This window comes from Diadema setosum, chromosome 5, assembly GCF_964275005.1.
Source record: "Diadema setosum chromosome 5, eeDiaSeto1, whole genome shotgun sequence".
In the NCBI taxonomy this organism is placed as follows: domain Eukaryota; kingdom Metazoa; phylum Echinodermata; class Echinoidea; order Diadematoida; family Diadematidae; genus Diadema; species Diadema setosum.
In genome coordinates, this window is record NC_092689.1 from 7,527,488 (window position 1) to 7,665,199 (window position 137,712).

General features: G+C 38.3%; 2 protein-coding genes across 2 annotated transcripts; one reads left to right on the forward strand and one right to left on the reverse strand.

Moving 5' to 3' along the window:
• Positions 1-22,567: 22,567 nt before the first annotated feature.
• On the reverse strand, positions 22,568-23,680 carry LOC140228470 (trace amine-associated receptor 1-like). Its single transcript, XM_072308684.1, has one exon. The coding sequence runs from the start codon at positions 23,678-23,680 to the stop codon at positions 22,568-22,570; it is 1,113 nt and encodes a 370-aa protein (XP_072164785.1).
• Positions 23,681-46,005: 22,325 nt separating this feature from the next.
• LOC140229044 (carnitine O-palmitoyltransferase 1, liver isoform-like) lies at positions 46,006-103,072 on the forward strand. Its single transcript, XM_072309305.1, has 19 exons — positions 46,006-46,110; positions 71,162-71,343; positions 73,571-73,710; positions 74,277-74,448; positions 76,972-77,073; positions 78,022-78,237; positions 78,829-79,025; positions 80,334-80,444; positions 80,817-80,894; positions 81,695-81,818; positions 84,208-84,279; positions 89,648-89,784; positions 90,746-90,896; positions 91,742-91,906; positions 96,895-97,029; positions 97,655-97,807; positions 99,099-99,212; positions 100,054-100,146; positions 102,520-103,072. Exons 2-19 carry the CDS (start codon positions 71,203-71,205, stop codon positions 102,592-102,594), a joined length of 2,376 nt encoding a protein of 791 aa, XP_072165406.1. The 5' UTR covers positions 46,006-46,110; positions 71,162-71,202; the 3' UTR covers positions 102,595-103,072.
• Positions 103,073-137,712: the final 34,640 nt, after the last annotated feature.

Sequence of the window (137,712 nt, forward strand, 5' to 3'; positions counted from 1 at the left end):
ATACAAGAGTTGAGCCACTTCGGGAAACGGCTTGCAAACATAAAGGACATCATTGCATTACAATTCATGGTATAAAACACATGACATCGAATCCTGGATTTCCGTTCACAAAGAATTTCCTTGATTACAATTGTGTACTTGTGTGTATTTAAATATCTATTTGCAATATTGCATTAGAAATGAATCAGATTGAATTAAATTAAATCAAATTGAATTAAATGGTTAGAGCTGTTTACATAATTTCGATGAAACTTGCATAATTCAAGAGCCTGTAAAAATGCGTCAAATGATGAAAACCACTGTACATCTTAGACGGCAACATTTCGAAAAATGTTCAGCCCATAATGAAGTTAAGTAGTCTCTTTCACCTCTATTTTCTTTACATCGCAAATCAAAATGAATTTTTTACATGTTTTACATAGTGAATGTTGGATAAAGGCAAGAATAAAACGACCTCTGTATTCACTTCACAGGGATAAAAGGCAATTAATGGCATGCAAGGGCCCCATCGCTAATAAGCCAAAAATAGAAATACGGAAATCTATTGCCTGTCTCACCGAGAGAGAATGTTCGAACCCACCATGCGGGGCAGTGATCAATTGAACGAAGAGAGCATTGGAGAGAGAGAAAAGAGAGCAAGAAAGAGAATAAGAGAGATAGAAAAGACAGAGAGGAAGAGAGGGTGAACTTTCAGACAAAATATTAGACATTATTTAAGGAACTCCCAAAAGTATGACTCGCAAACAGAAACAGGTTCTTCTTATTGAATTTTGCAGTGAATCATACATCTTCACTTGGGGGCAAATCACCGGGTGGTTAGACTGAGGTGCCTAGATCTCTTCATTAAAGTGAAATTCCATACCATGAGTTAAGGAATTGTAAGGTTTACGTATTTTCATACAACAGTAAGATTGAAGAGAGGCAATAGGACTGGACCGACTTGAACGTGTGCGCTTATCAACCCTTATGTATTTATTGATAGACTTTATTACTTTATAAACATCCTTTTGGTCACCATTTTACTACATGAGTGCTTACTATCATGTTCTACACATAAGTTATCTGAAATTGATTTATTTGATGTATAAATGACAGACTGACTGACTGGCTGACTGACTGACTAACCGACTGACTGATTGACTGATTGATTGACTGACTGATTGACTGATCGACTAACTGACAGACAGACTGACTGATTTACTGATTGACTAACAGACCGACTTACTGACTGATTGACTAACTGACTGACTAATTGATTGACTGATTGACTGATTGACTGACTGACTGGCTGACTGGCTGACTGACTGACTAACTGACTGACTGACAGACAGACTGAGTGACTGATTGACTAACTGGCTGACTGATTGGCTGACTGACTGATTTACTGATTGACTAACTGGCTGACTGATTGGCTGACTGACTGATTTACTGATTGACTAACTGACCGACTTACTGACTGATTGACTAACTGACTGTCTGATTGATTGACTGACTGACAGAATGAAACACATTATTATGGTCATTACCCCGTATCTAAATGTGAGCAAATTTTCCGGGCATTTCGATAGCCAGTAGAAGGAAGGTGGTCAGAAACAATTCTACTTCCGCGTCTGCAATACATAAATTTTAGCATAGGCCAGAAGGGAGTATAACTTCACCCAAAATACGTAGCACAGGTTAGCGATATTTATAGTAATGTGCACTTAGGTTTTCAAAATGATTTGACGGATTGAGTCTCAACAATTATAATTCTGAATAGGTAATTCATTATGATAAATTCAACATTGACTTTAAAATGCTCATAGGCTTCAGATAAAAATATATATGAAATTATTCTTCATGTTAAAAAAATAACCTGTAGTATATCTTTCTTACACTATTTTTTTTAGAGATATTTGTGAAATCTACGCTGCACTATTTAATCATATAACTGTCATGACTTTGAGAATGCAGAGGATATCTTTGATACACTTATATACGCATGATAAATATACATGATGTACGTATTAGGTTTATACTAAATGCTTTTCATTTTTATTATCCTAACCCTGGGCAGTTTAAAAGTCGCATTGTTGAAATCTGTTAGCAAGATGCTGCCGAGCAGATGTGGGGTATATCCTGGCTATTTTTAACTCCGCTCATCCCCCTTGCCAACCTCATTCGGAGCAATTCAGAGCGATCAGATATGGTATTTAAAGTAGAACTATCATGAGCTGCCAGTAGAGATCTCAATCGTAGCAGGGAGGCCCTGATCGTAGTAATCCAAGAAGGGAAATGCAGTCCTCTAATTAAAGATATTAACACACTTCATTTTTTGGTAAATGTTGGCTATCACCATGATCACAGAAGAACTCTGCTTTAAACTGATGACATGACGTGTGTCTACTGGGTTGGTTCTTTTTTTTTTCGTCTCACAGGGGTGGCAGAATGATTTTATCTGATCGAACATTACGAAAGAGAATAAGCTGATAAACGTGACATTGTCGCCTGGAAAATATGATCATTTAGACTCTAGAAAGAGTGGCAGTGTTCTTGTCATTGTTAATGGTATTATCTTTTTTTTTTTTTTGCTCGTTCTTCATGGGAAGCTCTCAAGGAAGAAGGAGAAATTCAATAAAAGGCAATATGGAAGTTTGCATCATTTTGGTGACAGCGGAGGTTAATAGAAACTGAAATGTTAAAGGTCGACGTTGACATTTGTCATTCTGACGATGTAGGCCTATAATATAATCATGATAGTTATCATCATTGTTATTATTATCATTATTAGCATTAGCATTAGCATTAACATTAGAATTATCATTATCATTATCCTTATCATTATCATTATCATTATCACTATTAACATAACGTTTGTTGTGTAGGTACGTATTGAAATATTCGTTAGGTTTAATTTGAGACATTCGGGCTTTAGTCGAAAATTACTTTGTCCGCTTTTTTCTATCTTCTATGGTAATGTCCGTCTGATTCGAGAACGATTTTTTTAAAAACTCATAACATACTTTCAAATCAAACGATAACCCGAGCTGTTATGCATTGCAGATTAGCAAAGCTTTGCATAAAATAGGAGGAACAAAATCATCAAAAATTTAACGTAGTTGTTGATTGAAATAGCAAACCTTCCCGCACGCAGACGCACAACAAATGTTCGTGGTTTCCTACAAGCATGATATGCTCATTTTACAAGGATGTGTGTAAAGTGTAATTACATAATCAATCTCCGCTTAGATATTGTTGATACGGACTATGTCAACCGTTTGACGCACTCAACACTCATCCCAATATCGGGGCCTGATGTTCCAGAAAAGGTAAGGCGGGGCACGTCGTGCAGCGGACCCAAGGGTGCCAAACCTTGCAAAGCGTTTCCTGTCCAATACATGTACAGCTAGACTCCGTCTACGGCCTCTTGTGAGGTAGTCGACTTTAAAGGAAACAAAAATCCAAAGAGAAATGTGGATTGAGTGAAAGTAGCAACATCAGCAGAACATAATGAAAGTTTGAGGAAAATCAGACAATCGATGCAAAGGTTATGAAATATAAAAGTTTTGGTGTTGGAACCACTGGATAAGGAGACGACTTGAGTTTATGGCATCATATTGTGTGGACAACAATATAAAGAAAAATATAAAGAAAATTCAACATGCTCTCACTTTCCTAGCGTAATGAAAGAGAGCAGGGGGAATAATTACAACCCTCAACATAATGTCAGAATCAGTTTGATGGAATGTGTAATGTTCATGAAAAAAAATGAATTTTCGTGGAATTCTCTTTATATTTTCGTTATATTGTTGTCCACACATGATGTCAGGAACTCTAGTAGTCTCCTTATCCAGTCATTACAACACCAAAACTTTAAAAATTGATAACTTTTGCATCGACTGTCCGATTTTCCTCAAACTTTCACTGATGTGTTCTACTAATGTTGCTGCTTTCACTCAATCCACATTTCTCGTTGGGTTTTGGTTTCCTTTAATGGGGCACAACGTTGAAACCCATGTAACATTGCCCCCTCCTCCTTCTCTCGGTCTTTTCCCCCGTCTTTTCCCTGCCCGTCAAATTTGATTTCCTCTCAATCGCGTGCACAGCCCTCACTGACAGACCTTTGGGGAACAGAGTAGTTTGTGCTGTAAGCTCGAGGGCGGTGGAGTCCGTAAAAGATTAACCTTTTTCTTCGGGATTTCCACTAATTCCTCGGAAAATGGCTCATCAGAGAGAAGATACAGTACGGTTTTCCGAGCACCTAATTCTCTGCGGCACTGTGCTTCCGTCAAAATTTTTGCCGGATAGAACGCCATCTCGCGGCGAGTTAATCGACCGCTCTGACATGTCTGAGTTCTCCCACTTCAGGTATTTTTACAGTCGAGTCGTCAAAAAAAGTGTTCACGATTAAATCAAGGCAAATTTCCGCAGACAATTTAATGTACTTACGTTTTATTTTCCAATCTTAGCATTTGACTTTGTATCTGATACTTTTACTTGTCTTATTTCACTAAAAGTGCGAGTTATACTTTGCTTATTCATACTTAAACACAAGTTGTTCGTGTATAATCTTTGACGAACCGACATCGTTCTACGACTGACTTTAATAGATTCTGTCAATTCATCCGTGCGGAATTAAACCCATAATAAACACCGGTAACCAGCTGTTGCTGGATTAGCTGTGGTATCTATGCTTTAGTGCTAACTTCACTGTCATTGGATCGACAAACATGATTCTTACTCAATGATCTCAGATTAAAGTTCTGAGCAGACCGAATCATTCAAAAACTTCTACTTGAGGGGATAGTTGACTATTGTCTTTTTTAAGCAGGGCTCGACATTAGCGATGGCCAGATGGCCCGGGGCCACTAAACATTGCTGTCGGGCCACCAAATTTATCTTTTCGTGGTCCCAACGGGCAACTACTATTCAAAATGGATTTTTACTCTTTGTTTTTATTTCGGGCCACAACATATCTTTTTCGGACAACCAAAATTTCAGATCTTAAGATTTTAATGGCCCAAATGGGTTACCAGACACACACACACACACACACACACACAAATAGCGTTGAGCCATAAGTCATAAGTCATAAGTATCATTAACGTTTCTGATCATGTTGATAATTGCCATTGTCCTGGAAGAAAAATCTATTACGTCGTCACCCTTCTTTTTCCTCTCATATTTTCTTTACAACTTGTCGACAATGACTAACGAAATAGAAATTAATCAAATTCTCTGGCTCTGTCTCCACTTCTCGTCCTCGGAATATAGTTCACACACCGACATGATGACAATAAAGGGGACACTCATGAAACAATGACAAATCAGAACTTGAAAAGTGGGGAAGGGGAGGGGGCAAACAAGAGCGCTCACGAAAAGTTGTACGTGATCATGTTTGGATTTTTTTATTCTAAATCAAGGAAATGATGACAGTCCATGAGAATGACGAGCCATCATGCCTATTTTTTTTTTTTTTTTTGATGACACATCATCTACATTGGCACACGCCTGTTCGCCAGAGAAAAAGGGAGAGTACAAGTATAATTCCATTAAATAGTGACGGCCAAGTTTGAGCACAGTAGGTGGACATGACGTACCAGATGTAGAGCGAGGGCATAGTCATTGTTTCTCTCGAACCATCAGCGGTCAAATCTATTCTCGGCGCTCGAACAGTCCGCCATTCTGACGACTACTGCATGCCAGTGTTTGGGAAAACCGCAAGACCGAAGCGACATTCTTTCCCGAGCATTATGATCGTGAGTTGATGCTCACAGCTTTCAGCTGTGAAATTCACAAACAAAATTCATTCGTACATGCCCTTGTTTCTGTTTATGTCGTATTTCAAGATTTTGTTGTTATTTTTTCGTTACTTTTTCTTTTTTTGTGTGAAAAAAAAAAATCTTACCACGGTGTTACATATTCTTTCTTTTTTTTGTTCTTTGAATAAATTCATGTTTGTAATACTGTGTGCATAGTGTTTGTATTTTTAACCTGTGTGGACCCCTCTGAAAAAACAGCCTTTGGCTGACGAGAGTATTGCACCCCATGAGTGGAATAAGATTACTGAATTAAATTGAACTGAACTTACATGATCAAGATATCCTTCTTCCATCAACCTTGTGATCACTATATAAATAATCATATTTTACTTATTTACTGGAAAAATACAAATAGAAGGGCGGGGATCTCTCCGCTCGACAAAGTAATGAGATACTGACAAACGTGGAGATCCATTTCTGGTGTTGCTTTTTGTTTTCCTTCTTTTGTACCTGATTATCAATACTTCACTATTTCCAATCGAGCTGTGTTTAGAGATATAGGTTTTGTTTGTTGATGTATTTGCCATGGTTTTCCCCGGACGAGTAGGGACAGTTTTGAATTAATGTGTAAGTTCCCTTGTGAAGCAGGCCATTTTCAGCACATAACATACACGGATGACATATATACATAATGAACTTTGATATTTGATAGTTTTTGGTGTCACCTCTCATTGTTGATGTAATTCGTTACCTGAGAACCAGCAAGATATTTGGATTGCATAAATTTTATTGATTCATTTACCTGCGAGGTTCTCTGTCAAGAATATGTTACATTGAATTATGTGTGTTAAATGGAAACATAGGCACTGCATGCCTTACACACTTTCAGACTCGCATCCACACGTCAACACAATATTTGCCTCTGAACCTTGAATATCAGCGCAAACATTTCACACAGAAGAAACCACATGGCAGGCGCTACGTTTTCAAAAATGGGGAAGGGGGCACTTCCGGGTTTCATGCTTTCTCACTCCACTTCCGGGATTCTTCAGCTGACAAGCAAAAAGAAAAAGAAAACGTTCCTCGGCGCAAAAACAACGGCCCTACCGCGCTCAAAGGTTTCGAGGCTTCTTTCTATATACTGCCACTTCCGAGGTAAAAAAAAAAAAAGAGTGTGTGTAGGGGGGGGGGGGGTGGGGGCAAAGTGGTGACACCCTATGTAGGCCTATTCCTATGTAAGGGTTGCATGATACCGTAATCTAATATACCGAATATCTAAATATGTGCCATTTATTTTATAACCTATTTCTTCAACGATTAAGCCCACAAAAAGAAAAAAAAACCTGTTCCGAACCAAGATCCTGCCAGCGACATCATCTGTCAATCATTGCTAAAGTTCTAATATGATTAACCAAAGCCACCGTAATGCATCTTTCCCTATTGACTGAGCATAAGTTGCATGTTCCCCTGCTGTTTCTTTTGTTAATCACATTAGTAACATGAAATCAAATGCTCTACCTGCACATGGATAAATTTTTTATTACTATTTCATTTGCATGTACTGTTTATCGAATGATCAACGTTTTACAAGCTCCGCGTTTTAGTATATCACTCTTTTCGTCACTATCTTCAGTTCTATTTTATATCCCTGCAAGATATGTGATTGTTTCTCTCATTTATATTCATTACATGTATTCATGTACACATATAAACATTTTGTTATACTCATAAATGATTTTTAATTATACTTTATGATAACTTTTAACAAATTTATCATAATTGATATATCTTTCGTTAAAACAATACAATTTGCCAGTATTACATTTATGTGTTACCTTTAGTGGATATAAAGTATGATTAGATTGAATCGAGAGTAGAGTAGCTAGCCTATATAAGGGCACAACCAGACATGGGACTCTGTAATCCAAGACACCATGATTGAGAATCCGCAGTTTTATCCACTGAGCCATTTCAGCTCCTCTATCGCATGCGTAATTAAGTTTGTGCATGTGGAAAGTGGGTCTGGAAGATGGACCGTTTGCAGGCATTAGAGAGAAAGAGAGGAATTTGAATTACCGATGGTTAAAACTCTCTCACATAATTTAGAAACAGACAGACAAACAAACGAACAAAAACAAACAAACCTTTCTTTGACATTACTGTGTTTACTTTATAAGTCAGGTCATAATTATCATAAAGAAGATGAAATAAAAAGTTGGGAGGGTCAAATGTAGTCAAAGATTTCGTTCTTTTTGTGAAAGCCTTGGCGGAATCAGTGTAGTTCTGATATGATTTCAACATCAGCCCGTTTCAAAATATGTCGCAATGTCACAGTAAGGAGGGGTAAGAGTTTCTATTTACAGATAATGAAGGGAGGTATTCTAGCCGTAATTAACGCTCACCATGAATCAGCAAAATCAAAGACAAACAGCAAAGAGTTTTAAGGAGGCCCTTACCATCATAAAACGTGCATTATACTGCGTGGAGCAATGATTAAGTCAGGAAACTCTATTTTTTTTTTTTTTTTATCAAAGCACGTAATAACCCCTCCACCCCCTCCCACGCCCCACCCAACTCCATTTAGTGGTTGATACAGTCATTCACTCGTCAGAAGTTAAAGACACGACCATGACAAGCGATTTCCGAGATCTGTTATTCTCTCCTGAATACGTACTTCACTCCCTTCAGACTAACATTTATGAGATACCATTGACATAAAAGATAATCTAGTTGTTGTAAGAGTAAAAACAACTACCCCCCCCCCCACACACACACACACTGACACACAAAGTGACAAAACGGGATACATCGTTTAGAAAATGGGATACATCGTTTACAATGAACTGGACTATAATGATGAAAAGGTTATGACCTTTAGCCCTGTCAGAACCACTGCCTCAGAATACCACTGACTCTGCATAATATACATGCAGGTTGCAAAATGGTAATGGCAGATTTAAGTGTGCTGTCTGAGATAAGGTGTCGTTTACAGGCATCTTAATCAGCCATCTTGTTCAGGCCTCTGTGACGTCATTCCTGCGGATCCTCTTTAATTTCGTTTGCGCGAAGACTTTCCTTTTTTTCCCCCTTTTTTCCTTATGACTTAGAAATATAGACCTTACAGTCAGATGATCAACATGCCCGTTTTTAACTCGTCAATGGGAACCTCTTTGGGTGATTTGCTCACGATCAAGTTGGCACAGTCACCCCTCATATTTTTTTGTCCACTTCCGCACATATTTTCATTTTGCCCTTATACCTTCAGTTTTAATGGCTTCATCGAAGCACTGCTTTACCTCTCTTCCCCTCACCCCTCCGGTTTCTTCCCCGTCTCTTCTTTTCCATCTACTTAGTATTATCTTTCTCGCTGTATCAAACGATAGGAGCATTCGTTGTACATGTATTGATAGAAATTGATAGGCCGTGTACAGCACTGTCATTTCAGCATATTCAGTGCAAAAGATATCACGTCTTGGGAAGATGTCAGCTACCACTTGCTTCGTATAAAGAATTTAGCAATATACCATAGAAGGGTTGACAAAATGGGAAATACGCGATGACTATATTTGCCTTTTTTATTATTGATTTATGTCCTTCATGTCCCTTATGTTATATCAACATTATCACAGTGCATCAAAAATTAAGTAATCTGCGTATCGACTGAAAAAAAAAAACACAACAGACTGATGCATTGAATAAGAACCTGTGGGGAAAAAAGCATCATTTTTGAGCGACAATAAATAGATTTCTATCTGACAAAATTCTTTGAAAATAAGGGTCACTTAAACTACTTTGATACAACTTCACAAACAAGTTATTCATACATGTTATCGAAAAATAAGGGTCAGGTATGACATAACAATTATGACGTTATACGTATAGATTATGACCGGTTGTTTGTGGATATAGTGACGTTAAAGGTAAAAAGAAGGAAACGCGCGTGCCAAAGTTTAAGGTGCTTGTTACAATCAACCACAGCTCGGAATATCCTTGGGGCGTGATGAAGGTGAGTCACAAAACGGGTTAATGTGGACTACCACGATGTTACTTTATTTAGTCTCCTCTTAGGTTGTCGAGATTCCCTGTGACCATCCTATAAAAATCCCCGAGAGATATGAACTCCATCACACGACAATTAATGCAATTCGTCAGCCCCCCTCTCCCCTCGGCTCCCCCATGTCTGACAATATTTTCTTCAATGTTTGCTTTCCTCTGTCACTCCTTTCCTAATTCCTTACATCCTGTCTGGTATTAAGTCTAGAAATAACCAAAGAGTCTTAATACCAGTTAATTGTTGTCCTCATCCGCCGACACCTTGTGCCCGTCTCATCTATATAAATTCGTTTCCTCCTTATCCTTAATTTCACGGCCTTACTGCCTTCATTCTTAAGCCCTATTTGCCAGACATTAATCGCTGCGATACTAAGCTTGTAGATATACAACTAATAGTACGCAAAACACTCAGGTAAGGTTGCCAGGTAGTCGTCTTTCCATGCTTATACATCGACCTTCAATAAATATATCCGCCTACACACGCTCTTGATTCTCTCAATTTTTGGCGGTAACGTTCGTCTGTTTATGCCCGACTTTGAAGGCTACCAATACTCGAACTGCCTACCCCCGATCTTGTTGACCCCATTTTTCACATAATTGTGGTACACTGCTACTGAGGTACTACAGTGCTGCTGATCAACTGATTTAACATTTTTTTTTCAATATACGCTCTTCAACTGCCAGTGCTATAACTACCACAGGAACTGATAAACCGCTGCTACTACCATCATTTCCTTTACTAGTTCTCCTATAATTTTATTGTTACTTCGACAACCACTGATGCCATTTCTGTTTCAGGTGTCATCCCATAATTTCGTAGAACAACAACGACATCTATACTTGTTTGATATTTCAACTTTAAAAATACTACATCATTTCCGTGGCTGCCCTGCTGCTGTATTATACTATTTTAGGGTTAACTCTATACACATTATACGGATGTCAAATCTTTCACCAGTGACAACTGATATCGTAACTTCGTTTGCTTATGATTCAATTATGTGCAAATGCAGAAACAGCTATATGACTATAGAAAGTCACAGTGTGAGGAGTATTTATCGCTTATCGGGATGATAAGATCAATTTTTGAAAACCAAATCACTTTCACTCTATGTTTTCCGTCAGTAGATTGTTCTCTGTGTGAAAGAATATCGATGTATATGATGAGCACAGAAAAGCATACCTCTCAGAGGAGCCGCCTAACACTTAAGTTCACCTTCAATTAAACCGGACAGTGTGGGCAGGTGGTCATCATTATCACCGGTGTCCTAGCGTGACTGGCGCAAATTAATTCCGATTAGTTATGATCCATACCAAATTTGCACTCAGCCATCAGTTGCTTGTTTAGCGCCCCTCTGGGTGTCAATTTGCGGCTTGTTGTCCCCCGGAAGTGCGTGGAAGGCAGTGTTCAAACTATTTGATGAGTGATCTTGATGAGTTGTCCGTGACGTTCGGCTGTTTCGTGTTTGCATTGGAATAAGAGCATTTTCACGACTATTTTTGAAGATGTTCTTATAATAATTATTACTATACGGAAATACCCCTAAAAGAACCATCATGGAAGTATTTTTCCACCATGAATGTTGAAATCAGTTACATTTCATGAAAAATGAGAAGTCTCGTATTACACGCTAGTGACGACACAGCCTCAGGACTGAATCCGCAGTTCTTGATATCTATAAGACACAATAATGATTGACTCACCGATATGAAACTACATTGCTTTTACCTCCCTGCTTTAAATCAATATTTTTACTTTGTTGTCTTTCATAAATTTAAATAATAATTCAAAACAACTTTATCTCGGGGTGTCTGACACGTTTACAATTCTCTTTATTTGGTTTGTATATACAAGCTGTTATAAAATCACTTGGCTTGTAATGTACCACCTCCAATCCCTTACCCCTTTAAGTTACTATAATGACCATTTTTGAGTCAAGTCTTTTATTGTCCTTGCAGTGCAACCGCTATCAGTGCAAGCTCACAATTCCTTACGGAATACGCGAGGTTATTGATATTCTATTTCATTTACATTCCATTCATGACGTACTACTACAAACAATGGATATTGACTGCGTGTGCAATCAAAGTGTATGGTTAAAAACAAAATGCAGAGAGATTAAGTTTTTTTTTTTTCATCTCTTCTCAGTAAATACGGCTCACGCAGGCTTGCTGATGAAAATCTGGAATTCATTGATCTAGCTGATTAAGCCTCTTCGTATTCGCAAGGATGAAATATGATATCTTCTATTCCAACTTACTGAAACACACATGGCGCTTTTGAGTATGTATTGAATCGAATACATTGCACGTAGGCGCGAAATAATGGGTTGCAGTTCGAAATAATGTGCTCTTTTTTTCCATTAAGTCCGTGAGTCATTTTCTGAAGCTACGATTCGCATACATCTGGGAACCGTAAGACAATAGATTGAGGGCCTTCCGCCTGTTCTTACCCAAAGACAGTCGTAACTCGAGCCCTTCACCTTCGATTTTTTTTTTTTAAGTTTGGTAAATTTCTTCTCCCTCTCTCTGAAACAGAGCATTTATAGAATAGCACACTTCCTTTGAGGATCACATAACTTAAGAAAGAAATCTTCGAAAATTTTTCGACAGGATCTCCAGCAAGAACGAAACTTGTTCCCTGCTCTCCAACTCGAAACACTCATCGAATTACGAGGGAGCAAAATGATGTAATTATAGGGATGATGTCACTGTCGGAGGGGTCACCAGGAGGTTCTCGTTTTCCCTATACAGCCAACCCCTATCAAGCACCTGTTGCAGTGATAATGCACAAATAATATATGAAAAAAGATGCACACAACATAGACAACAATAAAAATTACATTTCTCTTCTTCTCTCCCTTTCCCAGCGTGCAAGCCCCACCTCCGATGAGATGATACCAGGGTAGTCTACCGCACTTTTATGCTCGCTGACTCACTGGGCAGGAACCGAGCCCCTCGCCACGATCGCTCACCGAGAGACGGGGCTTCCTCCCCCCAGCTGACTCCCGGTCAGAATCCATTCCGACACCACGAACATGAACTCGGATCATGAACATACACACACGGCGATATCACGAACATGGTTGAGGTTGACTTGAAATAGAATCCCCTTCAAAGGGAAGGGTGCCATGAATAGACGTCAATCACAGCTCAGTGAATATGGATTGATGGAAGGCAACTGGATATGAATCTTGCTTCCATTTCAAAATGTCAAAGAATCAATAATTATCTAGATGTCCATTTACTAATACTAGTCCTCCGTGAGAACTGTTTCCTCTAATATTTACCCTTTGATAATGTATGTGTCATGAACATTTCTAATATATATTTCTTTTTCTATAAATGAACGCGCCGAAGGAAGGACAGAAAAATTTGTTAGTGCAAGCTGCATGGGCGATCCTCCGTATCTATTATTCAGTATAGCCTACTTACCTTGTACATTGTAATTGCCTTTTTCATCTGATCGGGAGATAAAACCAAAACTTCTTATGATCTATTGGTATACTCTATATTCATGTATAACTATTTTCTTTTTTATCATGAAATGTCGCCAGTTTGCTGTGAATAAAATGTGTAATATATCTTACAAGACACAGTCAATGCCTTCATGTGAGGTCATGTACGGGGTCATAATTTGAAATAATTTCGTACATAGGCAGAACTATGGGGAAATGACGCCAACGAGAGTCATATAACCATCTTTTATTCTTTAAAAATGTCTCATTGTGGCTTAGATGACAGGATCACGGAGTCAAAGTCTGGAGGTCGGAGGTTCGAGTCCATATAGCAGCAGTCTAGTGGCTTAAGGCTATTCAACTTATCATCATTGCAAAGGGAAGGGGACTTCAAGCCGGCCCTGTTCTTTCTTGACTTAAATGATGTCATTGCTTACCTTTTGGAAAAGTTAATCAAGCCCAAACTCATATAGAACTTTTATAATGGATTAGCAGTCAAAATGGCGTTCAAACAGTGCATGTTCTTTCTCATTCTGTTGTGTGTCCGATCGCGACCTCTCTGATATTTAGTATCTATAACTTTAAATGGCAATATTCTGAAATGACATTAGAATCTCTCTCCATTTTCACGTCAGAGAGAGATAAGTGCAGCATTTGAAACTGTCATAGGTGAGAAACTATCAGAAAACGAGGGTAGAGCACCTCAAATCTAAGGAAAGTCGCCATAATTTTGAATGTCGGCTACTAATCTAATTACGGCTCCTTATGGGAATCTGAAAATAGATATATTGATCACGAGACCACGGTGGTGGTGGTGGGGGGGGGGGGGGGGGAAGGTCCCGGGAAACTCATTGCTCCATGTCTCGGTTTCATGTTTGTCTTGAACACGTGTTGAATTCTCCTTCACATTACCTATCTTCTCGGAGGATTTCGGTCTTGTGTCAGGGCTATCTTCTCACACATCGCACATGCTAGCTGCTTATTCTTTGCTTCACTGCAAACGAGATCATACGTACATTATGTAACGTATGATGCGTATGTATCGTATATATATATATATATATATATATGTATTTTTTTTCTTTTCGAATTTAAATCGAAACTACTTGGAGAGATATGAACTCAAGGTAATAATCATGACTGAAGTACCAGCAGGTACATAGACCTACTGTTTGTACATATACATAATGAAGGGTACGCGAATGAATATTTGAGGACGGTGTTCTTTCTATTTCACATGCGTGGGTTGTGTGAGAGTGTGGATCCATCGTAGGTCGGCAGCATCTGCAAACGTCGTTTTAGTATAAGTTAGAGTGTCCTGTTATTCAAGATGGTTTGCGTCACTGTCAATGACCTATTTTTGTCGAGGTCAATGACTAGGCTATTATGACGTCACCACTGAAACATTGACAAACACTTCCGTCGTTTCCGCGCTTTTGATTCTGGGAAACAGAGGATTTCTTGAAATGCCCTTTCTTTTCCCAGAAGGAGTCGGGGATTTGCACCTACATGGATAAGATTTGGACAAGTACTAGATGAGGGGGGGGGGGGTGGAGGGGTGATGACAAGTGACTCTGACAGAGCTATTACTCATAATTATCAACGATTGAATCTTGATTCTATTGTTCCCTCAACTTTCATCTCTCCCCCTCCCCATCTTACTCTCTCTCTCTCTCCTCCCCTCCCCCTCTGCCTTTCTTCTTCTTCTTCTTCTTCTTCTTCTTCTTCTTCTTCTTCTTCTTCTTCCTCTTCTCTCTCTCTCTCTCTCTCTTTTCTCTCGCTCTTCACTTCAGCAAAGAGTGGTAGCCTTGATCAAGAACAAGTAAAGGATGCACATCTAGCAAGAACTTTAACTTGGCTCCGCCCGCACTACTGACGAATGTAATCTGACCAGGGTTGCTGACCGAGACTAGCTTGAAGCGTTTGTTGTTGTCATCTCCGGTCTAAAAAAAAAGAGTAAAATTGTCACTAGATCGAAATATTTTCTAACTTCTGTATACAGATCCTTTACTTTTCGCTATACAAGCAAAATATTACTGCTGTATAAAGATTATCTTAATTACCCCGTCATGTTTATTATTAAGAATGATAATAATAGTAATCGCCACCATCATCATCAACAACATCATTGTTGTTATTATTATAATTGTTATTATCATTATTATTATTATTATTATTATTATTATTATTATTATTATTATTATTATTATTATTATTATTATTATTATTATTATTATTATTATTATTATTATCATTATCATCATCAACATCATCATCATTATTTTGATCATTATTAGATATGGAGACAGTGTATATGATACATTGTGGGACTCAACGGAACAACAAACAAAGATGAATTTCGCCAACTGAGCCGCAGGGTTATATTCGCTTGGATGAAGAAACAATCTATGAGCATACTGATTCTTTTTTTTTCCGGAAAAAATGTGGTGTCACAGACAAGATATCCATGAATCATTCCATACGATCATTGATTTCTCGCAAATTTTTATTCTGATTCTGCTGTCTGTGAGGATTTTTCACAGAATAATACCCTTTTTGATGCAATAAACAGTACCTTTTTTCTATACTTCTTTTTTTATTATCATTACAGCTTCGTATTTAAACAGTACCAGAAAGCAAAGGTTTAAAATGAAGGACCACGCAACTCAGATTCGTTCGTTCGTTTGTTGTTGTTGTTGTTTTTGCTGTTGCTACTGCTGCTGTTGTTTTCAAACTAGAAAACTTTGTCAAGCAATGCATGTGAATACTAACATCGAATCCCATTAGGATACATGAAAAGGTCAACTGGCAGCTGTCTTCAATGCAAGCTTGTTTTGAAACGGCTATTACCGGGCAATTAATGTCGTTAGGATTGTCAGGACTTCGATACCGCAGTTAACTGTTAGTCGCGGAGTTAATTAGGACGGCATTAGGAGGCCGTCTGCCGGAAAGGGAGCTGTGGTGTATTAACCCTCTGCATGTTACTTTAATTCCCTGTCAAAAGGTCTTTGTGTGAAATCTGTGCACATATGACTCATTCACACGGAAAGGGGGAATCGATTCGGGTTGTTGTTTCTTGGTTTCATATGAATCGCCCGGATCAGAAAATCGGGTTGTTGTTTGTTCTTGTGGATCAGGAAATTATATATTGTTTTTGCTTTTCCGGACTGTACGGATGAAAACAAACCACAAATGGTCATCATTAACGTATAAATAAGTGTCCTTTATTTGCTTTCCACAAAATGTTGTTCTGTATGTGTGTTTTGTTTTTTTTTTTCTTTAGAAACCTCCTAGGATTTTGCTGGTCAAACAGATGTATTTAGAGATAACAAAAAAAAAAAAAAAATATGAAGGTTGAGTTACTCGGACGCTATAAATCAGTTGTTCAGTGTCAAAAGTTTTTATGTTTACCCCTGGGACCCCCCACAAAAAAAAAAAATCCATCATACTGGATTTACGTTCAAATCAGATGACATTGTAAATAAAAAAAAAAAAAATATATATATATATATATATATATATATATATATATATTAGATATTTACAACATGAGAGGAGAAAGCGTGAATTCTAACATAGATACGCGGAAATAATCCAAAGTCATAATGTAGAGCCTTTTTCTTTCTATACAATAGAATCATGGCGGTCAAGAAGACATACCCACATTAGCAATCATTTCCTTTCATAAAAGTTCTCTTTAATATTCTGTCATACTGTATAACTCTATTCATCGTGTTTGACAATTTCACAGTGACACAGAAAACACTCGAAATTGAATGATCGAACAGTTGCATGCCCACTTCAGCTGAAGATATTGAAACATCGACAGATAGCGAGGAAAAGCAAAAAAGTTCAAAAAGACAATCAGAGGCATAACAGAACGTAACGATACGATCAACCTGAGCGTGAAACAATACTGTCCGTGTTCTATTTGATATCAACGTTATCTCATTTGCACCGTCAAAACAGTGGTGGCGCTAGACTGAAACAATACTTGTGCAAAGAAATCCCACTAAGACTTCAAGCCAATAAGCCACTTAGCAATAAGCCATGCAGTTCGGAGTTAGCTCATGGGCACGTTGATATCAAACGAATGACCTTTCGTTGTTGTTGTTGTTTTTTATTCGGCGACATAATTCATAAGCTTTACACAACAATTTATGCGGTTCATCAATCATGTTCAAACAAAGAATGAACTTGAGTGGACCAGATGACCAGAATGATCTGTCAATAAAATTATTAACACTTGGAAAATCATTCATTTCATTATTTTGCATTGAATGTATTAACAATCTCTCTCTATTGATATTGCCAAATACTACTTTTACTGTCAGGTGGATGTGCCGGCAAGCAACATTTACAAGGACTACATGAATTATCATTACATCACAGATGCTTATCCCAGTGAATTTAAAAACCAACATGCTTGATGGTACGAATGACATTTTTTTTTCTGCTCATGCGCAGAGTGGAACTCTGAACTGGCTTATTAGCTCATGTGCACATCGGCACACTGATGACCTTTCTCTTTTTTTTTTTTCCACACTTGGGAAGGTCCTTCGGTCGCTTTCAAAGCGATATAATGCATAAATTTGCCCGACGTATAACAATTTATGTTCAAACAGGATTGCAAGAATGGATTGCGAATATCAGAAAACAAGAATGGTCCATCAATTCATTGTTTGAAAGTGAATGCCTTAACACACTTTTTATCAATATAAACAAAAAATACAGGCTTGTCCTCGGGTGGATGTGTCGGTAAGTGCCATCTATAAAAAATTACACGCATCATTACCCCACGGATGCTTATCTCAGTGAATTTAAAAACCAACATGCCTATTGGTATGAATGATCTATTAACGCTTTCTGTTCGTTTGCAAACTGAAACTTGGGACTGGATTATAAACCATCTGATCCAAATTCAACTTAAGCATTTAGATTTAGGTCTAAGAAGTTTGAGTATCCGATGAGAGAAGATGTATACAGTTGCACGTCACTCTCGCTTTGGTTTTGTGTTTTAATTGGGTAATTATTAATTACGCTCTCCACCTATATAAGTGCGAGAACTACTCTCAGTATCGAATAATGATGAGTTGAAAACACTTTATAGCGTCTACCACGTCTATTATGATGTGGATGCATACACATAAGATTATGATAATTGTGTTCTTGTACCCTTGAGTGAAACCGATCCGCACTCAACTATCTGAGTTAATGACAAGAAAAATGTTAACCCTTTCTATGCAAGGGATTTTGGACAATGTGTACAATGCCATGGGGTTTCCTGTCCCACTCAAAGTATACAATTGGTTAAACACACAGAATCGACAATGTGTGAAAAAAAACAACAACAACAATGGACTAAACATGAGAATGGTATATTATGCATGTGACCTTGTCACAGTTTCAGATCTAGGATGTTCAGTTGATATAGAAGTCCGTCATTTATCCATCGATTTAATTTTTCAGTCTTTGTTATAGCTAGGTAGTCCTCCGGTTATAGAACGACTCCATGCATTAGAGAGCTCTGCAAAATACATCGCCCCCTCCCCCCCCCCCAAAAAAAAAAAAAAAAATCAAAGGAATGAGACAATTAAATAATATTTGAAAACGCATCAAGAAAGATAAAATCAAGCGGCAATCAACATGCCTGTTTCAAGACTGAACAATCACAACATGCACAATGTGGAATATTCATGTACGAAAATGAGAACAGCATAGACACCGATTATCCTGATAATTAGTGACGTCAAAATTATTTGTGAATCAAATATGGCAAAGATGGCGGTCGTGACCTCATGACTCTCGTATTGGGTTGGATGTGAAAATGTAAAATCTCTTTCTGTCAAAACTTCAGTTGCGATACCGTGAATTTGTCTGTACAGTGTGTTACAATCTAAGAATTATTCGATGAGATAGATGTAATTTCTTTTTTCTCCCGAAGAAAATTAAGTTAAGACTTGTATACAGACCAATAGGCCATTTGAGTAGCCGTGACATCATCTAAAAAATTGTGTACAAACCAACAAGCGGTTTGAGCTGCCATGACATCATCTTCAACAAACCAATAAGAGATTTAAACAGCCAAGGCATCATCTAAAGATTTGTGTACCGACCGTGTTGAAGATTTAGCGGCCATGACATTACCTGAACATTTTGCGTTACAAACCAATAGGCGATTTGAGACGCCAAGACCTCCTCTGAAGATTTGTGTATCTAATGGAGCATGTGCAGCTATGACGTCATCAGAACATTAAGTGTATAGATTCTATCAACATTTTGGAGATTTGAGCTGCGATGACATCACCTCCTTTTTAATCTCCGGATGGTAACTAGGTTTTCCCGGCCAATTTCGCACTTTTTTCATTCCAATTCCTAATTGCTGCATTCAATTTAGCACAATTTAGACTAGACGGCATGTTCGGTATTTCAATTTTATAATCTTTTCATTCAAATTCATTTTGGAGCATTCAAATTACCTTTTACATCATTCGAATCAGCATTTTTTTCAGTTCAAATTCGTAAGACAAGCACCATTTCGCAAATCGTTCATTCAATTTAGCACGATATAGTCACGTGATCACCTAAACGCTGCGCTCGTTCATTCGAATTCATTCTTGGGCATCCAATTTCGCATTTGCTGCAGTCAATTTAGCAGACACGTTTATGCTTTTATTCTGATATCACCTTTGCAACAGTACTTTCAAAATAAGTGTATGTGTTTATAATGTTCGATAGCATTATTTCATTCACAGATACATTGATCTTAAGTTTGTTTTGTCAGTAATTGGGAGAAGGAGGTTTCAATTTACATGATTATTTCTTTCATCTGCATGTTTCATTATTTTCATTTGGTGGGTGATAGATTGCGTTAATTATCATTAGGAATAAATAAAAGTTCTTGGATCAGCTCTAGCCATCAACATTTGTCAAGGTTATTACCCTCAAATGCTTCCATGATTCTTTCCCTGTTTTCTTGAGAGATACGCCTGTATCTAACTCGTGCTGCCATGACTGGACATAAGAAAGTGAAGTGAATCTATGGTACTGGTGCAAGCATGGCATGTATAGTTCTGATAACATGTATGGAAGAAGAGGGGCGTTACAGAACAACAAACTTGAGTTATTTAGGGTCAAAGATACCTTTACTATATACTTAACAGTGTGTGGATGAAACAAAAATTCACATTTAAATACGTATAAATCACGGTTCTCACCTTTTCAAAATAGAAATAACATTACGCCAATTTGAATGAACATGTTTGGAATTTGACTGCCCATACGCGAAATTGAATGACTGAAATACCATTTTCCGCCAGTGCTGGCGAATTTGAATAACTGAAGAGCACGTGCCAATTTGAATGCCCGTTTTACGAATTCGAAAGGCACATGTGCGAATTTCATTGACCGAAATGCTAAATTGAACGAACAAGTTGCAATTTTGAATGACAGAATGTGCAGTGATGAGGATTTTCGCTAAATTGAATGAACGTTTTATCAAATGGACTGACAATAGTGCGAAATTGGCCGGGAAAACCTATATTACTGCAGCACTTTTCCTGAAAACAAGTGGAGCTTTTCTATTTATACTGTCCAGTTATAATACACATTGATACTGTTCTGTCCCTGAAATCCAAATGCATGTTGATTTGTGTTGATTTATGATACCCTCAACATCACTTTTGCGGTGAAACGAATATCTAGAAACATTCCATATTTTATTATTTTTAACGATTTCTTCTTCTACTTTTCTTCAGATTACTTGGGAACGCCCACAAAAAAATCCTTCCAAACCAACATTTCTCTTCTGACCTCATTCTGTCAATCATTGCTAAAGTACTGAAATGTTTAACAAAAGACATTGGAATGCACCTTCCCCTCGACTCAGCATAACTTGCATGAAATATTCCTTCGTCATTTCTTTTGTTAGTCACATTAATATCACAGAAACATGCAAGTTATGCTGAGTCGAGGGAAAAGTGCATTCCAATGTCTTTTGTGAAACATTTCAGTACTTCTGCAATGATTGACAGATGAGATCACAAGAGGAATATTGGTTTGCATGGTTTGGAAGGATTTTTTTGTGGGCGTTCCCAAGTAATTTGAAGAGAAACAGAAGAAAAAATTGTTGAAAATATATGGAATGTTTTTAGATATTCGTTTCATCACAAAAGTGATGTTGAGGGTATCATAAATCAACAAAAATCAGCATGCATTTGGATTTCAGGGGCCCTTTAAAGGCACACGAACCAGGATTTAAGCGGGCGCTGTTTGATACAGTGCCATCTGTACATAGAGTCTGGCCAACTTGGCTCAAGTGTGTAGCGCGTACGACGGCAAGCAGGTGACAAAGAAATACACGCCCTGTTGCTATTTGCTGAAGATGAGTTGGCCAAAATCTGTGTATAGATGGCTCTGGCGTGATGATGATGGCCACTTTATATTCATCAAGATGAACATTATCGTAAAGCTAGTTAACTGTCAATCAAAGCAGATCGCTTGTGCTTATTTTAATACCTGAGTAGGTTCAACCCCGACTAGTCGTTCATAATTCGCCGTCTTATTGCGTATAATAAGTCCATATGGTATACGTGTATGTTTGACTGGATCGATCATATAATTATCGCGATCTAGTCTTACACTAACGCAGCAATCCGTTTATCACTACCGGAATTAATGTACCAAAGTACATGCAGTACGTGCTATACACGCGAGTTTCCGCGGCTTGCGTTAGAAAGAAAACTCAATTATCTTTTAAGGTTCCGTAAGTAGTTTAATCCATGCTCAGAAACTAAGTGTAAGTCCATGCAGCATCACCCTCTTAAATCCTGGTCTGTTCCCCCCCCCCTTTTTTTTTTTTTGGTTATTTTTGTTCACAATAAACATGACAAATGAATTTTGTTTGCGTGCGTGTGGTCAAAGCATTATCAAATTGTTATAAAAAAATACCCTTAACGCGTCCCAAATGGGATTCTTGTACACAAAGTCTCAATCAGATTTGAATTGTCATGATAACCACATTCCAGGCAATGTCCTACTAAGCCATGATTGTGTATAACATTAGAGTAGGGTCTATGTGTTATGCCACATGAAGAGAGCTTTCACTTTGCAGAATGTTACAATACTTCTAGCTGCCATAAAATATAATCTATAAAATGCCGATTCCATATCAAATTTCTGTTACTCAATGTTCCAGCAAGAGTTTAAACCCAGTATCTCTAGTTCCGGAAGTATTTAATTTACTTTCCATAGCAGGTAACCAAAGCATTAAGCAAGCAACTTCAGCTTCGGACATTTGACTAGAATTATGCAAGACTATTTCAACTGTTTGTCCGTTCTGATAGAATGTAAGCTTATATTGGAGAGGCTTGCTCTACTCTCATTTTGTTCATAGTCTAGTTTTGACGCTCCTTCACTTTGATCGCGGCTGACGTCCTCTCTTTGTTTCTTTGTCATTGCGACGTTCTGCTGTTCATCCCCTCTTTTTAAGTGCACCTGCTGTTTGCAACAACGATGGCAGATCAAATCTTTCAGCTTTTGTCGCAAAAAGTTGTTTTTCCAGCCGTATATCACAGGATTAGCAGCGGAATTCAGCGCTATGAAGAAAAATGCTGTCTGGTTCATGATAAGAATTCCTCCACGCTCCTCCGTCGACCAGAGCACACCGTAAATGACATACACAGTGTACGGCGTCCATGAGATAACGAAGCACCCAACAATCATGAGTACCGTGTAAGTAGCTTGGATGTTCCGAAGTCGTTTTCGTTTTCGTTTCCTTCCGATGTTCATGGCGCGAAAGTGGCTTTTAATCTGATTGACCTGCCTTTTAGCTACGCGCCACATATACAAGTTCGACGTGGCGAGAAATATGAGGATGGCGGGTACAATAACGGCGATAAAAATTTCGAACTGTTTGATTTTCTCTGTCTTAGAATACAGGTAAGCTCCACCTCCACAAAAGCCATTCTTGGCAGGCGATTCGTTTATACTCGTGATCCAAACGTAGAGGTATCCACAAGTCACACAGACTCCGACTAACCAGACCGTCACAAGTGTGGCAATTGTGCGCGTTTTGGTCACAAATTCCTGATACCGCAGCGAGCAGCATATTGCGATTAGTCTCTCTACGGTGACGACAATCTGATGCATCACTGACACGGCGCTTAGTAAGTAAGATGGCGCCAAAATGTAAATTTCCGTCTGACAGTCCGTTTCGTTGACTTTGGCGTCGGCGTAGAGCTCACAGGTAACCGCTACGCAACCCTTGAGGAGGTCAGCCAGTGCCAGACTGGCCAATATGAAATTTGGTGGCGTGTGGAGCCGACCCTCCGAATACACAGACGCAATAACGCCAAGGTTACTAACGACGATGCAGAGGGCAAGTGGTACGAATGCCGCCAGTAGGATGCTGAAATGCTGCAAATTCATGTTTTAGTTTTCGGTAGAGTATCGATGGCGATTGATACAGTTCACGAAACCGCATTCGGATGGCATTTGTCCAGCAGACTGACATCTCTGAAGCCATGGGTATGTAAACTGTGCAGTCACATAACTTATGTGACCTTCCCCATTACATCCTCTACAGACCACATGTCACCTGTTTGATGATCAGTATGAAAAACTCTGCTACATATCGAAAGATTTGTAGTAAGATGAGAATGAGTAGATTATAAGAAGATCGACAGAATGCGCACAAGGATTTTTTTTGTTCTTCTTTTCTGGATCAACAGTTTTCCTTTCGTCGAATCAGCACTGTCATCTGAGCCTTACTTCCTTGTATCGATGAGCAGGCTGAGCGAATGAAGCATGGGAAGTATGGAGGATGGGGGGGGGGGGGGAGTTACTGAATGTATGATAAATGTGGCCGTGGAATATGTAAGACTTCTGCAGAACATGTGTGTTCATGCGAAAAGATCTCCAGTAGTCATGTCGTCAAAGACTCGGAAGAGAGTAAAATGTCATAGTACTTTAGGGAAATCCCTGCATGGCATTATGTACACACTAGTATTTCAATATTAAAGCACTAAAGAAACAAACAATATGAAACGAGTGATTACAGTTTTTACAATCAGTGCATCTAAGAATACGTTCAGCCACTCTAAAACCTTAGGCTATAGTCACGCCATCAAAACCTATTAATTATCATTAAGTTGAAAGGATGGCAAGGCACGAGAAGAGTATCAACGATCAAGGCTTCCCCAAGCACAGGTCCCTGATTGTAGATCCGGGGAATACCGAGGCAGAACACTTTCAGAACCCACTTTTGATGTCTTCCATAACGCGTACCTGGACAGTTGTATTGGTTGCCTGTCTCCTGTGTTATAAAAACCAAAGAAAAGAAAGAAAGCAAGCAAGAAGGAAAGAAAGAAAGAAAGAAAGAAAGAAAGAAAGAAATACACACCTTAGAACACACCTTAAGAAACAAAGTGGTTCCTTTTACGTGTAATGTAAGTTGGGGAAAGGGGAGAGGAACTTTCTCTAAAACATTCAAACTCACATAATATGAGAAGGAGTTAAAAAAAAGTGTCGTTTCACAACAATCATGCGTGAACATTAAGGAACATGTTTTCGCATTTTGAAAAAAAAAAACTACACAAATTTTGAAAAATTCGGAGAGTTTAGGAAGAGACAGGCGGATTGTCGAAGCGGTATTGAGACCAATTCTCCCATTTGACATAATCAAAGGGGATGCAAATATTAGGAAGTCGACAAAACTGAACTGTTATCACAAACGATTTTATATGGTGTTCTGTGTCTCCGCAGGAAAAGTAAGGGAGGCCGACGGTGGAAGTGGGCATACAGAAGTGCTATGGCTCACTGTCGTGTTCATTTTTGTCGTGATACATGCAACTCAGAATATGCTCGTGATGCAAAGTAGCTTGTAACATCGTAGTATTACATTAATGCCTGATGATCCAACGTACATTCGCCTTTGAAGCATGTCAGTCAGTGGACAGTACACTGAATGGGTGATGGTCATGGATGAAAACGGCAATTTGACGACTGGATTCTAGATGCCCTATTAATTTTCCATTTCTAATTTCCCTTCCAGTATCATTCGTATACATCCCTTGTTTATGAATACCAGGTGATTAGTTGGTTTGATGGGCTATTTAACACAGGTCACTCAGAAAGACAGAAACTGAAGCGCAATAAATTAATAACCTCGCTGTCTTGACGGTGACGTGTAGGGGTAGGGTACCTACTAAGCAGACACTTTAGTAAGGACCTCGGTCGGCTCTTGAAGGCGATATTCGTTGTCGCAAAAGTAATGTCACCATCAGGACCACTGTGAATGCTATACACACGCTGTGTGATTTTTTCCCCTTGTGCCACCTTTGAAAGTACTTACTTCCTATATGATGTTTCCAACTCTTCTGATATCACGAAATATTTGTCATGAGTTAGATAGTGATGACGTTACAGAGCCACTGACACAGAAAAGGGAAAAAGTTGAATAGGTACTGACTGTAACGTTGCAGAAGTAATAATGACACAATCAATCACAATTCCAACACAGAAAGCATTAGGATGACCAGGAGTTTGTTATTCTCTCGGCTGAATTTCGTCACTGAGGCGAGAGGTCCAGAGGAATGCTTAAAGCATTGTTCGGCGATCGGAGCCAAGCGACCATCCTGCATAGCCCATAGTGTCATACACACCTAGCCATGTTCATGACCGGTTGTTCTTTCTGCAGACTATTAAATCAAATGATTTTATCCATCGCAATTTCCGGTTCTTAGTGTACGTCAAGAGTATAGTGTTATTAAGGAGTACCACGCTATACACGGAAATGACACATTATAAAACTCATTGCTGTTCCACATGAAACTTTGTCCAAATGTAAAGTGTCAGGAATATGATCCAAGAACATCGACAAATTATGAACAGATGAACCGCAATATTTACAACGTCATGGATTGTTTGTATAGTCAAAGCAGTCGATGCCGTGACACAGTCGCGTGCTGAGTTTTCAGAAAACAGTGCAGTAACAAGGCATTATCAAACACACGTATGTTGCCAACAGAAAAGTGGATACACGAAAAAAAAAAACGCTTTTGGTCCCTGCCTATTTACAAGGTTCCCTGAGCTCTGTCTGCCGTTGTATTCATCTTCTTAATTGAGATTGTCCGATATCATGGCAAAAGTAATGGACTCAAGAGTCCAGGTTTCAAATATCTTTGGATGGAGCGAAACTCTAAACACTGCGTGCTTGAAAGCTAAACTCGTCGAGTCTGCATACATGCCGTCACGGAAACAGCACTGAACATAATCTGGAGTAGAGGTACGTGTAGTTCATTGTGTTGATGTAATTTTATCTGAGGAAGAAAACTTGTTTACATAAGAATTTTTGCAGCAATATCGGGAAATCTGGAGCAGAAATTGTCTCTCTCCATACAATCGAAATTTATGGCTGACAGGGACTATACTTTACAACAAGGGATGTGGTCACATTTACTGATTTTTTTAATGTGTGTGTGTATGTGTGTGTGAGTGTGTGTGTGTATATGTGTGTATGTTTGTTTGTGTGTGTGACTCCTTGTAGCTGTAAGTCCCATCCTCAATCACATTCACCGAGTAATAATTGCTACTATTTTCTTCAGTTTGATTCAACATCGCTCATAGCTTCTCAAATCTTCGGCGTTAATAATCTGTTTTTGTTTTCTTTTTTTGTGATTTTATTTTCGTAATTGTTCAATTATGAAGAAAGAACACACACAACACTCCCGCAGCTGTTGGTAACTCTGGGCACGCCATCTCGTATCAAGATATTTTCCTTTAGTTTCGATTTATTATGAGTGATGAGTTGAGTTGAGTTTATTAACAACATACATATGAATATGATAACATTATAACATGAAATTTCACAGTGTAAGATACAATAACATGAAATTTTTATGAGAATACAATGATTTTGTACAAGGTTCTTACAGCTTTGCAAGCATATATTTTACATACTTATATCTACCTTACATAAGAATACATGTGTTATAATACATTTAGTTTCGTTGTGATACATTTATCACTGAAAAGGCAAAGAGAATGAATAAGTATGTAATGTAGACATATATGCATAGACAGAGGTTCTGAAAAAAAATAATCGAAAAAAAAAATAGAAAAACAGAAGATAATGTTGTTAAAGGGGGAACCAAAAGTTAGCACAAGTGCTAGTCGAGAATGGTTCTCCCATCATAGCTACATTTATATTTAAGCTGCTTATTGCAAGGTCTACTCTTTTAAAGTAATTGTACTATAGAAGTACATTAAACTGAACACTGAAATTTCTTTTCATCACTACACTCTAAGAAAAAAAGGTTCTCAAATGGTTCTCGTCGGCTCCAAAATGGTTCTCATCGGATGGTTCTCGCAAAATGGTTCCGATGAGCACCTATAAATGGTTCCCAATCGAAATGGTTCCGTTCGTCACCATTTGCTAGTATGCGACCCAGTCCCCGAGTGTTATTTGTGGTACTCCTGCAGGTCAAACAATATCTTTAGGTCCACTTTCATTTTTCCCCTTGCTGTATATTCGAATGTCAGATGTAAGAATCACCAAAACTGTGGTATTGGTACAAAAATATTATATGTGTTTCTACTGCTGTGATAATAAAAAGTACATATTGTTTTTATCGTAGACTAATGACTTCTCTTGGCTGCGTGCCAACTGACAGCTGCCACCATCCAATTTTAGCGCTCGATCAGATATGCGTACGCGTAAACGTACACATACTAGTACTGCACTGTAGGACTACTAGTATGTAACCGCGGCGGCACGGGCCGCGGCTGTAGCCCTGTGCTGCCTGCCTGCGCCCAGTACTGCGCCTATGCAAACCTACCACCACATAGCGGCAGAGTGCCAATGCAATACCATACATGCAGCGGCAGACGGCTATAGTGTAGACACTTACACACAACACATCACACCCATAACGAACGGCACCCGGTAACGTTAGACATTACTTTTGACAAAGTGGACTGGAAACGTGTCACTGTCAATTTCATTTTCGCCATGGCAGTCATCACAATTTAGGAGAAGAGGTAAGATTTTTAGTTTTAATGTGGTTTTATCTCATTTTTAGATGACATTCGTTCGACGTTGGTACAAAATCAAGTTAGAATGTTACGTGTTAGATTCATCACTCAGTTTTTGTTTTCAGTCAGTGATTAACCTTTAACAGTTAACGGTTAGCTAGATCCTAATGTTAGATCTAATTTGATCGAAGCTGCTATCTTGTGTAATGTTTACCAGGTACAGTAGATCCAGATCTATCAATAACATGTTCGGCAGAGCTGACACTTTACAATTAGAAATTTGGCATATTAGCAATGGCTCATGGGCTAGCCCGAACAGACGCCGTGCGGGGCCGGAGCATGGCTGTCACGTTTTTACAGCGACTGGGCCGGGCTAAGTTACTGAGCTAGGTATGCATGTAACGTTTAACTGATTGTTAGACATTTCTATGCCTATTAAAAATAGAGTCTACTAACTCTGAAACATAGCCCAAACGCCGAACGCAAAGATAACTGTGCTACAGTACAAGGAGCGCCCCGGGGTAAGGTCCATACCGTCTACATGCAATAAGGAAATTTGTTCTAATGTGTATAGAAGCTTATAAGTTACAATGTATAACTGTCAGTGTTAACGTTAGAGCCAATAGAGGTCTGTCTACAGCCAGTAGGCCTAACTGTTAGGTCAAAATCTCTTCAGTATGTTTTCAGGCTTGTTCTTTGTGAGGAGTCACGCCGTGTAATGCCGTGTTCTGTTTATCGAATCATAGCAATGACATTGTTTTATTAACGCGGTGTAGGTCTATTGTATCTTTCAATTCATATATCAGGGAAGTGGACACACCAACATGCACAGAAACCAGGGAACAAGTAAACTCTGGCCGGGACGATGAAGCAGTACGTACGTGTTTGGGTCGCTGGTGCGGTTAGGGAAAAAGGTAGACTCTACATTGCTCAGAGAGACAGCACATGACAGACCGTTGATAACATCGGCCAGAACCGTAGGCTTACCACTAGCCAAGAATGAGCTGGGCGGCCACAAGAATTCATCGATCAGAATAAGAGCCCGGGATAGCCCATTTGCAGCATCAGCCAGAACCCTGGGCTAGTCGAGAATGAGCTGTGTGGCTTAGACGATACATCGACCAGAATGACAGCCTGTGATAGCCCGTTGACAGCATCAAACAGAACCGATGGGCTACTCAAGAATGAGCTGGGTGACCAAAAGAATACATCGATCAGAATGACAGTTTTAGCCCGATAGCCCGTTGACAGCATCGACCAGAAACCTACGCTAGCCAAGAATGAGCTGAGTCAAAGAAAACACACTGATGCTGCCAGAGAAAACCTTTGAGAAATATGTAGATAGGGTAGGTAAGTTCGTTTGCATTGACTTATAGTGTATTTTATAGCTGCTCTTTCAGAATCTGCCGTCAACCAAATATTCACGTCAGGCGACTTTTTGTTGGTTTGTGTGATGGAGGGTCACATGTTTTGTTATGATCCCAATACAGTATTTGCAACTTACAATGTACCAGTGATAATGTTTCACTATAATTTGCATTTAACAGCTTTGAATCAACTGTATATGGGGGGGGGGGGGGTAGACGTAATGAGATCAGACCAGATGCCAATCTGAGAAGTGAAGTCATTCATAGTTCTAAACTTTAAAAGCACAAAAGGAAAATGCTCTTTATGATTCTCCAGTCATTGTGTGGTCGATTTCTGCACACTTTTAAAGTTTGCACCTAGACTGGTAAAACTTTGGATTGCATTTATACACACGCAGGAATTACGTATTGTGTAGAGAATTGAAGATTATGTAATTTATTTCAAAGCACTGATGCACCTCTTGTCACCAGTTTATATTGCTTTTGCAGAAATACAAAATGTACATGTGTGGTGTTTAAAAGACTGTTGGCAAATTTGGTGAACAAAATGACAAATGCTAACAACATATTATTGTCATAGGCAGGTTATAGGACAGCAAATTGTAACCTCAGCTTTAGGCCTGCATATAGTTTACTCTAATGAATTTGTTGCTCTGCTTTTTAAAAAAGTGTAAATGAAGAGTTTGTTCGCAAAAACCGATAAGTCCATATTTGCCAAATGGAGATATTTGCGATTAAAGGTCAAGAAAAATAAAGAGAACAATAAGAAAATTTTTGCTTCTTTTGACCATAACTTCAAAAATGTACCTTTATATGTATTAACCAATATATAATTTAAAAGGTATTATTTTGTACTTTATGACAGAGACCGTACTTCAAAATCTTCAAAAATGGACTTATCGGTTTTTGCTATCAAACTCTTCAATTTTTATCGATTCCAAATGTTATATATTTTAGATCATGGTTGAGGAATTTTGTTCATTCATGCTTGTGAAACTGTGTGGGTGTGGTATCCTAGCTCTTTTCCCCTTGGGATTCTTATTATCCTTCTCATTATAAAACAGTGTGTTCTTTTCTTTTATTTTCTTTTCTTTTTTGTGTGTGTTTTCGTAGGACATGCTGTAAATTGTCAGAAGTCATGATTTCGTTAACCTGAATTGATACTCTTCTTGTATTTGCAGTTGTATAGATGTATCTATTGTGCTTTCAAATTGCAGAACAACAACAACAAAAAAGGTCACTCGTATACAAAGATAAGTTAATTCAAGTACTCAACGTTATGAATGTGAAGTGAAGTGAAGTGAAGAAGTGTAAAGCTTATCCTATCCGAAGTATCATACAGTACCAGCAATATAATGTATGTTTTCTGTGACAATACCAAAGGTCCTGTATAATGGAATTGATTTCCTGCCCTTTGTAGTTGCTTTTAGGACAAATATGCGTTAAAAGGAAAAAAAAACAACAACACCGAACAAACTAGCAAATATGTGGAAAAAAGTTCCTCATACTACTTAAGCAGGTAATGTACTTGCCTTCTGCCTATCAATTGCTGTATCTCATCCATGCAGGAATTATTTCACAGAGAATTAGAAATTTTGTTATGTGTTTCAAAAGCCTGATGCACCTCTTGCTATTTCATGATCTGTACAGAGATGTGTGATGGTGTTTCAAGAACTGCTCGGTACACAAATGACAAATATTGTGGAAAAAAATTAGTGAACAAATGAAAATATTTTGTTAAGAATATTTGACAGATTATAACATGACAAATACAAACCTCACCTTTAGATTGTAAAAGTGAAGGTGAATAAATACATTTCTGTGAATTTGTGAAAGAGCAAATTTCTATGGTTTTCAGTTATTGAGTAATGTTTCATGAAAAAATATTGGTGACTGTCATGTACATGTATTCATGCTTGTGAAACTGTGTGTGCATGGGTGTGTTATCCTTGCTCTTTTTTTTCCAGTGTCAATGATAATGTACGATATGCTGATGTATTGCTAATATATATGTATACATGTTTTGAACGTATGTTTGACTGATGAGATGAAATTCAGATGAATTCATTTCATTTCAAATGAGTTTGTGATGCACATTTTCAATGCAGATAGGTAATGTACCTTTAAGAATGGTGCCAGTGAAGCACCTTACCAGCACTGCATGTGAAACACACCAAAAATACACAGACATCAATTCACATACTACATTCTAAGAAAAAAAAAAGGTTCTTTTGAGCACCATTAAATGGTTCTCAGCACTGTCACAATAGCGACACCTTTTTTGGAGCCTGTGAGAACCTTTTTTAAATGGTGCCTGTCAGCACCTTTTAACAATGGTGCCCATTAGAACCTTTTCCAATGAAATGGTTCCCATGAGCACCTTTTGAAAAGAGTCAAAAAGGTGCCCATCTTTAGTCAAAAAGGTGCCCATGGGCACCTTTTAAATGGTACTCACGAGCACCATTTCATCGGGAAAAAGGTTCTAATGGGCACCTTTTGCAAAAGGTGCCGACAAGCACCATTTAGAAAAGGTTCTCACGAGCACCTAAAAGGGTGTCGCTATTGTGACAGTGCTGAGAACCATTTAATGGTGCTCAAAAGAACCTTTTTTTCTTAGAGTGTAAACTTCTTTTAACAGGTGATTTTTTAGGTTTCTTCTAAATGAAGATCTTGTTCTTTCCTCTTGAACATTTTTGGGCAAACTATTCCAAAACTTTGATCCGACAAAAGATATAGAAAATGTACCATGTGTCGTTTTACATTTCGGGAGTCTAAGCATGGAATGATCTTTGCCTCTAGTCCTGTATGGATGATTCATTGGCTCATAATATTGCGTTACAGAATGTGGTAAATGTCCCTTGTGTAGATCATAAACAAAGGTTGACACTGCAAGCTTATGCAGGTCAAAAACATCTAACACTCCTAGACTGGTGAATAATGGCCTAGAACCTGTTCTTAAAGGGGAAAATGTAATTGCTCTCACGGCCATTTTTTGCGCTAAAAATATGCAATTTAAGTGGCTTCTGTAGGTACTTCCCCATACTTCAATTCCATAAAGTATATGTGATTGTATAAAGAATTTATATAAAAGCATGAGAAGTGGTGCATGCCTTGGAACAAAGTATCTTAACTTGAAGATTAAGCCAATTTTGCGCCTAATGCATTTGTTGACATTTAATCTGATCCTTCCACATCAAGGTCTCATCAATTTGGATACCTACAAAAGATGCTACATTTACTCTTTCTATAACCGTTTCAGAGACTGTTAACACACCTTTAACTGCAATTGGTTGTCTTGGTCCTTTAATAATCATATAATTTGTTTTCTTCAAGTTAATAGTTAAACTATTCACAATACACCATTTCTGTACCTCATTCAATTTTCCATTTACATCATTCATATCAATTTCTTTTGTATTCAGGGGTTCTTTGCTTTGCCATTATCTCAGTGCCCGCAAGACAGTACACGAACTGATACTATGATAGCAAGTATCTACACATTAATGTAATATCAGACATAAACGTGTTTGCACGCATGCGGCCAAGTACAGCGTTTTACATCAATGCAATGTCTTTCCAGTTCCTTTGCATGTATGATAAAAGCATATAGTAGTTGAATATAGTGTATATACGATATATACTTCTGTCTGTAATTCTGTCTGCGTGTGTTTGTATTGACACGAACATGACTCCCATTTACACTTCATTTCTATCTGTTTCTCATGCCCTCTCCCTTGTTAAAGCGGATGGCTAGTAACTGATCAGTGGGAATGCTGGGGGATGATTGTTCTAATCCTCGTGGGATTCATTTAAGAGTGCATCATTTTTATTGTTGTGTGAGAATTATTTGCTTCAGAATGGTCTCATATTCAAGTAATGGGCAGTTAATTGTTAACGATCGCCCCGTCACTGTACAGGCATGCTAACCTGGAAACATTAAACTGCACATTACTTGAATCAGTGGCGTTCCGTGGGTCAAGACATTGGGGGGGGGGGGCACCTCATGGCAGCAACATCAGAATTGCATAACGTAACAATAAATGCGAGCGAGCGGAGCGAGCGAGCTTGAAAATTTTGACATTTTACAGTCCCCAAACTGCCGTTTGTAGCTATATATAATAATATATGTATGTATATATACATATATATATATATATATATATATATATTTGCTTTGGAAATTAAGGGGGTTGCACCGGGCGCAACTGCTGGCAGTTGCTGGCAGTAACATCACGAGAATGGCATAACGATTAAATGCGGACGAGCGAAGCGAGCGAGCTTGAAAATTTTGACATTTTACAGTCCCCAAACTGCCGTTTGTATAGCTATATTTTTTCGCTTTGGAAATTCAGGGGGGGGGGGGGCGCACCGGGTGCAACTGCTGGCAATTACTGGCAGTAATATCAGGAGAATGGCATATAACGGTTAAATGCGAGCGAGCGAAGCGAGAGAGCTTGAAAATTTTGAAATTTTATGTTCCCCAAACTGCCGTTTTTAGGTATATTTTTTCGCTTTGGAAATTAAGGGGAGGGGGCGCATCGGGCGCAACTGCTGGCAATTACTAACAGCAACATCAGGAGAATTGCATAGCGATTAAATGCGAGCGAGCGAAGCGAGCGAGCTTGAAAGTTTTGACATTTTTGCAGTCCCCAAACTGCCGTTTGTAGCTATATTTTTCGCTCGGGAAATTAAGGAGAGGGGGCGCATCGGGCGCAACTGCTGGCAATTACTGACAGCAACATCAGGAGAATTGCATAACGATTACATGCGAGCGAGCGAAGCGAGCGAGCTTGAAAATTTTGACATTTTATAGTCCCCAAACTGCCGTTTTTAGCTATATTTTTTCGCTTTGGAAATTAAGGGGAGGGGCGCACCGGGCGTAACTGCTGGCAATTACTGACAGCAACATCAGGAGAATTGCATAGCGATTAAATGCGAGCGTGCGAAGCGAGCGAGCTTGAAAATTTTGACATTTTACAGTCCCAAAACTGCCGTTTTTAGCTATATTTTTTCGCATTGGAAATTAAGGAGAGGGCCTGGGCGCACCGGGCACAACTGCTGGCAATTACTGACAGCAACATCAGGAGAATTGCATAACGATTAAATGCGAGCGAGCGAAGCGAGCGAGCTTGAAAATTTTGACATTTTACAGTCCCCAAACTGCCGTTTGTAGCTATATTTTTTCGCTTTGGAAATTAAGGGGAGGGGACGCACCGGGCGCAACTGCTGGCAATTACTGACAGCAGCATCAGGAGAATTGCATAACGATTAGAATAATGCGAGCAAGCGAAGCGAGCGAGCTTGAAAATTTTGACATTTTACAGTCAAAAAACTGTCGTTTGTATAGCTACATATATATTTTTTCGCTTTGGAGGGAGGGGGCGCCCGGTGCGCCCCCTGGATCCGCCACTGGTAGTCAAGGGTGTCGGTTTATGTTCATGATTGGGGGAGGTATGACCAGCGAGGGGCGTCGAAGTGACCAAGCGGGAGAAGGATGTCCAAAATCTGCACTTTATATAGAGCATCCCCTAATTTGTTTGTGTTTGTGAGTGTGTGTGTTTCATATACAATTGTAGATGGAAAAGTTAGGAAATAGCCAAGGTCAAGTCTTATTATTGGCAATGCAAGGCATTTTAATATAGACTAGTATGTAAAGCAACACTGCAAAATCAATGATCAAGCTTTGATAGCAAATGTGTACAACCTACCAAACATCACATTGCGCAACATTGCAGCGACTCTTTTTGCCATTCCGATGTTCTGAGTACACTGCGCACATCCTGCTTGTATTCAAAATGCCAACCAGGAATCACACTGAATCACAATCTTTTGTCTTCTCCGGGCTTTTTGAACAATGTTTCACTATAATACCTCTTTAATTATATGGTTAAAAGAAATCTTAGAAAAATATCTTTTTTCTTGATCATCCTTTCATGTCGATTTCAAAAGCAGTTTACTAACCCTTGAATTACCATTTTGGTATGTTTTGTTTTCTTCTTCTTTTTTTTTCTTTTTTTAACCAGCGGATTGGGGGGCACGTGCCCCCCCCCCCCCCCATTCCCCCCCCCCCGTATTTACGCCACTGTATGAGACCATTCTGAAGCAAATAATTTTCACACAACAATAGATATATAATGTACTCTTACATGACTAATGAATCCCACAAGAATTGGAACAATCATCCCCCAGCATTCCTACTGATTCCCACTGATCAGTTCTATAGCCATCCCCTTTAAAGATCTCCCATTAAATTTTTGCGGAACTGTTTAGACATAGTTCCCACGAATATCATGAGGATACATTGAACGCCGTGTGTACAAGCCAGACAATATGTTGTCTTGAATATTTGCTTAGCTTACATCTGGGACTTTGTTTCATTTATTTACGTCTGTATTGCAATGTGCTATTCATATCTATTATGCTCCAAACTTACATGTGCTTAATTGGTTTCATGTAATGTTCAAAGTTGAAAATCAAATAAAATGTGAAATTGATTTAAACTGTTTCGTACATTGTATACTAACTTGGCCACTCATGTTATTTGATTTCAAAAGATATTGAGGTATAATGCACACAAGGGCAAAAGACAATGATTAAAAAGAATGCTAAATAGTATTTGAGAATAGAAAATATTTCATGTTTTAATTTTTTTTTTGTCAAAATACTCCAGTTCGTAAATGATTGGAATCACGAATAATTATGTCTGAACTTACTTGAGATTGAGGTCATATTCCCTTTTTATCTTTGTTTTTTTGAACGAGTCACTTTTTTTTCAATTACAGTGATTTACTGGCTAGGTAAGCTCAACTCGATTTTTAATTTCTCAAAGTTGTTATGTTGATATACATTGTGATGTATGATTTTGTATGTTTCAGACATTCCCTGATGCGCTTCCTTAACTTTGTTGGAAATGCCCAAGGGCCATTATCTAAATCTCATTAATTTTACTCCTTTCCCGCCCGACAGCTCAGGAAACCATATCAGAGGCCTGATCTTTTAAAATATGTAATAAAAAGTATAATTATTTAAATTGTTTTTTTTTGGAAATGCCGAATAAATGACAATGCTAAAGACCATATGGGGGCAATGATAATGATGATAACAACAATACCAGAAATAATTCAATAGCTGACGTTGCCATTTATATTGTTATAAGCCAGTTCTGGGTTCCGCTTTGCGCATGAGCAGAAAAAGGTCATTTTTACCTGCAGGTAAAAAACGTTGGTTTTTACATTCACCTAAATAAATGTCTGTGACATAATGCTTCTATTTGCAATTTCAATTTATATTTAGTTATACTTCATTTTCATCGAACAAAATAAAAAATATAATTCAAGGTATACATTCAGCAATTATAACGTTAAAGGGGAAATCCAGTCCAAAAATTAGACTGAAATCAGCAGATGAAAAATAAGGAAGTTATGAAATTTTGAAGTTATGCTAATTTCTGCAAAACAGTTCTTGTACAGTGGATATGAATATGCAAATGAGTGATCTGCCCATGTCATAATCTCACAATTTTCCATTGATCGTGTACAAAAAAATGACGAAAATTCAATATTTCTGTCATTGAAGTCTGAAGCAATTATGTTATTCCTGGCTGAATAACTTCAAAATAGTGATCAGTTAGATATAATATCAGGATTTGAGCCTCGGCCATTATTGCGTTTGAATGAAAAACAGGAAATTTCAAAATTTTATCTACAAACTATAAGGCCAGTTATGAGGGGATGACATGCTCACTTTGCCATTTTACATATTTATGATAATTGACCGTTCAAGAACTGTTTCCTCAAAAATTAGCGAAACTTCAAAATGTCATAACTTCCTTATTTTTCTTCCGAATTTGATCAAAATTTTACCGTTGAAATTGTAATATTTTACTCTTTCTCATTAGACTAACTCATATTTGAACTGGATTTTCCCCTTTAAACAATCATATAATGAGAAGACAATGCACGCCTATCAAATTGTACCACCAAATGTAATTCGTATACATGGTACATGCCAACGCTTGACAGCAAGCCTTGTATTTGATAATATTGATGAAAAAGGTGGGGTTTTTTTAACACATTCGATGTAAAAATAGGAAATGAATGATTCTTCAAATGTTTTGATTGATGGACCAATCAGGGCCCCGTTTCACGAAAAGTTGATATTGTCACGAGCCAACCTCGTTACAAACAGTATAGTTTTTATTCGAAGTTTGCGACATTCACTGTTGAGTCCTGACTCGACTACTTGACCTAACAATAGAGGTCTATCGAGGTTTAACGTAGCTGAAATTGTTTTGCTTGGATACGTGTTATAAGTATAGAAACGGTTAATGCACATTGCATTCAGCAACTTCATACATTCTATAAGGCATTGAAGAATGTAGGGAATACCCTTTTGTTATGAACTGTCGGCCAGGAATATTTTAATAATTGAAGGATTTAGTATTTGTAGCGAATATATGAGTGGTAACTTACCCCATGTTGACAGAAATATGAAGGAATATGGAGTTTGAATACGATATCTTGTCCTGTACGAAGAATCCAAACACTGCCGATTGATGCGCGTACCGCGTAGTATGGTTGGGTGTCCATAATATCGGACACCTAACGTTTTTCTATCAATAGAAACGTGAAAAATCTCACAATTTGCCTGAAATTTTACTCACGTGTGGAGAAAATACTCCGGATTCACAAGCGCGCACTGAAAATGCGATCTGAGGTACGCGCTCTAGATGGCGGCTTCGAACGCGTGGGGTGTCATTTTTTCCGCACTCAGTTGCCCGGCTCATATCGACCGACCACCCCGCCCTCTATTGACAATACGTATAAAGCGTACTTAAAACGCGTTTTTTCGACAAGCTGCTGTTTTTTTCTAGTCGTAATTTTTTCCCCAATAATATTTGAATATATTTTGAATCCTTCGATATTACTTTTGAAGGACTGTTTGATGAATTTGACTTGACTTTCATTAGGAAACTTTTCATCGTAATTGAAATAAATTAGATGAGTCGGTTTGTTTTTTCACGGTATTCATTTCTCGTTTCTGCATCAACTCGTACGGTCGTAGCGCAAGCGGGCGACAAAATGTTTATGTCATGTGTATGTGTAACGTACTGTGCACGATCGTACAAGCGGCGGTGACAATTTTGCGGTCAAAATCGTCAAATTTATTACGGAAGGATACTCTACATCTAACAACGAGTCAGCAAAGGTAGGCCTATAGTTATATGTAGTTACACGATAAACCTTATTCGATTTTGCTAAATTTCGGTAATTTAGAGGGAATACTTAGTTGTTTTCGCCACATTTTACTCGGTAGCGTAGCCCAGTGAAGAATCGAACACCGTTGCGCGTAGTCCCATGCGTACATTTTCTTTCTGTACGCGCAATGCCATTATAATGCGCGGCCGGTCGTTATGGACCCGGCCGGTGGGTTGGACCCCTACCATATTCATTGAGGATTACAGACCGTCCCTCGTTCATTATCTTTAATATTTTGGCTGTTTATTTTAATTCATATCCAAAATTCCCTAAATTCTCAATCTTTCAGAAAAATAAGGTGGAAATATTAATACATGAAGAATACTTTGGTGATAGATATGAATTTTATTACTCCTCGGAAGCTAACTTGCAAAATGATATAAGCTGCATGCGAGCTTTGGCTTCGCATCGCTGTTATGACGTAGCCACGTCAGCGTGTGATTTGGATCCTTCGTGTGTGAAAATTACTACTATTTTGTTGATTCTGGTCAATATTAGAGAAATTTGGTTCGTTATATGTATCTGGTCATTTGGTAAATAACTCATAATTTATTGTAACACGGAACCCATACTATGGAAAGGGATATTTGTCGAGATAATAAGATATTTGCGACGTCTAACTAGCACAAAATCTACGGAGTGTACAAGTTCGGCGCTTAGCGCATACCGTAGCTACCTCCGCGTAGTGATTCCCTCGACGTCCGCATTAAGCCTATATAAGCAGTAAAATTTTTCAGTTCGTGAGGAGACTCCCGGAGTCCGCTCCAGGTAACGAGCTATAGCTCTCTGCTCACTCCTCAACACACTACTTTCTTTCTCCCTCCCCCTCCCCCTATGTAGAGGAGACTCCCGGAGTCCGCTCCAGGTAACGAGCTACTCTCTGCTCACTCCTCAGCACACTACTTTCTTTCTCCCTTCCCCTCCCCTTATATGTAAAGGAGACTCGTGGAGTTCTACTCCAAGTATCGAGCATCTGCTCACTCCTCTACCCCCCCCCCCCCCCCTTTATGTCCCTATGTAAAATTTCAACTTATATTTTGGGATTTTTCGGCAAATTCAAAAAGAGTTAGAGACATGCTTCGAATTAGTATCATAAGATGTCATGTTAGGGATTCTGGCGAGTCAGAAACTAAGGGGAAATAGAAGAATTTGTATTCGCACGAACAATCAAACGAAGTGTATGCATGGTTCGAATTGGCTTAGGCATGCATTAATAAATGAGTATGTAACAGTGGCGATTTTGAAATGTTGTAAATGAAAGATTAAACTTTGATTTTTGTTTTTGTTGAACCTGAAATCTGAGTATTACAACCTTGTGTCTTTCTTTGTTTCTGTGTACGACTCACTTGACTTAGTTTCTATTTTCACACACTACACAACCCATACACAACATACACATCCCATACACAACATACACATCTACTACATACACACACACACACACACAAACTGCACATATATTCCTCCCCTTGCGTATTCCATCTTCCCTCCACGGTCATATACTTTGACCAAGAACTCATCCCCACCGAGAGACTATTAGCTTCCGAAAGGTCGATTACACTCTGATGTTTTTACCGCTCGGACTTTTGGGCTTAACATCTCGCCCACGGAGTTGATCAATCTTTCTGGAAAAACACAACATCACACTGCTAATAACTCTCGGTCATTATATTATATTCTGTGGTAGTGGCGACAGTGCGCTCTCGACCAAACAACAAACAACAACTCAAGAGGGCGCCACAACACACAACAATCAAGCCATCTAAGGCCCGCCACAATATGATAGCAACTCTTGCTAGAGTGGCAAATGTCATGGTAACGACAAGAATCCAGCTTCCTGATTGGCTGTTGCTATTGGAAGTTGCCATTCCAGCAAAAGTTGCTATCCTAACATCTTTTATGAAATGGGGCCCTGGTTAAAGGTCTACGCAAGTTCAATCTTTGTTTGAGCATGTTTGAAGAAAAAAAAAATCCATTAATGTCCTCCGGGCGAGCTTATGCATTATACCGCTTTAATGAAGTACCAAAACAGCTGAAAAAAAAAGACGTTTGTACCAGTGTGCACAACTCCGACCCTCTTATTTACTGCTACCGTCATTACGCTTCTTGAGGAGTGCATATAAAAAGAGACACAAGCGATTGCCGGTAATTTTAATCATAATACCAGTAATGGCTAAATTGTCCTAGCAGTGTACGTTGGGGGCGCTAGATGCGTCGTCACTTGCTGATGCTATATATATAGTTTTGGCTTGTGCACGAGGGCATCCTCAGGTCGACTACATGGCAGCTGTATGGAACCCTGACTAGACTTATACCAGTTATCATGCCCGTTATTTATCTCCTTTGTTAAAAAGCATGATTCAGAATGAAAAGCAAAGTAACAAAAAAAATATATGGACGTTCAATAACAACGATTAATCATGCTAATTATGCATAATTTTATTGACCACAAATTCCAGATTCTTGCTACATGATTGGTCGACTTCTCATCATTATTTTTTTTTTTCTCCATGGAGTTTGCTGTTGAGCGTGCATTTCTTGAAGAGCAGTTTGGAATAGTAGCTCGCCGAACGTACGTCATCCATGTACAATAACTATTGACTCACTTACAGTACTGATGTAGTCAATATTGTTATAATTCTTTTCATTCAAGCGATGGCGGCACCGAAAATTTCAAACGTATTGTTCAATTTTTCCTTAGACTTCACTTTCCTGTTTTCTAATACTGCTGTATTCACTCAATCCATATCATTAATTTATTTTTGTCATTATTATGAAACGCTTTATAGTATCATCACACTGTAAATAATCAAACTGGCAACTTTGAGTCATTGCACTCAACCGACCAGTGTGACCAGCCTTTAAAAAAAAATGGGATTATGCTTGACGCGGCCTAAATTTATGCTGATTTACCATTGATGAAATTATGTCACATCATGTCAACCAATTTGTGGTGCCTAACCATGCAGCTGACTAAAAAAAAAAAAAAAAAAATCCTCTGCTTGTGCTACAAATTGATTATGGTGCCTAATCGGCTGACGAAAACAAAACCAAAAACAAAATATGAATAAAAACAAATTGTGATGGTGCCAAATCGTCCTCGCATCAACTTTTGATTGTCAATTTCGGTCACATAACAGCTGACAAACGAACAAACAAACCAAAAAAGGAACCACAGTTCACGAAACGCCTAGAAATTTCCTTTCTGTAACAATTACGCTATAGAATTATGCTAAAAACATATATAATGCCTAGCATGATGCTAGATCCTCAAGCGTATAAAATTATGCCAGAAAATATATACCAACTCTGGCAACATAAAGCCACTGATATCACAATGTACATGCATTCTTTTGCAGCGCGCTCTCGAGAGCTTATTTCACCCGATAGCTTCCTCGTAATGTGCCACTCGCCTTTCTTGAGAAATTATAGGAAACTAAAGCCCAACTAAATATAAACGTGGATTGAGTGAAAATAGCCATTTTAGTAGAACACTAAACACGTCAGTGATAGTCTGAGGAAATCAGACTGTCGAATCAAAAGTTCATATGAATGTTTAAAGGGATCGTATAATTTTGGTTGAGACCTAATTTCAGGTTTCTGACATTTTCTGGTGAGATAATGAGAAACCTCTTATGAATATGAAAGAGCATGTAATTCTATGAGGAATTCAACGTTTATTTGATGAAAATTGGTTTTGAAGTGGCCGAGATATCCAAAAAAGAGCGATTCTAATAAAGTGTGGGACCCACACTTTATTATGATCGCTTTGTTTTACTTTGTTTTTGGATGTTTCAGTCATTCCAAACCCGATTTTCATCAAATAAACTTTGAATTCCTCTTAAAATGGCATGTTCTGTACTATATCATAAGTGTTTTCTTGGTATCTCACAAAAACTTAAAAGCCCAATTCTCATCTCCACCAATATTGTACCATCCCTTTAAATTTCAGCGCCGTCATTATTGCTGGACAGAAGTCTACTACAGTTAATGACGTCAATTATGGGCAACAATATGAGTAAAATATAAAAAAAAAAGAATTTTACAAAACTTCAATTTTCATGAAAAGTACACATTCTATTGAACCCGTGACTGTCATAGTTAAAGATGTTTCCCCCTGCTATCTGAAAGAGACAAGTCAAGTGCTCTTTCGTTAGAGGCCTATATGCTATAGAAAAGTAAAAAGTAATAATCATTTTGAATTTTCTGTATAATATCCACAAAGACCTCATGAAGCGCAGTATAAGTCTCCTTGTATCCAGCAATAACGGCACCAAATCTATATAAAAAAAAAATAATAATAACTTTTGAATCAACTATATTATAGCTGTCCAATTTTCCTCAGCTTTCATTAATGTGCTCTACTAATATTGTTGCATTAATTCCAAACATATTCCTGTTTAGGCTTTGGTTTCCTATGATGATTTCCATTACTGTACCGTTATGATTAAGATCTTAATTTTGGACCAGACTCGTTGATATGAAGTGATGTATTAAAAACAAAAAGTGAATATTCTTTATCCGCGTCAACTCGGCTTCACTTCGTTGAATCAGGGAGGTGGGACTTCCCACCTCCCTATTATAGTTGAACATCCACAGTCATAGTATTACACACACGCGCGCGCTCACATGAGAGAGAAACAAACACCGCACACACACAGACTTTTTTTTCTAATTCTTTTTTCGAATTTCGTTCAATTTCATTACAGAAACGAAAACGTTCACAGAAACAAAACAAAACATCATACAAAGACAAACTGCATTACACACAAACTTTGTACAAAATAACGTCAAACTTACACTATTATAAGGACATAATGCAGTAACACCACCATTGTGCAAATTAATGTCAAACTTACTTTTTAACTCTTTTAACCAAGGAAACGAAATCCGCTTTTTGTTTTTAAACACATATATATATTAAACAAAAGGCCCACAAAACGAGAACATAACATAGATAATTTGCTAAAAACACAAAACGGGGCATATTTCACTGCTTCTCAAAAGAAAAAATAAAAGAGAAAAAAAAAACCGAGGCCATTTGCGAGAAAACATACACTCATGCACACACACACACACACATGCACGCACACACATTCACATAGATGATAAAAAATAAAAAAAAAAACATGGTAAAATAGTAACCATGGATCACAAGTATATTTGTATACTGGCATATTCAATACTATTTTCATCCGCACGTATTTATTCATCAATAACATTTTCGTCATATTCAACAAATAAAAGCGGAATGCAGAATATTCTAGTTCGTCGGGGAAAACCAAACTCTGACTACGGTTTTCCCCCACACATTTTGTCGGACTCCTCCACTGGGAGGGTGTACGGAAGCTTTGCATTTAAGTTGGGGGATCCGGTACTTTCTCATGATACATGGGTCCAAAACTTTGGAACGCTGGCCTTCCAATATCTCTACATAAGCACCTTCAAGGTTTGATACTTTAAAAAGGAACCTCGAAACCTACTTTTTAAATTCAAATTGACAATTGTACATAATTGTAGATTAACGTACATTGTTTGTTTGCTTACTGTTCGACGCTCTGTTAACGTGATAAATTCTGTTCCACAGCGCCATGAGTATCTTTTTACGTATAGAATGAGCGCCAGTCGATAAGAATCTTTCCATTATCATTATCAACAGATCGAAACTCAAGATAATTCCTCGTCCTCCTGCTTGTTATTTATGCTATTAAATTTGAATGAACATCCAGTATATAGCTAGACACGATGTACGAAGTATCGTTTAATTTCAGTGACTATTCATTAATTTTGATTAGGAGTTTGAATTTAGATCGGGGAAATCCTTTTTGCACTCCTCACTCAATGGGATCCACGTGACCATGCATAGACTCAGTATAGAAGAGACAGAAAGAAAGAAGTTAAAAGAATTAGAAGCTAACCGACATTATGTCCAGTTCACAGTTGACTTGTTCCTAAACGTAAGCCTATATACAGACTAGATATTGCAAATATTCTCCATTTCTTCCGGGTCGAGGAGCTTAAAACGTCAAGTGCTCTTTTTGTTTTTGTTTTTTATTGTTCCATATTCCACATTTCAACAAATATATTATAAAACATAAACATCACAATACAAAAACCTGGATGAATTGTCAAGTACAGCTTATAAGACAATAAAACATGTGAAATATGAGGAATCTACATAGAAGCATTGCTTGTAGGGTGTAGATTCCCAGATGCGGATGTGAGATTATTTCTTAATTGGTGTATGTAATATACCATATACGTACTTGGTATATGTAATAATAATTATGTAATTTGCTGTCCTATAAAAAAAGAGAGAGAACTTATCTTCTTTATTCAAAAAAATCCTAATATCTCTTCATGTCTCTCTGCCACATATCATTGGAGATTTCCCTTTTAGAGTTTGAAACGTGGATCAGATATCTAAGTAACTCAATTTTGAACTATTTTTATCTCTGCATGAGGTGTGCCTACATGCCAATGAATCGTCCGTACTCGCTAAATTAGTTTTACTTATAGTGCTTGGGGAAATTACCCCCTGAAGATTGCTGTAAAATCTCTGGAGATTACTGTATATTCATACAGCTTCAGTTATAGGTCACTCCAGGCAGTACTATGGTTGAGTTCGATGCGTATGTAAATACTCTACGATGCACACTACAGAAACTTGTCTCTTCCGCTTCAACAACATGAGTCATTCGTGCAGAGAGCCTTGTTATGAAACTCCCCCATACACTCTGTGTGTAGAGCGAGATGAAAGTCACCACAAGGACGATTGCTTTCAGTATTGTGAAAATCGATTCTGAGGCTCCGATCTATGTTTGGCCTCCTACACGCCTTCGAGTGTGCTATTATTACAAAGGGGGTGTAAACAAAGCATAATTATAGGGAGCAGCGTCATATTTTGTCAAAGATCCTACAATTGTCCTGAACTGAAAAAGCATGATATTGTATTTAGTTTTACTTGGGGTGTCGATGCTTAATACTCCATAATTTTCTTCCTGAATAAACATAGATACAAAATTACTGAGCACAAATATACTTCGAGCCCCCACGTAATAGAACATCCCAAATATCAATGACGTTTTGCTATGCGACGCACGCGCACAAGCGCCACGTGAGCTGGAGCAAGAAAGTTAAACCGGTACGCCGGAGAAGGAAACATCCAACAAAAATTACATTTACATAAGCAAAACTACCGGTGAGTACTTTACTTTGCATGTGAATTGTATGATTTAGTGACATCTATCAGTTTAAGTGTGTGTTAAAGTTCATTTCAGCCATCAAACATGAAACAACAGAGCTGCGTCATGCTGGTTTATATATGCCGGTCACTGGCACTGCGAGTAGTAGATGAACCGGCGTGCGAAGGCCACACTGTCGTGGCCGATGGCCTGTGTGGAGCGAGCTGTACTTGCGCTTGCATGGCCCCTTGCTTTACCTGCCCTTCCGCCCCTGGCCTGGCCCCTGCTGTTGTTGCCCTGTCTTCGCTCCTCTGTTTTGGGCTTTTAGGTGTTCTGTTGTTCCTTATAGAGAAAACGACCTTACAATCGTGAAATGCATGGCAAGTCTGCCATTGTCATTTAACTTTATACACCTCTTTCTATTATGACAGATTAGAAAAAAAAAGTTTAAAGTAAAAAACAAATCTGATTTGCAACACTAACTTAGTAACTGACAAGTTGTGTTAGGCCTACACAATTTTGTGAATGTGGACATGTTAATAGAGTTTCTACTAATGTTAATACTGGTAGTGTTCCTGTTCAGTGTTTGATATACAGTATGTAAAGGCTGTAATTAGACTAACGGCACAAGCGACCCCAACCTGTACCGAGTCGGGTACTGTTTACAGCTCTAGCTGTTACTGGTTACAGCGTCCTAACATTGACTAAGAACAGATACAAAATACTAGTATGAATTGATGTTTGCAGTACGAATGATACACCGGATCTTTCAAAGCCAGAGACAGAGTACCGGTAGTGCAAATTCCCAAACTTACAGCAAAGCAAAGTTACAGCATTTGAAAGGGTGAGCGAGCACAAGCACAGTCAATACAGGAGAGCATAGCCTATCATGTTTATAGCGTAGAATCTGTAAATCATATAGTCTGTAGATATGTACTATCAGGATTTGTAACCTTGTGCAATTATGACGTGTGAGCAATGTTAAAATTGACTTGTCTTCATTAAATTGAAAGTAAAAAATAGTATTGTGAGAGATGCACCTGGGGTGCAGTGTACTGGTGAAAGTTAACATTATAAGACCATAACAGACAGGTGTACTGTACAGTGCACATGTACAGTGCACTACAATTGTACTGTAGTAGTCTTCTCATCTAGTGATGGCTGCACCAAAACTTTCAAAAACGCAAAGTGCTTCAATGGATGGTCAGAATTTACTAAAATTTTGCTAATGTGTTCTACTAGCATTGCTGCATTCACTCAATCCACATTTATTTTATGTATTTGGGTTTCATCTCCCTGTAGATATTGCAATCGGTTTGTTTAAGCCCTACATGTAATTCATGGCATAATTATAACAACCCATTATAAGTTGATTGCTTTCACATCTGTAGCTGTAGGCTTCTGTTCTGAAGAATTTAATTTTAAATCATAAATTTGTGAAACCATTTGATTTTCATAACTTTTTTTTTTAACCCTTTTCACCTTTTAAATTCTAATCTTCACAATGGTCAGTCACAACTGCTGATTACACCAGGGGTCAGGTACAAAATATTGTATGTACAGTGAACATGACTGTAAGTAGCCATAAATTGTGTGATCAATGCCAAGACAAAAGATCACTATACATATATGTGGTGCCTCAACAGAAGTAATGACCATTATACTTCTTGCTGTTCAGAGTCCCCCAGTAAATCAGAGTCCTTGTAAAATTTCAGTGGGGTTGGGGGGGGGGGGGAGAGTTTTCCTTTTTTTTTTGTTAGCAGGGATTTTCTCTTTGAATTGAACTGATATTCAATATTTACAGTGTACTAAGCTCAGAAGATTAGTATTTACAATGTATATGTGCAATGCAACTCAATATTCAGGTGATTTAAAGGGGAAATCCAGTCCAAATATAAGTTAGTCTGATAAAATAAGGTAGTTATGACACAACTTACATTGTATGTACATTGTACCATCCATAAAATTTTGAAATTTCCAGTTTTTCATTCAAATGCAATTATGCCTGAGGCTCAATCCTCCACATACATTGTACATATAACTGATCACTATTCTGAAGTTATTCAACCGGGAATAACATCATGTTTCAGACTTCAATGACAGAAACATTGAATTTTTTGCCATTTTTTGTACATGATCAATTGTGAGGGTATGACATGGTTAGCTCACTCATTTGCATATTCATATCCCCTGTACAAGAACTGTTTTGCAGAAATTAGCAAAATTCACAATGTCAGATAACTTTCTTATTTTTCAACCGATTTCAGTCAAATTTTTACTTTTTAACTCTTAAAATATTCTTTTTTATCAGACTAACTTACATTTGGACTGGATTTCCCCTTTAACAGATAGAGCATAATCACACAAACTATGGCAGAAATATTTTCAAAGTCAGAAAAGAAATGATTTATAATGATAAAGACAAAATTATGGAACAGTTACACTGTATAAAAGTGACAACCACATATCAATTTATACCAGAGGTGATTATTTTGTCTCTTTGCAAGTTTGCCACTCGGGTTATACAAAACAAGAAGTACAGTACAGTGTACAATATGTATGTAGGACCTTTTTGTATGATACTCCGTTATGTACCAATTGTGACCCTCCACCACAAAACCAACAAGCTGAAATTAGGCATACTTTATTTAACACACTTTGTCCATGATTGATGCCAACTTTCAAAGCAGTAGCATTACAGTATCTTTTCAAAAGTTATTAGAGTTGAAAGTGAAGAGTGTGTACAGGGTTTTTAAGAAATGAAAAGGGGACTCTATTAGGAACATCTAATCACACTGTTCTACAATAAAGTGTTTGAAAAAAAAAAACTGCCAAAAATACAGTTTAATATTTGTTTTATGATCCCAAACTTTATAACATAATGTAGAAGAAGACTTGCTCTTTCAGAAGATATGAAAAACTCACTTTTGTCAAGGTTGACCCATTTCACCTATTTTCAGTCCTCACACAAAATCAATGCGTGCGACTTTTTGTTCGTTTTGTGATGCACAGTCACAATTGTGACACGTTGTACAATGTACTCCCTCCGTGTCACCATTGCCATCACCGTAATATACATATGTTGATGTAGACTGTACAGTTGTATACAGCTGTAACATAATAGTTCATTCATTTCATGAATTTGAAAGTAATTTGATGCAGAAGATACAAGTTCTTTATTTTAATTCTACATTGTAGTTTGAAAAAGAGAATTTGGGAAGGGAGATTTGTGAAGCAGTGATATTATCACCTCATCCTGTTTGTAACCCGTTAAGGACGGTTTGATTTTGCTACAACACACACTTCCCACAGACACCTGCCTGAGTACACTCAGGACTTGTCCTTAACAGGTTAAGATGGTTATCACTCTGTTTACAAAGACTGCATGTTATGAGAAATGGGCTAAAAGTGCGGACTTTCCATAACTTATTCATTCTATTATCCATTCTGTCAGTGGAATACATTGTATTGATCCATATTAAAGCCAAGTCAAATTCCAGGGTAATCTATCACTTTTGGATGCATTGTAAAAAGACCTGATAGTGTGGGAGGGACATCACAGAACGGAAAGACTTGCCTGGCTCAAATACATTTGATAATCCTTGTGACAAATTATGTATTGTACATCGTACAGCTTTATACCGATCTACATGTGTCTGATACAATTGTGTACCAGTACATACACACTCACCTGCAGAAGAATCTGGACTTGACCAAAATGTTGCCAATGAGAGTATACACTTTAATGCACCTTTACAATGTACAGTACTACTGTATATGTGTGGATGCATTGGTGGATCCAGAGGGTAGTGCACTGGGCGCCCCCCCCCCCTTTATTTTTTTGTTAAAACAAAAGAAATAAAAGAAAAAATGGGGGCGTGCACCCCCTCTACTTTTGTACAGGCACCCCCTCTTTATGGAATTCCTGCATCCGCCCCTGGGACGGGCACTGTTCGTGGTTTAAGTGTACTCCAGTGGGTGACAAATGAAGATTGATTCAATGGGCCGAATGCATAAAACAAGCAATTGCTTGTAAGCAATTGCTTCAAGTAAAAGCACAAGCTCGTCTAGCAAAAGGTCTAGCTCAAGCAATTGCTTAATTCCATATGCATAACCTTTTGCTTATGATACCTTTTGCTTGTCCCACACAAGCAATTGCTTGCGTTTTCAACAAAAGGGACGTCACGCCTGTGCGAACACAAGAACAAAGGCGAGTGTGGCAGCATGTATTTGAAAGGGCATGTCTGTGTGGAAACTTTCCTGACATAGCAGAAGAGCTATGAAATGCACACACAGACACATACACACACAGCTATACACACACACACACGTATTACTGGCTGATTCCCATCACTGCAGCTTACAGTAGCCCGGATCTGCCAGATCGCACGCAGAGAGAGGTCTCCTTGCTCTGCACCGAAGTCAGACATCCTACCTGTTTTTCATCACATTTTGCTTGCTAACCACTGGAAATTCCTGTTGTTGAAATGAAAAAGTTTCTTACCCTACACTGTACTTCTGAGTAATTTCTTGTAGATTTATACCACTCCTTCACAAGTGTGGTCTTTCTTTCATAAATATGAAAAGGGTACGTTCCGGTTAAGCAAAAGCTCAAGCTCATTTTACAGAGCTTGGAAAATCGTAAGCAATTGCTAGCAAGAATTAGCAAAAGGTATGTTTTATGCATGTACGTTTTTAAGCAAATGCTTGGTCTCTAAGCAATTGCTTGCGAGCAGCAAGCAATTGCTTGTGCTTGCTAGCAAAAGCTTCTGCTCGCAAGCAATTGCTTGTTTTTATGCATATGGATTCGAGTATTATAAGGCTAGCACAAGCAATTGCTAGCGTTCATGCATTCGACCCAATGGGATCACCCTGGTTCCCCATGCTCCTGGGTCCTTTACAGGGCATGTACATTTTCTCCCAACTCTTCAATACCTTCTATACTTACTGTGCCTCGATCCCCACTTGTGCCAATGTCAACTTGAATCATGTTCACTTGGACAGGTGTTAGTGTGTACACATCCTGTGAAGGTTACTTTCTACCAAGGCTAGACAGTAATCTCCATGTACACAAATGTGCACACTTTACTCAGGAATGTGTGTGTCCACTGCTTGATCTTAAATAGTATCAAAGTTCATTCATTGCAAGATGTCAGTGCCAGGAGGGTGTTTGCTTGATTGATAATATATCAGATAAGTGTGGATAGGAGGAAAAGATATCAAGATGCCTTATTTTGTAATCTATGCACATGTACCGGTATTGCCAGTTGTAGTGTCTATCAAGGAAGACTTTACGCTGGGCAGTTAGTCAGATGTTACTTCTTTTTTCCCCAAGTAATGTTTTTTTTTCTTTTTAATTCAAATGTACAAAATTAAGACAACTTACAGACTCCCTGAATTCAGAATTTATTGTGCTTTTCAGGGAAACAGGACAGATGAATTTTCCTCCCCTTTGTTATTAATTTTGAATCAACTTGATTTACATCCTTTTTGTTTATAAATGTCAGGTTAATGTTTTTGTGTGTTACATACACACACACTAGAATAGCTTCTGACCGTACAAGCATTGGGAATTATGGGTTTCTTGGATGGACATTGCACTAGGACTTTCTACATACAACATGTAGCTCAGTCGGCAGGTCACCGGGCTAGCAATCCGAGGTCTCTGGTTCGAATCTGGATAGAATCCCATTTTCTTTGCTCAAATTTTCACTGGTTTGCGAGTGATACGTATTACACATATTATACGTTCAGTGAATACGGAGTGATTAATGTAGTGAACCATTTTAAAAACGTATATATTTATGGAGCAATGTACTTGTATTTAAAAGCTATGAATTTTTAAAGGTTTGTTTAATTCAGTGTGCCACCCTGTCCATGAATGGGAAGTTTACCACAATGTACATGTACATGTACACAGTACACTGTATGATGTCACGGTAACAGAGTGCCCAGTAAAAGCGAGTACAAAGAAAGAATTTCACAAAGTGATACCTTTCTAGGACGTTTAGGACTTAACCCATCTCTTGAAGGATTTATGGAGACTATTACATGTTGTATATTTTCTTTGTTTGACAACATGCACTTTATCTCAGTAACCAGTGCTTGGAGTGTATACTATCCATAAAAAATAAAGATTTGTGACCTTCACTGATACCAGTGGCAGACTTGTGTCTTTTTGGACTACATTTTTTAGTGAATTTCAAAGATATAGCTTAGTCTCATTACATCTCTGGAGCACCAAAGTGGCAATTGCTTTGTAAACTGTATACCGGTAGTTGTTAATCATAATATCTCCTCATCTCATAATTTTATTATGTGTATGATTTTGATTTGTTCATGACTTTCTTTTGTTATTGTTGTTGCAAAACTGTTTCATATACAATTTTTATATGCAGCAAGAGCGTGGCATATGGAGGGTAGTTGAAAAATAAAAATAAACCAGAAGTCATCATACAATGTACATGGTACACCCTGTACTGTATTTTCAAAGTGACTTTGTAACACAAAGTATCTTTCTGACACCAGATCTGCTGGTAATTTTAGTGGCATAATCTTACTGGTACACTCTGAAGGGATAAAGATTCAATGCTGGTAGTTCATGTTGTTACTTTGCATTGTGTCAGCCTGCGTGACAGAATGTCCATCAATTTTCAAAGTGAATTCTATTCATAGAAATAACCATGTACACTGTACAAGCTCTCCAGAGTTTGCGTTCCCTGCCAATATACAGTATGGTTGTTGACAGTAGTTGTGATCTGGAAAATATTTTACAGTATCCATTGACACACATCACACAAATAATGCACATTGCACATGTCAGTAGTGTGAATTATCTGCCTGATAGTTTAAACTTTGAAACAGTCTGAAACACACGAGGCAAAGCCGAATATGTTGTCGACAATTCAAATGATATGGAGGGTGAGTAATTTTAGTAATGCCTAACTTTAGAAGCACTCAGTATTGAATATCATATGCATTTGATAATTGTTTTATAAAATGACATGATACATGTATTCTAAGGCAACCATTTTAATTACACACTTTTAAACAATTTTAATGCATTTCAAATACACAAGCAATGCAGCTGAATGCAGGCAAGTGATCATTAATAAACTATTGCCTGCTGAAAAGTAAAGTTGGTCTGTTCAGCAGAACTGAAGATTGGTCATGTGATGCATGTAACTCTCAGACAATCATTTACAATTAGGATCCATATCACCATTTCATTTTACCTCACAATCAACGACAGCTTCAGCTGAGTTAAAGGTGAAGTCGCCCTTATCGTTAGAATGGTGCTTATCAGCAAAGATATGTCTGCGTTGCTTTATTTGATAGTAAATGCTACTTGATGATAAAATGCGGAAATGCATCCTGCTGCATACAGTGACCCCTGTTTCATACATTGCGAATGCCCACAGAAATTTTAAAGGGATGGTATAGTATTGGTTGCTATGAGGATTCAGCTTATAACTTTTTGTGTAATACTTTAGAAACCACCATATGACATGTTTAAAGAGCATATAATTTTAAGAGGAATTCAAAGGTTCCTTGATGAAAATTGGTTTTGAAATGGCTTCAATATCCAAAAACAAAGTAAAACCAAGGAGGTATGAGAGATCTCCTTGGTAAAACAAAGCGATCCTAATTAAAGGTGGGTCCCACCTTTTATTAGGATCACTTTGTTTTTCAATATCTCAGCCATTTCAAAATCAATTTTCATCAAATAAACTTTTAATTCCTCTTAGAATTGTATGCTCATTCATGTTTCATAATCTAAGGTTTCTCATTATCAAATAACTCATCAAAAACATTAAAGACCTGAACCAACTCAACGGAAACTATTGGTATGTATCAACGCTAGTGAGAAGCAAAAGGGGCTGGCTACAATGTACAGTATATATGGTACTACTTCCCTTGATGTTAACTACAATTTATACTGTAGCTGTGTTCATGGCTGATGGAGAACTCAGATCTGTACACTACATAAGACTCATATGACCATAGATTCATGTATAAGATGCATTTAAATGAGTCAGGTTGATTTATTGGAAGTGCGATGTAATTCAGCACTGGCAGTGGTCAAGCTTGGGGGTTCTTGTGAGTGTGACATTTTTAATATTCCTTCAAGGTTGAAGCTGCTTATGGAGTCAGTTACAAATATTTCTTTCCTTTTTTTTTTGGGGGGGGGGGGGAGGAAGGGTAGTGGATACAGAAATGAAATCTTACGCTTTCTTACCGGTATCGATGTTGTGTTCATAGTGTATACACAGTGTAGGCTGCTTGCCTTCAAAGTCTTTTGTCTGTTTGATAGGATCAGCGAAGTTTGAGAGAACTCAAGACAGTCTGTTCAAAGATCTGTGAATTTTTTAATGTTTTAGTGCAGCCTTCACTGGATGAGAAAACTACACTTGTACACTTTGTACTATAGTTTGTGATGTCACATATGTACAAAGATCAAGAAAGTATAAAGAGAATTCCACAAAATGTCATTTTTCACGAAAAGTACAGTTGTACACTCTCCCTCCCTGTATAGGGCCCCATTTTCTCTCTCTCTCCTTTCGTGCTTTAAAACAACAACAACAACACTCTCCCTCAACTTGTTAGTTGTTACAGCCAGACGTGACATCACAAAATGTTGAAATCTTCTCATTCCATGATGGCTGCACCATATTAAAAAATTCATAATTGAACATACTGTCTGATTTTCCTAAAATGTCGCTGATATGCTCTACTATTAAAATTGCTGCATATTTGGGATTCATTCTCCTTTATTAAAGGGGCTTTGAAGCATTGCTGTCAGTTCTTTGAAACATTTCATCATAAGGCCCATTCACAAACACTGGAAAAGCATGATTTGAATGGCAATTCAATACACGCTTTTTATACGCTCTGGTTCACAAGTACAAGTACAGTGTACGTGAGAAAAAAAAAATGCACCAGTTTGAGCAAGGCTAAAGTGCGCATGCATGAGTCTTGGAGTTTGACATGACTTTGACTCTATCTGTTCTGGAGTGTCTCACACCTGCCTTTCATTGCAGGATATTAAAAAAACAAACAAACAAACAAACAAACAAGCAAACAAACAAAGTTTTGTATGCTGATTTGGATCTCACTCATACACTGTATTTGTATTTATTATGTTCACGAAGGGGAAAATGGTTTTTGCATCGTAATTCAAATTACATACAGTACAAATGTAGATACTGGTGGCTGTGTGAATGGGACTATTCTGCAGTGTATTTTAAAGGACAAGTTCACCTTCATTAACATAAGGACTGAGAGAGTGAAGCAATATTTGTAGAACACATCATTGAAAGTTTGAGGATAATCGGACAAACCGTTCAAAAGTTATGAATTTTTGAAGTTTTTGTGCAGTGACCGCTGGATGAGAAGACTACTGCAGTATATGATGTCACATGCGTACATATAATAAGGAAAATATATATAGAGAATTTCACAAAATTTCATCTTTTGAAAAAAGTACACATTCCCCTGACTCGTTACTGACATATGTTATGGGTAATATTATTATACCCCCGCCAAACGAAGTTTGAAGGGGGTATATACACTGTAGGAATCAGCGGGCGGTCGGTCGGGCGGTCGGTCCGTTGCAAATCTTGCGTCGCGAACTACTTCCTCAGTTTTCAACCGATTCCCATAAAACTTGGCACAGATGTGTGCCTTGGGTTGTAGATGTGCAAGACGTATTTTTTGACAGTACCCAAAAGTACGTTGCCATGGTAATGGCATATTATGGGTAAAAATGGGTACAAATCTTGCGTCGCGAACTCCTCCCACAGTTTTTGATCAATTTTTATGAAATTAGGTACAGATGTTCATCTGAAAATGTTAATGTGCAAGACACATATTTCCGTAGTGGCAAAAAGTGCGTTGTCATGGTAACGGCATGTTATTGGTAAAATATAGGGCAAAATGCTTCATGGCAAAACTGCTTCATCAGTGTTCTTCCAATTCTCATGGAATTCATATTGAATGTTTGTCTTAGGATATAGGTCAGCATGACACATTTCTTGACAGTTACAAAAAGTATGTTGCCATGGTAACACGCTCACATATTATGAGCCAAAATGATGGAAAATTTTGTGTTGCAAACTACTTCCTCAGTTTTTGCCCAATTTCCATGAAACTTGGTACAGATGTGTGCCTTTGGTTGTAGATGTGCAAGACGCATTTTTCGACAGTACCCGAAAGTACGTTGCCATGGTAACGGCATATTAATGGCAGAAGATCAAGGAAAGATCTTGCGGATTTAACTACTTCCTCAGTTTTTTGACCAAAGCTTATGAAATGTTGTTTTGACCAAAGCTTATGAAATGTTGTTTGGCGGGGGTATAACCAGTCGCTTTACAGCGACATTTCTAGTTCCCATTGCCTTTAGAAAGAGGCAAGTCAAGTGCTCTTTTATTATGTGAAAAAAGTGAAAGTATGTTGAATTTTCTTTACATTTTCTTTAGACTGTTGTACTCATATGACATCACGAGCCTTAGTAGTCTCCTCATCCATCAGTTCCAACACAAAAATTTTAAAAATTCATAACTTTTGCATCGATTGTCCAATTTTCCTCAAACTTTCACTAATGTGTTCTACTAATATTGCTGCATTCTCTCAATCCTTATGTTTATGAAGGTGAAATTGTCCTTTAATAGCGAATGTTGTTGAGAAAAGAAACCTCTAGTGGAACTGGAGATGGGCATACCAATATTTTTTTTTTTCAAGTAGTCATATTTGCAATTCTCTTCACCTACAGTACACGTGTACCATGTATAGTGTAGATCATATTCAAAAATATTATACAGAGTCATTATTCATGCATTATTTTCTAGTTGAAAGAAATGTGACATTTATGGTTCATTAACATACAAATGAACAAATATTTAAGAATAATGGATGAATTTGTTTGTAGATTATGTGATGAATCAATGAAAAAAAGAAAACATACTGACTTAAAGGAGAGATTGTAAGCTTTGTAAGCTGTCAAGAGAGTTTATTTTTTAATTTATGGGGACAGTAGTTTAATGTACAATCTTATCCGGTTTATGTTTTATTTTTTGCCCCCACCCCCACCCTTTCTCAAGGACTACAAAAATTATTGTTTCCTCCCTGACAGATGTGAGGGTATATAAAGAAGACCTGCTGGTACAGTATGAAGTTACCCACTGATAAATTATATAATCTTTACTTTGTTTGTTTAAAGTGTGAGTGAGTGTGTGTGTGCGTGTGTGTGTGTCTCACAAGTACGGTTTCCGCGAAGCAACTTCAGCACAGCATGTCACAGGATGTGATTGGCCAGTAGCCTCATGATTTATTCATGATGAAGTTTTCACTTTGATTCTCCTACCACTTGAACAGTTTGAAAGTGGTATGTATTATGTTTCACACAAGTCTCCTTCCTGGTATTCATAGGATTTTGGACACTGTCAGCCTACACATACAAGTAGTGTACAGTAGTTCTGCAAATTGTATAAAAAGATGATAGTGAAGTATTGAGATGCATGTTATGTGTATTTTGAGGAAGTCAATTTCAGCAGTTCCCCCTGTTTTATTTCTTAAAGTGCCTGCATTTCAGTGATGTTTGTTGGAATTTGCATTACAACGGAAATTTGAGTTGCCATCTTCATTGCATTTGACTTTCAAGCCGTCTTTCAAAAATTTGGCCTCTCTTCCAGAAGGAGTTAGGCTGGCTTTGTAAAAAGTGCTTGAAATTCCATCAGCCTGCCGTATGGACGCTGGCTTTCCAACTGGGGAAAATCGCCCCTAGAGCTTTAGCAAATTTGTCATCGTGGAGGTACATTTCCTCTCCTTTAAACTGGATACTTATAAAATTTAGTTAGAAATAACAACACATGAGCTAATTTTGTGGCCATATGATGAACGCAGTGCTTATATCAATGGATTATCACAGCAGTGCCGTCAAGCGTTGATGGAACTGATGTCTTCAGGGTGGGACCACTGTCTGCTGTGCATTTGTGGTTCATTACACTCATAACTTTTAGGCAGTTGTGGATTTGCTTCTACAGTGAGAGTGCATACATACATTGTACATGCCGCACAATATCACAAAGCTGAGTTGTTATAGGATCATTTTGGTGGAAAAATATTCTTGAAGAGACAGGAAGAAAGTTCTACAGTGAATCCATCAAAACCAGCACTTGATTGCCCCAAAAGATTTCTCCAATATTGCATCAAGGACTTCTTCCCCTCCGTGGATATCACAGCTTGGTATATGTCAGCAAACACATCACTTTTAAGAGGATCTGTGCCTTTGTTGCCCGTTTGACTGAATCGGATGTCAAGATGGCAAATAGTAAGTTCCTTTGGGATACTCAGTAACTGCAGTAGATACGTGAAAATTGTCATTGGGGTAGTAATTGTTTTCACAAGATTCACAGAAATGGCCTGTAGCATTCTAAATTGTTAATTACAGTGTATATGCATACACTGGGGTGCATGATCAGGAGACCATTTGGATTCTTTTGTTTTGAAGCAATGATGAGATTTGTTTGGTTGTATGTTTTTTGTTGAAGTGAAATGATAGGTGCCATTCCCCACTTGTGTGTATTTTGTGTGCAATGATGCAAAGGAAAGTCACCCTTTCTTCTCTTGAGCATTGTCAATATCTACTGGATTAAACAGAATAGCATTATATGTACAATGTACATTGTAGTTTCAGAAGAGCATGTGTCAGTTCTGACATTGATTATGAAGAACCCCACCCTGTCTGAGTCTAGTTTCGGAAATCAAAGAGGTCCTTTATTTTTGGTTCTTTCCACCTAGGAAAAAGTACTTGTTCTCCATGGGCAAATAAAAAATTTTTTTTCTTAAATTACACCAAGAAATTAAAAGAATGTTTTCCCTTTGTTCCCCTTCAATGAACACCAGAAAAAAAAAAATAAGTTGGCTACAATTATAGTGTGTGTGAAAGCATCAAAACACTAGAAATTCTAAAAGCTATTGAAGACTTTGTTTGTTTGTTTTTGTCAAGTGATAATACATTGTATGATGCAAATGAAACATTTTCCTACAGCTGTATCTTACATAATGTACAGTGTACCTATACAGCATCCTCTCAGATACTATTTATGAACTTTTCTGAAATGAGAATTAGTTGCAAAATTTAACATTTGCTGTTTTTGCCCAACAAAAATGCAATTGGTGCCTCTCCCACTGCCAATACTGTGATTTAAGATAGAACTTGCCAATGAATGTACTTAACCCATTGAGGACGGACTGATTTTGCTACAACACACATTTCTCATGGACACTTGCCCGAGTACACTCGTACATGTATACTCGGGATTCGTCCTCAACGGGTTAAAAAAAGAAAAAAGCGTCATTACAATGTAAAACGTGTTTGTGTAGCTTGGAACAGAGACTACAAATGGTACTGCCTGTAGCTGTGTCACTTGATATTGTCCAGGGTGGAAGTCAGGCACGCTATAAGTGAACAGGGTTGAATAAAAGAGGTAGGCAAGTCAGTGTGCCCTCTTATCGAACAGTGAGAGGATGAAAGTCAGTGACAATGTCACAGCAACTGACTGTGGGAGACTTCTCTTCAGGAAATTCGGGAGTTCACCGACGCTGCGACAATAGCGTCCACATGTACTGCACAATGTGTGCAGTGTGAAATGAGAAGCAGCTCCGCTGAATTTTTTCTTTGTTTCTGTGTCTTAAATTACTTTCCGTGGGATGTATGAATATGGAAATATACTTGTACCAAAAATATAAAAAATGTATAAACCAAACACAGAAACATTTAAAATGAGATACCAAGAAAACTTTTTACACTAGAAGGCAAAATGACCAAAAATTACAAAGGATCATCTTGAAAAGAAGAAGAAGAAGAAGAAAACCAGTTTCCATATTTTTATTCTGTCAGGTAGTTTTCTTCACCTTCAAGTACAGTAGAATGTCAGTATTTTTTTTCAACCTTGCCAGGTCTCCAGGATGTATTGGCTGCTTCTATTTTCAGAACTTCCTTTGTTAAAACACTCAGAATCCTCAGCGCAATACATGGGGTGGGGGGCATACAATGTGTAGTCCATACAATAGACCCTTTTTACACACACACAAAACCAGCAGGTTGGACAAATAATTTTTTTTTTCAATGCGATGCGAAATTTAAATTAAAAAAAAAAGGAAGATTGCTTTTGCCCTTCGCATTGCAATGTAAAAATCAGACCATTTTCCTGGAAACCCTTATGATAAAAGCCTCACACTGTGTAGGAACAGCAAGCAAAAAAGAAAAAAAAATGTACAATATTTTTCTTTTACCCCATGATGCAACTTGCCCCTTTTGGCTTGTGGTATTATAAAGGTGCACATACTGTAGTCATCCTTCGGTCATTGTCATGGACAGTTCTGAAATTTAACGTGCCTTGCTTGCAGCAGAGTGAGAGTTTTGGGCTGTGCATGAACGGCAGCGCATGAACCAATTTTTTAAAATTTTTTTATTATTGCATCGCAATTAAAAAACTGATAACGGTTGTTTGTGAATGGACAATATTCTGGAGCTGGTTACATGTATACATTGTACGTACAAGCAGCCGTTTGGCACGATGTTCTCCAACCAAGCGTTCAAACAGGGGAAAATGGGTCAAGACTAAAAGTGAAACTTTTGAAAGGAAGTCATTTTCAGTCTCTCTTTTCTTGTGGGGCCAGTAGCTGGTGTGAGATCATTAACATAATCCAGCAATGCACACCCTAGCTGTTATCAGTGTTCCTGCTGTACATGTAGGGCAGTACAGACTGTAGGTTTTAATGAGGAAGGTTGTCAAGTTTAAAATTGTAAAGCAAAGTAGCGAAGATCTAAGTGAAGCTTGAAGCAGTAATAGAAAAGTGATGCTGATAACCATAGTGTAATGCTAATCTGTGTTTGAAATGATGTACTAGATGGTATTCCAAATAACCCCAATGACTGATCTAATGTACACTAAAGAAATGAAATAAAAATAAAAATAGAAATGTGAAAAATATTGCAATGCTAGTTTGCTGTCTGTAACATGAAATGACCAAAAAAAAAAAACCCATGTTGTATTCAGTATTTTGTTAAATGCTTTTTTTTTTTTGCCTAAAAGTACTGTATTACTTTGATCTCCTGTTTTCATCTGCAGAAGATGTGCTTTATAAGAGTATTTTATGTCATACTTTCACAAGCTAGACACATGTACACCATGTACTGTAAAACGAGGAATTTTCACGTGCATTTTAATTTCGCGAATTTCGCGAGCGCCAAAATTCGCGAAATTAAAATGCACGCGAAAGTTTTTGTCTACACTACATGCATTGAACGCCAGTGGCAATTCGCGAAAATTTCATGCCACGAAAAAGGCTGTCGGCTCCAATTCGCGAAAATTTCATGCCGCGAATATATCATGTTTTACAGTAATAGAAAAGCACTTTTGAGAGCTCAAACCCCACCAAGCAGCCCTACAAAATTGTATTTCCCAATTATAAAGAATCCATCAAAAAATTATAAGTATTCCTGGATCTAGAGGATGATTCTGATCACCATCAAAATTTAATCATCTGTTCTTTTTGTCATTGTAGTCAACTTTTCCTGAATATTTCATCCAAATCCATTCATAACTTTTTGAGTTATTTTGCAAACAAACAAACAATCAAACAGAGAAACAGATAAACAAGCACCAGCAAAACATACACTTGTAACTTCCTTGGTAGAGGTAAAGATACTGTACACATACATATTGTATTTGATTGTCATTATCTTTTTATAATCAGATTATGTTGTGGTCTTCAATGATTTTCATGTGTGTGCATGTGTGTGTGTATGTGTGTGTGTGTGTGTTTGTTTGTGTACATATTGTACACTACACTATTGTATACATTATGTGTAGATGATAAAACGATGTTCTGTGTATATTTCCTGGTGACAAGGTTTTCAAATTACAGATACCAGACCTACTGTAGGTGTATACTTAATATGATATCTATATTGTCATTAAAAAAAAGTCTGTCAGCCTACAACTTCCTGAATTTCTCTTAGCTTCCTAATATTTCTTTCAGTTTCCTAATATGTACAGGTGTGCTGTATGTCAGCAGACATGCTCTGGCCACATCCGTAGGCAAGACCACCAGTGGGTCTATCCCCTGAATTAAGAAAAGAGAAACATAAGTGAATTTTATCACATGTTTTTCTTAGCTAGTATTGCGGCATTTTAAGAAGTTTGACACTCTGTGGAGTAGGATGAAACTACAAGTAGAAGAAATGAACTAAGATTTTGTCATTTTTATTTGCGATGAATTCGTAGCATTCTATGCCATCTGGTGAGTAATGGCATCATTTCATCAATCTCTGCCTGAAAGGAAGGACATATTGCTCTAATGCACCACAGTGTATACGACTTGTCAAAATGATTGTCAGTTTACAACAGCCCTTCACAGAAATTTGAGAGAGATCAGATGTACTGCAACATTCAGTTTCTACAGATTTTTTGCTGCAATCCTTGTACTTATGATCATGATGGGTAAATATACCATTTAATTCTGCTTTTTCTTTCTGTGTAAGTTTCTATCGTATGCCAAATTTATGTATTTCACTGAGTTTTCATTCTTATGAATTTCACAAGTTGAGTGTATATACATAAATGTATTTTCTCTGCAATGATTTGCTGAAGAAGCAAAAGCAATGCTCAGGTACAACTGTACATGTACATCTCTGGCAATTTTTTATTTCTCTTTTTTTTTCTGAGGTTGACAATTTTGATGTCCTTTGAGCACACAGATGCAGTGCCTCCTATTCAAACTCTTTGACACCCACTGCCCTATTAAGTGACACTTAATACTAGTACTGTAGTCATAATGCTTTCTTGTATTCCAGACACAGGGTTGTATTACCTCTGGTAATGAACTTCTGTTCGATGACTATCATTAACTTGTTTGATATGGGCGGAGAAACTTTGCCTTATCGGCTGTCTCTGAGATAATAACAGAAGATACAGTGTACATTTGTACATTTAGATTATGTGACTGAAAGACACAGTTGTGTATTAACTTGATACATGTATGCTGTAATTACACATTGCAATACACTCTGTTTATTTGGTACCATACTTTGTGTACAGTACATACTGTACACATCTAGTACAGCACACACAACGTCAACATTTATCTGATCTGAAGTTCACATTTCTTTTAGGTTCAGTACTTTGGGTTGGTCCAGCTGACTGAACATAGAACAGCACTGAAAAAAAAAAAAAATGAGGAACAATTCCTGGAGCGGTTGAATGCATGAATACACAGTAATTATGGAATGATTACAGTAATCAGTATTCTGTACATGTACTGTATGTCACATTTTGGTATGTGCTGTATACAGGATGTACAAGTAGATTGCTGTACCTTTTGGCATTCCTGTATCTATCAATGCATGAATTCTCCCCCCCCCCCCCCAACACAACAACAACAACAACCAACAACAACAAAAAACCAACAACAACAAGAGTGAAGCACGCACATACAATTGTACAAATGTACATGGGAGGCTTAGACCTTTTGTAGTTGTATATCTTAGGGACTCAATCATTTTGTTTGGGGGATGTCTGTCCCCACACAAAGATATCAGTAGACCTTTAAAGTCGGTTGCGCTGATCCTCTGGCGTGACGCCAAGTGTGCCGGTGAATAGAAAAAATGCACTGTAGTGAAATGTCAGCTTGCAAAAGAGATAGCGCAGAGAGCCCGTCATTGTACTGACCTTCACATGCCTAGCGAGTTGTCTCAGATCCTAGGAGCTTTTGTAAGACCTGCTACATCTGTAATAACTTTGCAGTGTTTACTGGTGCCAGGGAGGTGGAAAGAGCCATCTCCCTGCTGGTACCTTATGATCTACAGACTGTACTGTAGTGTACTAAAGGCAGTGACTGACCAACGTGCCATGTACCTTACATTGCTAGTGTTGAATTTACACAAACTAATCTTTTCCAGATGTACTGCAGATATTGCATGACTATACAATGTAGGGACTGGAAGCACTTGTTCTGTTGGGTCATGAAGAGACCAGAATATACAATGCAGGGTGCTACAATCCTTTTATACATATACAAATTGTACGTACAGCTGTACCTTATTCCATCAAATGGTCACAATTGACTGTATTCACGAAGGTGATTTACAATGTATACAAGTATTTCAACCATGGTTTATGCAAATTTCTGAACTGCGGATATGCATGTGGCAGATTGTGTCCGCTGACAGACATCCAATATTAAACAATCGTGCGTTGAGATACATGTGTTGTTGTCAAAGGTACCACCAGGGAGGTGTTCATTGCAGTCCTCAACAGACTACCATGTCAATTAGAATCACTGACATTACAGTACATGTACATGGACATAGAAACAGCAATATTAAATGATAGAGTTGCAGGAAACTGTTTTCTGCAGGGAATAGATATTGATATGACTTTTAGTTGTTTTATGTTGTTTTATGTACTCTGTAGGCATGACTGTGTGATGTTGGTTTCTCAGCAATAAAGTCAACATCAAATAAGGCGAGAATGTCTCATTTTTTTATTTTTATTAATGTACATGTAGTTGGTCACAATATTTACGTACACTATACAGAGTACATGTAGATTCTTCTCCGAACCGTATCTTCAATTGAATTCAGCCCCTTTCCTGTTCAAAGTTGCATTGTATTTAAAATGCATTTTAAACATCCATATACAAAAACAAACACACACACATGCTTCCAGACAATGTACACATCCTGGTGCATTTCAAAAGAATAATTTTGTTTCTCCCTCACTTTCAATATCATTATTGTGCACATCACATTCATGTCGGAATCAAATATTTTCGCCTGTCTCTAAGTTTGCGAATAGCACCTGACTTGCGAAATTCGCACAAATAAAAACCTTGAGAAATGCAACGTATAGTGACATCAGTGTTTTGTAGTCTGTGCTCAGACAGTACAGTAGAGTGTGTTAGCTGTATAAAGATCTGTTAGTGTTTGTTTCTACATGTGACTTTTTTAAACATTTTTTTTTAAAGGTGTGGGGAGGGTGGTTAGAGGGGTAAAGGGATCTATGGTAACATCCCCCACCCCACCCCCACAGTCCCTGTAAAGGGAACGCAATCCCAAAGAGTGATGTGGATTGAGTGAAAGCAACAATACTAGTAGAACACATCCGTGAAAGCTTGAAAAAAATCGGACAATCGATGCAAAAGTTATGAATTTTTAAAGTTTTGGTGTTGGAACCGCTGGATGAGGAGACTACTAGAGGTTATGACGTATGAGTGGACAACAATATAAGAAAATATAAAGAAAATTCCACAAAAATTCATTTTTCATGAAAATTACAAATTCCATCAACTTGATACTGACATATATGTTAAGGGTAGCAATTATTCCCCCTGCTTTCTGAAAGCGGAATAGTCAAGTACTCTTTCATAATGCCAGAAAGGTGAATTTTTGTTGAATTTTCTTTACGTTTTCTTTGTATTGTTGTGCACTCATACATCATAACCTCTACAATTAGTCTCCTCATCCAGCGGTTCCAACACCAAAACTTTAAAAATTCATAACTTTTGCATTGATTGTCCGATTTTCCTCAAACTTTCACTGATTTGTTCTACTAATGTTGCTCCTTTAACTCAATCCATATTGCTCTTTGGGTTTGCATTCCCTTTAAGTGTGTGGTTTCCTCTGACTCTGATACTTCCCTGTTTATGTGTCTTGGACTCATTTTCTGACCGTCTATCTGTCTTTCTCTGTATTTCTTTCTGCATGTACATGTAGATCCTTTTATCATTCCTTTCCTCTTTCTTCTCCTCTGTCTTCTTCCTCTTTCTCTCTAGATCTCTTTCTATCTTATTCTCTCTTTCTGCCATTTTCTTTCTCTCTGTTTGTCATCTCCTTCAAACTCTCTGCCTTTTCTTATTTTGTTGTAGAGCTTGTTTCATAGTACTTTACATTGTATGTTATATGGATTTGTTATTTGTTTATTTATTTTTATTTATTTTTTATTTTTTGGTGTGGGGATTACAATACAGTAATGTGTGAAGTAATTTCATATGATTCATCCAGTAAGGCCCAATTAATCATACAGTTTCTACTTCAGATTGCATTTGCAGAGTACTACAAGTAATCATTGCAGTACTACCCCCCCCCCCCACACACACACACAAGTTTTTCTCACCCCCCCCCCAAAAAAAAAAAAACTTTAAAGAGATATACATGTACAATGTACATGTATGTATCCATATATGATGTAAGACTAAAGGATAACCCCTTGCAAGTACTGTAGTTGTGGAATGGGTGAAGACTGTGTGTAATGGGGAAAGGTACATTAACAGTTCAAAATGGAAATGAAATCAGTTCAACAAAGAGCAGTAAATCAGGGGATTTTTCTGTGAAATAAAAATAAACCAACTTGCAGTGCCATTACTGGAGAAATAAGTTTTATAGATGTTACATGTACGTGCGATGTATTTGAACATGGATATGTAACAAACATCTCAGTTGCTTTTGTGAATTTTTGTTAATTATTAACAAAGGGCAAGAAAGAAGACACATTTCCAATGTAGGTTTGTACATGTTATGTGCATTTTAGCCTTAAAGAGGGAAAAGGCAGCAATTGATGTAGTACCCTCGAACAGTGAATTACAGAATGTTGCATGCACATTATTATTCCTTGATGATTAATTACATACTGTACATTAGTCAACAGCAGTATTGAACCTACATGTAAGGTACTTATTTACTGAACTTGACCTACAGTACCAGTCACGGTTAAGTATTACACGTTTACACGTTTCGGGTCCGCTCACGCGATACACATGAGCGAATCGAGTGGAAGTGAGTTATACACGATTCGCTCGCACAGGCCCGCCCGCGGAGGGAAACGTGTAGCGTTCAGAACTTCACGATTCAGTGCCCATGTCCGGCGTGCTGGGAGCGAGGGAAACGCGTTTCTTTCTACTACACGTTTCGGGCGTGCTGCATGCGTGTGCACAATGTGCGCGCTGATCGAATCAATCGTCAGTCGATACGTTACGTACAAAATCTACATGAAGCTGAGACGCAACTTACGTCGACGTTCACCACTGCTACATAGCAGTACAGTGCTACTATCTGTCGCTAGTCCGGCGACGCGACAGATATAGATTACAATAATTACGTACGTACGTGTGTACGACTTATTTCTTCTTGCAATAATTTGGATTTCTTGTTCGATTGTTTGTTTAGTTTTTTCTAATTGAAGCACGTACTACGCAGACTCTTCTACATGTACTACTAAGTATCTACAGTAAAAAGACCTAACGTTAGACGAGTTCCACATAAAGGAGATCGTACCTTTAGTATTGCACCCACTCGTTTGTTTCTGTGTAGTAATTTTTACTGTATTGTGTACAGTTCGTCGTTCGTCTAAAACACAAGCATCGGGTCGTCACCCTTGTTTTCCTCATCTTGTGTGTCTTACGTGTGTGAGTTTGTGTGCATGACTTTATATTCCTTTCTCCCTTATTCCTTACTTTTCCACCATTTTTTCAATATCTTAAATATTATATACCTTTTCCCTTACTATCAGCATACCTTTGGCATAACGAACCTTTTTGGCTTCAGCATTGCATGAATGAACCGTAATGAATTAACAGTGCAATAAACATATTGATAAAAAGAAAAAAAAAATGTTATGAAGGACAACGAAACCCGGATGTGGCACAAGAATTATTTCCCCGTTTACGGAATAAAGATATTCACCAATGGGAAAACAAAGTACTATTACCGGTAGTAGGAGACAACTTCAAAATTTATTGTTCATCCATACTCATCCAATAAATGATATCAATTCCCTCAACTTCAGTTGGTTCATTAATTTTGCTACTTTTTGGAGTGATTCCCTCAAAAAGGCAAGCAGAAATACATGTGGATACGTACCAAAAAAAAAAAATGCTATACACACGCATACACACACTCTCATAATTAAGTCGATTATTTTTTTTCTATCCTTTGTGTGGTACCAATGGTACTGTGTGTGTGTGTTTTTTTTTAATGTTCTACTGTATGCATGTCACAGTGTGTATCATGTATACGTCCTGCATATATTTCTGTATATTCTTACGCCATATACTTCAATGTGTGCCTTAATTATGGTCTAACCGGAACGTTTTGGGACATTACCACAAAATTAGCAAGATCATAAAAGATACTAGTAAAATTTGACAGCGACACAGTCACATACGCAAGTATGCACAAACACACACATCAGACACACACCAGACACACATGGATAAATCCATGGTACAGCCGAAATGCAATTTGATACACCCAAGAACAAAAAGAACATAGCACAAACATCAGAAACTGTATACAGACAAATAATGACAATATTGCAAGAATTTTGTGCCAAATTGTATTTTCAGAATTCAGCGAGAACATAATGGAACGTTTTGGGACATTACCACAAAATTAGCAAGATCATAAAAGATACTAGTAAAATTTGCCAGCGACACAGTCACATACGCAAGTATGCACAAACACACACATCAGACACACACCAGACACACATGGATAAATCCATGGTACAGCCGAAATGCAATTTGATACACCCAAGAACAAAAAGAACGTAGCACAAACATCAGAAACTGTATACAGACAAATAATGACAATATTGCAAGAATTTTTTTTTTTTCCAAAGGATGTAGCAGGTGCACAACATACATCATAGCTTTATAGCCTGACCTCAACAATGTCACAGAAATAGGATGGGTGGGGGGTGGAGGGTAGTGTTGAGAAAGGCTAAAAACCAGTTTGAGTGTGAGAGCAGCAAAGCGCTGTATTGGCAGTTTTGGCTGTTTGGCTGCAGATCTCTAAGCAAGAGCTGCTCAAACCTCAAACATGCTAGTCACACGCCCAACAAATGTGAGGATAGCTTCCTGCTTCCTGTTCAGTGTGTTTAATGTGCTTCTCTCTTATCGTCCAAAAAAAGAAAATTAACAGATTATGAAAGGAGAATATCAATGTGTTATAGCAAACTGGTACATGGTATCAAAATATTCATTACATAATCTTTGCTGGCGCATTTTCAATTTACAAATATTTCAAAATTTTTATCAAATGAAAAGAATGATGATTTCCGAGGCCATGTTTCTATGATACAAAATGTTCCCACACGCATTTCAGAACGAAGCTATTATAGAGAATTTTGAACCTGAACCTTTCCCTGGAAGAGCATGTTACATGCATGATAACTTGCAGCTTACACTTTATCTTTTTTCTTGTTTGACTATTACTGGTCAGTGTCGTTGGAATGTACAGCATTTCCAGTTTGATAGAGCATGGACCCTACATAGGGTCCATGCTCTATCAAATCTATCTATAACTCTATCTATAAATCTATCTATAACCATGGACCCTACATAGGGTCCATGGTTATAGACTTATAGTAAGGGGGAGGCCATTAGCCATTATGGGAAATGATGGTAGTTTCTGTGCTGCATTGAATTCTTCATCACTTGATAAGACTAGGAAAAAAGAAAAGAGGTGTGTCTGCGCAAATGTCAAAAGTAGCTATGTGCACCAATTCCCGCTGTAAAACTTCTGTTTTGCAGGTTGAATTTCGAATGGATATCAGTGCTTTCTACCAGGCACTTGTGACATTGTGACAATCTGTGTGGTTGTTTCTACAAAGTCCTGATTGTGCAGCGTCTGAGCACAATTACATAATCAGTAATGCCATTTATGTTCCAGTGTGTCTATGTGTGTGTATGTTTGTGTGTGTGTGTTTGTGTGTGTGGGTATCTGTGTCTATGTCTACTACACTTTGAAAACATGATCTTCTAGTGCATCAGTGAGCAGGTGTGTTTTGGCTGCAAAACTTGCCAACGAGTATGATCTTCAAATGCATCAGTGAGCAGTGTTTTGGCTGCAAAAATTGCCAACGAGCATGATCTTCAAATACATCAGTGAGCAGGTGTGTTTTGGCTGCAGAATACCAGGGGTGGGATCGTGACAAAAGGAATTACTGAAGCGAGCAGACCTGCCCTCATACAGTGTATTTGTTTTTTATCAGTTGTTTCTGTGGATAAGGAGAGGACAAATAAAGGAATTCAGCTGTGGCAAATCCTATCAGCCTGTGCAATCTTTACATTCTTCATACATTACACAATGAGGAAGTACTGTACATACATTGAAGTTATCTCATGTATACAGTCAGATAACTGCTTGAAGATAAGACGTGATTGACTGATGTTCAGTGCTTTATCAGGGCTGCATTAATGTGCTTGAACATCAGATTTAGTGCATTGTCTGGACCAGAAAGGAGCACTGATAAAATGATACAGCAACCGGATGATCGATGAAGAGCATTGGCAATTTGCCATGGTTCATATTTGGAGTAGATGCACGGTGTACCACAATAATGGACAGCGCGTGGTTTGATGCTAGGCTATTCAGCAACATACAAGTACAACCATGACGTAATGAGCTATTTTGGTTTGGTGCTTTGGAAACCATTAACGAGAGTTGTGTGTCATTAGCAAGTCATTTCGAGAGGACGGTTGTTATGGCCAAAATGAAAGAGGTAGCTCAAGCTATGCATTAATGTTCTCTCTCCCTTTATTCTGAGCACATGACCATTAGGAAATATCCTTTCCCTTTGTACCATAATAATGATGCAATTCATAGGGCAAATATGCAATGCTTAAAAGTTACAGAATTACTTCGACTGCGATACTTTTACTTCCATGTGATATTACTGATCAGTTTCTTGGTGGACGTTTTTACCAGTACTTGGTGATGTATCTACACAGTGTAAGTACCTGATAAAGAGCTACTAACACAAATGTTTAGTGATACCTCCCTTCTGTGTACAGTGCTCTCATATTGACAAACGTCAATAACTGCGTCAATAAATATTAACAAATGTCACTGAAGTGAGTATTTTTTTTTCTAGAGTTGCTCAAGTTCCTCTCCAAATGCAGTAATTTTTTCCTATCTTGAGTGTGTTTCATGTAAAAAAAAAAACCAACATATCAAAGTCTCTGTCACCTCCCTAATTCTGTCTCACTTTTCTCTCTGGCCAGATTTCTTCCCCAAGCTCGTGAACCAGTCCATCCGCCCCATCATGGCTGAAGCGCACGCGGCCGTCGCCTTCCAGTTCACAGTCACCCCGGAGGGCATCGACCTCAACGTCAACCACGAAGTCCTCAAGGCCATATTCGAGAGCGGCAAGCGATCATGGGCCGAGAAGCTCAGGAGGTTTCAGGTGGGTGTGATGACGCCAGGCTTCCCGAGGGGAGGAGAGGTTTTGTGCGTATGTTTGAATTTTCATCCTACACCAGAGTTCAGTCTACGTAGTAGTGCTTACAACCGGTAAATTGAGCCAACCTCATATACAGCATTCCACATAATGAATGTTTCTTCAATAATAACCTAGAGTACATGTATGTGCTGCAGTTACAAACAATGCAATGAATCAGAAGATATTTTGGTACAAAACTTGTATGCATATATATGACAGTGTGACAATCTTGTTTTTATGAAAGTACTTTGTTCTTGAAATTTAATGATCTTTTGCATGCTATTCAACAGTCATTTTTTTTTTTCAAAGTGCCGCCAAACTTCTTAGGCATTGGGAAAATTGTATGATCTGATGCTGTTTTGAAATATAAAGCTGAAAAGCATGATTGTTAAATGGTAAAAGGGACTGCATTTTGAAGAAGAAAAAAAAATCCCTTCACTGCCTGCCCTCCTGAGATTGCAGAGAAAATATTGAAATAGCTTGTGAAAAGCAGCTCTGTTTTTTTTTTCTTTCATTGTGGTCATTTAGTCCAAAGTCTTGTATGATATCCTGGGATTATTGTTCTCAATTGTGTCACATTAAAAATGTATCGTGGTCAGCACTGCCATGCTTTGCTCTAATGCTACATGTATGCACCATACAATGCAAACATGTACAGGATTTAACAGTTGTCTCCATTCTCAAAAGAGATCTCAACTGTTCCTTCATCTTAGAGTTCAAATGAACAAAGTTGTTCAGCGCCTAGCTTTTGGTTGAAAAGGGCAACTCATATAGGAGTCTGCCTAGCTTGTGCATAGTGTGCAGCAATGCATAAATCTATATTTGGGGGGAATTCCCCTTGCTTTGTCCCATGTGTTCTTGCCTACAGCAGCATCACCAAACTTGGGCATTTTTAGGTGTGTCATGCCGTTGCGCAAACACCGGTGAAGTTTCTTTTTTTTTTATACCAGGAAGCTCTCTGATTTTCTCTTCTTTTTTTTCTTCCATTTGAAAGAAATGATGAATCACACAATGTAAATTTTTTTATATGTGACTTTGCATCACAAAATTAAAAAAAAAAGTCGCACCCCCTCCCCCCCCCCCCAAAAAAAAAAAGATTTACATGAGAACTCAAATTAGGTGAATTTGGTCAACGTAGTGAAATTTACTTTTTTTTTTCTAATATTTTCTGAAAGAATAATTCTTGGTCTACATCATTCTATAGGATGAGATCATAGAATGAATGGGAAATTGTATTTTTTTTTTTACAGTTTTTCTAGATCACTTTGTGTAGAATGATATCATGATTACTGTAGGTTTTGTTACAGGCCCCATTTCATTTCTTAAAAACCCTTTACATTCTCTTCTTTTTCAACTCTAGTAACTTTTGAAAGAGTGATGTTACTGCATTGAAAGTTGGTATTAATCATAAATAAAGTGTGCTTACTTGGTGTGTGCAATTTCAACACGATAGGTCCCTCTATTGTGGTTGCTATGGAGTTTTACTTCCTGTTTTATGCCCCTTTCATAGCACAGAACACAGCTTGGTGAGAGAATAAGGACAAATATTGTACTTGAATAGACCCCAAACTTCAGAGCCTCTTTTCTCAGTAAACCATCCTCCAAAGTATTTAGTTTCTTTCTATTGTAGGTTGGGAAAGTATATTTGTATTGAGTTTTATATCGTTTTAAAGCTTAGAGCCAGCTCTTTCAGTTTTACCCTTGATTTAAAATCCATGTCTGGCAACTTTTTGGTGGTTTTGTGATGCAGGGTCACATTCTGTTTTGAGCAGCAGTGAACCATTTTGTTTTGATTTCTTGGGAAGTCCCCTCAAACGATAATGATCTGACCATTGTTAATGAAAGCTTTCAGCACTTTTTAAAGTACACTTTTGTATGTGAACCCAGATAAACATAGAGCATAATTGTAAATTTAAAAAAAAGCTTTCGAAATGGCAATGTTTGCGCTCTTTACTCATACTACAATTTGTAGTTGTATTTGTTGATACTGTATGCGTACAGGATTTTAGTTCAAGTAAAACGTTTGTTATGGTTTAATAGTGATCAAACAAATCTCTTTGTTCCTCTATTTAGGCTTTGCTTTGCTTTGCTAAAAAATTACCATTGTACCTTGGAGATACTGTAGGTTTTAATTGGTGATGTTGGTCAGAAAGTCAAAATCTAATAGAGTCAATGCACGTTCTTCCCACAGATGCATATGGTGACAACCACTTACCCTGCAAGCCCGGCTAGCTGGCTAGCTGTTTTAGTAGCCGTCATTGCATGCACACTGGCCCGCATGGACCCATCGTTGGGAATGATTGAAACTGTGAGAGATCGTCTCCTCCCTGTGTAAGTACACAAAGAGGGCCACAAGCACCTCTTTCAGACTCTATGAAAATGAAAGAGGACTTAAAACACGAGTCTATGTTTAAGCAGTGGAGGATTAACACTGGTTGATTATGCTAACACACGATTAACACTTGATTTACATGGACTGAAAACCAAGAAGTGCAACTGTATGTGTAGTAGGTTAAAGACAAAACAGTGTGTGAATAAGTGTGAGAAAGGCCTCAAAATTACACGCAGTAGTCAATTGAATTGAATTGATGCAACAGAATCAACCAAATAGCCATCAACAACCAATGCTCTGATGCTCTGCACAATTGTGTCTCTCCCACCCCAGTACAGGCAACTCTGGTTATTTCAAAGTTTTCGGGACAGGCAGTTTTCTTCCATTATATTGAAATTTTGTTATAGCCAAACAAGAAAATATTCAAAGATATATCTAGATGATAGTTTTGGGACCTGAATTTTTACTTGGTTTTTAACAAGAGTTTCGCTATAATGATGTTGATTATAGAGGGAGTTCACTGCATTTAATCTGTCCTCTCTCTCACTTGCTGCGTCGATCCTAGGAGCCTCCTCGGCGGATTCACCACCCGCTACCTGGCCGTCCTGATCTTCGTCACGCTCCTGTGGCTTGCCATCATCTACGCGCTGCGGTATACGCTGAAGCTGCTGCTCTCCTACCGCGGATTCATGTACGAGGAGCACGGCAAAATGAGGCTTAGGACGAAGCTTTGGCTGGTGAGTCTTTCTTCTGATTGTCCCCATCCCCTGTGGTAGAAGTAGAAGTAGTAGTAGTAGTGGTAGTAGTAGTAGTAGTAAGTAGTAGTAGTGGTGGTGGTGGTAGTAGTAGTAGTAGAAGTAGTAGTAGTAGTAGTAGTAGTAGTAGTAGTAGTAGTAGTAGTAGTAGTAGTAGTAGTAGTTGTAGTTGTAGAAGTAGCAGTAGTAGTAGTAGTAGTAGTTGTAGAAGTAGCAGTAGTAGTAGTAGTAGTAGTTGTAGAAGTAGCAGTAGTAGTAGTAGTACTAGTAGTAGTTGTAGAAGTTGTAGCAGCAGCACTGGGCAGCAATAGCTGCTGCAGTGGCACAAGTTGCTAATGGTACACTACGTTAGATGATGTGTTGGGGGTAATGATTGTGGTAGTAAGTTGAAGTAGAAGTAGTAGCATTTGTTGTGATGGCGTTTTGTAATATTAGTAGTAGCATTCATTGTAGTTTTATAAAAATTTGTTGTTGTTGGTAGTCCTGTAGTACTCCCTTTCCCTGATGTGGATATTCTGTTCAACCCATCAATTCTGAAGATCTTTGCTGCAGATATCATCATCTTGTCATTAGATTGGCTAGTCTGAATTTGTTGCATTTCTTATAATGGTGAGAGATTATTTAAAATGCAGCTGGTTATATTCACTAAATCTCAAAAAAAAAGAAAGAAATCATACAAATGTGCTATGTTTTCAGGGGAACAGGACAGGAAATTATTCTTACAATATGTGTATATTTGATGCCATTTTAAGGATTGATTACATGTCTAAATGTTTTAATATTTGAGAGGCTTTTGAAACTTCTGCATTCGAACAATGATATGTGACCCGCGACAACGGTTTCAGGCAAAAGTCGGGCATTTTGAAAATGTATTTTTTCACTGAATCACATTGCCCATTTCCTAAGCTTTGCATTGATATAAAACACTTGTATTCTTCGGGACCATAAGTGGGCATGGAAAGCGAAATAATATGCACTTTTTTAAGTTGTTAGCCAGACAAAATTGCGAGAAAACGGGCTTTGAAGTTTCACCTCTTACCCAAAGACAATGTCCGAGCGGCGATGCGAGGTGAGAATCACCCATCCGTACGATGGTGCCAATCGATGTTAAGCTCCGCCTCTAGCAACCACATCGCCTTCTGATTGGCTCACTGAGAGAGTCAAATTTCCCGGGCACCCTTCGCCGAAAAATAATGCGGTTCGCTCGGGTTTGTTTTACCAGTACGTCTTTCAAGATGGCGGATACGATAATTGCACGTATGGTGTACATTGTGTATGGTGCACGCACTACGCAATGGTATCCACATGCCATGACCATGTGCATGTGACAGGAGCGGGTGGCGAATCCACACATTTACAAATCGCGTTTTCATTGTTGTTGATTTGACTTTATCATTGGTGACCCTTTTGAAGGCAGAAAAATGCCAGTGCTGGCAAGGGTCACGATTCCTGTATGTTTTGCTTTTACAAGCCATGCATAATAATGTTGCCTTGTTCGGTGGTGTTGATTATATCAAAACAAACAAATAAACACGTACGCCTCGTTAGTTTGGTGCGATCTTGATGTGTAGTATTTGAATATAACTGGTTACATGTGACCTCTCCTTTCCTCTCATCATCCTTCCCTTGAGTCAGTCTGCTGTCATAATTTTTACTACATGTACAAGTAGACTATTGTTTTTTCTTTTCACACGATTATGTCGTGCTACATGATTGTTTTTTTTTTTCACTTCCGTTGTCGAACAATGCGGTAGAATAGTTTGAATAGAAAGCCAAACGAAGAGCACGCACTACAGAGCGAGCGTATAAACCACTACAGCAAGAACAATGGAGCATGTAATCATGCACGCGTGGACAAAGCATTCCCAAAACGCTAACTGGTGTGTCCGAAAGCCGAATTATGTAAATGTGTGCGACGCACCAGCCAATCGCATGCGAGACCCTGCGCCGTAGCAACGCTGGGGATATTGGCGCGGCGTTCGAAAGAAGCTCGAAACTGACGAGTGCGATCAAACATAGGGTGCTTAAATTTCAATTTTCGATAGGAAAAACGTAGTCTTATGCTATGAAATTTAGTGTAGATGTAGAAAACATATCAAAGATTCGATTTCTGCCAAAAACCCAAATCGACAAAAATAATGGTAAAGATCTTTGTACCCCGCCTAGGAGGGAATTTGCTCTTGCGACTTTTGCCTGAAACCGTTGTCGCGGGTCACATATCCCAACAAACCACTGAAATGTGGTTTCCTGGACTTGACAGGATGAAGTGATGCAGACTTCAGTGTTGTGCCGTAGACCGGGTAAAGCAATAAAAGGAAAGAAAGAGCTCCACTGCAACAGGTTGATCTGGTAAAGTAATCACAGGGGAAAAAAGAATCTTGCTGCAATGGATAGAACAGGTAAAGCAATCAAATGGATGGAAAGAGTAATGATACTAACAAGGGAAGTGACACAGCTAATCATTGTCACTTTGATTCATTTATCTCCCCCCCCCCCCCCCACCAGGTACTACTGAGGGTTTTCTGTGCTAGGCACCCAAGCCTCTACAGCTACCAGGCATCTCTGCCCAACCTGCCCCTGCCAAAGCTGGAGGATACCATGAGAAGGGTGAGTGAGTGTGTCCAGCATCAAGATGACCGTGGTTGATGGAGGTCAACTGGTCACCAGGATCAGAATGGACAAAATGTAAAAGAAATAATTGCGTGTCTGTAGGTTATGTTCAGAAATGAGAAAACTGACCAGAGAAATCTATTCCATAAAGCGATGCACACTCAACAAACTAATGATACTCCCCTTGTTTTTTAATTTCATTTTCCAAAATTTAGTTTTAAAAAATCAGACCATTGCTGTTGGAGAGTAACATGTCTTTTCTGTAAAGGGCGGTGATTTGGCTCAGTCAGTAGCACGTCTGCCTCCCAATCTAAATGACCCAGGCTCGACTCTCGAGTCTAGCTGAGCAATGTTGTGTGTAATCATACCACCCTCTCTAGAGAGGTAAAAGCACTCTGTCCCTCAGATCGGACATTAGATGGAGGTCCTGTGTGTGAGTTACTCAAGACTCACACATGTAAAAGAACCCACTTCATTCATTCATCACAAAGAGCAGGGTGCCAGCCCGATGCAGCGGTCCATCTACCTACCAGAACAATGAAAATGGGTGAATGATGCCAACTCCTCGTGGTTTACCGGAAGTGACCAGCAATAGTCAGGAAATGGTATCAACAGGGCACATTGTGCCATACAAGAAGAAGATGCATTTCTGTGTGTTTACAAGAAATTGTAGATGAAAATAGAACATTCTATATTTGACAAAGTAATTATCGGCCATTATTTGTATCAAGAGAACAATTTGTCACAGTATGTATTTGCAATGTCATTCTGCCATGTTTGAAGCACATAATGCTGTGTCACTGTGTTTTGTAATCTTTGGGTATCACACAGTTAGTAGTACTACGTAGATGCATTTTATCTCAGCACAAATATTTACTATTGTCTAGTCCGAGCTGGACAAAAAAGTCATGCTTCTCTGTGTTTGTTTTGTTTTTTCTCCTTCAGTACTTGAGGTCGGTAAAGGGCTACCTTCCGCCAGAAAAGTACGCCGACATGGAGAGACTCGCAAAGGAGTTTGAAAGCACCATCGGTCACCGCCTGCAACGCTACCTCCAGCTCAAGTGGCTGTGGTCAACAAACTACGTCAGCGACTGGTGGGAAGAGTATGTCTACCTGCGAGGGCGCTCTCCCATCATGGTCAACAGCAACTATTACGGCATGGTGAGGACATTTTGCCGAGTTCTGACTGGACGTGTGTTATTTTAGAGGGAATTTCTATTCAGATCTTTAGAGGATGGATGTGTGATAAATGCAGTCATCTACATCATTGAATGAGCATTTCTGTAATCTTTTCAGTATTAAAGTCCGTAATATTCTATTGTGTAAAGGCCATCAAGAGACATTATGTCATACCATACTAGGTTCATCAGTGCATTAAACAACAGCTCATTAGAGCGTGTTCAGACATTTTGATAGCGCATTCTCATTTTTCAGAATTGTGGGAGCTTTGTTACTGTATTTCCAACTCTGTCCGTCTGATTCACTGAAGTGACGCAATATCTTTGAGATTCAAGGGCTTATGAAGAATGTCATATTCTTAACCCTGAAATTATTGGTTGTGGGGGGGGGGGGGGGAATCTGCCTCCCCCTGGATTTAGTATAGCCAAAAAAGCCCGGCTTGATTAGGGTTAAAATGCAGCCATGTTTCTATTGCAAAATGCCAGCAAGCACATCATAGCCATGAGCTAAATTATGCTTTACGACTCAATGCATGTGAACACCAGCCATCCCCTCTTCCTCTTTCTCTCCCAGGATGGCATCGCCCTCAAGCCAACCTTCTACCAGGCGGCCCGCGCAGCCAACGTGACGGTGGCGCTGCTCAAGTTCCGCAAAAAGATTGACCACGAATCGATCAAGCCCATCATGGTACAGAGGGCTGTGCCGCTCTGCTCCCAGCAGTACGAGAGAGTCTTCAATACCACCCGCATCCCTGGACTTGAAACCGACAAGTGGGTGTGGTCGGGTTGATTACCCCATCCTTCTTCCCCTTCACTATTAAACTATCACGTGCTTTGCCTCAAGCACCATTAATTCCCCTATTGTGACATGTAACAGTACTACCGTATGTCAAAAAAAAAAAAAAAATTACAGTGGGATCCTCCGCAGTGATAACTTAAAAAATAGTGAATCAATCCAAATAAAATTTCGGGACATGAAACTATAGCTTATTACCCACATCTTACAGAAAACCCCATCCGATTTGTCTCAGTGGTCCAAGAGAAATTAGGAGTTTTGTAGAGCATGTCAGGAATCCCTGCCCTCCAAGTTCTGTCCATTGTGCTCACACATCAGTTATGCAGTTCCAAGAACATCCAAGTGCTAAACATGGAAGAATAGGACCCATGACATGCTTTACAACGATCCACATTTCTCTGTAATCACTTAACCAAATTGAATGGGTTTTTCTGCAAAATATAGCTAAGATTATATGTTTTAAGACCCTGAAGTACGTAGCATTTAGACAGTTTAATCGTATTGGAAGTTATCAATGCAAAAATCTGATTGTTACTTTTTTGGGGGCATACTGTATTGATAGTAAAGCATTCTCGTCATTCCATTGTAAATGACAAGGCACCAAATGAATGATTTTACATATCAGTTTCAGATCTAACTGTCACAAAGATGTCTCTGAAGACCCCCAACAGTGCTCACTGGTGTCTAAACTGTAATATGTCTTGCTGCCGTCTGTTCCCAGTTGGGTTGACAGAATTAACTTGTTTGCAAAATCAGTATTATTGCCCTGGTGAAATATTGTTTTCGGCAGACACAAGATTTGTACAGATACTTCAAACTGGAAAATAATGGGTTTATCACGCTTTGTTTGTCATATTACCCATATGGCACCGGCTTATAGCTTATTACCTGGAAAAATGCATAACACATCTGTTCATAGCAATCATATTTTACTGAAGAGATATAAATTGAGACTCCAAAGTGGTGATATAATTCACTTGTACAACAAGTCTCTGATTTAAGGATTCTTGAATAAAGGATAAAAGATGATTCATTAAATGCAAGCATTACAGATGTGTGAACTTCTGTTCATTGGTTCATTGAGCTAATCCAAGCAACTTGATGTAGAAAGCTGGTTTTTTGCACGAGTGCTTCACTTGCCAATTTGAGGTATTTTGACAGTACTAATTTCTTTTCTTCTTTGTGAGTGGGGGTGAGCGGTTAAAGACATGCAATTATGTAACATTTGACTCAACTCTACCCAACTTTATGTTGATGTGCCAATGTGTTCTATTTGGTTCTAGACTGGTTCACCATGCAACAAGCAGCCACATCGTGGCCATGTCTAGAGGGCGCTTTTACAAGATCATCATCCAATCCAATGGCAGCATGATTCAGCCGTGCGAGCTTGAAAAGTAAGTATCGACTTTCAGCCATAACAGTTCTCACAGTTCACAGTTCTGCTGTCCTTCCTTTCCTCCAACATTTTTTTTTGTAACCTTCCCCCCCCCCTTTTTTTTTGGGTGGGGGTTGTTTGAAATTATGTCTGTTTCTTGATTTGAGTTGTAATCCCATGTGGATTTGCTTTGATTATTCTCTTCTCTGGCTAACTTTCATGATTATTCAGGGATATCTGAGCCCATAGATGGACATACATGAAATAGCTATTCATTGCCAATCAATTATCAGCATGTGACATTACACACTGAAAAGAAGCCACTCAGTTGATGGTTTTCGCTTGTTGTCGTCTTCTAGTATTATCTGATTTTTCTGCTTTCCTCCAAAAGGCAATACCAGCAGATCCTGGATGACACATCAGAAGCAACCAAAGAGAAGAGACTTGCCTCGCTGACAGCTGGAGAAAGGTAGAGTTAATGATGGTGATGGTGATGGTGATGGTGATGGTGATGGTGATGGTTGTGGTTGTGGAGATAGGGATTATTGTGGTGATGATGATACAGTGTATTGGTGGTGGTGATGGTGCAGGTGCTGATTGTGATGGTGGTGGTGGTGGTAGTGATTATGATGGTAGTGGTGATTATGATGATGGTGATAATGAAGATGATAAGTGGTGTCAGTGGTGATGATTGCGATCTTGGCAGTGGTGATAATGGTTACAATGATGTGGTGGTTGTGAAGATTATAATGATGCTACTATTATAAATAACACTGGGAATGATAAATAGTGATGATTATTATGATGATTGTGGTAATATTGCTGGTAGTGTTAGGTTATGAAAAAAGTGATGCTTGCTGTAGAAGACATTTTATTGATAAATTGTTGATGTGAGTTGATATGAGAATGGTTAAGGAATAGCTATTGTCATTGTGCCAACTGTGTTGCAGATGAAGCATTTTCCCTGTCAACCTGTGAACTGTTCTCTGTCTCTCTTATAGTTGACAATCATCAGAGAATACTCTATATTTCTTAAAAATCCTCTCTTGTTTTTGTTTGTGGCACAGATGTGGCATTGTGTATCCACTGCTCTTATTTTGACATCCACTCTCTGATTCCCCCACCCCACCCCCTTTGCTGAGTAATTTGAAATGAATCAATGAAAATGACTGGTAATTGTGACATACTGTAGGTAGATGATGAAGAAAAAGAGCTGATTACCAGCAATTTCACTGATCATGATTACATTATAACATTTGCTTTGCACAGAATTCCATGGGCTGCAGCACGCCAACGCTTCTTCACAACCGGCATCAACAAGACATCCCTTGCTGCCATAGAAACGGCCGCCTTCGTTGTCGTCCTGGACGAAGAGGAACACGAATACGATATCGTAAGTGATCAGAGGCGAGGCATCTCTTCCTCTCATTCACTGGTTCCTCCTATATCTTTTTTTATTATTACTCCATTGCAATATATTGTCATGTGCCTCTTGTCTCCGTACGATCTCTCAAAACCACGCAGACAGACGGCAAGCTTCTCGCTCAAATGAAATTCTCAAAAAGTAGCTCGTGGGTGCGCTTCGGGCAGAGGGGATTTAACCTCTTTTTCATACATTGCTGACTAGGACTGGGCATACATTTCCCATTCCTGACTGGTGTCCCAAGAGCTGTACACATTAACCCGTTGAGGACGGGCTGGTATTGCTACAACACGCATTTCCCATAGACACCTGCTCAAGTATACTTGGGACTCGTCTTCAGTAGGTTAAACAGCGAGATAAACAATTGCTATGGTGAAGCCTGATGTCCACACAGTGACAGAATCTGTCTAATTTTAACACTGATATTGTTGACCTTGCCCCCCCCCCCCCCCCCATGGCTTTGAAGTAACTCTTCCACAAACTGTCTATTTGATGACATCAAGGAATGTTTAACGTGCTGGCGAATTTGCCAACGATCACTGCACTGCAGATAGGGATCGAAGCACAACCACTGCTGTGCATGAATCTTCTGGTTATAAAGATTGCCAGCTGGTACTGACCATGTAGTACCATGCAAAGCATATATCATTGAACAGGAAACAACAATCTACTCGCGTGAATCATAAATCAATGATGTTAACTCACACTCCATCAAATAGGTTGAGCATTGGAGCGTAGCACATAAAAAGTTTAATTTATAGTGATTCCCAAACATATTTTCCATAAAGATATAAATGGCACAGATAAGTGTCGTCAATTTTTTTTTTTTTTTTAGTTTCAGTTTCCTATAGTTGGAGGCACACATCAGATGAGAAAATATGAGCAAGACATATGAAAATGGCTAGGGAAATCACGTCCACCCACCCCATTTCCTTCCCCAGACTTTCGTATGTGAGGCCAACTTCCCTTTTGGTGATCTACAAAGCAGAACAAAACAAAATACGACAATAAAAAACATTCATACATACAGCTCTCAGGGTAGATGTGGAAATATTTGTCCACCTGATGACCACAAGAGAAATGTATGCCCAGTTCATGGTCAGTATGTAGTGTTTATCACTTGCCATGAAAGCATACTTTTGGTACTCCCAGGCGCCATTTACATCAAATGTTTGTTTGTTTGTTTGTTTATTTGTTTGTTTTCAGTCATTAGCTTTGTGGTCAATGTTACAGTCATAACTCAGTGTGCAGTACTCCCCCTTCTTTCTGTTCTGCTTTGTTTTTGTTTTTGTGTGTTACTGTATGTACATGGCATGTACTATGTGTGTCACTTCCTATATTTTATTTTAATTTGTCTGTTTTTTCAACGATGAAATCTCCCCCACTTGATAGTTAGGGGAGATTTACTGGTGTATCAAACTTGATTTGTTTCACCATCACTTGAAGTGCTTGTGTCTGTTAGATCAGACCTGCATTACACATTGCATTGGTGTATGTGGTCAAAGTGAAATGCCCTGTTGGTATGCCTTGGTAGCTTATTTTTTTTCTTTTCTTTTTTTTTTTTTAAATTGTAGACTGGTTTACTAATGTATTCAAATTAATGGATAAGTCTCGCTGAGGACCTTGTAACAATTTATCCTATGCACTTTTGTATTCGTTATGCACTTAAATGTACTTGAAATTCAGTTTGCATGACTTAGTCATTGCTATGTTTTGGCATGGCTTGAATGAGATTTTGTGTCGTATGTTAAGAACAATCCTTCCCAATAAAGATAACTGCATCAAGTTTGAATATTTTAGTAAACCAGTCTATCATTTACCCACAGATTATTTTTGCAGTTTTGCTTTTGTTGACTATGATGTGTTCCTCATACGCTGTACATGTAGAATGGTGAGTATAATTACGTACATCAAACCTGTAATCATCAGTCTATTCTTTCCCACATTGTGCATTTAGAAAGTAATCTCGGCACCAATTAGGAACTAATTTTCTGCAGAATATTCTCATTCGCCGAGTTTCTAGAGAGGAGTGAGCATACCCAAATTTAATGAAGTTTAATGCTCCCTCAGATTGTCACAGAAACTCAGATTTTAAGGCCTAGTAGAGATATAGTTGTACCGCTTTGCATTCCGTTCCATATCAAAGTGGTGAATCTCTGAAGGCAATATATTTTGTATAATCATACTTTTCGTTTTGTTTTCAGGGGCTTACGCTCAATTAACACACATAATTTTTCACATGGTAATCACTCTCAATCTAATCTTCTCTCTTCACCGTGTCTTGACTCATCTCCTACTCATCCTCCCCACTCATTTTGATATGAATGGCTCCCTCTGTGGTCACTCGTTGACTCTGAAGGAGCCGCTGCGAGAGTTCCTCAAGCATCAGAGGGTACCCGCGTGGTACAAGGGAGACCCGTTTGCGACAAAGGTAAAGTTGTCGTCAGTGATATGCCTCGTGTGGGTTTGTTTTTTTTTTCTCAAAATGGGCACGTTTTTGACGTGCGTAATGTTACAGCGTTATTAGCATGTCATACACTGTGTGTGTTGTTGTTTCTACGTCGTATGTATGCAATGATTTGAAGAAGGGAGTTACGGTTGAAGCCTGTCAGAATGGCATACATGAGTCTCGGTGTTTTAGTGGTGTGAATTTGTGTTAATTCCGGATTAACATGTTAACCCTGCAGTGTACATTTCTGAGTGTATCATTTGTGATTTACAACCAGGGATAACTTTTTTTTTCTAAAGAAATCATGTTATTTCCCATGAAAGTTCTGATTCTTTCTATGTTGTTAATTTTGTATATGTGTACCTAAGGGAAGATTATGAATAAGTAATAACAATAAATGGTAATAAAAAAATTAACGTTAGTGCTGTCTGAGACAACACTGTCCTCAGTGTTTGTATACGACATCTTTGGTAGTGTGGTTTTTTTTTTTTTTTTGGGGGGGGGGGGGAATGGGCTCAGGGAGGGGGCAGTGTCAAGGAGGAGGAAATGAAAACATTGCATTTTTTTCAGTGAGCCGTGAAGAATTTGTAGCACTCTTTATATCACATACAACATGGATATCTCCATGATCTTCACCAATAGATTTAATGGTATACCGGCTCTAAATACTCGATCTTTATTCTGATACTAAATGTGTGAAAATTCAATTTTATTATCTGATATTAAATTATTTTGTTAATTGATGAGGCAAACATGGAATTGCAAAAAGTCACAAGTTGGTGCCCTAAAGTTCTCTCACTCTCCTGGATGCATGGTGTACACTGCACTCAGCTTACATCGTGTTAATCGTGATCCTTCAATTTAAGAAATGACTTTCCACATCTTGAACCATCAGAAAAGAAAAGTCATAAGAATTCATGCCACGTATTAATAATACATCCATTGCCCTTTACTCTTCCTCCCACATGTTCACGTAAGTTTATGACAATTTTTGTATTTCGAAATTGTTTGCAAGCTTTCATGCAAGTTCTTTATTATTGCATTTGTTTATATATTATATAGTGTTTTATCTGGTTATAGTCTGTATACCAGTAGCTGTAAATGCAGTTTGGTGAAATTGTTGAGCTGTTTTCATATTGCATTTTGTTTGTGTTTGTATTTCAAATGTTTTATTCTTTATTCATCTATTTTTGGCTGTTGCTGTTCCTGTGGCAAAAGAAAAACAAAATTAATATATTATATTATATATCATGGTGTGTTTTGTTAATGGCTTGCCAAATGCTACACTAGATGGGAGAAATTTTATTTGCACATTTTCTGCAGCAATCATGTGCCAGATACGTAAAACTTATCTACATGGTGTATAATGACCACCAGAGGGAGACATAAAATGAGCAGTCTTCTTGGGCAGGTGGCCTTTGCTGTTAGGTTCATTGACATTTGCACAGATTAAGTGGTCTTTATAGACAGGTTCATTGACATGGGACACAGATTAACCTGTTGAGGATGGGCTAATTTTGCTACAACATGCATTTCCCATAGACCCCTGCCCGAATGTACTCGGTACTCATCCCCAACGGGTTAAGTGGTCTTATGAAAGCAGAGTCATCAGCACAGATTTAGTGGTCTTTATAGACAGGTTCATTGACATGAGCACAGATTTCGTCATCTTTGTAGATGGGTTCATCGACATGGGCTCAGATTTAGAGGTCTTTTTTTTTTTTTCTTTTGGTTTTCCATCAGCAGTCTATGATCTTTTTGCATAATCTTTATAGTCTTTTTACATAAAGTTCGTATGCGCCTACAGTATGTATTACTTTGGATCCTGTTTCATTTTTGGAAAAAAAAGTAACACACACACACACACACACACACACACAAAATCCTTTCAGGGATAAACAACACCATCTAATGACAAATCAGGCATAGCATGAGAAATGTAAGGAACCCTGTAGCAAATGCTTTAATGCAGTGGCAGTAAAGACATTTTCTTTTTGTTCTGTTATGTCCTTGTCCTTTACAGGCTTGAATTAGCTGTATCAATCTTAACGGAGCATTTTCTAGAAGTAGAACTGAGGCGATTCTAAAATAATCTACTGGTGCTTCATAAGCGGTTAAACGTAGCATTTCAGTTTAAGTCCAAACGTTTTCCCCTTGAAAATTGAGATTCGTAATGTTACGATCCACCAGACCAGGTTAGATTGTTATCTGAATCTTGGTCCAGGGTGAACTGATAAGCAGATACTGTAAACGACTATAAATTTCGCGTACATAAATTTTTGCGAATTGCCGCTGTCACATATTTTTGCAAGTGGTTAAATTCGCGATTGGGGGACCAGAGAAAATATGAAGTGGCAAAGAAAGTGTGAATTTTCAACTTACTAGCAAATAAGAATGATACTAGTTATACACTGCATGAAAAAAACTTACCAAACTCTGCGAACTAGTAAGTTAGAATTCAACATTTTTGAAGTGGTTAAGTCCATCGCGCTAGATTTCTGACGAGTGGTACGAGGGGTTGCGATAATGGATTGGCTCTACAGTATTCGTATGTAGACGTGGACTAGCCCGACCACCCCAGACGCTGTTAATACACTGTGCTGTGCGAATGCTACTTACAGCGACTGGGCTGTGTATACTAGTTAGTAGTTAGACGTGGACGTGCTATATGTACGTAAACAAGCTTAGCCAGTATGGTCTGTTGTGTAAGCCGTGACATGGTATATTAGTACTGAAATGTCCGTATCATCAAGGCAAGGGATTCATTTTGGAAGGTAATATTTTCGCGTGTTGTTAATTTCGCGAATAGCTCCCAACTTGCGAAATTCGCGAAAATAAAACCCACGCGAAATATATAGCGTATACAGTAAATAAAAGAAGAGGAATAAGTATGTCTTTAGTGGGAATATACATATTTTTCAAAGCTCTTACTACCCTTTGACCCTTTGTGCCAACGAGGGATAGATTGAATTTGAAATGCATGGGAGTGTGTTTTGCCGTAGTATGCCTCTAATACTGTAAAAGTGGAAATTTTCACGGTGTTAAAATTTTTGCGCATTTCGCGCAACCAGAAACTAGCACGAAAATAAAAACACGCGAATATTTTTGCTTTGCCATACGTTCCTGTGCGTGATGTCTTGATTCCGCGGAATTAAAAACACGCGAAACTCTTCTGACCCGGCCTAGCGCGAAAAATTAGTCGCGCGAAAATATCCACTTTTACAGTGGTCATATCATGCATAACTGTTACTTCTCGCAAGTGTAGGAATTTGTATGCACATTGTATACTGAGTGCACACGTCAGTTTGTGAAGTGTATGATTGTTGTTCTGTAATGTTTTAAAAATTCCTTGACAATAAACTGGATAAAATTTTGACATAGTCCCACATGACGTTTTTTTTTTTTCTTCTTCTTACTTTTATTTTTTTTTTCTTTAAATAAGGGACCCATAAATTAACATAATGACCCATCTGGTATTCCCTATCAGTATGATGGCTTACATATATGTACATTGTGCAATACATGTACTTGTATGCCTACTTGGTTTTTCACTTTATGTGATTTCTTTTTTTTTTATCATTATTATTATTATTATCATTAATGTAATTCTATGGAATCAGTCCTGCATCTTAAAGGTATCCACAAGTCATCTTCCAGTTGTTTTGTCTTCTTTTTAGCTGTGTAATTTTGTTTCTAACTATGTAGTTGATACTGTATATGCTCATTTCTTCCAAATGGGACAGACTTTTTAACACTCACATAAATTCTCTCAATTGCACTTATGTTTTGCTCCTAGCTATGAATGTTGCATGGAATTTGGGAAACTGTCCTGTTGCAATGTCCTTGTGTACATGCAAAAAAAGAAAAATCAACTGCTGTTTTTTAAATGTTTTTTTTTTTTATTGTGCTTTGCTTCTTCAAAAATTCCATTTATTCATTTCTTAGTGATCTTTTCTGTCATTGTTTGTTGTTGGAGTTCTTCGTTTGTTTGTTTGTTTTTTTTTATAGAACAAGTCATTATTGGTGTCCTGCTTCTAATATTTAACTCACAATGTGTGTGCAAGTCTATTTAATTGTGTAGTTGTAGTTTCCTCTCCACCGACACATAACATACATAGAAAAAAAAAAATGCCAGACACTCTGTAGGCTCTGATGAAATCTAGAAACCAGATCACGAAAGGGCCACTTTAGAATTGTTGTATCACCCATCATCATACTCTCATATTCATGAAGGCAGGGAAGGAGAAAGAAAAACTGAACAAGTTGGCAATGGGCCATGCTTGCTGGTGCTGCACAACACATTATATCATGGCATGGCTATGCCAACTATAGATGAATGGTAGTGAATTTAGTATAATTGATAGGTAGATATTTCATCTTTTCTGTAGCAATGCATGGCATGAAATCTTTCTCTTTAAGTAGCATATGAAATTTAGAAAGTAAGGATTACTAGTATGGAAAAACAGAGATAGATAGAGGGTGGTCGAAGAATTTTGAGATCTTCTAGGCTTCTGCTTTTGATAAACGATTTAGTTATGGGTCTCCCTTTTCATCAAATTTATAGAATTTTTTTTTTTTCATTTTTGCAAATTAAAATATTACTTTTGCCAGAAGCAAAATAAATCGGCATAAGGAAAGTGAATTCCTACCAAAGACTGATTTTACAAATATCATATTGCATGAAAGTCTGGACTTTCTATTGAAATACATTTCACTCAAAGTATGCTTGTTTTGCTGGTTTGTTTGTTTGTTTTCTAATATTTTTTTGTAAATCACAGCAAAAACAGCAGTTCTTCTATTCACATGGTTCTACAAGTCTGTCTAGTTATTTTTGTGTTTGCAATGCAATGTTTATTGCCTTTTTTTTTTACTCAAAATTTGATGAAAGTACGCTAGTAAACCTTTGCGTTTTACTTTTGTTAAATTTCGATGTCATATTTGAGAATATTCAAATGCTTTGTATAGACATACAATGGTGTCTTTGCATGTAGTACACTGTATGCAGGTGTATCTAATTATGCAGCATGCACATGATAATTTGAATATTTTTTAAAGAGGATAATCTTCCAAAGATCAAAGTCGTAGAATTGATTGCCTGCTGGCTAACAGTCCTGTGAAGTGTCATTTGCTACAAGAAATGATGAAACGTTATGTCCCCATTTTTCTTGTACACTGTTGAAACTTGCCAAACATGATTCCATGTTTTTCAGCTGCCCACCTTTTCAAACTAATATTGCAATTCTGAGCATCTCTCATGCCACAATATAAGACTAACACATTCTATAAAGTGTATAAATTTTAGTGCAAGTGCAGAATTATATTTGTAAGCAAACTCTTCTATCATTACCAGGGCAAGGCTGATGGCCGATTGGATAGGTACGCTGCTTCCCTCCTCCACGGCAACGTATGCGACAGGTGGTTTGACAAGTGCTTCAACCTCATCATCTTCAAGAACGGACACATGGGTGTGAATGCTGAGCACTCGCTGTGAGTATCTGACGAGTGCGAGGAGGCCGTGTGGTTCCGTAGGGAACTATCTGCATGCTTCCATAAAATCGTTGGTTCAAAGTCCACCGGCAGCAACATCTCGGTAGATCTTGTAGACTCCCATTAATGCTGCACAGACATTATCAAGGAACATATCAACACTACACTGATGTACACAAAACAGTATTCAAAAGTAAATTGTACTGCTTTCAGATATCACTTTGTGAGATTTTATCTTTATCCAACTGCTGTAGCAACTTTCAAATGCTATGACATTTTCAGATGACATCTAAGATTGAGAGAGCCCAAGATGATATTGGACGTAAAATTGCAGTTAGGTTTAAGAATTTGTTGAAGGAAGGAAAAAAAATATTTTGTTGAAAGACTCTAATGTTGCCAAAAACTTAACTTACCTTGGTCATATCACTACTCTTTACATAAATGGACAAGAACGTCTGAGATCATCATTTCACAAAAAGTAAGAGGAAATTATTATTTTCAGTGTTGCATTGTGACATATTCGAGTGTGTGAATTTGAAGTACTGAAGTGAAGTAGTGATAACACAGAATCTACTGACACTTCAGAGAAGCAGAAATACTTCCACACTTTGACTATATTCCAGACTGCAGTGGACTCCAATTATAAAAAAAGTCCTTGGGACCGGCAGTTTTCTTCAATTATATTGAAATTTTCTTATAACTGAACAAATAAACAATTAAAAAACAGAGCAGATAATGTTGCGGCCTGAATTTTTATTTCATTTTAACTGGAAAGTCATTATAATCATTTTCGTTTTAATGGGAGTGCACTGTATTCCTTTGCAGTACAGGACAGACAATGTCTCGTTCAATTCCTAAATTTGTGTGTAAGGCATGGTGCCCATAAAAGTACAAAAAGACAAGTTTCTCATATACTATTTTTCTGCTGTACCCCCCACCCCTTCCCTCTCCCCCCAAAAAGTGCGGATGCCCCAATCTACGCACATGCCTTTGAGGATGCCATCGTGGAGGACATGCTGGTCATGGGGTACACTCCAGAGGGCCATACCAAGGGGGAGTCGTCCAGGGTCCTAAAGCCCCCTCAGAGGTTGGAGTGGGAGATCCCTAGTGAGGTAGGGTCATGATTGCCGTATGAATCACTCTGGTATGACTTGAAGCACCGAGTGTGTCATTACATATCACTCATGGTACGCCTTTCTCTGAATGACAGTGAAACATCAGAGTCGAGGTCTTCAGTGTACTGAGCTGTTCATTCGTGAGGTTTGAATACCTTTGTTAAAGCTCAGGCAAGATTTGAGAAAGATTGTTGTGTTCATACAAAACTTATCCAATAGGCCAGTCTCACCGGCAATGTATGTCATTAAAGATAATTTGTATCACGCCAGACAGTATGAAAGTTAAGACTGTTATTTCACCTTCAGTATGCATCCATATCTCTTAACCTGACCAAAACATCTTGGCTTTTCCGTGAATTGATATTTCAGAGCTTGTAGTAAATTACTGGCACCACATCGTCATTTCCTGGAATTGCATATTTACTGTCATGCAGAATGACAACAGTTCCGAACGGCTAACATTGAAAACTTAGAGCAAACCAAAGTCCAGGAAATGCTGGAACCACTTGGCCAATCACATGCTTGCAAAGAGATTGTGATCACATTAGTATGAGTAATGGAAAGCGAGGAGAGTTTGCGTGCATTTTAATTTTAAATTTTTGAAATTAAAATGCACGCAAAAGTTCTTGCCTACACAGTATGCATTGGATGCCAGTGGCAATTTGCATAAATGTTATGCTGCCAGAAAGGCTGTCTACTCCAAATCGCGAAATTTTCATGCGGCGAATATATCATGTTTTACAGTAGCCACCAAATCTTAAGTAGTACCTCATGAGGAATCAACGACGTTGCCATTAAAAAATGCAATGTTCACATTTGTTCTCTTCATTCTATCCTACCAGCTCAGCGACATCATCGACAACAGCTATCAGGTGGCCAAGAAACTGGTGGACGATGTCCAGATTCACGTCCGAGTCCACAACAAGTTTGGCAAGGGCCCCATGAAGAAGTGCAGAGTCAGTCCCGATGCATTCATCCAGCTTGCCATGCAGCTAGCTTACTACAGGGTGAGTTTACTGGCATCCTATTAGAAGCAGGAGGGCATCAGAGTCATTCAACCTCGATTCACTGTTACTGTACGTGTATGTAGATTTTGTTAAATTAAGGGGTTTTTTTTCCTAGAGGACTTCTGTAAACATGGAAATTTTTGCATAAGTAATATTTTGCTCATAGTCAGGTAAAGGAATTTCTTGTGTTTTTGATTCTGCAGAATCAGAGATCAAATATTATTACATACTACAGTCAAACTCGGATACCTCGACATCGGATAAGCCGAATATCACTTACCTCGGGGGCAAAATGAAAGTCCCGATTGTTCCTATGGAGTTTCCGTGTATTAAAATTCGCGTAGCTCGAAAAAGATAACTCGAAGTTCGGTTACCTCGAAGGGAAATCTAATATCCCGATCTTAATTAACTTATTGTTTTTCCCAGCATGTTGCTCGAATCGAAATTGCAAACATCTCTCAGCATCTCCGATTAAGCGCGCGTGGACAGCGAAGACATGTCACAAATGTTTTCACACTCGATTGTAAATATTCTGAGACCAGAACAATCGCGCGCCCAAGAAGAAATACCCGATACACAGCTGACAAGGAAAATCCTCAACACCTACCAACACACGTACATGGTATGCACATAGCACCCGGGGGCGTGCCAATGGAGTGCTTTACGATAGCACTACGCGCTGCCCCATCATTTGCTTTTCTTTAACCACTGTGTTTTGATTTTTGATCCGGACAGTCATACCGTGCGCGTAGATTTCTCAACCGTCGGGGCGCACCTGCCTACGTTGACAGTTATCTTTGCCATTAATCACGCTCCACTGTCAAAACATCAATCTCCCTCATAGTGCCCTTTTTTTTAACTATTTTTTTTTTTGCCTTTCACGAAATTTACTTCCCCGAGAACGCAAGCACTGAAACTTTTTTGTTTCCAGCAATGCGATTATGAAAGTCTGGAAGTATAGGCCGATCACAATGAAGAATAGAATACACAGGGCTCCGCACTAAGTTATACCATAATTGGAAATGATTTATGTTTGTATGCCAATAGTTGAAATCAATAAAACGTATAAAGAAAAAAAGAGTTTTATCGGGCCACCAATATCATTGATATTTATTTTCTGGTGGTCGAAAGTAAAATCTGGTGACAAAAAAAAAAAAAAATCAGGAAAAACATTAGAAAAACTAAATCGGTCCTACTAAACATAGACAAATTAATATTAAGCATTATTGAAGTGATACGGATGTCCATGTCTAAAACAAATGAATAGAAAATTCAATCATCTTACTCTGTGTTTAAAAATTTGACAAATAGGCGTAGATATCATTATAAAAGTTGATGCCCTTATATTGAGGAGGTCAAAACTTACGTTTGAAATGAGAAAATGGGAGCATTTGCTGACATTTGTTAGCATCCGACATTTGTTTTAGCATTGTAAAAAGCCGACATTTGTTTTAGCATTGTAAAAAGCCGAAAGTTACCGTTATTCATTTTTAAATGTAAAAGCAAACAACCGACATTCATTTTAGAATCTTACGGAGCTGAATACTATCCTAATCCATTTCCAAACGTGAAAGCAAACATCCGCTATTTGTTTTAGCATCTAACTGAGCGGATTAATACCATTAATCATTTCCAAATGTTAAAGCAACAATCTGTTATTTATTTTTGCATCGTACGGAGCAGAATATTACCGTTATTCATTTCAAACATCCGACATTTATTTCATTATCGAACGGAGCCGAATGTTACTGCTGTCCACTTCCGAAAGTGAAATGAAGCATCTGACAATTATTTATCATCGCACGGAGCCGAATGTTACTGTTTTTCATTTTTGAACGTCAAGGCAGACATCAGACATTTTGGACCATGAAACGTATAGCTGAATGTTACTGATATTTATTTTGAAATGTACCGTAGCAAATATTCAATATTTTTTTTTATCATCGTATGGGGCAGAATGTTACTGCTGTTCACTTCCAAACATGCCAAATGTAAAAACAATAATTCGACATGTATTTTAGCATCTTCCGGAGCTGAATGCTATTGAAATTTACTTTCGAACGTAAAAGCACACATCTGGCATTTATTTTATCAGCGCACGGAGTTGAATATTATTGTTATTCACTTCAGAACATCAAAGCAAACATTCGACATTTATTTTAGCATCTTCCGGAGCTAAATATTATTGCAATTTACTTTCGAACATAAAAGCAAACATCCAGCATTTATTTCATCATTGTCAGGAGTTGAATATTATTGTTACTCTTTTCCGAAACGTCAAAGCAAACATTAAACATTGATTTTACCATCAAATGCAGCTGAATGTTACTGTTATTCATTTCGAAATTTAAAAGCAAACATCAGACAGTTATTTTAGCATCATATGGACATGATGGAGCAAAATATTACTGCTATTTTCTTCCGAACATAAAAACGATCATCTGACATCTATTTTAGCATCTTCCGGAGCCGAATGCTATTGCTATTTACTTTCGAAAGTATAAGGAAACATCCGACATTTATTTAACCATCGTACGGAGTTGAATGTTATTGTTTTTCATTTCCGAACATCATAGCAAAAATTCGACATTTATTTCAGCGTCTTCCGGAGCCGAATGTTATCCTTATTCATTTCCGAACGCAAAATCAAATATCTAACATTAGTTTTAGCACCATACGGAGCTGAGTCTTATCGTTATCATTTCCAAAAGTATGAGCAAACATCCGACATTTATTTTACTGTCATACCGAGTCGAATATTACCGTCATTCATTTCAACAATTAAACGCAAAACTCTGACATTTATTTTAGCATCTTACGTAGCCGATTGTTACCGCTGTTCATTTTCAAAAGTGAAGGCAAACATCCGACTTTTTTTTTTTTTTTTTGGTGGCGCGATCGGGCCACCAAAATCTTTATTTCTGAAATTTTGATTTCATTTCCGATTTTCACTCAATTCATTCATATAAAAGTTGATTGAATTCAAATTGACAAGCATGCAAACAATCAGTAGACACTATAACAGACACCATGTTGAACATCGATAAACATCGATAAACATCGGATAAGTCGAAAAAAATTCGACGTACGCGTACCTCGAAATTCGCGTACGTCGAACCATTTTCTTCAGTCCCGACGAATTCGAGGTATCCGAGTTTGACTGTACAAGCAAAATTATTCCAGCACTTTTTTTTTTTTTTATACCCCCGCCAAACGAAGTTTGAAGGGGGTATATAGGAATCAGTTTTCAACCGATTCCCATAAAACTTGGCACAGATGTGTGCCTTGGGTTGTAGATGTGCAAGACGTATTTTTTGACAGTACCCAAAAGTACGTTGCCATGGTAACAGCATATTATGGGCAAAAATGGGTACAAATCTTGCGTCGCGAACTACTTCCTCAGATTTCAACCGATTCCCATAAAACTTGGCACAGATGTGTGCCTTGGGTTGTAGATGTGCAAGACATATTTTTTGACAGTACCCAAAAGTACGTTGCCATGGTAACGGCATATTATGGGCAAAAATGGGTACAAATCTTGCGTCGCGAACTCCTCCCACAGTTTTTGATCAATTTTTATGAAATTAGGTACAGATGTTCATCTGAATATGTTAATGTGCAAAACACATATTTCCGCAGTGGCAAAAAGTGCGTTGCCATGGTAACGGCATGTTATTGGTAAAATATAGGGCAAAATGCTTCATGGCAAAACTGCTTCATCAGTGTTCTTCCAATTCTCATGGAATTCATATTGAATGTTTGTCTTAGGATATAAGTCAGCATGACACATTTCTTGACAGTGACAAAAAGTATGTTGCCATGGTAACAGCTCACATATTATGAGCCAAAATGATGGAAAATTTTGTGTTGCAAACTACTTCCTCAGTTTTTGCCCAATTTCCATGAAACTTGGTACAGATGTGTGCCTTTGGTTGTAGATGTGCAAGACGCATTTTTCGACAGTACCCGAAAGTATGTTGCCATGGTAACGGCATATTAATGGCAGAAGATCAAGGAAAGATCTTGCGGATTTAACTACTTCCTCAGTTTTTTGACCAAAGCTTATCAAATGTTGTTTTGACCAAAGCTTATGAAATGTTGTTTGGTGGGGGTATAACCAGTCGCTACATTTCTAGTTTTTTTTTTTTTGCGCTAATTTCTTGTTGCGCGAAATACACTTTCCACTCTGTGAAAATGTCCCCTAGTACAGTATGCAATTAGGAAAGTCTATTAGTGCGTTCCAATGAGGGAGTTGCAAATTATATGCCCAAGCCAAGAGCAACCAGAAAGTTTGTCCTTTGTTGTCCCACCCAGCAACAACTACCGAATGATAAATATATATTGGATTAGGTGCTGCTTTTAATGAAATATTTGCAAAAGATTCAAAACAGTTGCAAGAATTTTAAATAGTTGCTGTATCACCAAAGAGATGCATCCACAAATGTAAATACAGTGCAAAACTCCCCTAGTTTATGTTCGAGTTAAAAACATAATATTTTTTTTGTAAGCAACAAGACAGCTATCTGACCTTTCCTACAATTGTACCTAGTGAACAAGTAGTAATGTTAAATTGGATGAGGCTTTGGTTTTAACCATAAATTCACATTGAATACAAAGCCGGTGATTGAATTATAGTTTACACTTTTTCACCTGAAAGATACATCCACTGATTATTGTATACATGACAAAAACTCCCTATATTCTCTTGTCCTATAATACTGAATACACTGTAGTTCTTGAAATCCAGTTGGCATGCATTGTCTGTTTGGTATCTTGTAAGCCTTTGGCAAGTGCAAAGCACACGAATCACATCATTTAGTAGGTGCTGCCTTGTTTGTTGTGTGCTTTACAAGAATGTAGATATACAATTTGCTCTGTTTGTGATACATGTGTACCGGCAAACAAAAATGTGGATACCGTTTATTGTACTCTTCTCATGTCTACAATGCCTATTTTTGTTTTCCTTCCTCCTGTGTACGGTCATTTAGGATGCCAAGAAATTCTGCCTGACCTACGAGTCATCAATGACCAGACTGTATCGCGAAGGACGCACAGAGACTGTCAGGTCGTGCACAGTGGAGTCGTGCGACTTTGCCCGGGCAATGGATGACCCCAACAGCACGGTGAGATTTTATGCGCCCTGGATTTTTGTCCCTCGATTCTTTTCACTTTTTGTTCCTAGTTTTTCATCTAAAACTTTGAATCTGGCCTTCGAGCTACTAAGTATAATGTTGTCTATGTACTTTTCTGCTCATGGTCAGTCAAGTAAATAACAGATATTTTGAAATTCATTACATGAACCATCATACATTTTTTGCACCATTACATATTTTGCTTGAGGATTCAAGACCCTTAAGGAACCAGAGGGTCCTCAATTGGGAGTCTTGAATTATATTCACTATACCACAGTACCCACATGCATTCATGTATATTCCAGTCAACCAACACAAATAAAGCAGTGATACTGAAAGGTGTGGAGAAAGCAATGTGAATGACACCATCAGTGATAGTGAGAAGAAATGAGATGATGAAATCAGTCTTACAAGATGATGTCGACAGGGTCTCGCTTGAATGTGAATGGAACTATGTGTTTAATAGAGGTCAGATTTTATGGATTTTAGAGACAGAAAGACAGAGAGGAAGAAAGGGAAGAAAAGAAAAGATTCACAGGCAACGGTGTATTTCAGAAATAAAACAGAATGTTATGAGTAATTTTCACTCTGTTTTTGCTCTTTCACACCGTTACAGAAAGCGGAGAGACTTGCCAAATTCAGACAGGCTGTGAGCGCACACGTGGCCGGTTACCGTGATGCTATGTGCGGCAAGGGCGTGGACAGGCACCTCTTCTGTCTCTACGTGGTCTCCAAGTACCTCAACCTTGACTCACCCTTCCTCAGCAAGGTACGTGCACTTCTCAGGAGGGAGCTCAAGTCATTTGTTTCATTAGTTAAAGCAGTGGCTGCCGTGTAATAGCCTTTCTGATTGATTTTGTACAAACACACACACACACAAAATAAAAACTCATGCACAAACAGACGGGCACACTTGCACACACACAAACGCAGCACCGACTTGATCATACTAGCTTGCATCTTGCATGATGTTAAAAAAGAAATAATGATGATAATTAAACAAATTTAGATGAAATAATTTTAAAATTTAAGATGATTTCAGTCTAGCTATCACTTATGAGCAAGGCACTTCTACAGGAGAATACATTTATGTTAACAAGGTAAAAAAGATCATAAAAATGGTGACGCTTGTCTTCAAGAAAGTTCATCTGTTCCTTGTATATTCTGTCTTGTCTCAATTATAAGATTGGCTTTAGTCACTTTGAATTCGCAATGTCTGTATGGGTTTTGTGATTTTTTTTTTTTTTTTGATAATGTGGATACATTTTTACGTACCATTAATGAATAGAGGACATACAAAAAGTTGTTCAACTTAACTAGCACTTCTGAAATCAATTAAGCACAGAAGCCTCACTTCTCTTTTGGTTACCATATCTTTCTCATGTGGGGCAATGTGATTTTTTGACATGTTGGGTGTACAGTCCAGTGTAACTCCAGAGTAATGCTGCATTTACACCATGTTCCTGGCGGCCGCGGCAGTCACGTTTCAGGCCACCGTGAACAAAACGGAATGGACGTGAGACAACACGGTGAGATGGGATATGGGAACGTGACAGGCTGTGATTGCCGTGGATGCCGTGTCAGATTTTTAAACTGTCAAAAATTTGTCACGGCAGTCCCGGCGCTAATGAGAAACCTTGTAGGCCATAATAAAATGGGTTGAATGCAACAAAACACAACGGCATTTAATAAGCCATAACAAAACTTGGAGGCAGTCCATAGTATGCAGCGATGGAAAATATTGATAGTCTGGCCTGACCAGATGCCGTGAGAACAGCATCTGATAGCTTTATGTTCACTGGGGTGAGGACTGGAACGAACAAGACTAAATATAAAAAGGGGGAAAACAGGAGAATGTCTCATCAACCCACGGCGCATTATGTTTCAGGCAAAGGAGGCTGCCTTGGCTGCCGGGAACATGGTGTAAAGGCATCGTTAAAGCCTACCAAGTGCTGTGAAGATATTTCAGCATTCTAGACAGGGCTACTATGCGAAGGTAACATGTGAGATGTTAATGATTTTTCTGCTCACACCTTGCGTTTTTCGCATCTCTCCTTCAGGTTCTCAGCGAGCCATGGCTCCTCTCTTCCAGCCAGACCCCGCCCTCCCAGACTGGCCGGGTCGACGTCAACAAGAACCCCGAATGCCTGTCTGCTGGCGGAGGATTCGGACCGGTAAGCAAATCCGTTTCAATCCTACTGTCGAAACATTTCATTTCATTTCATGTCATTTCATTTATTCATTTTCATTTTCAACAAAGATGTGTTCAAAACATATCATGCTAAAAAAGTAATATACATATTCTAAAATATATCAAAATATGTATAATCACACAATATGCTGTGAAGACAAGGTGCATGGTATTTACGAAATAAACATGCTTCAAATGAGAAAACAAAGTTTGTTTGCTTTGTTTGTTTTGTTTTTACCGTTCCTTCAAGTCAAAGCAGATGCTAACATTATCAGGGACAGCTTTCAAGTGTATTAGGGAAAGAGTCAATAAATGTATTATACTGCACAAAAACTGTGCTCATCTCTTATCTTTAGCAAGTACATTTAGGTAGTAATTGTCTAATGAACGCAGCATTATGTTGTACATTGTATGTTATAATTTCCCTAAAAATTGCTCATGGGGTGTTTTTACACTCATTTGTTTGTCCTCATAAAAGTAAAGCAATAACTTGACTTTTAATGGACATCTTTGGAATAAGGGACTAACATTTCTATTAGAATCTCTTCTACATTTATTTGTTACCCTTCTCACATATGAAGAACCCAGTGCCTGATGTACTGCTATTTAAAGGGAAATGGAGTGCTATTTTCTCTCATTGATGTTGGACATTTCCCACCAGAACTGCATCTTAAGTACTTCTTATAGTCCCTCAAGGTCTGTAGGATATTATAAAAAAGCAAAAACAAAACAAACAAACATGGATAGAGTTGCTAATTGGGGTAAATAGTGAAGCAATGTCGTGCTGGTAAATTATTTAGTGTCGCTCTGTCTTTTCCCTGCAGGTTGCAGACGATGGCTACGGAGTCTCGTACATCATCGCCGGAGAAAATCTCATCTTCTTCCACATCTCCTGCAAGAAGAGCTCCTCACACACTGTAAGCTTATGTTCTCTATCCTGTTGTCATTCATATGGGGTGGGGGAGAAGGAGGGGGGTTAAGAAAGTTGTTTGCAATTACTCACGTCAGAATGATTACAGTTATCACATCATCAACTTAACTCGTTTTATACGGGAACCTGGTGGCCTGTGTATTAAGTCGGGGGATTTCAGAATTCAGTACGGAAAGGGTTAAATGCTTACAGCTGATTTGGTTGTTTGCTTGCTGTTGTCATAGTTACTGAACTCATTGCCTCATTATCTGATTTGAAACACTTCCATAACACTGATCTCTGGGCTGTAGTCAGTAGATGATATGGTTAAACAAAATTAGATCGTCCTTATAAGGCAAAACCCAGAGCCAATTTTGCCTGGCAAGAAACACATAGATTCAGCCTAGTATGCTTTAACAGAGGGGACAGCTACATTGCTTAAAGATAATAAAAAGTTTTGGTACCTCAAAAGTTTCCAATTTCCGTGTTTCAGGTTAAAGTATCTATCATATAACTAACACTGTGAGACTTACTCGCCCCAAAGTGCTCTCATTTCTTAGTAATCAGGCAATTAACTGCGACCAGCAGCCCCATACGCATAGCGTAATGGGGCTTCGCATTGTAGCATTCAGGATCATGACAGATTTAGTATCGCGAGTAAATATCAACTTAAAATCCACAAAATTCTTCAATTTGAAGACTTACCAATTAAGTTGAAGTCTTGAAAACAGGTTTCGGGCAACGTTTGGTTCTGCCAATAGTCCCTTTCTGTTCGAATTGATGACTGAATGTGACTCTGTCGAGAGGACCTTGGGAGAGCTACATACACTGATTACTACGACCAGCGCATACGCACACATCACATACGAACAAATTTCAAATCCATGAACGGATAAGATGTTTGTGTGCGCATGCGCTGGCCGTCAATTCAGTGTAGCTCTCCCAAGGTCTTCTCGACCGAGTCACATTCAGTCATCAATTCGAACAGAAAGGGACTATTGGCAAAACCAAACGTTGCCCAAAGCCTGTTTTTAATACTTCAACTTAACTGGTAAGTCTTCAAATTGAAGAAATTTTTGGATTTTAAGTTGATATTTACCCGCGATACTAAATCTGTCATGATCCTGTAAGCTACAATGCGAAGCTCCATTTAGCTATGCGTGTGGGGCTGCTGGTCGCAGTTAGCTACACAGTATGCGTATGGGGCTGCACGGTGCTGGTCGCAGTTATCTCGCACAATACGCGTACTACCTCGCCGCCGTCGTACGGCGGCGGCTCTGGTACGAAACCATTATTGAATGATTACTAAGACATGAGAGCACTTTGGGGCGAGTAAGTCTCACAGTGTTAGTTATATGAAAGGTACTTTAACCTGAAACACAAACTAAGACAAGGAAATTCAGGGAAACTTTTGAGGTAATACCAAAACTTTATATTATCTTTAACTACACATAGAGGTGTGGCAGAAATCAAATACATCTACCCAGGTGTTCCCTGTTCTTGCAGCATTTCCAATATCAAGTACAGACATCCAGTTGAGATACTGCCCACCGAGCAGTTTGTGATGGGTTTGAGCCTTGCTGAATTCTTCACCCTTGTCCAGTAGAAAATCAAAGAAAAAAAAAAATGATCCACTATTTCAATTTATTGCATGCAGGGCATAGAAATACCATGCTCATTATTAGAAGTGTGCAAGTTTTATGGTACCACTGTGGTGTTTCTTGTAGTGTTGAATGCTCTGAATATCCAATGATGCTGTAGTCGTAAGCAGAAGAAGAGGAAAGAGAATCTTAAAGGGAAAGTCTGTTAGATTACTGTAGTGATGTGACGCTGATATACATACACATATTTCCTTGACTCATCGGGTTATTGGAAAGCATTACCTGTATTTTACAATTATGAGTGGTTTATAAATATAGAATGTTGATGAGAGACCCACAAGAAAGCAAGGTTTTCCAAGGTAGTGATTCTCAGAGTGATGATAGTTTCTGTGCTGAAAATCAAACTCAAATACTTGAAGAAGAAGAAAAAAAAAAAAAGCTCAGTGCACTCTAACCTTGAAATAGCAAGCTCTTGCAAGAGCACGCCGATTTATTTATTTACTGATACATTTTTCAAGTATTTGGCTAATGTACAGCTCTCAAATGTAAAATTGTCCTGCTTTACTGAATGATGGCATCTTTTTTTAGCAAAAGTCGACAGTGTCATAAACTTGAGCAGTATGACAGCATAACACTGAAAATCTATGCATTCGGTCAGAATTTCTCAATTTCTGTTCTGGTGATATTTATGGCTGTGGTGAGACCGTGCATGTTCATGAAACATCTGAGAATGCAGCACAGATAACGCAATCTTTCATATCCGTTCTTGTATCTTTCAGGATGCGTACAGATTCGGTGACAACATCGAGAAAGCCCTCAGCGATGTCTTGGCGCTTTTCGACAAAGACGACTAATCATTCAAGAAAGCCATGCTTGTTACCGTATTTTGCCATCATATTCTTGAACCAAAATGAGTGATATAGTGCATATTTTTTATCTTTTTTGAGATAAAGTAAAATCTCATCTGTCTTCTATGCTCAAATCTAATTGTGTTCTGATGGGGACAGATGCCGTTAAATTTTCATTGTTTGTGATGAGCAGAGAACCCCAAACAAACCAGTCTTGCAGATCAAGGAATCATGAAAGAAATTTTGCTCATTTGGTAATCTCTCATTCATCTCTTCTCCTTATTTGTAGGCTTAAGAAACAAAACAAAGAAACAAGATTCATCTTGAAACATTTTACATTCAAGCCTCACATAGCGCTGTGTACATAGACCAAAATTGTAGATAGTATATTTGCAAATGTGGCCAAAATGATAAAGGAGGAGAAGATTATCAGAAGTTGATATGTCGTCTAGGTATTTATTTCAATAAATGTTAACCAAATTTATTTATGGCAGGTGTTTAGTTCATAGATTTTTCTTTTGGTTTCATTTTTGAGGTGGTAGACACTGAAATTGTGTGTGCATCGATGATATATATAGTAGCTAACATGTATGGCTATCAAAAACTCCCTATGGTAAACCTTATTGAAATACTATGTCATTGCTGCCTTGTGTCGCCTTTGAGTCTGTTGAATATTAGCTGACTGTGTCTTCCCAAATTAGGGGGTTTCTCCCCACAATAAAATTTGCTCCTTCATGAATTTGAATTGCATAATATAAATGAGGAGAAGAATTGATGATTGATGAGTATTGGGTGCAATTTTGTAGCTCTGACAATATTGAAGAGGAGATACGTCGTATCCTTCAACCAGTATTGATTAAAAACAGTAATTTGAATTATATAGATTCGCCAAACTATCCCTATGTGATCTTCGAGGCAGTAGCCCAACTGTGACCGAAGTGCACATATGCTTATAAAGCTAAATTTGCCAAAAGAGCCAATACTGTCTATCTATACAAGTACACAGAATTAAAAGCAGCTCTCCAGCCCAACTCCATGAAGGAGTTTTTAAAAACAGACAAACAAACAAAAAGAAACCAAAACGTAATGAATTACTAATAGTTATCACCATTAAGTCTGCCTTCAGAGGTCGGGTAAGAACATGCTAACTGGTCTCAACAAAACTGTAATAGATAAAGGGAAGAAGTCACACCATGATACAGGGAATTGTCCTCAAGATCACAAATTTTCACTTTGGGCAAAACTTATCTGGACTGATGAAGTGAATTGACCCTTCTAGATGTGTATTCACCTGTGTGTCTAGTGATATACTTACTCTTTCTTTGATTGTGTCCTGTGCCCAACAAAAGCTGTACATTGTGTCGGGAACAGTTTCCCCCTTACGTAAGAGTTGTAAATCTGTTCTGGTTTGCAAATACTTTCCCCAGTTGTACATAATTCTGCAAAAGTTCATTCTCCGTGAATGAACAGAAAGTCATGAAACGCACAACTTTGTACATAACCGAGAATGCAGTGTGATTATTGTGATTATTTCATGAGAGTATGCAGTCATGGATACAGTGCAGTAGCTAACATAGAACTGAAAATCATCTTTCTTTCTTTTTTTTCTTTTTCCTTTAATGGATACCTACACATGGTGTACAATTCCTAGTGCAGGGTTTTTGTGATTATCGATTTGTTCTAATGTCTGCTTGTAGAGGGAGTAGGATGACTATTCAGGGATTTAAACATGGTAGTGGTTGTTTGTTTATGCTTTCAAAGTACATGTACGTCTACGTGGATGCTGCATTATGGTCGTATAGTTTTATAGTGCAGTATGTGGGCTGAAGGAGCGGAATGCCGGCAGAGAAAAAAAGGAAAGTCTGAAATGAAGAATACGTATCTCTCTGACAACACTTACTTTTTATGTCATTTTTTTTTTTTTAATTCACAATTTATGTTATCATATTTCAAAGGTGCAATTATTCCAACCCATAGGCTTGAGCTGCTGCTCTCCACCCTCCCTATTCTCCATCTATGAGAACTCATTTGATTTGCTGTGCAACACCATGGTTATGGTGGTGCTGCACGGTTATCATCATTACTGTTGTAGATTTTTGTGCCTTTTAAAATCTGCATGCTGATTTTAAAATTTGCTATTCCAGCATATCTAAAATGAAAGGAAACAAAAAAAAAAAAAAAAACAAAGCAAAACAAAAAACCCACCCACAACAGAATATTGCTTTTGCATCTGTGCAAAAATAAACATGTGGATGAAAGGGAGGAAGAAGCACAACAGGAAATTATTTTTTGCGCCTGTGGAATTATTTTTTGCGCCTTGTAGTTTTGACCTTACTCATTTGCTCCAGAAACCTCAAGCATGAGAATTAGAGGAGTCACTGACGATTCTTTGATGTTTACCCTCTTTCTCTAGGCCTTGAGGGTCAGCTTCTTGTGTCAGTTATGTAAGAGTACTGTATGAGGACAATCTTTATGGAGAAGAACAATACAGTATGTGGGAAGTTTCTATTTTTGTTTATTTTACACAAAAATACAGAACAGAACATATTCTGTTAAAGTGGAAATGTTTGCATCGTAGAATATTTTGCGCATTTTGCACAACCAGAAGCTACTGCGAAAATAAAAGCACACAAACATTTTTGCTTGTGATATGTACCACTTTTAAATGTTTAGATTCAGCGGAATCAAAACCACATGAAATTCATTTTACCCAACTCGGCGCGAATGATTACCTGAGCGGAAATATCCACATTTACAGTACATCAGACAGTGCTGGTAGGCACAAACTTCTTGTGAATTGTTGCAATGTTTGTAAATCTCTGAATAAGAAGAAAGGGGTCAAAGGGACAATTGTACTGGTGGCTGGTTAAAAGCTACCAGCCAAAGAAAACACACGTTTCTTCTTGACCAGTGGAGCTGTTGCGGTCGAGTGGAATGCAAGTAGTGATTTTTGATAGAGGAAGACAGCAGTTTCAAAATGTCAGGGCTGCCTTTGAATGAGGAATTAAATCCATAACACCAAGCTCTTCTCACGTAGTATGTCGTGGGGTATTTCACTGTCATTAGTTTAGGCAAATGTTTGCCAGAATGTGGCGGCTTGAGTGGAGCTATCCCCTAAGGAGAGGGTGATACGTACTTGAGGATTGACATTTGATCCAGTAGAGATGCTGTATTGGATGTGATATTCAGTTTGTCCAAGTATTGTCATTTCTGTGATTTTTATCTATTTTTATGTGTGCAAGGATTTAGGAACTTGTGATTTTTACGAAGACACACAAGTTGAGTTGCTGTTCACCCATCTCATCTGCTCAGGGCTACTGGATACATTGTGAAATAGTCCTGACAGATGTATGTGTACTTGTGTTGCCAGTCTTGAAATATTTGTTTCCTATGTCAGGGATTAGTGTCGTACCACCTTGCCTCTACAGTGTTTTTTTTTTTTTTTTTTTTATACACTCTGTAGTGTTGACACACCAGTTTTATTTCATTTGCAGTGTGGAGGGCACATTTGGATGTGGCAGCCATTCATCTCTTCAAAGATACTGAGGTAGTCATTAAGTTTGACATTATTTATTTAGTGGGACAAGAATGTAAATATTTCTCTATTCTGCCATAATGTAGAGTTTACAGAACTTTTTATCCCCATTTCAGAAAAGATATGTTAATGTTGTTATTGGTTTTGTTTTGTTTTTCATATTAGAGTTTTGTGTACTGAGCAGTTATACAAATGTTTTAATTCCATACATTTCCTGTGTTGTATGATTGTATGTATAGCAATCATATAGACATTTTAGTTGTTATTAACAGCTATGTATATGTAACTCTCAGTGCCACTGACTAAATTTTCTCATCTTGTTCTCACTTGTTGTACTGACAGGTATAGCCAGTTTTGGTGATACATATAATATGAATCTGTTATTCAGGCAGTGTATGAGCAGCCAGACCTTTGATTGGTTTCAAAAGTTTTTGTATTTGATTCTTGTGTGATTTGCAGTTCAGCCAGCGATCAAGTTCCCCCTAGATCGCGATCACGGGCGATCAGTGATCGCATACGCAATCAATTGATTGTATGCAATTCGGCATACAATCAATTGATTGCGACATATCGCGTATGCGATCACTGATCGCCCGTGATCGCAATCTAAGGGGAACTTGATCGCTGGCTGAACTGTATGTGTTTTTTGTTTTTTTCTTGTCTCTCTCTCTCTAATACTATTTCATACATCCGTGCTCTAGGTGCTGGAGACATATTTTGGCTTTAGGCTAATTTTCGGATTATTGAAGATACATGCATAGGACTGTAGAGGTGGAATTAGAAATACACGTCGGAACAAAAACTGAATCAGGTTACTTTTGTCACATGATGATTTAATTTGAACAGTGTCACTGTCAAGAACTATGTATATTATGGTGTTTAAAATGTCCCCTGTGCTTCCTTGCAGGTAGCTTGATAAAAACAGCCATAGGCTGGAGTAGTTCTGGTTTGTACTTTCCCCTCTGCCGTTCACGAAACAATACAGGGAAATGACCATGTTATGCCATGTATATGTTGCGCATTGAGCAAGGCAGTATTCACGTGTGTCCCCATGTGTACCGAGATTGTGGGCATGTGTAGCCACATGATGGAATGTCAGTTCATATTCCATTGAATATAGGGAGCCTTGCTAAAGCAATTTGACCGTTTCTTCTCAGCGTTTTGTTTTCACTAACCTGTCATCGGTGCTAAGGCTAAGGTTGCTATGGCGTTTCCTGCTTTCAGCAAATTGAGCTGAAATACAGAAAAGAAAGAGTCTATGTATTTAGAGGAGAACGGCGTGATACCAATTTACTACCAGCTTCATTACTTTTCTACATGTTGTTCCTACTCTCGGGAAACCTAATTGTACTACAGACTAGATTTGTAACGTTTCTTTTTCTCCTCTTGATTGGTCTCTTGCAAGCAGACAAATTTCTGAATTCGTAGGGAAAACTACGCTGACGACAGGAATGATAAACCCTGAAGGATTAGGGTGTATTTGTATGTAAGTTTTGAATAAGCTTGTGAATACTCGTTTGGAAACTAAGCGTGAAGAAGCACGTGAGTAGGAGCACATAATTTAGATGATGCCAGAAGTTGCTCAAGTGTCGACATAACCAAATTTGAAAGAGCGGTGAGGAAAAATTGACCACGAGCAATAGTCATAGAAATGTCAATTGTAATAACAAATGTTCTTCCCTAAACACTGACGTGCAGCTCAACCACTAAAGCCAAAATGACTGTTTTTGTACTTGGTTTTAACTTGCCCTTTAATGTACATATCTACATGAGAGTGAGATCGTTAGTTAGTTGGTTATAGGGAAGGGAAGAGACAGTTAATTAATTCATGCAAGCACAGAGGTGTATTGAATATGTAAGATTGTATACATAATGTTATACCAATCCCTTCTATTCATGAAAGTTATCAAATGTATTAGCAATGGAATGAGACTGTTCCAACATAATGTGCTTGGCATTTATGTTTGTGTGTGGTAAATACTTTGTGATATGACAGATGTATAAATATGAAATTTTTATGTGTAATTATGCAAATAGAACCTAAATGGAATATTCTCATGGTGAGCTAGTGGTGGAAAAGCGAATTGTCAGTTTATTGTTGTATTAAATCATGACAGATGAATTAAATATCAATAATCTTAGCTGTGATGCAGCCAGTAAGGTGCTGCTATTGAAAGTTGGTTTTGTTTGGTGGATTCATAGTGATCTGATTTTTTTTTTTCCGTGTGCACTACAGGCTTTTTTTTTTTTAGTCAGCTTGACCAGGAGCATAGGTAGATGCTAACGATGTGTTTGACACCTGCACTATGAGATATACCAAGGCTTGCCCCGATTGCTTTTCTTAAGGGGATGGTGCAGTATTGATGGAGATGAGAATTGGGCTTGTGACTTTTTGTGAGATACCAAGAAAACACTTATGATATAGTACAGAACATACCATTTTAAGAGGAATTGAGAGTTTATTTGGTGAAAATCGAGTTTGGTATGACTGAAACATCCAAAAACATAGTAAAATAAAGCGATCATAATAAAGTGTGGGTCCCACACTTTACTAGAATCGCTCTTTTTTGGATATCTCAGGTGTTTCTAAACCAATTTTCATCAAATAAACATTGAATTCCTCATAGAATTACATGCTCTTTCATATTTCATAAGAGGTTTCTCATTATCTCACAAAAAAAAAAAAAAATGTTAGAAACCTGAAATTAGGTCTCAACCAAAACTGTACGATCCCTTTAAAGACATATTTGTTGTGTGCATGCGTATGAATAATTTGATGTCTACTAGCCTACGTCAGGGTCATAGTTGCACAGCCCACTTATAGTCGGAAACCTAAGAACTTGCGTGAAGTGACATTTGAACTTTGTTGTATTCAATACTCTCATACAAATTCAGATGTTTTGGAAGCGTGTGATGTTACAGTGTTTTCCAGAAATTGCCGTTTCCTCTTCTTTTCTTTTTTTTTTGTGATTGTATATACAGCAAAGTAAATGATTTATCACCATCTGGCAAAAGTGAAGCTTCTGCTCTTTTTCCTGTTGTTATGCTGTTGTTGTTTTGTTCTTGCATCTCTTGTACCTTTAAGTCCATAGTAAATAGTAACTGGCTTTTCTACTAGAGAGAGAGAGAGAGAGAGGGGGTGGGGTGGCGGTGGGGGAAGAAAGCCGATTAGATGTATAATGGGTTCCTTTGTTCTTGAGCTCTCGGCCACGTTCATCTTTTGTCGAGAGATCTATGATAGCGAGTATGCATATAATGAACTTTTATGACCACATATCTGAACTACATATCGTCTGTCATCTATGTACACATCCAAGTACTATATGTGTTCAAATTCATCTATATGGTCAGAATAATATAACTCGTCCAAGCGTGATTTATGTGCCGACGACAGACCTAATCCTGCAAATGGTATCACAATTTTGTGAAGGGCTCTTCAAATTCACGCCGGAAATATCACTTTTTTTTTGACGTTATGTGAATTGCGAATGAATCATAGTGATCATAGTGATCAGAATGAAACTGTAAGCCCTATACAGTATATATGTGTGTGTGTGTGTGTGTGTGTGTGTGTGTGTGTGTGTGTGTGTGTGTGTGTGTGTGTGTGTGTGTGTGTGTGTGTGTCAGTGTCCGTCTGTCTGTGTACATGATTCCCATGATTGAAGTTGGGGAGGACAGACAGATCTCTTATCTTCCTACATTGCAGGAAAAAAAATCACATGATTCTTTAATAACGACCCACTCCTCATAGTTACGATGATCACATAGTACTGATGAATGAACAGAATAAAGCGGGCCTTCTAGAATAACGCTTTTATGTTTTCAGCGCATTTAGGCCAACTCAGTATTTTTCCCCGAGACGCCTCTTCCTCACTTTCCCTATCAAGCTTCCCCTCCCCTCCCCCTTTCCTCAAGAAATTTATTGCAATTTTCGTGCGGAAGAAACCGTAAGGCCTCCATATCCATAGAAACCGCACTGTTTTTTGGCCACGATCTCGTTTATCAGCCACTAAACTCAAAACGGCCTGCCGTGTCCCTGGTACCCCCTGCAGGCATATGACCAAATCTCTCAAGTTTCGCCAGACATGCATAATGCATGCACTGAGTACCCTGCAACGAACGACTGACTGCGTTGAAGAAAGAAAGAAAGAAAGAAAGGGGAAAAAAAAAACCGCGCACGTACAGGAGGATGAGGCCACAGCTTGATGAGGATTCAATAGTTTGCATACTGCGCACGCTGCACACCGCTACGTGTGGAGGCAATATGAATACCCCTGCGAGTTGAAATTAAGATTGCTAGTGGTTTGTCATAAGGGGAAAATGACATACATGTACAAATAAAAAGGTGTCACCTGCTTCCAGGGTACACTGGTTCGCACTGGCCTCGAATGATGTCTTGTAACTGTCCAATCCACGTGATTAAAACCCTCGAAATTTTCATCAGAATTTCTCACGTTGATACACAAATATAGTTGACAAATACAGTCAAAATATCTTCTGTCCAAACTAGATTCAAACCGTCGATTCTTGATCCTCTCGCCAAAGCCTAGTCTAACTCAAGTTTTGTCCTTTTTTTCCCTATATGCTCCAAACCTATGAACAATTATGTAACATATGGTATATGATTATCATGTTGTCACATGCTTTAATGTATTGTACCGTTATGTGTGTGATTGTGTTATATGTTCATTCTATTATCAGTCCCTGATTGTGTGAAATTCCTGTAAACAGGGCCCCATGGAAGACAAGAAGTAACAATCATTGTCACTACTGAAAATGGGCTACCCTCCGTATGTCTTTTTTTTTTTCTTGACCTTCATGTAAAACACTCTTCTTGCTGTATGGAATATGTCGATTTTTTTTTTATACTGAAATGAAACAAAGAAACAAACAGGCAAGCAAACAAACCCATTGGAGAAGAGATGCACTCGAATTTTAACATAACAATCATACATTTTGTCTACTGAAATAAACACAACTCTCCCTCGATTTCTTCTTATTTGAAAGTTCACTCACTATCCTTTCCACTAAAGATGTTTCCAGTTTCTATGTTACGTCATGTATTGTGCGGAATATACCTGCACACCACTGATACCTTGATAACCTTTACTGAAGATAGCAGGTATCTTTTGCCATCGCAGCTCCGAAATTATTCATCAACGTTGAATCTTAAACAGATTCAGAAAGGGCAGACTTTAAACTTTGATTTTGACGTGTAACTTAATACAAATGGACTCCCCTAATGTTGGAAAGAAAGCCACACACTCTGTAAAAGTGTGCATTTAAGAAGAGATGGCTCTGAAGTAAGCGCTAACTGCAAGCCGTGCTCTCTGCAATGAATGGAACGGAAAACAGGTAGTAAAACTCCATAGCAACAGCAATGTAGAAAAAATCAGATTAAGCTGAAATCAAGCATGCTCTATTAACACATTCTATTCATGACTAATAACAACTTTCAAAGCAGTATATTATAGCATCATCCTTTCAATAGTTAAAAGAGTTGAAAGTGTAGTTCGTAACCTAATAAGCTAACTCAGACGGTTGTGGCTGTATAATGAAGTAGGTCTAGAGTCACTTAATCAATGTGACCATTAGTTTATTCAGCTATCAAGGGCACAGAGAGTCTATCCACACTAGTATAATTTCTGTGAGATATCGCAGTATAATTCATATACCTACATTGATTTGTAACGATGTGTGCAGTTTGTGTGGGAGTATATGTCCTCATTTTTCTCTGCCAGCAGCACTAGGTAGATATCACGCCACATTAATCGTTTCGTCATATCGTGTGGATATAGCCGGTGGGCAACCTAATTAATTGCAGTTTGGTAGCAATTATTCACAGCGGCGTAGACATAGGCCTATTCATCCGCAGCCGTAGGCATGTCGGTAGCTTTGAGAGCTTCGTATTTTCAATACAACTGGAGAACAATGTTAGCGTTATGGAGTTGTATTTCCTCGCACCATCAGGAATGCAAATTGTATGGCTAATTTGCAAAGATTTAGTCTATCACAGTGGACACCCCATTCGTTCTTCTTACCCGTGATTTTAAACGGAACTATAACACAGAGGATCATTTACAGAGAATGTCGTAATAGCGTTTTCCTCTTTTAAATCCTTTATCTTCGTTACAGTATAGGCACATCAGATTATGATGTATAATACGATATGATCTTTAGGCCATATGGGCCTATATAGTGTTATTTTCTATTTAGCAAGGCAAGTCACTGCAAAATGTATTCCAAAGATATAGGTGTATTCATTTTGCATGTGTCTCAGGAAATCCATTCACAAAGCTAATTCCGTCATTTAAATTCTTGTTTTTGGTTTGTTTGTTTGTTTGTTTTTCCTGTCAATAAGTCTTCAAGCGTTTAATGCATAATTTATTTGATGATGTTGTTTGTGTTTCTTTTTTTGGGGTGGGTTGTACATCAGGTACATAAAACAGTGGCGGCTCCAGAGGGTGGCTCACCGGGCGCGCCGCCCTCTTTATTTTTTGTTAAAACAAAAGAAATAAAAAGGAAAAAATGGGGTGCGTGCGCCCCCTCCCCCTTTAATTTTGTAAAGGCGCCTCCCCTTTACGGAATTCCTGGATTCGCCCCTGTAAAAGTAAGCTGTTTCTGCTTTCTTTCTGAAGTGTTTTTTTTTTTAATGCTTAGATATCATGCTGTGTGATGACTGGATATGGACACACAATCTTTTTTCTTCGTTTCTTCAGAATATTATTTGCTTCACAGCAGCGAGATGAATACACGGAGCGACAGATCAATGTAAAAAGTGAACGACCGACTATTCCTCGGCATAAATATTCCGATAAAAGCTAAGGCGTTACGCCGAGGGTTGGGGGTGGGGATCAGAAGTGATTCTTGTGCGAGAAGCTAAGAGAGGAACGCTTGCACACATTTTGGGGGGCTCATCAAGCAGTAGCTAGCAGACGGTCGAACAGAAGAAACATGGGATCGGTGCGGCAGACGATACTGTGAAAAAACGCGCTCGTATCTCGCGCCCACATAAGCAACCTGTGGAGTCGTCTGCGATGAAACTATAGGCAGGAAATCACGGCGCTCAGCAAATGTTGACAGTTAATTCATAGTGTTTCACCAGGGAACCTTTTCATCGTTTCCTACTCCGGTTAGTTTTGACAATCAGTTTGTGGATCACGACGGATTTCCTGCTCAAATATCCTCCGACATAAATATCGTCTGAAAGCAGAGGAAGAGGGAAACCCGCCATCATAATTACACTTCGTATCTCAGGGGTAGTGCTGAAAACGTCTGAGAAGGCAATTCACGGTGGTCTCAACAAACTTCCAACCACATGCATTAAACCCGATTCACCCGTCGCATGGTTTTGAAGAACGCATGAAAGCGATTCCCAAGAAAAGAAGGTACGTCTTTAGAATATCTTTTATTCTACATGTATTTTCATCCGAATCAATACGAGCTAGGCCTAACATTTATGGGGAACTGCCGCTCTATTTTTGATGTTTAGGCTCTTACCATGTTTGGAAGAGCGTCATGACTGTCACCTTTAAATGTGAGAGCTTTTTGGATCAGTTGTAACTTATTATGTCCTCATAGATGATACTAGACTCATAAGGCGTTATGTATTATTTGCTAAAGGCTTCCAAACCTTGTCTCAAACTTTATTGCTTATAATTAGCGGACTCGCTAAACGTTGAGAAAAGCACAATATCCAAATGATTATTGCGTGCTCGACCAAACAGGGTACCTTCAAAAGAAGCACCCTAAACACCACCCAAAATGCACTACTATAGGAATCATTCGATGGTTCGACTATTAAGGTGACCCATGTCAGGATTTTCACAAATTGTGTGAGTGTATCGAATCGAAGTGTACAGAAAAGGAAAGAGTATACCGTGGGAGAGCGAGAGAAACATATGGAACTGCAAACAGCACGACTTTATTTCTCTAATTTTTGTTTTAGTGACACCCAGGGTATAATGATGAGGTAAACGTATGAGAAATTTATATTGCTGCGTTTTCAGCTGTTGCAACATTTAAACTGGCCAATAACATGTGGATCGTGTGGATCGCATTGAAATTAACAGTGCAGCGAGTTATGCAGAGCTCCTGCGAGCAATTATAATGACATCGTTCAATTATTTATTGATTTATTGCTGCTATCACCCTGTAATATCATACACACAAACACACACACACACTAAACCCTCACATAAATAAGGCAAAGACATGGCATAGAATATACTCAAAGAAGCCAGAGTTTATGGTTCCTAACTTTGACCTGGCGTGTCTTTTATCGCTCAAGTTGCTGACTTTACAGTCTGTGAGATCAGCAAACGCCAATAATTTCATATCTTCAGTAGACAGCGGTATAAGTCAGTAGGTAAACACTCGAAATTTTTCATGCGTAGCAGAGAGAGATATAGTTGTCACATTTTATTATTTCCTAGAGTCAAACAACCTGTCGTGGATTTTGCTGATTTTAATTGATTGATTGTGTGTGTGTGTGTGTGTGTACTTGTTTGTTTTTATGTTGAGATGATCTCCACATCTTCCTGAAAACAAAATTGACTGCATTTATACCGCGATTCGACACTGCGATTATATCTACGTCTTGCATTCATTTCTAAGCGTGGGTGTCCCTTACTCTCTCTCTCTCTCTCTCTCTCTCTCTCTCTAACTCACACTCTGTCTTGGATATCCCCCCCCCCCAGACTGTATTCCATTTCTATAATCTCAACTTTAAAGCGGTCTGTCAACGTTTACAAGGGGCCGGTCATTTTCAGGCATTAAAGCCGTTATAGCGTTTGACCGTTGTAGTGACTGCATTTTCGTTGTTTCCATCTATCACTTTCCCGGATAGATGCGCAAATTTTGGCGGCCTTTTAGAGGCAGATGGGTCAAGATGAAAGACCTTGCAATTAACTTCAATAATGGTTCCCTTAATGAACCAGCATGCGAACTACCAGAGTAAGGACATTTCCTTGAGAAAGCTAGTATTCAGTCTATGTGTTCAATGAGGAAATTTCACTTTTTTCCCCTCCGTATCTTTAATCCTGTTGATGTATACGCCTCATATGATTTTTTTTTCAGTCTCTCCTGTCTTCATTTCTGAGTCTTTTTCTTTTTTTCCTCATCGATCTTCCTCAATCTTCCCTCTGTCTAAAACTTCTCCCATATTTCGTTTTCATCTGGCAAAGAGTGTTTGCTCCACTCTGATAAAATCTGGGTCTTAACCTTGTTCTGTCTCTCCGCGTACTTCACCTATTTGCTTTTTTTCCTCTCTCTCTCTCTCTCTCTCTCTCTCCCTTCCTCTCTGTTTTTTTATCTATCACTTTATCTCGCCTTTCTATCTCTATGCCCTTCGCTTTCAGTCACTAACATACAGACACACACACTTACACACACACACACACTTTCACTCTCTCTCTCTCACTTTATTCCTTGCATGAAATATCTATGAAAGACTTCCCTTTACACATGCCTGAATATTAAGAGAGCGGGTAAATGCCTTTCGAGTGGAACTGAATGGCTCGAATGGGGTTTAAATAGAAAAGTGCACACAAACACAAGCACAATACCGAGCTGGGGGAGGGGGGGGGGGGGTCACAGATCGCTTGTATCCGAATTTTAGTATAGCATCATGAAATCTCGGACGATGCTCTCTGGTGGATAATGAACTTTTAAAGCAAAGTAGGTTTGCTGTAGAATATAACACACACAAAAAAAAAATGACGGCAGGAGAAAACAAGAGAGACACATCAGTGTACAGTATTCATGACGAGATGGGGTGGGTAAACGACTAAAACTTAAATGTGATAACATAGTTTTCTTTGTTTACTGAGCAATATCAATCAATGGTTTCAAGGCAATGTGTTAGTTAAAGTTGACATTATGATGATTGCATGTCGAAATAAAAGTAAGAAGAATAAAGTACAATTACATTACAATATACATTAATGTATACACACACCCATACACACACACACACACACACACACACACACATATATATATATATATATATATATATATATATATATATATTATTATATAACTACATGACGCCTAACCTTCATTGCTATCGAGCATTTCACGGTGTAATCGAACTTGCCTGCGTGATGTAACGATGGCTTTTGGATGCTCGACTTGTGGATGGGGGTGTGCAGCTAGGAGCAGTGAGGGGAAAACATGCACCCATCATGGAGAATAAAAAAAAAAAAAAACTTTCTTCGTCTGTCACATGAGATGTCTAAAGGTTTACTAATATCAGGCATAATACAGGCCACTTAATGCGCGGTATAATAGCTCTGTCATTGCCTGTATTTGAACCGGCATTCGTAATTATGATCGCAGAGGCGGATCCAAGAATTCCCTAAGGGGGGGGGGGGGGTGGGATTGAATTAAATGGGGGCGCACGCGCCCTCCTCCATTTTTTTTCTTTTTCACCTAGTCGATACAGGGTTTTAAATAGAATTTAAGATAACTGACGTGTTACTTGAGACACTACCAGTTATGTAGATATGAAAAAAAAATGCCATAAACGGTAAAATTGTGATTTATTTTCAGCACGTGCTGTGTCATTGCACTTTCGCACCATCACATTATTTTATGAACTCATAGTATTATTTTCCCTCTACTATTCTTCCCCTACATTACACTATCTGGTATCATTTTCCATCTTCCGATCTCTTTCCTTACGTTAGGAACGTCGATGTGTAAGTGCGATGTGAACGTTGAACGCGTATCTATTCAGAACTGACAACACTCCCTTATAGATAGTGATGGATTGCTCTTGATTGTTAAGTATATTTCGGGTTTTTTTTTTTCTGTAATACTTTTATTATATTTTCCGAGCCGCAAAATACTTGTAAAATGGCTCAATATTATTAAGTCACCTTTTTTTTTTTCAGGAGAATAGTTGTTTCGGCGTTGCAATCATAACAGCAGTGAATTTGGCAACAGCATGGGGTTTATATTTTTCTATTTCTTTTTTTGAAGCATAAATATGCTTATACCCCCTAATAATGACTGTTACTTTCATCATGTTCTTTTCTTTAATTTGTTCCGCACTTGCGTTCGTGTTCCGTATCTATACACGACCACTACAGGGACAAGCTTGCTTTTAAGTAGGTCCTATCATATTTATCTACATTTTCAATCTCGATTTAAAGTTTGATGAAACTACCATCACAATATTGTACAACATTGCCTTTTAAGAGGTGTGGTAATACTCTTGACTTTCCTCCGGGAACTATTTTTTCCCCGATAGATTATATTTTCCCTCAGTTGTGCGCTGTTCAGGATATTATATATATATATATATATATATATATATATATATATATATATATACATATATACATATATGTATATATATATATATATATATATATATATATATATATATATATATATATATATATATATATATAGATATATATATCATAAGGTTCTACATAAATGCACCGCATTTCTTTCTAGCCCTTCAGCAGCTGAGTTAAATTCTGGTTTGATATTACCTGACGTGACGTCGCTGCAGGCAAGGTAACGATTTCGATCCTGCATTAGGTACATGATTGGTACTTTATGAAAAAACACCGACCAGTTGTTATGTTGACCATTTGATATTAGTATTTCATTGCGTATACAAGCTGGATATCATATTTCATTCTAATTCGTTACATTTTGATGTAGTTGTCATTGAAAAATATGAAAATAAATTGAAATTACATGTGGGTTTTAGTTCTGTACCTATCGCTGCCTGCAAGACCGCAAAAAAAAAAGTTGTTTCTCTGTCCATCTCTTTATATTCTTTATTTGTCAGTACAGGGAATGCATCATATTATATCTTACTCTTATTTTTTATGGTAAATATATCAATCAAGCAAAAAGCATAGCGGAGTGCCAACAAATACACAGATCCGAACACTTGATACTTTCCAGGTTGACTTTACCATGAAATTGCGAGACGTTGTGTAAATGTGCGCGCGATCTTTCTTGCAGATTATATTCATAAAGGAAGAAGATGGAATTTCACTCTAAACTTTACAAGAAATTTCAAATGTAAATGGCATATATAATTATGAGGATTGTGAGAGAGAAAAAAAAAATCCAAACAAACCAGATTTTGTTACCCAGTAGGACTGGAGCTTGATGGTGATGACCAAAAATCCAATTTTAAAATTTAACACCTAAAGCAAACGCCTTGTGCGATCAATCATACCCATGTGTAAGTACTGTCATTTTCTTGTTTTTCACAAGACGTAGTATATCATGTGGAAAATTTGTTCTTCGACAGTTTTAACTTTAACGCACTCGCCATCAAAAGGGGGATTTCTCTGACGCATGAGAAAGAAGGAGAAAAAAATTGTTCCTGTGATGTGAGGTTGTAAACACTATATTTTCATATTTTTCATCTTTGTATTGAAGGAGACGAATGCAAATTTCGCAGCTTCTCTTAATAGTCAGAAAACAGTCGGTGTATGCAATATAGACGAGTTTATTCACATTGTTATTTTCTTGTCGTCATGGTTACGGAGTTACGACGCGCTGTTAAACCCTTGTACCGTGCTTCATACTTCTGCCATATTTGACCTCGGTATTTAGCCACCACAAAGAAAAAAAAAACCAACAACCTAAGAATGCTTGACAATGCTTGACAATGCTTGACAACGGCGAACATGAGGTTTGACTTCCCTAGGGGTTTCCTTGATGAATATTATGCTAATGAATAGAGAATATGTAGAAAGCTGATGGTTCTGTTAAAACCCTCTGATACGGTAAACAACGTCTTCTTTGATGTTTGTCATATGGGGTAAGTTAGTGTATAATACGAAATATCCTTTCAGATAAGTTTTACCCGTGGAATTTTTCAAAAGTCTATAATTATAAGTCTTCATGACAAGGTAAACTTTGATCTTTGGAGCATATATCACTTCCATTAGACCCTTGAGGCTGAGATTTTATTTGTGTGTGATTCCATAAACTATTGAAAAGCCTCATCACGTACGCAAAGTTATTGGTATTCCGAGCACGATGATCTAATATCATTTTGAGAGTAATTCACAAGTGATTAATGTCCATCCCTCTTGAAGAATGGACCATCGAAATAAAAACACTAACAACACTAACAACAGCAACAACAACAACAACAACAACAACAACCGATCCTAAAACACTCTGCAGAAGCTCACGTAAGCTATCATTATTACCGACACGGACAATTTTTAGTGGGGGACAGGACGTTATGTGTAAGACTAATTTGTTTTGGTTTGGGTTTTTTTCGCGATAATCAACAACTGCCACAAAATAGTTGTTATGTGTTTTTGCCAAAAGTTGGCTCAAATCGATTCGCTCATGAGAATGGCATATGCTCTTACTTCAGTAACATGAAAAACAGAAATAATTGTGAGGCTTCTCTCCCTAATTCATCGTTTTGATCATTGTCATTTGTATTTCATCATTGAGTGTGCCATATGTTTGTTTGTTTGTTGGTAGGTAGGTTGGCTGGGGTATTTTCAAATTAATTTAGCTCATAGTGCATGGAACATCGTATAAAGTTCTCGGGGAGTCCCCTCCCTATGATTGCGACTTTGAATTTGGTGCGCTAAAATCAATTTTGTAAATCTCACTTCTATAACACAAACTCGATCACGCTGTTGTTTTCAGTCGTCCTGCACATTTTAATACTTTTATAGGTATCTTAGAGTGGGATGTGTGGACCTACAATAGCTGGCATATCCAGCTATTTTCGAGAAAATGTGCTGGCAAAAAAAAAAAAAAAAAATGAAGAAACAACTAAAGATAACTATGAAGTGATACAAAGTCGTCCTCGATCCGGAAATAAGTTTCATTCAATAGGCAAACAGGTGAACTGGGATTTGAAAGAAAAATATCCGTGATTATTTCCTATCCGTCATCGAGAATCGAAGCCGGGACAGTTTGGGGCTTATGCTTGGCTTGAAAGTCTAAAAGAAGAGCCGGGCTTAGTCAAAGCCAGATCTTCTGGCGAGCAAAGGGAGATGAGAGAGCGAGGAGGGTGTGTCTTTCAAATAAAGGATTCGTCTGCTAGACCTGGGGGGGGGGGGGGGAAGAGAGAACCCCTCCCAATCTTGTGACGCAAGGAATTAATTCAAATTGATGAAATTCTTGCGTCGAGTTGGTTTCATTACAACTGTTTGACATATTGCCCTACATCGAATTGAATAAGCACTGAATTTATCAGCGTTCAATGACAAAAAGAAACTACCGAAACACTGTTCAATTTAGTGCTGATTTACGTCGATGTATAGAGCAATTTGGAAATCAGTTGCAAAGAAGTAATTATCGTAAAGATCATGATCATGATCATCATCTTCATCGCTGAAAACAGAGCAGATCTTTGGATTAGTGATATACCATACCAAATTATCTGATCAGCCAAGTGAAAATGAGAGGAGATATTGATTAATAGTTCTAACAGAAGTGATAGATGGATAGCGCGGTTGCCCCTGTTGTGTACTCGAATGTTACAGGGGTGTAATGTTTTACCAAGAGAGTGTGCATCCGTATGTTCAATGGTTCCCAGTAATGCGTAGGCCTACATTCTTAGTTCATGGTAAGCATGGACGGTAATATATATATATATATATATATATATATATATTGTGAGATATGAGAAAGAAAGGAGAAATCGGTGCGTAGCTTTGACATCATTATTCCTCTTACTGTTCCTCCTTTTCGGAAAAGCGCAAGAGTTGAAAAATTGGTCTCCGCCGGGACTCGAACTCGGGTCTTTGGTGTATGTAAGTATATATATATATATATATATATATATATATATATATATATATATATATATATATATATATATATATATATATACGTATATACATACAAGATATATATATGTATATATATATATATATATATTTCAGAATTTCAGAATTGAGTGAATTTAGAGTGAAATCGTGGTGAATTTGGAGTGAAATTAAACATTTTTTTTTTTCTAAAGAGAGATACGCTGAATGCAAAATCTGGGCGATATTTCAGCAGTCTGGAAATAGTCTCGGTGGCGTTAAAGTTTTCAATTATTACAGGTAACTTGTAATTATTTCAGGTAATATAGGCTATTATTTGTAATCCTATGGTACCTCCTTCTTTTCCCTATCTTTTCCTTTTGTTCTTTGCATGGACCGATTGTAATATGCAATTTTTTTTTCATATTTTTATATTGTGTTGTATTTGTAATTTTGATATTCTGGACCCCATGGAAGATGCTGTTTTGGAGTCGCTGAATATAGGCTATCCACCGAATCAATCAAAAACTTGATTTCAAAATTTCAGACCTAAAAAAGGTATGCCCTGTCAACTATGTTTTCCTAAATAAAGCCCAGATACTTTAATGGCTTGATTCCATCAGTTATGATAGACCACACGTAAACATGTGCGAGTGCAATTATATCAGTGTCCTCCAGCAACCACACTCCAAAGCACTCCCTTTATGATTAACGTTTGATTTATGTCGGGGGGGGGGGTCTACTCTGGCTTTTAGGCCTACATTTCACACAGAATTGAATAAAAAATTAAATCATAGTTTAGATGAGCGAGTGTGCCCACGAAGTTGGTACAGTACACAATTAAACGTAACACAGCCATGCAGAAAATTTTCATCAGCATCAGGTTATATAAAAGAAGTGAAAAAAAAACAGATATGAACTCTTAGGATATTGTCGCTTCAATAAAACGCAAACAATACCGTCCCTGGGGGTTCGTGCCTATAGAACCGCCATTCTCCCCTGCGCAATAATTACTTGGTTCCTGATCAGCTTCATAAGGGACAGGCCAGTATCGATTTATTTTACTCTCCGTGCGGGGCAACTTGCCTGGTAACGGTTATGAACCCAAGAGACGACGGGGAAAACAAATGTCGCCACATAATTGACCTACATTGATTTGGTGACTGGCTGTAGGGGAGAGTTTTCCTCGATGTCAGTCACTATTGTATGGACTCAGGCGTGTCCTTGAGCACGATTCCCGCCAAATAAAATGAAAACAAAAGTGCAGGGTTCTTAAATTGTGCGAGGAGGGCTGTCTCGATCGTCCACGTTTCTATGCATCTATACCCTTTTTATGATTTTTGCTTACCTTTTATGATGATGTTATATTATCAACTCCTGGTTTGGGAATTCAAGTAAAAATGTCAACTATATATAATCACTGATTTATAACAGAATGTCTGCGAATGTTATACGCATACGCGTATTAAAATATGTTGTTTTGAACTTTTACAATGGTATGTCTGTTTCCATATTCCCTTTTATAAAATAATATATACACCATATACAGTGTATATATATATATATGTATGTATATATATATATATATATATATATATATATATATATATATATACATATATATATATATATATATATATATATATATATATATATATATATATATATATATAGATATAGATATATATATTCAGTTATCATACATACATATGTATACAAACAAACATACATGCATGTACATACCTGTTACCCAAGTTCTTACAAAAGAGTGACATCTGAACTTCGATAACTATTCGCCATCGTACAGGAGCATGTCGCTAAATGTCGTTCACTTCGCAACATTTTTCGCTTAACCGTGGTCGATTACATTATCACTCGTTACACAACTCTAAGTTCTAAGTTAGAAAGGATAGGTAATGTGTGGTCGCGCCGCGCACAACCGTGTAATCATCGAATCACTGGTCACAAGGACACGCTTTTATATAACGTTTTGATGCTGTTCATTGAGGGGTAACTTTATACGCGAAGCTGTCACCACTTTCAGGAAATCAAAACGTCATCATTAGCCCGTTCGGGCGTGGAGGCGTCTATAGCAGGTGGATTTATACATCAGAGGAAGTGGGGGTCAGTGATTCCGGAATTCCCGATCTTCGTTCGTTGCTGTGGATATACAGGCAGAGGTGTAAAGAATCGCTGACAACGATGCCAAAGCCCTCTGGGAGAGCAATGCTTACACTAAAAGAAGCAATTCTAGATAATACAACTACAATACGCCAGTTCGTAGTTTCACTTTGCACATCAGCAGAAAAGGTCATTTATTCCAACAGGCATGTTGGTTTTTAAATTCACTGAGATACGCATCTGTGATGAGTGATCATTCCTGCAATCCTTTTTGTGTGCCAAAGTCAGATTTTGGACCGAATCTTGTTTTAGTGTTTGCCCAAATTTCTTTTGGTGGTTTTACCCTTATTTTGAGGTTGCTGAATCCGAATCTGAATGATACAATTTTTGTTTCTTTGAAAATTTTGAGATATTCAAGATGGCCGCCAAGATGGCCACCAAGATGGCCGCCAAAACCTGAAGTTCCCATAATGATAATTATTAATTGATACATTTCCATATGAATGATGAGAAATTGAGTTTGCAACTGATTCGTCCTCCCCCGTCCCCTGTAATTATGTTGCTGACGCAACCGCAACAGCATCAAACTGAGAAGCAAGCTGATGAACTCAAACAAGTTGTCATCAAAACGTTGACTGCGGCATATTCACTCCATAATGACTAAATCAAATGCAACGTTCGAATTACCCGTTGCCGCTCCCGTTATTACAAAATGATATAGGCCTACAATGTATCACCGCATACTCTGTAACTCACACACAGTCAGGCTTAGATCTGCATAATAGTCGCTGACAAACTAAAATACGGGGGAAAGCCTCGGCGTTCGTATTCGTCGTGAATAAATCGGATGGTTACGCCATTGGTGATAGTAATTCGCTGTTTGGTTTTGCTATAGGGCTACTGTATAACACGTTCCTCTTTTGCCCCTAGGAGCTGTGGTTGTCTGACGGCGCTCTGCAAAAGTGCTCCCCCCCCCCCCTCCACCGTCGGTTATATATAGGTAATACCATAAAGCTTACATGGGAGTCCTTTCTCTATGCCGCCACGACGGACAAAGTTATGAATATTTCACTCTCGGTTCTCATCCATGAAAACTGCACGGAAATGTCACGGAACGCAAGGAATATGAAAAGTTTTCCTTCTAGCTTAATCTAAATGCCACGATTCGTCAATGTAGAAGTGGAAATGCCTTTCTATAAACGTTCCCCAAAACAATTGCGACCTTTTTTTTTTCTCTCTCTCTCTATCTATCTTCCTCTCTTCCCCCTCTCTTTCCCTTCTGTATTTCTGTATTCTCCCTTATTTGGGTTTTATATCTGTATAATATTTTGTAATCATATTACACACAGTGGATACACAAATATAATTGATATATTCAGACAGTTTGTATGTATGAAGAGTTTAAGTGCAAAAACATATATCTATTTTCATCAGTTTGTATCTTACATTGAAGCTGTTAAAAAAAGTGTAAAAGTATGTGATAATTCGAATATCTTCCAAACAAGTACAGCATCATAGAAGGGTGTTTCTTTTTTCGTGATTTGATGATTTTGTTTGTCACACTGAACAAGAAATAAAAATACCGTTATTATACATAATTACATACATATTCGGGTTGTTCCATTTTTAGTTTCATTTTAACTCGAAAGAGTAGTTACACTCGTTAAATCATGAAGTTAATTGTATCTAATTCAAATTCATGAAATTCTTCCGTCGAGATGTTTTCATTGCAACTGATTGACAAATTGCCCTACATCGACGTAAACAAGCATTGAATTGATCAGTGTTTTATAGCAGTAGCCATGATAAAAAATCATGGGCGTACATGACGAGGAAAACACCTCGATGGAAGAATCTGGTTATATCTTGTTCCTCAGTTTAATCTACTCTATGGTTTAGCATTACTTTGAAAGATGATAAGTATTGCTGAAAAATCTGTCAATATATTAACAATGGTTGATAATCTAAACGTGTCTGATTCACTGCTGTCGCTATCAAACGACACCCGAAGGCCTTACAAAGAGATTTATTTTAGTCCTTCTCGTCAGAAGCCAATGTAAGCTACATGTTCACTGAATCAAAGGCGGTTTGTCTCCGTTTCGATCTGCTGACGAAAAAGTCTTGCAGAAAGTCGACAATGAAATGCGTTACCCAATCAAAAAAAAAAAAAGGGGGGGAGGAATAAGGAAAAGAACGACTTCTTCTTTCAGTTTAATGCAGAGCAACGCCCTCCGAAGCACTTTCTCTTCGAACCATTGAGGAAGACAAATCAATACATCAAAGACGATGTGAGGAAGAGTAAGAAAAAAAAAAACTGCAAGCATCGATCGAAAATGCTTGGTCGTGACTGCTTGCATCTAGAAGCATATCAAGCTCTTAATTGTGTAAGATATCAATCTATCGTACATGCGTGTGACGGACCCGTAGTAATCACTGAAATCGACTGTGATGTAGTATAATGTCGTTTGAATTCATTTGTGTCCGTGTGTGTTTGTGTGTGTGTGTGTGTGTGTGTATGTGCGTGCGTGTGTGGGTGGGTGTGTAAGTGTGGGTGTGGATGTGTAGGTGTGTACATTTTTTTTTTAAATATGTATGTGTGTGCAATGCGCATCTATTTTCGTGGTCGTAAGTACCGTCTCGTATGTCATTTTGAGCGAATGCGGAGAGATCTATTGCATCGATCGCGTTAATTAGATTTGATTTAACATGGTTGCGCGAGGACCTATGATAGTTTGAGCTTGAATTCGCCCCGGAGTCAGATGGGATATCAACTATCGGTAAACATTTGCAGTGGTCTAGTGTTTAAAGAAAAGAGTTAAACGTATAGTTGCCAGAAGAACTCTTCAAAATAAGATTTTAAATGCCATGTTGGCTTCACTATACACTTGACATTCTCAACTATCTCGGCAGTATTGCGTAGTAAACCAACTCAAAATTTTTCAGACGCAGCTTTGGTTCGTTGAAAATATGATTTTCTTGTAACCTCAATCTAATAATGTGCCCTGGGTTTCTCTCTCTTTCTTTTGGTTCATATAGATTGGGTGGGGTGGTAGTTTTCTATAGGATTCTATCATTTTTCTATGGTTCATTTTAATGGAGAAGAAGGGGAGGTGGAGGGGTGCCAGTCATTGTGTGGTGAAAGACCTACACACCAACCAACATCCAAAGGAACTAATCGAGTGACAGTTATCGATCAAGATGAACTATTCTCATAATTATATGCACTGCTACATAAGCATAATAAGATATATTTTTGACAAATTCTTCTTCAGTCATAATTTTCTGCCACAGATTTAGTAAAAATTGAAAACTATTTGATCAAGTAATCAGCCATTTCTTTCCAGTCAATGAACATCAATTGGCAATGATCTCGAAAGAGCTCATCCTTTTAATATAAGCATTCCCTTTCCTTCAATCATATTAAACATGTTAAATGCTCTGAATCTTCTACGCGTTTGAGTGTGTACAGTATGGGTGGAAGAATTGCAGAGACCCATCGAGACAGACAAAATTAAAAAAAAAATAAGGTAGCAGCAGTAATAAGATACAAATTGAACGTCTGATGCAAACAAGATATGATCAGCGGAGATGTGCGTTCTGGTTAATTTCGACAGATGTCGCCGATATAAATGTCCGCTGGTAACTATGGTAAATAAGAAACAAGTAAACTCCATTTTGATATTCGTACTGACGACTTGGGACCGTTCTTAGATCCCCTCTATACGGAAATATTGTCCCGCCTGTCGATATTCATCTCTTCTTACGTCCGGCAGTTAACTTCCTGGCGCGTCGCTCGTGGCGTCTTAAGCTCTTACAGCTCAAGAGAACCAGAGAATGTATATAAAGAAAGAGAAATAGAGGGATTGATATGGATAGATAGTCAGAGGCAGTGAGGACTGTACTCAGAGAGAGAGGAGAGAAAAAAAAAGAGGGAGAGACGGAATATGATATATAGAGGAGGGAGAGAGAACAGAAGACAAAAGAGAGACAGGGAAAGTTTGTGTTCGCACGTGTGTGTCAGAGGCGGAAAGGAAAATAATAGACAGTGATGGCAAAGAAGGGGGAAAAAGTATGGATAAGAAGGTAAACATTCCATATCCGGTGTTTGCAGAGATGCTTTCAGAAAGAAAGAGGAGAGGAGAGGAGAGGAGAGAATGAAAATGGAGAAGATGAATAGAGATGGGGGGGGGGCTGGTTAGGGATGATTGATGAGAGATTGATTTTCTCTTGACTTTCTCACAGAGGAGAGCAATTAGTGTCTAAAATGGCGTGTAAAGTTTCGACCTTTTCGCAGGAATGTTTTAACATCTCGGGAACCGGAGCGTTTTCTTTCTGTTTTCGCTTACTTGTTATTGTTTTCACGACTTGCCACCTCATGGTTTCGTCATTTGCCTGTACATCTTAAATGAGTGCTGAGCTGAAATTTGTAATATTTTTTTTTTCTTCAGGTCTTTTCCATTTTGTATGATATGTGTACTTAATTATGTCAAGGTGATGAGAAGAAACATCATATCTTGGAAAAATATCTTCCTCCATAACCCCTCCGTGTTGGTCAAACCAGCTTTTGTCGCGTGAGCTAGCGGCACAGCGCCAAAGACATTATGGTCGACAACCAGTCAGTGACAACAACAAAAACAAAAATATGAAGACAGGGAAAAGGGACGCGCGCGCGCACACACACACAGACACACACACACACAGACACACACACACACACAAACATATATACACTCAAAAATACTCTTCTGTATAAGTGAAACGCAAACACATAGAGCTGCTTGAAAAGAACAAAATGAATAAAAAATCGTCAGGACGGAACAGATCGGGCTCTTAGATATTAATTTTGCGCGTAAAATAGAAAGGGTAGATGGATATAATTGCATAAAATTATTGGTATCTCCATGCAGGAAGTGGTTGCATCGTTTAAAATGATTATGATAGATGACATAACATGTTCCATGACATTTGCTCCTGCGACAATATTGCTCCCATGAAATATCTGCATATTAAGACACCCACAGGCCCACCCATGACCATAACCCTCATTCTAATCCTTACATCAAGCTAAACCCTATCCCAACCCTAACCCCAAATCTTCACATTCACATTCCAAGTCCTTGGAGAAAATAAGACCGGAGCAATCGTCGCAGGGCAAATGTCACCGACGCGTCGACGTAACGACACTGTCAGTAGACAAGAGGCAGCGATTATATACCAACAAAGAAAAGAAGGAAAGCAATTCTTTAGCACAATGGACTTTAAAGAGTTACATTCATATTGAACGAGGAATACATCGTGATGCTGCGAAACTTCTGATTTCTTTGAGACACCGTCCTTACATTACAAGAGGCACATGTTCCGATGTTTTCTTCTGCCTGTCGGCTAGCTAGAACATTTAATTTGATTGACTAGTATGTTCTGAGCAGATAAGTTTACTTTGTAACGCACTGTGCATAATGTTGTTAACGTCATTGAGATAGAAATCATTTTGTTGTAGTTAGATGTCGTTTAAATTAAACAAACAAACAAACAAACAAAACTATTCCCTGTCCAAACGAGAATAGCGGCCTATGACAGACAAGCTAAGGGTTTTATTTCTTTCAGTCTGGATTATTTTCGGTATGTGATATTTTTAACATATTTCCAATTTACTCTTATTTTAGATCGAAGAGGCGTCTTGAGGGAGAAAATCAGCTACAATAATACAGTCACAGTGACTTTTTTTTGAAGCAAAAAGTGTAAATCAAAACGGATGCCGTACAGTAGCAACCAGTTCTAGTTATTCTACTTAAGCTCTATTCAATAAAAACTCTTCTGAGTGACGCCCTACAGAGATTATTTTTGTCGTTTATTTTTTTAATTTTTTTTTTTGGGGGGGGCATTCTGTGATCTTGAATTTTCTTGGTTTTAATGATGTATTATTTTTTCCTCTTTTTATTGTTTCTTTTTCATCATCTTGCGTTGTAAATCGTAATCCCCTCTCTTTTTCTTTCCATGCTTGTTTTTTTCTTGTTTAAGTTCACTTTATAAGGAATTGTTCCTTATTTTTTCCCCTCAAAACAATGATATATAGGAAGGAAATCATATCAATAACTTTAAGATCTCGTGGGGTGAATTATTATCACCTATATGCACACGGTGTGACTATTGACGCATTTTGTTATTAAATAAAATTGTGTTGATACTTTGCATTCAGGGGTTCGAGATTTCTTTTCTCTTACCGATGCATTAGCGAAGGCAAGGGATTTAGCAAATTTGATAGCGATATCCCCGAAGTACATCGACATTGCCCTTACTGAGTTAGCATTTTCATTCATCTTGAGTAACGAAAGAATAGTATTGTTTCGTCTTGTGTTATACTCTTTCTTTTTTTTTTTTTTTTTAATCCAGAGATGACAATACCTCTTACTCTGAAATGACGCACATTATTTTATATGTTTACAATTTAATCTAAAGGGGAAAGGCGACGTGTATTTGCCGGAAAACGGAAATTCCCCAAAAGCTAAAGACATCAGGGGAAAAGCAAAATGCGGGGGCATGGCTTCTTTCGCGATTGAGAGTTTCCAAGATGGCGACATTTGATATCGTGACGACGGGATCACAAAGATGTATGGGGTGAGGTGCCTTGGGTATAATTGAAGCTATAATGTTATTTCCCTTCTATAACATGGGTGATAACCCACGTATCAAAAAAATAAAAAAACCAAAACAACAACAACAACAAATAAACAATAACAAACAACAGCTGAAAACAATGTTAACCAGAACCTTAGAAAACCGAGCAGCATATTCCGCTTCTAAGGAGTACTTAAGCGGTGGCCCCATGCATACACCTACATTTACAAATTGACGACACGAGCAAAATCACATGTTATAAAGGCGCGTGAAGTCAACAGGAAACGTTGCGGGCCGCTGTCATCAATATTCGTGAAGAGAATATTCGGAAGTGCTTTGTTGTGATGCGGGCTTTTTTTTTTTTCTTTTCCAACAGACGAAGCCCTATCCGGTGCAGATAAAACAATTGAAATTCCGTTCTTACTCAGTGTTTGTGAGTTTGCTGGGTTTTTTTTTTTTCCTCCTTTGTCTCGTAAAGGAGGAAGAGTCAGATCCAATTAAATGTCTCGGCATTTACCTCCCTCAGAGGAGTCCTCTTGGAAAACATGTTGTTTTTTGTTTTGTTTTTTGTTTGTTTTGTTTTGTTTTGTTTTGTTTTTGTTTTGTTTGTTTTTTTTTTTTGGGGGGGGGGGGGGTTGCAGCGGAGTGGTTAGATATAGACTGCTTCGCTACATCAGTTATTACATTGCTGTTTATCATTATCTTCAATAGTAATGGCATTAACCCAAAGTGACGTACCTTTCCAATTCTATACTCGCGGAGTTAAAGACATTTTTTTTTTTTTACATAATGTTATGGGATTAAATGTTCCATTGACGTATTTCAGAATTGACCAGAATTTCTAAGTGGACCTATTTCAATCCATTTCTAGTATATGACCAAAGGCTGATAGTTGTTTGTTGAAGTGATTTCCTGATCACTTTAGTGAACGAGTCTTAGTGAGAGAGGAAGAGTTACCGACCTGGAGGCGCCCAAAGATGCTGAAATGTTTGAAATGTGAAAAGAAAATATTGCCCCCGGTCCCCGAAAAAAAGAAGAAAGTAGGGCACTGAGAGTACCAGTCGAGAAAAAGGGCCGACAGTGCTTCTCGCAGATATTCGCTATCATGGATATATTTTGCTCCTCTCTAGCCTATTGTCTGATACTACATAATAATCATAGCAAACATGTATTCAGGGATCTTCGGCTCTAGGTTCCACTTCCGTCTAAAAGATCTTTTGAGTCACCTACATTAGGGTACAGTATAGCAGTTACTATGGCAACAGCAGCAGAAGCCAGAGAAGGCGCTGTGTATCAGTCGGGAATGTTTTGACATTGTTATTAGGAATCTGTATACCCTTGTGGAGCCGGGAAATGTGCAAACGCCGGGAAATGTGCAAACGCCTGGAAATGTGCAAACGTCTCGCCGGGAAATGTGCAAACGCCGGGAAATGTGCAAACGTCGTGCCGGGAAATGTGCAAATCTCTAAATTTCATCAACGGGAAATGTGCAAACGTGACGCCGGGAAATGTGCAAATGTTCAATTTTGCCGGGAAATGTGCAAAACGTCGCCGGGAAATGTGCAAACCATTCATTTCACCTATATTATGTAGAGATGGAAGAGAAACTCTCAATCAAAGCTGCGCACGAACCATTACCAACTTTACCACCTATCTTAGCGACCATCTGTCTTGTTTTGTTTTTTTTATTATTATTATTACATTTTCAGCATTTTCTTGCAAACCCTACAAACGAATTTTCACCAGATTTGGCAGATAACATCTTAATGGTGATATGATCGTAATTTGTCAAAATAAGCCCCCCCCACACACACACACACACACACACCAGTCCTAAGGAGGGGGGGGGGAGTTGAACGCCTCAGAGTCCCTAAACGCTTGATTTTTTTTTTCTTCATCTGTCGAACCGAAAAAGAGAGAGCTAATTAAGTTAGTGCTATGAAGACATTAATGACTAAAATTTCATGTTTGATTATGGCGGACCCAGGGGTGCCCTGATCGGAGGTGAGGGGGAGGGGGGAGGGGGTTAAAGCTTCACTTTTAACATCCCAAAAATCTGGATTTTAAAAAAATATATATATTTTTCTGTCAAACCGAAAAAGATAGAGCTAAGTTAGTGCTATGAAGACATTAATGTGATTAATGAATGAAATTTCATGTTTGATTATGGCCGATCAAGGGGTACCCAGATCGGGGGGGGGGGGGAGGGGTGATGGTTGGAGGGGATATTCCACATTTTTAGCATTTCTTGAAATATCTGTGAGGGATTTTCACCAAACTTGACAGATAGCAAGATTATGGTAATAGTTATGATCTTAATTTGTTCAAATGAGGGGGTGGGGCTGCGGGGCCAGGTTGAAGTTTCAGCGTCCCCAAAACTCTGGAATTTTTTTTTTAATCTTCTTCTGTCAAACCGATAAAGATAGAGTTTAGTTAGTGCTATGAAGATACAGCGTTAATGAATGAAATTTCATGTTTGGTTATGGCGCGGATCAAGGGGTCTCCAGATCGAGGGGGGTGAGGGCAAGGAGAGGAATTTTCCACATTTTCAGCATCTTCTTGAAAAATCTACGACGGATTTTCACCAAAATTGGCAGATTGCCTCTTTACGGTGATATGCACTTAATTTGTTAAAATGAGCCCCCTCCCATACACACACACACACACACACCGCTTAAGGAGGGGGGAGGGGGGGGGGTGAAGCCTCGGAGTCCCTAAACTCAATTTTTATCTTCTTCTGTCAAACCGGAAAAGAGAGCTTAGTTAGTGCTATGAAGACATTAATGCCTGGAATGTTATTTCACGTTTGATTGTAGCGGATCGAGGGGTGTCCGTATGGGGGGGGGGGGGGGGGGAGGGGGTGAGGGGAGGAGGGGGGATTTTCACATATTCTGCATCCTCTTGAGAAATCTTTGATGGATTTTCACCGAACGTGGGAGGTAGCATCTCTAGTGTGATAGAATCCCACTTTGTTCGAAGGGGCAACAAGTAAAAGTTGTTCCCCTTCCCCAAATCTAGGGATAACGACCAGGGTAGCCCCCACGTCATTTAGTAAGCAGACGTGAAATGTCATCAAAGTATAGATCTACCTTCTAAAAATGTGATAAGAATTGTGTTCTATTACTCTTGGTTGTATAGAAAATTTCTTTAAAAAGTACGTATTCCGGTTTTTTTTTTCATATGTATAGGGTTTTCAATAAAATTCTGTATTCCACCCGAACGACCCCACCCCCTCGTCTTGGTCCCTTTCAAGTTCAAGGGGCGGAGATGGGGTGGGGGGGGGGGGTCCATCTCCACCCACCTTAGGGGTTGGGGCAGTGCTCATCTAGACAAATTGGGGTCATTTTACCAGATAAATACGCTACGCTACGTTTCAAGCTTGGCAAATATCTATAAGGGTTTGAAGAAGACGCTGAATATGTGACAAATCCGCCTCCGCCGCACTTAACATTAATTCATGAATTAACTTACCATAACAGGCACCAGCACTCTATTAGCGCCATCATTTTTGTATAGGCTTTTTTTTTTAAGCTGATATATGATTTTACTATCCGAGGGATGCGTCTTGAGTTTTCAGGAAAAAGACAAAAAATGTGAAAATTAAGCCTCCTTCCTACCCACTCCCCTTTTTGGGCATCCCTTCATCTGTTCATAGTAAACTTGAACCTACATAATGCACTAACTGTATTTACAGTACTATCACCATAAAGATGCTATCGCCAAGTTTGGTGAAAATTCGTCATAGATTTTTCAAGAAGATGGAGAAAATTTTGAAAATCCCCCTCCTCCCCCTGGTTACAGCTCGTTATTCCGAAGGTTCGTTATTCCGAAGACTGGCTAATCCGTAATGAGCCTTCGGAATAACGAACATTCGGAATAACGCCACAAATTTTCAGATTAACGTACCCTTTTTTCATTTTCGGATTAACCCTAACTTACCTGGGCTATTTAGAGAGCTTGAATTCTTGGGGGGGGGGCATTATGCCCCCCCTTCAGAATGATCTCGGCCGTTGATTGCGCGATCGCCGCAAATTTGCATGAACATGAAGCCGGATGTAATCTACAAGATTGTTTAGTTAAAGTTTCAAAAAAAATGCATTTTCTATTTTATATCAATTAATTATGCAAATATATACAAAAAAACCACATTTTCGTCTGTATTGGCTTATAAAAGCTTATGGAATGCTGATTTTGGTGTAAATATTCCTAGTGACATTTCAAACATTTGTGCGTTAAAAAAAATCAGTATCAAAATTAATTCTTATGTTTTTTTATTGTTTTATCAATTCTTTATATATTTCCTCTTTTTTTTTTTGAACTTCTGTTTTTGCAGTTTCTTTCAGTAGAATTTGTCATACAAATTTTTTGAAGCATAGTTATATTAAAAGAAATTGATTTCAGCCATTCAAATTAAAAATATGAATTTTTATATGAATTAATTGAAAAAACAATTTGTATTGACTTTGTACGCAAAATCACGTTTCTGAGCAATTTTGGGGTTTACAAACATTTTTTGAAGGGGCGTGGGCTTCTAAACGGTATGCCCGGGCGCGACAAATTTGGTCTCAAAAGTGTTACGAGACTTGAAATTAAAAAGTCAGCTAGCGGCGCGGTCAAAAAATTTGCGCGCCGGAATGGTCGCGGAATCGTCGGGGGGGGGGGGGGCATTATGCCCCCCCCCCAGGTAAGTTAGGGTTAACGAACCTCTAGGTATAGGGACTTTGCGTGTTTCAGATTAACGACCCTTCAGAATAACGAACCTTCCCATTAACGAACAGCACCCCCTCACCCTCACCCTCACCTACCCCCGATAAGAGCACCCCAAGACCCGCCATAATCAAACATGAGATTACGGTCATTAATGTCTTTACAGCATTAACTTTTTCGGTTCGACAGAAGTTAAAAAAAAAAAAAAAAAAAAATCAAGAGAATAGAGACTCTGAGGGTTCACCCCCCCCCCCCTCCTTGTCGGCGGGGGGGGGGGGGGATTCAATTTAACAAATTAAGATCGAATCACCATAAATATACTATCTGCCAAGTTTGGTTAAAATCCGTCATAGATTTTACAAGACTATGCAGAAAATGTGGAAAATCCCCTTCCTCCCCCTCACACCCCTTATCAGGGCACTCCTGGACCCGTCATAATCAAACCTGAAATTTTAGTAACGATATTGTCTTCATATAAGTAGTTCCATATGCTTCGGTTCAACAGAGGAAGATTAAAAATTCCAGAGTTTAGGGACCTGAAACTTCAACTCCTCCTCCCCCCCCCCCCCCTTGGCGGTGCGAGGGGGTGGGGCTCATTTTACCATAATTTATAAGATCATATCACCGTAAAGATGGTATCTGCCAAGTTTGGTGAAAATCCTTCTTGAGATTTATCAAGAAGATGCAGTAAATATTGACAATTCCCTCCTCTCCATTACTTCCCCTCCCCCACCCCCAATCAGGGCACCCCTGGATCCGCCATGATAAAACATGAAATTTCAGTCATTAATGTTCTCAAGGCACTTACTTAGCTCTATCTTTCTTTCTTTTTTTTTTGTTCGACAGAAAAAAGATTTTTTTTTTAAATCCAGAGTTTAGGGACTCTGAGGCTTCAACTCTCCTCCCCCCTTTTTCGGCCGGGGTTGGGGGGGGGGGGGGATTGGGGGCTAATTTCAATTCATAAAGATCATAATATGATCTTTATGAATTCACCGTAATGAGGCTATCTGACAAGTTTAGTGAAAATCTGTTCCTAGACTTTTCAAGAAGATACTGACAATGTAGAACATTCCTCTCCTCCCCCTCATCCCCCCCCCCCCCCCCCGCGATCCGGACGCCTCTGGATCCGTCATAATCAAACATGCAATTTCAGTCATTAATGTCTTCATAGCACTAGTTTACTTTAGGGACTCTGATGCTTCAATTTGAGACTCCTCCCCACGTATGGCCCCGTGCCCTGCATCCCTGGATCTGCCATTAAACGTGAACTCCTGTCATCAATATCTTTAAAGAACCAACCTAGCTCATTCTTATTTGGTTATATAGAAGAATTTTGATAATACCGTAGTTCTGGGACTTTGAGGCCCCCTCCCCTTTTTCGGGGGGGGGGGGGGTGGCTACTATATAAACAAATTGAGATCCCATTGCCATAATCGTACTACCTACCAATTTTGTTTAAAATCTGTCAAGGATTTCATTAAGAAAATCTAAATGGCGGAAGTTCATGGGCAGTTCTGATGTGGAGTTTATCTACTATCTTTATACACAATATCGCTAAAGTAAATGATTTGCACAATTTCCGGCGACGTTTTGCACATTTCCCGGCAAAATTGAAACTTTTGCACATTTCCCGGCGTCACGTTTGCACATTTCCCGTTGATGAAATTTGCACATTTCCCGGCGAGACGTTTGCACATTTCCCGGCGTTTGCACATTTCCTGGTAAGACGTTTGCACATTTCCCGGCGTTTGCACATTTCCCGGCGAGACGTTTGCACAATTCCCGGCGTTTGCACATTTCCCGGCGTTTGCACATTTCCCGGCTCCACAACCCTTGCAATTTACAATTGATAAGGTTTGAGTTGAAGTTATTCATTGTTTTATGTTTTGCATTTACAAACACAAACAAAATTTTGCATCCTGTGTTGCTTAGATTACATGATATATATTGTCTACACAACAATATTACATTGTAGAATGTATAATATAATAATTATATTACTTAACGGATTTGGTTCTTTGTCTTGCGAGTAATATTGATGTTACATTTCCACGTAAACTTGTCATTAATCTTTTTGTCGATGATAATCAATGATAAAGAATAGAGGGGACTGCCATCGGGGAAAACAAAATGCATGGGCTCTGAGTAAATACAAGGAGAAATACAAAGAGACAAAAAAAAAATAGGAGGACAGCCATTGAAAAGAGAAGAGAGAATTATAAAAAAAAAAACACGAGAGGAAGTGGTTCGAGTGTATTTTGCTGCAATATGGAAACAAGTGAATTATGTGTCTGTCAGTTGTTGGTGATTGTGGAGGCCTTGCTGTCAAGAATGGACTGCAAGCCGCTTTTTATGAAATGGCTCCTTGCTGTCGCTCCTGTTGTTGCTCCTATTGGTGTTACAGCTGTTGTTCCTTGTTCGTTGAGGTACGCTGTCGGGCAGCGAGTCCTCTCGTGAATGCAAAAGAAGGCAGAGAGGATATATAGAATATCCCGGGCTTTGCTTTGTCGCCATTCCATTCGACGGGCGAAGGCAATTTCCCGCGAGGGTCTGGCGTGAATGCAAATTGGATGACTACAATCTAAATGATGGAATTTCTTGACAGTCGAACCCGTCCCCATATAACTTCCCTTCCTCTCCCCCAAAACAACACTAAAAAAGGGATATGGAAGTGGAGGTGGAGCCGGATCAAATGAAAATGAAAAGGATCTCAGAATATTGTTGTGAGAGGTAACTGAAATTATTTGCTTGATTTCTTTTTTTAATCGAAATCATCCAAAACATGAATTTACAACGTGTAGCTGCTAGTCTAACGGAGTCAGTCTTCTACGCTATGAAGTTAAGAATCATGTACAGCTGTACGTTCGAATCTTTTTTGTTCTTAAGTGATGCTATATTCTGTAAGCTATGATTAACACTCAACTGATGTACCTCTTATTTGATGAACATGATATATATATATATATATATTATATATATATATATATATATATATATATATATATATATATATATATTTATATATATATATATAATATATATGTGTGGGGGGGGGTGTGCGTGTGTGTGTGAGAGAGAGAAAGAGTGGGTGGATGGGCATGTGTGGTGGCTATTGGAATTACAGCTAACCTGGACAAAGAACGACAAAAATATTTGCCTGTAAAAATGTAGATGCTTGTAAACAGCCAATGAGCAATGCAAGAAAGTCCCCTGAGAGTTAACTCGTTCTGGTCGACTTTTTTCATGTCACCGCGTAAATACACCACCGGAAGTCCCCATCCTCTTTGTCATTGTCCAATAATCTTTCAAGATCCGGTAATGGGGGACATCACTTCCTTAAAGGTCCCCTGACCGTCTTATATTTCGATCCTGTGTCCATGG

Excerpts from the sequence above, each read along its gene's own strand:
- LOC140228470 (XM_072308684.1), bottom strand. The coding sequence starts at position 23,680 with ATGAATTTGCAGCATTTCAGCATCCTACTGGCGGCATTCGTACCACTT.
- LOC140229044 (XM_072309305.1), top strand. The coding sequence starts at position 71,203 with ATGGCTGAAGCGCACGCGGCCGTCGCCTTCCAGTTCACAGTCACCCCG. Across the intron at positions 74,449-76,971 it reads TTAGGACGAAGCTTTGGCTG|GTACTACTGAGGGTTTTCTG; the intron begins GTGAGTCTTTCT and ends CCCCCCCACCAG. Across the intron at positions 84,280-89,647 it reads GAGACCCGTTTGCGACAAAG|GGCAAGGCTGATGGCCGATT; the intron begins GTAAAGTTGTCG and ends TATCATTACCAG.